General features: G+C 37.7%; 17 protein-coding genes and 2 non-coding genes across 25 annotated transcripts; 9 read left to right on the plus strand and 10 right to left on the minus strand.

Annotated features, from left to right (window-relative positions):
• Nucleotides 1–2934: 2934 nt before the first annotated feature.
• On the plus strand, nt 2935–4058 carry LOC126631987 (zinc finger protein ZAT10-like). The gene has a single exon (XM_050302201.1). It carries the CDS (start codon nt 3068–3070, stop codon nt 3881–3883), a length of 816 nt encoding a protein of 271 aa, XP_050158158.1. The 5' UTR covers nt 2935–3067; the 3' UTR covers nt 3884–4058.
• A 13029-nt stretch (nt 4059–17087) lies between these two features.
• On the plus strand, nt 17088–18278 carry LOC126631989 (LOB domain-containing protein 37-like). Its single transcript, XM_050302203.1, has 2 exons — nt 17088–17547; nt 17645–18278. The coding sequence occupies exons 1-2, from the start codon at nt 17364–17366 to the stop codon at nt 18133–18135; spliced, it is 675 nt and encodes a 224-aa protein (XP_050158160.1). The 5' UTR covers nt 17088–17363; the 3' UTR covers nt 18136–18278.
• A 5224-nt stretch (nt 18279–23502) lies between these two features.
• On the minus strand, nt 23503–28825 carry LOC126631979 (QWRF motif-containing protein 2-like). Of its 2 annotated transcripts, XR_007626530.1 has the most exons (7): nt 27027–28825; nt 25940–26059; nt 25560–25673; nt 25369–25458; nt 24661–24768; nt 23844–24060; nt 23503–23740 (listed from the first exon to the last, which is right to left on the minus strand). XR_007626530.1 is itself a non-coding variant. In XM_050302190.1 (6 exons), exons 1-6 carry the CDS (start codon nt 28464–28466, stop codon nt 23986–23988), a joined length of 1947 nt encoding a protein of 648 aa, XP_050158147.1. In that variant the 5' UTR covers nt 28467–28825; the 3' UTR covers nt 23503–23985. The 2 variants fall into 2 exon arrangements, 1 of the variants encoding a protein (XP_050158147.1); XM_050302190.1 differs by having other exon boundaries at nt 23503–24060.
• A 7630-nt stretch (nt 28826–36455) lies between these two features.
• LOC126631993 (uncharacterized) lies at nt 36456–38486 on the minus strand. The gene is made up of 3 exons (XM_050302206.1): nt 37972–38486; nt 37066–37127; nt 36456–36823 (listed from the first exon to the last, which is right to left on the minus strand). The coding sequence occupies exons 1-3, from the start codon at nt 38069–38071 to the stop codon at nt 36626–36628; spliced, it is 360 nt and encodes a 119-aa protein (XP_050158163.1). The 5' UTR covers nt 38072–38486; the 3' UTR covers nt 36456–36625.
• Nucleotides 38487–38991: 505 nt separating this feature from the next.
• LOC126631996 (40S ribosomal protein S29-like) lies at nt 38992–40549 on the minus strand. Its single transcript, XM_050302209.1, has 3 exons — nt 40386–40549; nt 39940–40039; nt 38992–39201 (listed from the first exon to the last, which is right to left on the minus strand). Exons 1-3 carry the CDS (start codon nt 40445–40447, stop codon nt 39193–39195), a joined length of 171 nt encoding a protein of 56 aa, XP_050158166.1. The 5' UTR covers nt 40448–40549; the 3' UTR covers nt 38992–39192.
• Nucleotides 39324–39448, minus strand: LOC126633619 (small nucleolar RNA SNORD14). Its single transcript, XR_007627110.1, has one exon. It is a non-coding gene; the product is annotated as a small nucleolar RNA SNORD14 (small nucleolar RNA).
• LOC126633649 (small nucleolar RNA snoR99) lies at nt 39576–39692 on the minus strand. The gene has a single exon (XR_007627128.1). It is a non-coding gene; the product is annotated as a small nucleolar RNA snoR99 (small nucleolar RNA).
• A 1004-nt stretch (nt 40550–41553) lies between the features above and the next one.
• Nucleotides 41554–46839, plus strand: LOC126631983 (casein kinase II subunit alpha-2-like). Of its 4 annotated transcripts, XM_050302196.1 has the most exons (11): nt 41554–41787; nt 42392–42521; nt 42744–42938; nt 43110–43267; nt 43691–43781; nt 43894–43959; nt 44312–44490; nt 44691–44754; nt 44837–44905; nt 45137–45221; nt 46666–46839. In XM_050302196.1, exons 1-10 carry the CDS (start codon nt 41702–41704, stop codon nt 45194–45196), a joined length of 1098 nt encoding a protein of 365 aa, XP_050158153.1. In that variant the 5' UTR covers nt 41554–41701; the 3' UTR covers nt 45197–45221; nt 46666–46839. The 4 variants fall into 4 exon arrangements, with proteins under 4 accessions (XP_050158153.1, XP_050158152.1, XP_050158155.1 ...); XM_050302195.1 differs by lacking the exon at nt 46666–46839 and having other exon boundaries at nt 45137–45310; XM_050302197.1 differs by lacking the exons at nt 44312–44490; nt 46666–46839 and adding an exon at nt 44229–44311 and having other exon boundaries at nt 41555–41787; nt 45137–45310.
• On the minus strand, nt 45514–46476 carry LOC126631995 (uncharacterized protein At2g23090-like). The gene is made up of 3 exons (XM_050302208.1): nt 46145–46476; nt 45891–45931; nt 45514–45803 (listed from the first exon to the last, which is right to left on the minus strand). The coding sequence occupies exons 1-3, from the start codon at nt 46218–46220 to the stop codon at nt 45684–45686; spliced, it is 237 nt and encodes a 78-aa protein (XP_050158165.1). The 5' UTR covers nt 46221–46476; the 3' UTR covers nt 45514–45683.
• Nucleotides 46840–48759: 1920 nt separating the features above from the next.
• On the plus strand, nt 48760–50665 carry LOC126631981 (uncharacterized). Of its 3 annotated transcripts, none has more exons than XM_050302192.1 (2): nt 48760–49800; nt 49963–50665. In XM_050302192.1, the coding sequence occupies exons 1-2, from the start codon at nt 49177–49179 to the stop codon at nt 50362–50364; spliced, it is 1026 nt and encodes a 341-aa protein (XP_050158149.1). In that variant the 5' UTR covers nt 48760–49176; the 3' UTR covers nt 50365–50665. The 3 variants fall into 3 exon arrangements, with proteins under 3 accessions (XP_050158149.1, XP_050158150.1, XP_050158148.1); XM_050302193.1 differs by having other exon boundaries at nt 48763–49498; nt 49673–50665; XM_050302191.1 differs by having other exon boundaries at nt 48768–50665.
• Nucleotides 50666–52057: 1392 nt separating this feature from the next.
• Nucleotides 52058–53349, minus strand: LOC126631991 (glycine-rich cell wall structural protein 1.8-like). The gene is made up of 2 exons (XM_050302205.1): nt 52909–53349; nt 52058–52809 (listed from the first exon to the last, which is right to left on the minus strand). The coding sequence occupies exon 2, from the start codon at nt 52784–52786 to the stop codon at nt 52295–52297; it is 492 nt and encodes a 163-aa protein (XP_050158162.1). The 5' UTR covers nt 52787–52809; nt 52909–53349; the 3' UTR covers nt 52058–52294.
• A 7736-nt stretch (nt 53350–61085) lies between these two features.
• LOC126631978 (subtilisin-like protease SBT1.7) lies at nt 61086–63874 on the plus strand. The gene has a single exon (XM_050302189.1). The coding sequence runs from the start codon at nt 61234–61236 to the stop codon at nt 63547–63549; it is 2316 nt and encodes a 771-aa protein (XP_050158146.1). The 5' UTR covers nt 61086–61233; the 3' UTR covers nt 63550–63874.
• Nucleotides 63875–70913: 7039 nt separating this feature from the next.
• On the plus strand, nt 70914–73287 carry LOC126631997 (subtilisin-like protease SBT1.7). The gene has a single exon (XM_050302210.1). The coding sequence runs from the start codon at nt 70914–70916 to the stop codon at nt 71661–71663; it is 750 nt and encodes a 249-aa protein (XP_050158167.1). The 3' UTR covers nt 71664–73287.
• LOC126631298 (subtilisin-like protease SBT1.7) lies at nt 71724–73211 on the plus strand. Its single transcript, XM_050301473.1, has one exon. It carries the CDS (start codon nt 71724–71726, stop codon nt 73209–73211), a length of 1488 nt encoding a protein of 495 aa, XP_050157430.1.
• Nucleotides 73288–73418: 131 nt separating the features above from the next.
• LOC126631986 (protein arginine N-methyltransferase 2) lies at nt 73419–74804 on the minus strand. Its single transcript, XM_050302200.1, has 3 exons — nt 74461–74804; nt 73965–74360; nt 73419–73877 (listed from the first exon to the last, which is right to left on the minus strand). The coding sequence occupies exons 1-3, from the start codon at nt 74732–74734 to the stop codon at nt 73564–73566; spliced, it is 984 nt and encodes a 327-aa protein (XP_050158157.1). The 5' UTR covers nt 74735–74804; the 3' UTR covers nt 73419–73563.
• A 1194-nt stretch (nt 74805–75998) lies between these two features.
• On the plus strand, nt 75999–78650 carry LOC126631985 (uncharacterized). Its single transcript, XM_050302199.1, has 5 exons — nt 75999–76455; nt 76883–76997; nt 77124–77759; nt 77855–78038; nt 78259–78650. The coding sequence occupies exons 1-5, from the start codon at nt 76379–76381 to the stop codon at nt 78279–78281; spliced, it is 1035 nt and encodes a 344-aa protein (XP_050158156.1). The 5' UTR covers nt 75999–76378; the 3' UTR covers nt 78282–78650.
• A 9-nt stretch (nt 78651–78659) lies between these two features.
• On the minus strand, nt 78660–80848 carry LOC126631994 (protein TRIGALACTOSYLDIACYLGLYCEROL 5, chloroplastic). The gene is made up of 5 exons (XM_050302207.1): nt 80722–80848; nt 80536–80618; nt 80412–80456; nt 79121–79153; nt 78660–79003 (listed from the first exon to the last, which is right to left on the minus strand). The coding sequence occupies exons 2-5, from the start codon at nt 80573–80575 to the stop codon at nt 78840–78842; spliced, it is 282 nt and encodes a 93-aa protein (XP_050158164.1). The 5' UTR covers nt 80576–80618; nt 80722–80848; the 3' UTR covers nt 78660–78839.
• Nucleotides 80849–82453: 1605 nt separating this feature from the next.
• Nucleotides 82454–84077, plus strand: LOC126631982 (3-oxo-Delta(4,5)-steroid 5-beta-reductase-like). Its single transcript, XM_050302194.1, has 2 exons — nt 82454–82605; nt 82697–84077. The coding sequence occupies exons 1-2, from the start codon at nt 82567–82569 to the stop codon at nt 83828–83830; spliced, it is 1173 nt and encodes a 390-aa protein (XP_050158151.1). The 5' UTR covers nt 82454–82566; the 3' UTR covers nt 83831–84077.
• A 26229-nt stretch (nt 84078–110306) lies between these two features.
• Nucleotides 110307–113156, minus strand: LOC126631276 (uncharacterized). Its single transcript, XM_050301448.1, has 2 exons — nt 110997–113156; nt 110307–110637 (listed from the first exon to the last, which is right to left on the minus strand). The coding sequence occupies exons 1-2, from the start codon at nt 112810–112812 to the stop codon at nt 110555–110557; spliced, it is 1899 nt and encodes a 632-aa protein (XP_050157405.1). The 5' UTR covers nt 112813–113156; the 3' UTR covers nt 110307–110554.
• Nucleotides 113157–141124: the final 27968 nt, after the last annotated feature.

The following is a 141124-nucleotide window of genomic DNA, read 5'->3' on the forward strand; positions in this document are numbered from 1 at the left end:
TGTAATATTAATTGTGATATTAACCCTTCAGTAGGTCAGTAATCCAGATGCTTTGCATATGTTCTTGTTGCTTTTTAGCAAGCGCGAGAGCCAACCATCCCAGAAAAGCCGTCTAAATGGAGGTGTCAAATTCAAACAGGTAGTCAAAAGGTATTTCCAGAAAGTACAAGTGCGTGACACAAATTATATTCCAGGTCAAACGTAAAATTTGTAATACGAACGACGAATTAGAAAACTGTTGAGTGTTGAGTTAGTACACGACAATTTATGGGTCTTTTGTGCAATTAACTTAGCATATTCCAAGTGGTTTAGGATATTGTGGCTGCTAAAACGTGTACATTGAATTAGAAAGTAGGATTTGACATACAGATTTACTAGTTTGTACTTTAGACGATGAAGTTGAAACACACAAACAAGTGATATATACGATGACGTACTTTAACAATCTATGAATTTTAAATGCGACGAGTCACTTAAATTTACATAATCGTTAGTAAGATTGTTTTTTATTTTATTCAAGCATGCTAAGTGGAATATCACACTATCAAACTATATCAAACAATCATGCCACGTCATCTAGTTATTTTTACATCCAAGACATAAAAAAACCTTACAAATGATACTAACACTACATATTCGAGCGCCATTCACTCACCTACGATCCAACCTAATGAGTCTCGGCCTGACAACTACGTGGTACGGGCGTCCAATTAAGAAGGCCTCTCGTAAAGTGAACCAAATTTAACTTTAATTCTTGAACCAAACTAATGTGGTAGTAATTAGATACTGTCTCAATGTAAGATTTTTTATGGACTAATTGTCACTTCACAGTTTAACGTCAATTCCCGTACCAACATTATAAAACGAGAAATGCTAAGGAGACTCTCTCAAAGTGAGATTCCCATGAACTCTCTACCACCTCACGGTTTTTGACATAATATTTTATAATGTTGGCATGAAAATGGACGTTAAACTGTGAGGTGACAGAAAATCTATAGAAAGCCCCATTTTGAAAGAATCTCTTAAGCATTTCTCTTATAAAACAATGTGCCAAAAATATAAGATGAAATATATGTTAAGTTAATGCGCACATGAGATAATTTTATTTCTGTGATTCTAGTGTGCTCATTAGGTGAATGAGAAAATTAATGCACACATGAAATAGCAATCAAAGTTTTATGCCTCACAAACCACAAGCTAACTAAAGTAATGTGATATAAGAATTTTTGTAGCAATCAGATTACAAACCCCAATTAAAGGCAAAGATTTCCCCAACATTTACAAATGGTGTGCCTAAAATTAGGCATGCACAAAAGACCATCACCCACAGTCTATGTGCACCACTAGTTAAGCACAGTTAATCTCCACCACACTAACTAAACACCCCACGTGATTAGACCCTTAATCACCCCTAATTAATCAATGACGGTGGTGCTTTGACTGAGATTTCAAGTTGCCAACTTCCAATTGGATAAACCCATCTCTGAAATTATCAACTAATACAATGTGTGAAGGAATCGAAAGTACCAGGAAATGTCGCTGCGGTTCCTTGAATGTGGGGAGCAAATACGACGTCGGCTGCTTTCTGATTGGAAATTGGAAATTGGAAATTAGATTGGACCCGACCGCGTTTACTCATCTTTTCCAATCTTATAAAGTAACAAAGTAACAAAGTAACAAATTTTAAATTATCCTAATTTATGTTACAGACATTCGAAATTGAGTGCAGTGTATATTTATAATGTAATGTTCTAATCGACTAGCTTAGTTTTTTTCTTTTAATAATATATATATATATATATATATATATATTATAACAAACGATGTCTACATTAATAAAGTAGGGAAGTAGACTAAGCTCTACAATAAACTAACAATAATATAGTTTAAATTTATGCTACAGTGATTCGAAATTGAGTGCGAGTGTATATTTATAATGTTCTAATCGAATGGTTTAGTTTTTTTTTTTTTTTTAACAAACGACGTCTACATTAAGAGAGTAGGGAAGTGGATTAAGCTTTACAATAGACTAGCAATAATATAGTTTAAATTCACATTTACCGAGAAATCGCATGCTTACAAATAAAAAAGAATATCACTAAACTATAGTACTAAGTGACATCGAATGACTTAGTTATATTTATTATTTTGTAAATTGCATCTATTATAAGACAATCGAAACAACTTAAGGAACCAAAACTAAAACAGACAAAACTCACAAAAATGTTTATACATCCCAAAATAAGGAAATGAATCATTTTCGAATCTCTTACTTCTAATCCATTAAGTTCAGGAATCTGGACAGTTGAAATTTGATCTAACGGCTAAAGTTATTATAACTTTTAAAGTGAGCTCCTGTTTGTAATTATTGGATCAAATTTTAATGATCAAGATTCCCGAATTTGATGAATTAAGAGGCAGAGATATGAAGATGATCAATTTTCCCTAAAATAAAGCATGAAACGTACTAAAACATGATACTCGGTACAACTGAAACCCCAAAACAACACGTAAACCCGGACCCCGTTTGTTTCAGAAATTAGAAGATTTAGAAAGTGGCCACTCTCTCTAGACCCTTGACTTTGAAACCGTCTTCGGTGTTTGGGCCCCCAGTCTTCTGTAGTTAAAAAGTTAAATAAAAACCGAGTCCAGTTGAGGGCCCACACACCCAGTAGCCAGTAGGCACCCCTTCCGTTCTTTGACCCACTCCAGTCCTCCTTGGCCACCAAGAAAACTCAACCCCCCACCCCACCCAAAATCTAAACGTGGTAAATTTCGTTGCCCTCAAGATCAAGTCTCTCTTTTATTTCCCAATTAATTAAAAAAAAAGGAGGATATTTAATTTTAAAACCGACACTTGTCCAGACACCACTACTTCCTCCCGCTTGTCCCGCACCTTCCCCTCCCTTCCTCGTCGCTTTATATACCCCCTTCCCCTACTTCTCACTCTCACTTCCAACTCTCAACTCTCAACTCTCTCACCTCTCCATCCTCTCTCTGTCTCTCTCTCTCTCTCTCTCTCAAAACAAAAAACAGAATCTCTCAAATTTTCATCAGCAAGCATCAGATGGCTCTGCAAGCTCTCAACTCGCCAACACACGCCGGATCGTCTCCTTTCCAGCTCGAGACCAAGACCTCGAGCTTCAGCTATGTCGAGCCGTGGACCAAACGCAAGCGTTCCAAGCGTCCACGCCTCGACACCCCTCATACCGAGGAGGAGTACCTCGCTCTCTGCCTCATCATGCTCGCCCGCGGTAATAGAGATGGAGACCTCGCCGCTACCACAGCCACTAAAGCAACAGCCTCCGCTGCCTCACACCAGATGATGACTCAATCCCCTTCTATGGAGTTCTCCACGTCAACAGCGCCGCCGGCTAACCTGAGCTACAAGTGCTCTGTTTGCGACAAGAGCTTCTCTTCTTACCAGGCCCTCGGAGGACACAAGGCCAGCCACCGAAAAGGCTCTGCTGCCGGATCGGCCGTCGAAGGCCCGTCCACGTCCTCGACCACCACAAACTCCGCCACCACCACCGCCATCCCTTCGGGAAGGTCCCACGAGTGCTCCATATGCCACAAGTCTTTCCCCACCGGTCAAGCCTTGGGCGGCCACAAGCGCTGCCACTACGATGGCGGCGCCGCAGGATCCACCGCTGCCACAAGCGCTATAACTTCCTCTGAGGGAGTCGGGTCAACTTCTCACGCGGTCAGCCACGGCCACCCCCGAGAGACGTTTGACCTAAACCTGCCGGCGCTGCCCGAGTTCTCCCGCGACTTCTTCGTCTCCGGTGAGGAGGAGGTGGAGAGCCCCCACCCGACGAAGAAGCCCAGGCTTCTGCTGATAGTGAAGCCCAAAATGGAGATTCCACAGGACCAACAAAATTAGGACGACGATTCAGACCGACTCTGCGAATCAGTTCCCGTAGGCATTAAATTAGGACTTAAATATTTGAATTAATATTCGCCGTGTAATTTTCTTTAGTGGATTTGGATTATTTTATTCATGTATAAACATGCTGTGGAAGTAATTGGAATATTCAATTTTTTTTTTTCTTCCGAAATTTCTATTTGCGCTGCGGATGTTATTCATTTTTATTAATTTTGTGGCGCGTTATATACGTTTTTGGATAGGCGGCGCAACCTTGTCGGCGTGAGTTGGTGGTGGCAGAGAGCCAGAGAAGACCCACTTGCGCATATTGGTTTTTGCATTTGGAGAGAAATGGCAGAGTGCATGTTTCTGTGACGGTTTTTAACTGTAAAATGTTCTACACACATTTCACACTCAATCGTAGTGCTCACTGTCCAGCTACAGTAGTTCACGCGTAAATTCCAATTCGTCTCTCTGAACTTTGAACACGGCTAATTTACTCTCGTCACTAAATTTACCTTATTTTTTGTCATTCCTATTCGTCCCTCTGAATTTCTAACACGAGCTAATTTACTCTCCGTTGCTAAATTTACCTTATTTTTGTGATGTTTATATAAATATAAGCAATGCTCTTTGAACGGACGAAAATAATTCTCAATTTAAAAAAAAAAAAAACTTGTCAAATTTGAACTAACCGACACGTTTTGGAAGACTAACAAACTCGTAATGAGATGGAACGTTCATGAGCGAATTAGAAGAAGGTTCGATATCAAGTGGATGAGTCAAACAAATAAATGTCAAGTGGCAGTACCAAAATTTTCCTTTTCTCCAATTCCTTATTATCAAGGGTATTTTACTCTATTTACACAAAAAGGGCGAAGTTGTGCATAGTCATAAAAATTAGGTAATTCTACCAAATATGTTATTTATGAATCAAACTCAAGATGTAGCTGTTTCATTTTTTTAAGAAAAATATTAGAAAAATACTTTTTAGACCATATTTTATGAATTACATAATGTTGTAGTTCATGGTTAAATTACATAAAAAATGATATTCTTACTACTTATTTGTACTATCTCTCTAATAAAGCTAGGATTCACATGTTTTGGTGAACTTTAACAAAGTTAATGTTAGAAAGATGGTACAAATAATGATACAACTAGATAGTAAGTGTAACATTACTCGAATTGCAGTTTTTTTAAAAAAAAAAAAAATCACTCGTTAACCGTCATATCATATAATCTGCTAGATGCTAGATATGATGTATAGAAATCATTAACACCCTTTTCAAATTGTTAGTAATGTAAAGGTTGCGAGTGGGGACTGACGGGGAAGAGATCAACAAAGGAAAAAACTAGGGATTGGATAAGAAGAAGGATAGAAGTTGGGGGAAGGTGGGGGCTTCGGATGTGCTCGCGTGTGGAACTCGTGGAATAGATTTGGATGCCAGGTGGACCTTACCTTACCTAAAATGCCTTCTCTTTTTTATTATATTTTTCGAATCCGGATTATCGTCGTTTCTTCTTTGTAAGGATTTCGGAAATCTATGAATTATATTCGTTCATTATATATCATGCAATCAGAAATTATTATAAATATTTTATTTAAAATTAAATATAAATAATATCCGATAAAAATTGACTGTACGATATACAAATACGTAGGATCCACATCAAAAGAATCCGGAGAGGATTCTGTTGGATATTTTTCTTCCCAAATTTTCAGATAATACATCACAGAGTGACACCTGTTACGGTAAATGCCAGCAGAACTGCCACGACCACCGCCATACCTACAGACGTCACCTCTTGACGCGTTTACCATGTGTTTAAAAAAGTAAACATTATTTGCCGCGTTGCCATGCTTAAATCCAATGTTTTATTTTTCTGGTAATTAAAAAATAAAAAAAAATAAAAAAAAAATATATATATATATATTATAAATGTTAGAATGTTTCTTATTGTAACTGCAAATAACAAGTGACCAAGTTGGCCACATTCATCTGTATATATTATATATTTATTTATTATGTTATATTTAGTTAGTTGCCAACTTCCCCTTGCTGTGGCGCGATCTGGCGCTTCCTGGTTGTGCCCTTAAACATACGGGTATGCCTTGCCTAGGTGCAATGCAACTTTGGGGGTATCTGACTTTATATACATTCAAAACTACCAAAAGTCACATAACCCAATTGTCAACGGGAAACAGGATGTAAGTGGCCATTTTTTTATGGTTCTCTCCTCTTTTTTCCATTTTTTTTATCTTCTCACTTGTTTGAACTATTGCGATTAAATCAAATCAATATTAAGATGTTGACTTCTTTATAAAATGAAAAGTAGGTGGTCGTGCAAAGACACAGTGGAAAGTGTGGGAGAAAGGAAGAGGAGGGGAGGAAAAAGAATCGGAGAAGAGAGAATCCTACTCCGTTTCTTGTTGTGATTGCAATGAGATACATTTACACTGATATGAAAATACGCCTAATTGTCAAGAGGTGTGACTTTAAGAAACATGACAGAAGTTCTTGTGTGATCATCAATCTAACAGAAGGCATTGTTAGGAACCTTATTTTTTAGGAAACTTTAACGAAAAGCTCCTGGTACTGTTCACTTTAACGAAAAACAACATTTTTACACTAAAAAATCAATCCTAATATTATTCACTTTACCCTTTATTTTGTCCTTATCGTTAAAATTCAAAGTTTCCAAGCCCATTTCATTAGTTTTCCTTATTTTCTATGTACATATGTGGCAGACGTAATTTGCATATAAAGATTAATGACGCCTTACTGGTTTTTCGAATTCTCTCTTTTTGAAAGGACGAACGTGACATTCTTCGCGACTAACGTCGCTGCTGATCGATCCAATTGGAGAAGAGCATATACAATGAATGTACCTAAGATAAAAAGATAAAATACCAATTGCGTACAGTGTTGGCCTAATTAAGCCAAAACTTTTTCAACCCAACTTAAATTATACGCTGCTTAACTTAAGGAACTAACCGACCAAGGCAAATAACCGTAGCTTTGAACATGTTCTCTGCTTAACAGAGGGGAATATGATGGAGAATCAGGAGTATGGGTTACAAACGACAAGTAGCATTTGCGTGTGGGAGGAGAAGATATATTTGGATATTAATTTACAACATTATTTCAGTACTCATAATCTAATTATATATAATAACTGATGTCGCATACTGGTATTAAGGAATAATGTATGAAGCTCTCAGTCAACTTGCTAGTCACTAGTAAGTAAATATAATACTAGTGGCGGATCCATGCATGGACCCGGGCAGTCTTGGATTACCTAGAAGTTTGAAGAAACGCTTGTGAGGACATACAAGGACCACCCAACGATATGGACAAATGGTGAAAGAAAGAATACCATGGTTGTGCAAATATTGTGCAATAGAAGCTCTGAATTAAGAAAAAAAATCTAATTTCAGACAAAGAAGAACACAAATGAAAAGCGCCTAGGTTGCCTTATTTAGGATCACATGATGTTAGAATCCTGATCCGTCACGGTATAATACTACACTTGTATATCTCCCCTTACTAAAAAAAAACGGTCCGATTCGATTTAATATACATCTGAAAATGCAACCGAACCAATACTAACTTACTGTTGAAACTAGTAAAAGCCAACTTACTTGTTTGGATAGGTTTCATTTGGCCGGTTGGACAATTTAGACGATATTTTACATGTCCAATAAGTTTTCTAACTTATGATAGTGGGGATTGCAAAAAATTATATAAAAAGTTAAAATATTGATCCATCAACTAGGATTTGGATCCTATCCAGATCCAAATTGTGGGGATCCTAGGATCCTCATATCTTAATCATTTATTGTATATTGTGCGGTCATAAATTATTTGATTTTTTTATTTAAATTTAAACACAAATAGTACTTAACGAAAACTGACCGCACCATGTACAATAAATAATTTAGATTTAGAAATTCTTAAGATCTCCACAAATTAGATCAAGAGATAATCCTCTTCCCATCAACTAACTCGGCAAAGGCCCCACTCCACTTCTAAAAAACCCTAAACTCGTTGTGGCTCTTATCTCTTGCTCATGCAGTGTAGAGTTCAACTTCAACAGAACATGTCCACTTCATCACGCGAGAGGTGATGAATTAATAATTTGCTAGCTAGCTCAGCTAATTGCTATCCCAATGATTATTAGTTGGTCGGCTAACCTACCAGGCAACTACACCTAAGTAGACCCCCTTTTGCTACTCTTCAATATCGAATGGAATTTTTTTTATTTTTTAAATGAGACTATCTAGCATTTCATGTTTTTGGCCTAATATTTTATAATATTGGTATAAAAATTCATATTAAAATATGAGGTGCTGAAGAATCTACGAAGAGTTACACTTTTAATAAAATCTCATTAACATTTCTTTTAGGATATGACATTGAAGTTTACTATGCCAACCTAATAATAATGCTTTCTTTCTCTTTTTTTTTATATCAGATAATAATAATGCTTTCAAATGTGGTGGCTGTGGAGTGTGGAGCTCACTAATTGTCAATTTTTCATAAAGTCCAAGATTTAAGGTTTTTTTTTTTTTTTCCAGATACTTTTTCGACAGGTCGTTGCACATGATAATAAGTCACAAACATTCTTAACTTAATACATAACTCACTACAATTATACATATACATGGACAATAATTCGCGTGTTTTCTTGAATGTAGGCATTCTTACATTCCCGTCATTCACAGTTTGACATGTAGGACTCAGAAGTCAAACAATGTGAAATTGTCACAATGATTCCTCAATTTTAACCCACTTGAAGCAATGGTCATTCAACTAAAAATTTGTGACAATTGTCTTTTAATTCATCAAAACGTGCAACTATAGTCATTTTCGTTAGCTCTGTAAGAACATTCGTCAAAATGAGTCATGTTGGAAAAACCATTGTTATAATTAGGTTAAAGTTGATAGACCATTGCGCCAATTGAGATAAAAATGAGAGACCATTTCTCCAATTAGGTTAAAGTTGAGAGACTATTGCTACAATTTTCTTATTTAGTTTTTCATATTGCCCCTTAATCCAGCCTTACGCGTGTGACACATGACTTATTTTTATAAAAATTCTAACGGAGTTGACGAAAAATACTATAACTACACAAGATAAATTAAGGGACCATTAGGCACAAATTTCTAGTTGGGGAATCATTTATTCAATTAGGTTAAAGTTAAGGGATCATTACTACAATTTTCTCCTCTATATTACCCTCACATTATTGTGCGTCAATTTAAATTTTTTTACTTTCTATAAGAATCGAAGGGGTAGAGGTCCAGGGCCGAAGGGGTAGAGGAAAACCTAGGAAAACTTTGGAAAGAAAAGATTTAGAGTACTTATATCTAACAGATGACATGACATAAAACCGAGCGCAATGACGTTCTATGATTCATATAACCGACCCCACTTAATGAAAAAAATACTTTGTTGTTGTTGTTTGTTGTTTTCTATAAGAATCGAATATCTTTAGACTAACTGGTCATGTATGTCAAATAAAGTATTTTGGTTTGCCCGCTTGATGGCTTTGACTTTTATCATCAATACGTATTTAGACATGAGCTGATGACCTAATTTTTGACGTGTCATGGGACTGGATTCATGGGTCGTGCGTGTTTAAGGTAATTAATAATCTTGTTGGTGTTGTGGTGTGCTGGGTCAAATTTTGGGAAAGAAAATTAGCCCAGTTCGTACACCTAAGCGTGTATGTTCAAACTGCCAAACGATGGATTATTCCAAGAAGCTTCGTCGGGTCAAGTTCTTTGTATTATCTGATGACTGTAAGGGTAGACTTTTGAATGTGAACGGCGTTCTTGTTTGGTAGGCGGATCACACCGGTATCCAAACACCCCTCAACCCGGCTCCGTCGTCTCTTGTATGTGTAAGTAGGGTTCCCGTCACAGTGAACAATTACTTCGAATCGCGTCAAACACGATATATATTAGAAATAGAGAAACGGAAATATCTCACAATTTATCAAGAGTTTTTAACTTCTCACCAACCTAGGAAAAGTATTTGTTTACAATCTATACACCACTGTGATGAAATCTCAATCTATTAAAATAAATGAACTTTAACGAAAAGCTTCCAGTACTGTTTACTTTAATGAAAAATCACATTTTTACACTAAAAAAATCAATCATGATACTATTCACTTTACCATTTATTTTATCTTTATCTTTAAAACTCAAAAATTTCAAGTTATTTTTATTAGTTTTTCTTTAAAATAAATGATATGTGAAAAAAAAAAGTTAAAGTTTAACCAAGTAACATTACATTGTTAATTTAAAATATCATCCCAACATCATACGTTTAAGTATTGAGTAACGTGTCTCTGAGGCAGGAGTAGCAGGACCACTATGTTAGTGGGTTGTGACTCTTTTGGCAGAGGCGAAAAAATTCTATTGTTACCCTTGCCCACATAGGATGGAACTAGAGATCTTTTCATCTCTGAGATGACACGTGGCTTCTGTATCCACCACCAGAACTGCTTCCCCACTTCGGAATTACCTTCAACAACCAAAATCCATATTTTGTATTTTTATTTTTAGTAATCTGTATGGGGTGAGGTGGATTTACCATGTAAGACTAATTTTTGGTATATAAATTAGTCATGAATGAAAGCAAAGTAATTTGAAATAAAAATAAATAAAGATCAATGGAAAATGATATTTTGATTTGAATATGCATAAAAAAATTATATTCCTTTTCTCGTTTGTTTCTGTGTTTTGGCGTGGGATGTTTGTTTCTGATAAGGAGAACTTTCGGGTGCACTTGATTCTTTTATTTGACTTGTAATTGTAGTATGTGTAATGCTCTTTTTTTTTTTTTAAAGTTTTAGTCTAAAGTGTATTGTCACTCGTTTTCCTCGAATTTTTTTTTATTGAAGCCCATTGGAGTAGTGTACTACCCCTAGTTTGATGTTTATGACTGTTAGAAATACTTACTTTTGGTACACTAAAGTAAAAGTGCATTCTATTACAAAAGTACAATAAGGAAACAAGCACTCAAAGTGAGCCATAACAATGTCTAGGCCAAAAATCCAAGATATGGAAACGAGAACCAACCTCCTCCACCAAAATAGCGGCACCATTGGGGTGCAAAACCAACGAACTCAAAGGAGGAATGGAAAATGGGGGTGGGCAAGCTACACACGCTAAAAAAGCTCCGTAATCCTAACAAATAGTGCAAAATGCACTTTAGCATCACCGAAACCCAAAGCACGCCTCCAATCGAAGTCCATGCAAGAAGAACTCGAAGAGTTGAATAGCCGAACTAGGTAGACAGTAGCTCGCGGCTATAAAAACATCTTTTTCAAAAAAAAAAAAAAAAAGATTTCTTAGGGGTAAACATCACGATTATGATTTGATTAAAAGAAAAGAACACAAGGATTGTGATTGTGTAGCCCAGTCCGACCCAACAATTGGATTGAACAGCGGGCCAGCTTATTTCCCATCTTAGAGGAGTCAAATGGACCAACCCTTTCCATTGTGACGATGAATAAAGTTCTAAGCTCAGCCCATTACGGGTGGCTCGTGACCTTTGCAAGCAAATTTCTACAAGGCCGCGCTGGTAAACTGAAGCTTCAAAATTGTAAAAAAGGGAAGAGATCTCATCCGAATCTCTCCCACCAAATCCTAGGGATTCGGAGATCCGGACTCTTGAAATTTAATCCAACGACTACAATTATTATACTTTTTAGAGGAACCCCCTGTTTGTAGCTGTTAGATAAAATTTCAAGGGTCCAGATCTCTTGATCCCTAGGATTTGGTGGGAGAGATCCGGATGTGATCTCTTCCCTGTAAAAAAACTCGATCTTCTAATCTTGAAGCCAATAAATTTGTAGTCACATAGAAGGATTGTAGACGGCATTTTTGCTTGCCACCAGGAACAGAATGAGGAGGTGTACCTGTAAAAGACATTTTGACGTTTAATTTAGTGAGCGTTCGTGATGATTGTTATAGAATTTTGTATCTCTTTTCTCTATCTTCCTACGCGAGTTGATTAAACCACAAGCTATTCCGCCATGGCATGATAGTGGGATATTGTAGCATCTTGATTGCATGATTGAAGCTCTACTTTCCCGAATTTAATTGATTTCTTGAGGAATAAATTTTGCTCCCACATTCATTTTCTTTTATTAATTAACATGACATTTATTTCAATTTTCTTTATCAACAACCATCTCCTTCTAGTACAAACAAAAATTTATCTCACTAAATCAAATAATTATTCGCAATATTACTATTGATTAGCCTATGGATTGTTCAAGTTTTGTTTTCATCATACCATAAAATAACCAATTGAATAATTATTAAAACAAATTTATCATGAGGTTTAACGGTTGGGAGCGAATTCAGACTCGTATCTTGACGCTTGTGAATCACACGATGGTAGGCAGAAAATACTGAAATGCGTTTATAAGTATTTTCAACTTCCGAAATAATGGACTGTTATGACAAAGCAACCTGGTTTCCTTTTAAAAACATAAATTAGTCACGAGGCTAAAATTGAGGGAGTAAAATATAGGAAGGTGTGATTAGAATTTAGTTTAGTCATGTAAAGGCAGCGGGGGAAGGAATAAGTAAGGGTGAGTCATTGGCAGTCCACGCATCGGAAGTCGGAGTGTCTTGTGTTTCTCTCTGCCTTCAAAGCTGCTTGCGCCGAGTTTGCAGTCGGGCACCCACCCCAACACTGCTTCCTCAACCCACTTTAACAATAATTAAAAAGCGACCGTGATGCTAAACCAACGGCAAAAGACCGATCAAACCCCGCGATCCGACGGTCAGATCGGGTCAGAAATAGTCGCGGAAACACGGAGCCGCTCTGTCTCGCCCAGAGTTTGGAAGATATGCCTCGACAAGACCGTCGTGGGTCCCCACCCAATGTCCACCGTCATATGCAAAATGTTCGAGAATACGAAAAGCACGACGTTTCAGTTTCAATAACATCATAATTTGATATTAAAAAACACACTTGATGTATGTTATATTATTAAATTTGAACATTACGATAACCAGAGACAAAGCTAGAAACATTTTTAGCAAGGGCGACCAAACCTCCAATTATACTTGAGAGTTGTTTTTTATTATAGTAAAATATCTTCTATATTTTTTCAAATTTCATTAAGCTAACTTGTAGACATTTTATCATAACAATAGCCTATTATTATACATATTATTTGAAAATTTTAACAAATCAATTAAAGAAGCATGAATTGTCACATCCCAACCCGTACCCTCACCACATCTTGGGTCGGGATGTGACAATTTGGTATCAAAGTCAATTCATGGCCGGAAGTATGCCGATGAGGACGTCAGGCCCCTAAGGGGGGTGGATTGTAAGACCATCTCCAACTAAAGGGTCCAGAGGGCCAGGGGGCCGAAAATAGCCCTAAAACCGTCTCCAACCGAGGGCTAGGCCAGAGGGCTCTGGAATCTGGGAGGGCACCACGGTATCGGAGAGAGCTGGAGGGCTGGAGGGCTGGCTGCTTTCGGCCAGCCAGCCAGCCCCAGGCTGGCTTATTTTTTTTTTAATGTTTTCTATTGCTGTCGGTTAAAACCGACAGCATTAAAGAGGTTTTATTTTTTTTAATAGTTCTACTATTAACCGACACTAATAGTTTGAATGTTTTTTAATATAACGGCTAGTAGCCGTTGTATTATTAGGTTTTTTTTTTTAATGAATTTAAACTTTTTTTTTCCCTTTTTTTTTTCTTTTCATATTAATCAAATTTTGTTTCATATTTTTTTTCAATTCTATTTTACAAAATTTGTTTCAATTTTTTTTTAAATTCTATTTTTTTCCTATAACTTCTATTTTACAAAATTTGATTCATATTTTTTTCCCTATAACTTCTATTTCACAAAATTTGTTTCATAATTTTTTTCAATTCTATTTTTTTCCTAGGCCATTTATACAGCATTAAATTAAATTAAGTAACATGAAACAACATTAAACAATATGAAATAACATTAAATAACATTAACCAACATACAAATTATACAACATAAAAAAACATTTAACAACATGAAACTTAAACAACATTTTTAAAAACATTTAACAACATAAAACTTAAAAGCCAACTTCATGCTTCTTTTGGCCCAAAGATGTGCAACAAGATCCTGTTGTAGGTACGTATTTGTGGCACGAGAACGTATCATTCTATAGCGCCTCATATACTCATTTATAGAGATACTACCAGTTCTTGGATTGAAAGGCAAATTAGGCCCATCATATATTTTTGCTAGAGCCCTTCTTAACCTATTTGGATCTTCTTGGTCATCATCGGACTCTCCATCAATATACCCATCTCGCTCATCCTCCACTATCATATTGTGTAATATGATGCAAGACATCATGATGGAGTTCAAATTTTCTCGACTCCACCCTCTTGCCGGTTCGCTAATAATCTTCCACCGTGCTTGTAGAATACCGAAAGCTCTCTCAACATCTTTCCGGTATGCCTCTTGGTGTAAGGTAAACAACTTTTCTGCATCATTCCTAAGGTTTGGAATTGCTTGGACAAGTGTCGCCCACTTTGGGTAGATGTCATCTGCCAAGTAATACCCCATATTGTATTCACGGCCGTTGATGTAGTAGTCAAGTTGAGGTGCTTTACCTTCCGTCAAGTTATTGAAGAGGGGTGAACGCCCAAGAACTGTAATGTCATTTTGGGATCCAGGGACTCCAAAGAAAGCATGCCAGATCCATGTGTCATATGAGGCAACTGCCTCTAACACAACAGTTGGCTTTCTCGACCTTCCGCTAAAGCTTCCTTGCCATCCAGTGGGACAGTTCTTCCAATCCCAATGCATGCAGTCTAATGACCCTATCATGCCCGGAAACCCACGGCCTTCAGCTTTGTGAAGGAGCCGATTCAGATCTTCTTGATTTGGCTCTCGGAGGTACTCGTCTTTGTAAACATGAACAATTGTGTTACAAAATTCTTCAAGAGTATCAAGGCATGTAGACTCAGACATACCATGGGTTTCATCCATCGAATCAGCTGAGGAGCCATATGCCATCATTCGGAGTGCAACAGTAACCTTCGGATGAGGTGAGAAACCAGGGCGGCCTGCTCTGTCCCGCTTCTGTCGAAAGTATGGATTGACCTGCTGGACATCACGAAGTAAACGCTCGAAGACATGACGCCTCATCCGGAAGCGACGTCTGAAATCCTCTTCTGTGTACACCGAGTTGGGGTTGAAGTAGTTGTTCATCAGATTGGCATGCGCCATCGCTCTGTTTCGTGGTTTGTAAGAGCAACCAGCAACAGAGCCACCCCATTGAGGTTGTTCCTCAGTTGGCTGACACACCATGGCCGCAGCCATGGCTGCTGCCATATTTTGTGTGTTGCGCCTTACTTGAGCTTCTTCATCAGACTCCTCATCTTCTTGTCTCATTTGCGCCCATTTTGCTTCCAATTTGGAATTGGATGAGGACCCCCAATTGGAATTAGATGAAGATCTAAAGTTGGAATTCATTGCAAACTTGAATTGAAAGAGATTGAATTGCAAAAGATTGAATTGAAATAGATTGAATTTAAAGTTGTGTGAATTATAGCCCAATATCCACCCTATTTATAGCAAAAAAAATTCAAATCCAACGGCTAGCTGACGTCAGCATGATGTCAGCTACCAACGGCTAGCTGACATCATGTTGACGTCACCTAGCCGTTAGATTTGAATTTAAATTGTAGTTTTTAAATAATAAATTATGTTTGGCCCTATGGCCCTTTGGCCCTCGGTTGGAGGCGGTTTTTTGTGACAGGGCTAAAACGAGCCCTTTGGCCCTCTGGCCCTCGGTTGGAGACGGAGGCAAATATAGCCCTGTACTGTTCATTAAAATATTAATATCTTGGGGAATCTTGGAGGGCCAGAGGGCTCAAATGAGCCCTCTGGCCAGCCCTCGGTTGGAGATAGCCTAACATTCCACATTGTCAAGGGGTGAGGATCCTGTAAGCCTTATATAAATATTCTGATATCTACCTAGCGCGAGGCCTTTTGGGAGCTCATTGGCTTCGGGTTCCATCGGAACTCCAAAGTTAAGCGAGTTCGCGCGAGAGCAATCCCATGATGGGTGACCCACTAGGAAGTTCTTGTGTAAGTTCTCAGAAACAAAACCATGAGAGCATGGTCGGGGCCCAAAACGGATAATATCGTGCTACGGTGGAGTCGAACCCGGGATGTAGTGGGGGCCCAGACCAGGATGTGACATGAATAATATAGCAAATATGTTCTCTACCCCGTCTATAAGAATCATGATCTTTAACTTGCACAAAATTTTAAGTGGGACATTAGTGGACCTTAGCTGACTTCGTCATGAACAGTAATGGTGGCACAGGTGGAGCCAACCACAAGGCTAAGGTGGACTGTAGTCCAGGGAGGTTTTTTGTAAGTATAGTGCTATCTACACTCATTTATATTTCTCACACATCCCTCTCAGTTTTCTACCTTCAGATTGAGTGAATTGATGAAGATCAATGACAAAAAATTAATAAAGGTGTGTGAATAACACTATCCTTTTTTAAACTCATGCTTTAATGGCTTATGTTAATGCATGTAGACTATATAGTCCACTCAATTCCTATATAGGTTATTATTTAATGTATATTTATTTGAGGATAGTTAATAAATAATATTTTTTATGCTGCAAGTAATAAATTAGTTATATCTTCCCTCCCCCTTCTATCATATTCATTAAAGAAAAAGACCATTTACCCTATGAGATTTCGCCTTCGTACTTCTTACTCAAGAAAAGAAAAAGAATTTTCCTTTAGTTCACAATTAAATTCTTATCTCTGCAATTCTTTACTTTTCGTTGCGATTTTCTAATGAATGCAACCTTTGATATGTTCTTAATCGCTTTATTTACTTATTCTTGATTTATTTAGTAGGTTAATTATTTATATGGTCCTTGAAGTTGTTAGTTAAGGTTATGATTTCAAGAATTGTTTATATTCTATTGTTGTTCTTTTATATTGATTGTTATATAATTTTATCGTAAAATGAATTGTTATTATCACTAAAAAAATCTTATTCTACACTCTAAATTTTCTATATTGGGAAATAAAAATAGTAAGGAGTGTAAAATGAGATTTTTGGAATGCCAATAACACTTTCTCTACGATCTGTTTTCATAATTCTTCATATATTATTTATTCATTTCAAAGACAAAATAAAGAGGAGGATGATGAAAAGCGAATGCGGAAAACATTCAGTAAACTCCTAAACTCAACCACAGTTTCTTCTCTCTCCTCTCTCAGTCTTGTAGTCTCTCTCTAGTTTCTTCTTCCTGCTTCTCTAAATACCAAAGCGTAGCTTCAAGACCCACACTCTCACTCCCTCCCCTCAACAAACTCAACAAACTCAACAAACCAAACAACTTTCAACTGAGAGAGGGATTTGATCACTCACCTTTGATTTGATTTGATTTGTTTTGGAGGGAGGCTGATCGGACGGTGGAGATGAGCTGCAACGGCTGCCGAGTGCTCCGGAAGGGATGCAGCGACACATGCATACTGAGGTCGTGCCTGTGTTGGATCGACTCTCCCGAAGCCCAAGGCAACGCCACCCTGTTCCTCGCCAAGTTCTTCGGCCGCAGCGATCTCCTCTCCTTCGTCTCCGCCGTACCGGAAAACCAACGCCCCAGTAAACAACCAATTAATTAATTAAACAATATTGCAATAATTTTACACGATTAATATTTGCCATTAATTGATCCATATTTTTCCTTTTTCTCGATCAGCTCTGTTTCAGTCTCTGCTGTTCGAAGCGTGCGGCCGCACGGTGAACCCGGTGAACGGAGCGGTGGGGCTTCTGTCGAGCGGGAACTGGCACGTGTGCCAGTCGGCGGTCGATACGGTGCTCTCCGGCGGCGCTTTGAGGCCGTTACCGGCTTTTACTACGCCTGCCCTCGACGAGTCTTCGGACGCCTTCAGCAGAGGCGCATGCACGCCGAAAAACCGCTACTGTCCGTCGGCATCGGCATACTACGACGCGGAGCGAATCCAGCCGTTCGAGGCGGCGGGGCTCTCTCTGAGGCCGAATCTCGTGGCGGCAGAGAGAGGAAGAGGGAGGGGAATGTGGATCTGCGTAAGTGCCGCGATGGATGAGCGGCGGAGGGATACGGTGTCGTTTGATTCGGAGGAGTCGGTGATAACTACGACAACGACGAGGACCTTTGAAAGCGGTGGCGGCGATCTGAAGGATCGCAAGCTTCTGAACCTTTTTGTCTAAGTACTATTAACCTATGAGAGAGAGAGAGAGAGGGAGATTTTGATCAACTAATAGCAAATTAGTACTCGTAATTAGAAGTGATAATTGAATAATGTATTCCGAGAGGAAATACGATAATCGGAGCGGATCAGTTTTGCGTTGAATATTCCGGTGTTCTTCCTTCTTCTTTTTTTTTTAATTTAAATTTTCTGTTTTTCAATTATTTGTTTTATTTTTGGAGCCCGTTCTGTCGATAATGGCAATGGTTACGTGTCGGTGATTGTCGCCTCTCGACGCAGGTTTCCATGGGATTGTCCTGGCCGTACATCATCTGAGAATTACACCTATATGATTTTCTGATAAAATCACGGTGATGACGACACGTGGAAAATGTCTTGATTTTCTTTAAATAGTGTTTAACTACATCATCTACAACATTAGTGTATTTGATTTCACACGACTTCATATTAGTCTAATTTGACATGAGATTGTTTTATTGAAATTTGGGTAAATTATATAAAACTACTTTAACTAAAAATAGGACCATAATTCTATATTTCATGTTTTAAACATTACAATATTATACTTCAACGTATAAATTCGTTGTAATGTCAAAATCCTTATTAAAAATTCTGTCAATTTTTTTTATTAACGGCTGACGTGACAGCTAGGCAGCGCCTCCCTCCCGGATGGATAAATTAATTAAATATTAACAAATGAAGATATTTTTTAACAAAAAAATTAAAATATTGAATATGGTCCCACCACTAAGCTTAGCACCTCATTCCCCATCACCACCACCGTGCATACTCCTTCTCCCACACCAGACGCTACCCTCGCCTTCGTAACTCCGGCGAAGTCCTCTTCCTTCTCCGACCACCGGATTGTCCTCGCTAGCGTTTGATTATTTCTAAAATTCTTTTCACCCTCTACTGTTTTTTTGTCCAGGATTTTTTTTTTTAAAGTTTATCTTCTACCTCTCATTCTCTCCGGCCTAATCCTCTCCCTCATTTCCCATCAGAACACCCGTCGTCCCCCTCCGACTCCTCCCACAGCCCCGATGGGTCGAATAGTAGCCTCTTTTCTTTCCTTCCTCCTGGGTCTCTTCAATTCGAGCAAAAAAGCAGCAATCAAACTCATCAAATCCATCCCCGCCGCACCCGCATCTCGTCTGCAACCCAATTCTGCCGTTGCCTCTGCCATCTCCTGCTCCATCCTCTCAACCGAGGCGAAAATTACAAAAAATGATAAAACCCATGAACCCGCAAAACCCAACTTTGATTTCCCCAAATGACAAGTCCCTCTGCCATCATTGTCGAATCGGTTTCATCTCGAAGAAACTCGAGCAATCCGAATTGGTGCTCGAATGAAATAGTGCAATTATGTAACTCCGTGATTTGGTGGAGGCCCGTTCGGCCACTACTCCGAGGAAGACGAGCGGGTACCGGAGCGAATTGGCGGAGACCCGGTTGGGAAGCACGATGGAAGGAAAAGGAGGCTCTGCGCCCACCTTTTTCATTTAAAAAAAATTAGTTTTTTTTTTTTTTTTTTTTTTTTTTTTTTGTGAATATCAGCCCATGTGTCAATGAATATAGAAGACAAAGTGGGACCGAATCTGCCACGTCAGTAGTTAATAGAAAAATTGACAGATTTTTTAACGGAGATCTGACATTGCAATGAATTCATAAGTTGAAATATAACATTACAATGTTTAAAACATGAGATATGAAATTGTGGTTCGGTCTATAGTTGGGGTATTTTTATGTAATTTACCCTTCAATTTCTATTAGGATCGTGGACTAAAACTTATCAATATTCTCAATACACTGTCGTGAATTGTAAACTAACAACGCATATGTATTTTCATTTTTTGCCACAGTGCGACGGTGGAGTTTGTGCATGATATTGCGTGTTGAGCGGTATTTCAACGTGCGATAATGGCGTTTGCACATGATATTGCGTGTTGAGCGGTATTTCAACGTGTAATAATAGCGTATCGAGGTGTAACAAAGTTTTTCTCGTTCCCACTGTTTTCAACATGTGACATGACGGCAATACTTTATGCAATATGGGTTGATGGCGTTCTACCACCTCGAAAACATATGCAGCAACAAGCATATAAATAAAAACTTAGAACTTGAAACAAAGGGAAACACAAAATGTAAAAATGCTCTCAACCTGAAAAAAATGGAAAAAAATGCTTACGTAACTGGTGACAACATGTGATCTATAATTTAGTCGATGTCAGATGTGCTTCTGATTTCCGATTTTTACTATAAATCAGTATGTGGAGTTGGTTGTAATTAGTGATTATTCATTCTAACTACTATTGGCGTTTTGTTCAAGTAGAAATGTGGAATTGGATTCCCTTATGAGTAAATGGTGGGGATTCTCATGACCCACTAATATGGGCTGTTGGATATTGATCTAACGGCTACAATTATTATAACTTTTAAAGGGATCCCTTATTTGGGTGTTTGATCAAAATTAAACAGCTAATGTTAGTGGGTCATGAGGATCTCCACCATTTGCTTAGGAGGGGGATCCAATTCCTAGAAATGTTAAGGGGGCACTCTCAGGGTCGGTTTGACATTGATGAGTTTTTTTTAAAAGCAGCTTTTTAAAAAGGTTGAGGTTAAAATTGTGTTTGGTAAATAATTTTTTTTTTTTAAGTATGGGTTCAAAACAGCAGAAGCAACTTTTTTTTCACAGCATACAACCCCAAATTAGCTCTCAAAGTGGGACTCTACATGTACTCTTTGTCACCTCACTGTGTAACACCAATTCTCATGTTAACATTATAAAACATTGTGCCACAAGCATGAGGTGGTAAAGAGTCCATAGAGAGTTCTACTTTTGAGAGAGCCTCCTTAACATTTCTCTTATTCGAGATAACACAAAGATTGGGGGAATGCAAATGCCATGCCATTTGCTTTATCTTGTGCATATTGATAGAGTAAATTGTATTTTGCATCTTCAAGTTTGAGTTCAATTGCAACCTTATACATATCTTTAAAATATTGCAATTTTATATACATGATTATTATTTAGCTGCAATATCATATATCATTATATAATTTTTTAATTCGCCGTTAAATCACATGTTAAGTGATAATATAACGAGCCAACTTAGTACTACGTACGGTCTACTGGTATTTCTATTCACTTGTAGGTAAGAGGTCTTAAGTTCGATTCGCGTCAAAGCGAAGTTAAACAACATTATTATGACAAACTCATTGTAAGGTTTATCCCACTCCCTCATACCTTGATGTAGATACTATCGGTTGTTCAAAAAAAAAAAGTGATAATGTGACGAATATACAACGGCCCAACCGTCCCCAACAAGATTAAAAAAAAGTCTTGGGAATTGTTATTAGCATTCAAAAAATCTAATTCTACACTCCTTACAAGTATATTTTTCTTTCTAATTATAGAAAGTTTGGAGTGCAAAATGAAATTTTTGGAATGCTAATAACAATTCCCAAAATCTAATATTCATCATAACTAATAAGCATCAACTTAATTTTCCTCTTCTTTTTTTTTTTTTTTTGGTATTTGTAAGATTTTCTGTACAAAAATATCTTTTTGAAAAGCGATAGCATTATATTGATAATTAGACAATTAATACAATATTTCAAAAGAACAACTTGGATGAGATTAGGAGGTTCTCCAAAATAATAAATAAAATTAAGTTTAAATATAAGGAAAACTAATGAAAATGGCTTGAAAACTTTGAGTTTTAATGATAAGGACAAAACAAAGGGTAAAGTGAATAGTAACAGGATTGACTTTTTAGTGTAAAAATGTGGTTTTTCGTTAAAGTAAACAGTACCGGGTGCTTTTCGTTAAAGTTCCCTTAAATATATAATCAACTTAGCTAATTTGTGGACCACAACATTAACGAGTGTCGAGATGAAAAACTCAAGAGCTAACATCGGTTGCGAAGTCATCAGCTGGTTCCCTTTTAGATGCATTAAAAAGTGGAGAATGAGTCACAACGTTTTATAATAAGCTATTTTTGCAACCAGTTGTTAACACATCTATAACATGACAATGAACCACAACTCAATATTCAACTCCCTAAAAATATGAATCATCTTTGCGTTCGTGTAGTCAATCTTAAACCTCCTCTAACTTAGAAGAAACTGAATATCGCTAAATCAACCATTCGTATGTATACACTTCAACTTCATTGAACCATTCTCATCAAGAAAAAAACAAAGCTGAAGCTCACTCAATTTGGAAACGGTGACTTGCGAGTTGCATTGTTTTTCTTTTATGATAGTGGTATATTTAGGTACATCTAGAGCTCTACTTCAAAAGTTGGTTTATGACCTCAAATTCTTAAAGCCGACCCTCTTATAGTAGGCACTTCACGTGCCATCTAAATAAAAGGGTGGAGGTATTGTGTCAGAGGCTGGCGGGGCAGGGATGGATAAATGGAATTTAATCAAAAGCATATGAAGAATATGGAGAGGACCGCAACCGAAGGAGAATCAACGGATGGATTTGAAGTGGGGGAGAAGTGGGACCCAGAAAAGCAAGAAATTTTTGACCAAAAGAAAAATGAAAGCAAGAAATGGTGCGGGGCACGTCATCCCCCATCCACGGGCAAAAACCTCCGCCGTAGGAAGTGGGTTCCTCGGCGTCACCACCTATATATTTTTTTTAATTTTTTATTTTTTCGAAAATAAAAAAGGTAGACCTAGGAAAAGGACACACATCGACTATTTGTTCTAATCCGTTCCCTTCGCCGCGTCTCTCAAAGATGCTGTGTGGGTCCCCCACCTACATTTCTCTCCTATTCTCTTCTCTCATGATTGGCATTGCGTTGTTCATACAACACGCGGGCACTTTTACTTTTACCGCCCAATGTTAATTTTTTATCATTGACTTTATTTTTCAATATTTTCGATCTAACGATCTAAAATTATGAAGTATGTGTGAGAAGTAAGTGTGTGGATAACACTAATTTTTGTCAAAATCCTCCCTAAACTTCTAATTCATTTGTAAATTTTTCCCCAGTAACTTTTAATTTCGGCTAATTATCCCGTACACTTTTTATAAAAGATTGTTAGATTCAAACCTTGTTGCAAGGAAAGAAAATCTGTGTAAAATATATATACTTAGGCAGGGTCATTAGGCAGCGGGCTGTATTTTGCGTGATCAGTTACACCAGATTGAAGCTGTTGTATTTGCTCGCGCAAAACAAATTCCCGCTCATGAAAGTTTTCTCGATAATTAGATTCAGTTACGTTTTACTTCTTTTGATTATAGAAATGGAGCATAGATTCGAACCCACAGCTTCCTTCAAATAGTTGGAAGCCCATGGTAATCTAGGTAGATAGCATTTACAAGCAATTGTAGTTTAATATCAACGCCGCCCGCTAATAGAAAAGCTATTAAATTAAATATAAATTAAAAACATCACTGCACATATTTACACATTTTCCTCTTGGAATTGGATACTCTACAAACTTTAGTGTCTAGAGCCTAAGAACCAGGAAATCCGATTCATTGGTTTATGTGAGGTGGCTAGCGGAATGAGTTAATGGAGACCGTCGAATTCAATTTAAGTGGTTCGGATTGCCTGGTTAGAGATCCGGAGAACATCTCTATCCTTCCTCTTTACTTACGGATAAAGTAAAGGTGTATACAAATTAATTTGATATTGACAACACATATTTCTTGCTATCTATGCACGTAAACATCTCAATTCCGCGTAGTACCTTAAACACAGCAACAGGCATAATTGAGTCTTCTTCTCTTGTTTTCGCTTCGGCTTCATGGATTCGAAGGTAAATATGTGCAAAAGGAAAAAGAATCTGATGTTGTTGTTAGCTGTTTAGGCAGTCATGATACGGTTTAGCTTTACACTTCCGCCGTGAGGCTGTCAGGTACGCTTTTCTGTTGTAAAATATGCGTCCTGAGGCTACATTCCTCCACCTGAGTATTAAAAACAGAATTTTTTGCAGATAAGATAAACAATGACAAAGAGAGGACAGGAATGTTAAAAGGTATTGGAGAATAGAAAGCTGCACCACTCAAATTCTACCCCTAAAATGATTGGTTAAACTGTCTCCCAAAATTAGGCGAAGTTTTCGGGACCCTTGTGTTTCTAGAAATTAAACTGAGGTAGGTGTTTCGGTTATGAACTACGTTTCATGATTGGTTTTGGATCGGAATAAAATTTGAGGCTGTAGAAGTACAGGGAATAATGCCATCGATCCGGATCATATTCTTCTATGCGATACTTTATGTCAAGTGGATAGAAATAAGGCAAGAGGAATCTGAAAGAAGGCCAGTATGCATTATTATAAACGGCAAACTGTATCAGCACCGATAACGTCATATATTGTTGTCACATCTATCATTCCCCCTTTTCACAAAATCAATGGTACAGATTTTACAGCAGAATTGTTCAGGATTGGGTTTATCTCATGGTAAAATAATGGGAAAATTCACATCAGTTACCACTAAACTGGTGTCTACTTCCTATCCGATGGGTGATTAGATATTGAACCCGAAACCAAATACGAATCTTACCTGCATGGCTGCAACTGTTGACAATAGATCTCTGCACTGACCAAGCAAAGCATGCTCCTTCGCAGTTATATTTGCAAGTTCAGCCACCAAAAAGTTCACATCCCCAGCCTATCAATTACATGTGGTTTCAGACCAATGGAAAAAAAAAAAAATAAAAAATTTAAACAGGAAGTTCAATAGTTACTCAGTTAGGGCCAAATGCATTGTTATTGGACATGATTATTGGCTGCTCCACATCCAAAGAGAGCTAGAGCTAAATACTTTGCAAATGATAGAAAACATTTTACATTCATATCGCTCCATGTTTATAAGATCTTTCTAACCACTGGTATTGATAAGTGAAAACCCACGGAACCCTTTTGTTATACCCATCAGATTTCATAGTTGTCACGTGTGATTTATACTGTATTCTGCTCAAAAAGCCAGCACTGGTAGCGATAATTCTGAATTTCTAAACTACATTGTTTATATCTACAACCATAGTAAGTCAACTATCACACTCTAGAACCCGCATGGATTATGTCACAACCTCTATTTGCAGTCCAGGAAGGACTCTAAGCATAGATTTTTAGAAGGCATGCACAATGAATAAAATTGGGATAACAACAATCAACTCACCCCTTCATCATGGTCCTGAACTAATTATAGATGCAAAAAAAAAAAAAAAACATAGATTGCAAGGATTCCAATGATAAAAATAAAAGTCACCTTCGATAACAATAAGCATATTGATGATGCCATCGCTTGCATCACATCAACTGCTGAAGAAATAGCATCCTTCACATTGTAGACATCAGCCTGTAGCAATGAAGAGCCAAAAAAATGAAAAATTGTTAGGCAAGGAGCTGTCAGGGTATATAAGGAACTAACTAAAGAAGAGATATATGAGAGGTACATACCCTTGCTCCAACAACTGGAAGGCGGAGCGTGCTAGCTTTCAAAGCTTCAATGGCCCCTGACAAAGAATCCGAGTAATCCCGATCCATAAGTGACAACTCTTCCAGATATGTTATCTGCACTCATCAAGATAAAGGATTAAACTCAACACAATACATGCATTGAGGAGTACAAAATGGCCATGAAGACAAAGACATAATTCTTTCCTCTAAAGAATAAGTAATTTTTCAGATTTCAGTCAATCTATCTGTGCATGTGTGTAACTGAAAATTGAGCGCTAGATGGCCTTTAGAAGTAGAACTCACATGGAAATGAACTGAAAATCATGAACCAGGCCAAATATTGGTAAGAAATAAAAGCAGAATGTAGTCAGAGGTCTTACTTGCCCCTTTAGGATGGATGTTATCTTCACATGTTGCCTCAGCAGATGTAACTCAATCCGTTTTTGTCTTACAGATTCACAAAGTCTTGAACTCGTTACCCATGCATTATAGAGGCTTCCCTGATGGAAGGAATTTTAGACAACTAAAATTAGAGTTAAGAATTAAGTATAACACATATAACAAAGCAAAGAGAAGCAGTTAATCCTGAATTCAAGCATCCTTCAGTAATTCAATATTTATTCATACTACCTTAGATTCCTTTTTAAAACAATAAGTTTTAATCAGTGGTAACTATCCACATCTATCTACAAATCACTTTCATCCCAAGTTCTGAAAACAAAATTTATAGAATACTATTCGTGCACAACGAGTTCTACTTTGATAGTCAAAACAGGAAAATAATTAATCTAGTATGTGTTTGGAAGAAGATTCCCAAACAAAAGCCTATTGATCTCATATGGCAATAATAATTCAATACAGCATTTTGCCACCAAGCTGCATGTCAAACTTCAATCATCATGCTTTTGCGCCAAGAAGCTATCAAGCTAACCACCCTAACGGTTCTCATCAATACACAAATATGCATCACATGACAAGTAACATCGAATGAATTAAAAGAATCCATTTTTTCCCTTTCTCACAAATCACAACTTACAACTTAGCACCCCTGTTTTACGTCATTCATCCTCCCCAAACATGTTGTTAGATCAGAACACACAACACAGAATACCTTAGCTTACTTCAACATTGACTGCAAATACAAGTCTCATTTCAATTTACGCTGTCAATATCCAACTTGGAACATTTGAAGGGATAATCGACAATATATTATGAACAAAACTGAAGGGGATGCCATATAATATTAAGAGAATCGAAACCTGAATCACAACTTAAATTTATGATGATAAATTCTACAACCAAGAGATGTAAAGGCGATCAATTAAGAAAAAGAAACCCAAAAGCAGTCAGATTCCCCTATAAAAACAAAGGTCCCATAAACAAGAAAATAGTTAACAAAACAGATCTATTCAATATGTGGAACCAAACAATAAGCCAGACATTAAGGATAAAGTTCAGAAGCTATACCTCTGCATTGGACCTCTGTGCAGCTAGGGTGGCATCAGCTCTTGCATTTACAAAGCGCCACTGCAAGAGCCGGTTATGTAATAGCCTCACCACATGTGCATCAACCATCCGGTTCTCTCCAACTTTCCCTCTTCGAACATCAGCAGTGAAACTTAAAACTGAAGGCATGCTCAAATTACTACTTGGAGTAGCCAACACTCCATTCCTCATCCGAGAAGGGCTCAATCCCCTCATAGGCGAAGATGGCACCAACGACCTGCTGAGCTTACTAGGCGAAGCAGGCCCAGCAGCTCCACGAATAGGGGATAACTGCCCCCTGCTATTCACAACACCTCGAGGAGATGACACTGGACTATCCATAGATAACCTGTTGCTCTCAATATGTTTAGGAGAACCCATATTTTTGGTTGCATTACCCTTATTAGACTCTGATTGGCGGCGCAATCTATTGTTAGTCTCTTGCCAAAACCTTGCAGGCACAACAATCCCTCTAGGCCGTGGTGCTTGTCCGACACCAACGTAGCCATTGGTGCCGCCACCACCGCCATTACCAAGCTCGTGCGGTCCTGAATTAGCACTGCCAAAAGATACACTATCAAAATTCGAACAAGTCTCGGTCTCAGACTGTGGATTACCTGAATTGCCCCCATCAACAGCCTCAGTAGCTTTCACTGAGCCTAAATTGCAGGAATTCAACCTCAATCTCCCATCAACATCATCCACCATTGAGCTTTGTAATGCTCTAACCACATTGGCGCCAGATCCACTCATCCTCTTCCTCTCATCCGTGCAATCCAAGCTCCTACTCATACTATTCGGTTGTCGCAATCTCGCAGGCCACCGCTGCTGCTCTGTCGGCTTGGAATTCTCACTCTGATCTGCTCTAAACGGCGTCGTCGCCTTCCTCCTCTCCGGCGTGCCTTTCCTTGTACTCGGAGACGGCGCCGGTTTCGCTTTACTCACCTGGAGCGAGTACGACTCGCCCTGAAACGACACCGATAAGCTCCTCGTTGAAGTGAACAGTAGCTTCTGAGCCGCGGACATTTCACCGCCTCCAGCACCACCATTCCCGGTCCTCAAATTCAAAGAATTGGGTCGAGGAGTGGCAGCTCTCCTCCTCTCCACCGATTGCGAGCGCTTCACAGACTGCGACAACGGCGTCGCCGCCGTCGAACCGCCGGTTCTGGACGGCAACGGAGAGGGATAACGCCTCGAATTCGAACAAGTAGAGGAAGAAGTAGAAGATGAGGAGGACATGTACCGGGAAGTGACCTCCCGAGCTTTGAGGCGGCGAGGAACGGCGAAGCCATTGTCGGGTTCAGAAGGCAGAAGAGGAGGCCTTACGGTGGCGTTTTGGGGACGACCTCCTCCTTGGGACGCGGCCTTGGGGTTCAATGTCGTCGACACAGCAGCTACCATCGCAGAAACACAAAATCCCATTCAAATCTCATCCTCCAAAAACCCTAACCCCTCACAAATTAACAGAACTCCAGGGACCTAAAAGCAAAACCTCCGACTATCCCTGCGAGTTCCGCACCTCCGAGAAAATTAAACAATCGCAAAAAAAAAAAAAAAAAAAAAAAAAAAAAGGAAAGCAGAGAGAGAGGGAGAGTGAGAAATCACAGAGTATGAAAAAAGGTGGCTTTTCACAAAAGTGCTTTTTCGGGGAGTGATCGGATAGTTGGGAATGTGGGAATATATGATGAAATATGACCGTTACGATTAAATCGGCGAGAGAAGAAGTTGATTAGGCGAGATTTGGGAGTATAACTGTCGTGCTACGATGGTTGTGGCTCAATTCAATTCCCTTTTAAATAAATATTTTTCTATTCTGGTTTTTTCTCTCCTTTTTTATTTAATTTTTTTTTTGGGTCGCACGCTGCGTTTTAGGCAACGAGATCTTTTCTAATTATTAATCAACTTCAAATAGTAGGTTAGGACGTGACTGAGAATTTGTTCAGTGTTAACCGCCTCGTATTATTTTCTAATTGTTAATCAATTTTAATCAGTTATTTATGACATTATAACTCGTGAATTCTTAACACATTTTTTAATTAAGATTATATTTTAAATATGCAACGTACCAATCATTTGTACTTTCTGAATTTTTTGTTGCTGTTTTGATTGATCTAGTTGGAATCCCTTGGTCCAGAGCTGTTTCTCCTAGCACCGTGAGTGGATTTTTTTTAATTTTTTTTTTTAAACTAGCTCTGCAATTTAAGTTTCTTTTCTTTTCTTGTGGAGAAAAATTTAGGGGTATCGGCATTTGCGTCAGGTGATGTTCTCACAGTGAAAATTTCTTAAGATATTTTTTACTTTCTTTTTAATTAACTAAATTTAGATGTTAAATTTTCACAAGTGGGAAACACCATCGAGGCACAAATGACAGGAACACACTTGAAAATTTCTCCTTCTTGTGTCGCGGTTATTCGGCATTGTGTCTTGCTTTTAACCAAAAATATATTATTATAACATATAAACTAATAATATCACATAGTTATATATGGTTGACAAGCTCAAAATATGTTGGATTTAACTTATGGAGGCAGATGCCTGCCCTCCTGTTACCGTGCCCTTCCCATTCCCTCTTATTTGTGCGGTTACGGTAAGTCACATCAACATTTTATATTGATATTTTAATAGAGATAATAAGACAAAAAGCAATAAGAATATAAAATATTGACGTGATTTAACCGTGACCGCACAAACAGGAGAGAATAAGAAGGGCACGGTAACAGGAGGGCAGACAATCTGCCTCCTTAACTTATAGCATGAACTTATGTGCACTTACATCATTGAAGATCATGTTTTATTTTCATGTTCTCATTTTCCACAATATTTTACCGATTGTATAAGCAAATTTGACTGTGTCGTTGTGGATGCAAATTTCCGCTGTTTTCTTTTTTGACGAAAATGTATCTGCAAAATAATAACACTTCAGATTAAGGCCAAAAGTCTTACGCATTCACGATGAATGAGGGGGGGGTTTTGGTCGAAGAATTTTTGATGCCAAAGTTAGAATTTGAAAGAGAATGTAGTTAAGAGTTTGTGAGAAGGTAAAAATGGCTTAGCTTTTTAGTGGTAAAACATGACTATTTATAGGGGAGTGACTGGCCATATTTGAAAAATAGGGGCTGACCATATATGGTCAAATTGTGAGTGTAATTGGAAGATATTATGTGAAAATTATCTTAAAATTAATTTGGCAAACAAACCTAAATTAAATAGAAAAATTGGAAGTTACCTTTTAAATAAGGATTTGATGAAGAGTGATGAGAGAAATTTGAATAAATATCATTTTGATCACATTTGACTCTTTATTGATTGAGTCATTATTGTCCGTTGCATGTGTATGGGAATACCGGTGTACATAGAGGATAATTTTATCATTTTCATCTAAAAATCCACATGTCACCTCTATAATTTTCTTAATTATTTTTTACTCCATAGTCGTTACTTCAAGCATTGAAGTCGAAATATCATTATCGTGATTTAAGCTTATAAATTGCACGCCACGAGGTGGTGCGTAATTTGTGTCGCCGAGAACAAAGGAGAGATGCGAATGAATGTAGAGGAGGAATGTGAATCTTCGAAGGAACGTTACGGTTACGCTATCCTTTCTTCAACGCGGGTACTAAAAATTAGGCCTTTTTTTTTTGTCAATAAAAATTAGGTGTTTAGTTGACCAAACCATTACAATATCTGGATTCTATCAATTTTCTTGTCAAATACAAATAAAATAAAAACAATTACAAATAAATGAAGAGACATCATTATTTTCAAAATCTTTGTTTTCGAATTTATGATTTTGGTGATGATTTTTCATGATATTTATGGCTGAAGTTCGATGAGATATGCACACACAATTATGGAAAGGAAAATTGGTGTTTTCAATTCAATCACACGATAAGAAAATTAATTATTTGATATAATTTCATATCTTCTTCTTTTTTTTTCCGTTCTTGGGTATAACGAATTAATATCCCAAAACTTTGCCACTCATTGAAGTTTTCTTTTTCTTTTTATTGGGTTCCAGGTGGGTTTGTTATCATAAGCTAGCTCCATTTTTAGTGGTTATAATCGATATTAAATAGAGTGGAAGAAATTTTTCAATATGTTGGAAACACGACATGATACACGATACTCTATAATTTAAATGGTTGAAATTTATTTTTTCAAGTATATAGTCCCTTGTATAATAACGTGTGGTGTACAACCCTATATTTTAGACACATTGAAAAATCTCTCAGAAAGGGCTGCGTTCTATCCCGGTAGCTTTGAACTGAACTTACAGTGAATACTTATAGTGGATTAAAGAAAAAAACTCTAGCCACTACAATGATTCATTACTTGCTCAGTTATGAGGAGTAAGTTAATATTATGTACTAATTGGTTTTCTAGTATTAGTATTGGATGGCTTAGCTAACTTTGAATCATACAAAAGTGAGAAGACAATCACATTCCTTCATGCTTTGTAACTCCACTTTCCTTAATCTTTCTCTTTTCTTTATGTTAATCTTAAGTCGTTCTAAATCTTGGCTTTTTAATGCAATGATATTGGAGCAAACCAACTCTCTTTCTTAGCACAATCTTAACTATTCCTCTATTGTATGCGCATTTGTATCAATTGTTTAGAGCACTTATCACATGTTTTCTATCTAAAACACTCATCCCGTAACTATTAACTATCTTTTTGTAATGAATGATGAGTGTTGTAGATACAAGGATGCTTGTACCGTAGTTCAAAGACATTCTTTTTCCCCCAACTTAAATCCCTACTTTTTATATAATAAAGTAATTAGGATTACTCATCTGTCACTAAACAAACTTATAGTGATGTGATTATCAATCGCTATTCACCAATAAACACATCGTTTTAGTCCACAGCTTATTTAGGATATAATATTTTGTACATTTTTTAAAGCTAACCTATGATTGCACAGTTGCACTTCATACGTTAATGATTCAAAGGAATTAAGCGTAATTAAAGACTTGTAGTTTTGAAAACAAACAAGTCAGCTGCAGCCAACTTTTGTATATTATTTGCATGTTGTCACTTAATTAACCAACAAACTTAATTATGCTAGTTTTTGTTAATTAAATTATTAAAACCTACCAAGCAATACTTGTAAAGGAAGGGCCTGAAATATGGAACGATACGCCACATATTATTATACAATTGGAGAGACACTTGAAAAATAAACTTTTATTCAATTGTATAATGACTTGTGGTATACCGTCTCGTGTTTCGGATACACTAAAAAATTTCTCTAAAGGAAGAGGGAGGTCTCTTCCAAGACTTAGCTTGCTTTTTGTCTCAGAATTGCATCTTATTCAAACTTGGACTTCACTTCCAGTTTTAAACCTAGTTTGGAAGTTACTGCACATTTCACTGCTGTAAATTGCAGTAACTGCTATTTTCAACTTGTTATATCTCCTTTGTTCAAGGAACTAGCTCTATCACCCTTTCCCTTTTCTCATTTTTCTCCTTTCTATCCCTTCTTCAACACTGTATGTGTTCGGATTTTTCTAAAAAAGAACAAATGTTGAGAACCACTCAATTTTACGAGAAGAAATAACTTATATCTGGGAGATTCTGATGACTTTATTCTAAACTAACAACGTATTGTCGCGTGAAAAAGTTTAAAAAACACATGAAAATGTGTGATTGAAATGAGAATTGTCATTGTGATATTCAATTGTTGATAAGTTTCCCTCCAAACTCACAGAATTTTTCTGCTTATGTCTTTTACATTTAATAGGGTATCTCGTGCAAATTCAATCAAGTGTCGAGAGAAACTAAAAATACAAAAAAAATAAATAAATGCAGAGGCAGAATGATGAACAAGTAGGTATAGAATACTAGTTGTGGGAAGCGATGCATTTGATTAGAGAGGAGAGAAATAAATACCTGCCTAAATTCGATGAAGAAACAAAAGCTAAATCGGATGCCCTACATTCCATTTGTTTTGTTGCTTAAGAACCACCCATGATCACTGTTTTATTGCCTAATCCAGATCAAACCCCTATTAGTTAAGGCCATACCCACTTCTCAACGTAAAGAGGGACAATCTTAGAGAAGAAGAAAGCATCTTTGTAGGATGCTGTGTCCCCTTTTGCCTCTATATTTCCTCCACTTTGCTTTGTATGCCTGTCTTTTCAAGGTCCCACCTATCTCCACACGAGTTCTATTAGGAGAGGAGAGAGACTTGCATGCATCCGAGTGTATATTTTTGTTGTTTATATAATATTCATCGTGTAATTTAACTGTATGATGGTTTTTTAGACGCAATTTGGGTAGACTGATTATATGTAATATTCACCATTCATACATATTAGGCACAAATTTGAATACATTAGCTCCCAATTGTCGGATTAAGACACCAAATTTGTTCACGAAGTTATACATTATAGAAGACGAGAGATTCTATGAGCCAAGACGTCTGAAGAAACATGATAAGTTGATAAATCCGAGATTAATTCGTTACGGCTTGTTTGAAACTGTTTTTAAAACGGTTTGAATTTTTTATGAAAATATTTTTGGAACCAATGTTTAGTAAAAATGCAAGTGAATTTTGGAAAAAAACACTTGAAGTGCCTTTCTACAAGAAGAACATAACTAGTGGAACTCAAAAATATTTTCTCTAAAGAGGTTTTAGTTATTTTAAAAGCACTTCATAATAAGCTCTTAAACTCTTAAGTTGTAAAGACAACTTAAAACAATCAATTATGTCACTAAATAAGAAAAAGAAGAAAATTAAATACAAGTGAGATATTAACGCATACGTCTTTAAGAAAGACAAAACATCATAAAAAAAGTTAAGAAAGACAAAACGTCGTACATAAAGTTAAGAAAGATAAAACGTCGTGCACAATGCCAAACTGATTAAAACAAGCTACAATTGATCATTTTTTGGACTTTTACTTAGGCTGGATGCACATGAATTTTGGTCTGCTAGATAATTTTGTTCCATCATAGCGTAAAAAATAGGATTTAGGACAAAATATGGTGGTGCTCATCAATGTGTGGACAATGACTGAATATCCCACACATTAATCTTCTGTTAAGTTTCTATCAAACATATAAAGGGATTAAGGGCTGCAAATTTATGACGGATTAAAGTCGCCTCAGTCATTATCAGCATGATGACATGGTACGACCGTCTTCTCTTTTTCGCCAGAAGAATGATCAAACGAATCTGTCACAAAAGATTAGCAACTAATGTACACAAAACCTACTAATCTTGATCCACAATTTAGTTGCAAAAAGGAAAAACAGAGAAACCATTTAGATGGAACAAAATTCTCAGTTATAGAAACCTAATATCAATGTTTAACCAAACCCTACCAAATTTTCGGACATACGGCTACCGTACATACCAATTTATGCAACTAGTGGAAATACATACCATCAGAAACCTACCATAGGCGGACTACCGCAGTACGATTTCGTTGGTAAATGACTGTTTTCGAAAGCAAAATGACTTGGGAAATACTACTCAATCCACATCACATCATATAATTGATGTTAATTAAAAGTAACTAAATGTGATTAGGTTAGGTAAACCGTCCATCCAAAACATGAACTATATCTCACGTTGAAAGCTATATATATGTGGCCTTTTAACTTAAAATAGTCTATGAGAATGTCATAATTTGTACTTAGTCACTGAGATTTAAAATCGATAAAAATGATTCATGAGTTTGTTTACCTTCAGTCATTTTGATTCTTTAGTGAAAAATCCCTATTTAAAAAGAAAAAATGACAAAAATATTCTCAATTTTGGTCAAATCAGCCCATTGTGTATTAAATTGAGAATATTTTTATCATTTTGGTCCTTATTTAACAAATTTTTTTCACAGAATAAACAAAATGATTGATAGTGGACAAACTCATAGACAACTTTTATCGATTTCAAATCTCAGAGATTAAAATGAGGAGTTATGACAATTTCATCAACCATTTTAGCTAAAATTCCTATATATTTATGTACTCAAAAGCTTAGGAGAAGTGGTACTATTTTTCATGGTCCCCTTAGCTTTAATCAATAAGATGCTTCTATCCTTTAATCTTTCCACACCCAAAGCCAGAAAAAGAGCTTGACAGTAGGGACGGTAATGGCTCAGTTTTCTTTTGCCTAACTCTTATTATTATGATACTCAATATTTTCTGCAACTTGCCTGCCAATATGAAATCACATAATTTCTCACCCAAATGATGTTTTAATTTTCGGCCCAATTCTTATCATTAGTAAATTAAAGACCCTAATTATCATTACAAGGACTAATCATTCTGTTTATTGAATCAGGGAAAAGTGAAAGGTAGGAAGTGGAAATGAGTTAGGACCCAACAGAAGAAAAAGAAAACAGTACAGATGGATCCTCAAAAGCTTGAGAGAAAAGGTAGGCGGACATCTTTATGTATTCTATTTTCGCTTATCATATGATGAGAGAGATAATGATAGTAAATATCTAACCTAAGATAGCAATAACATGTGACAGGAAGATAAATAAAATGAAATATACAAAAGGAGAGAGCGATAAATATGAAGAGATATACAGCCAGATATAGCTAAGATTCTCACGTTTTGCAATGAATTTGTCTTTGCTGCCAACTAGTATTTGGTAACCAAAAGCTCTCACTTTACCTTTTTTTGTTTTGTTTTGTTTTTGTCTTTTTTAAGGAGACCAGCTGGTAGTTTTGCTAAGGCAATTCATTATTTTGGAGGTCGGAAAGACTCACAAAAGCATTTCAATCTCCCTTTAACCACCATCGTATGATTCACCAAGGCTAAATATCGAACCCAAAATGTACCGTTTGGAATACGGACTTAAAATCCGTCTTCAACCACTATGTCACCCTGTGATGTTTAACCAAAAGCTATCACTTGACCACACTAATCTTTAACTAACATGATAATATTAGTTTATCTCAATGTCAACCCTTTTCCAACAAGACCTGATCTTAAGTTAACTACCATACTATCAAACTTTCCTGAGCCAACCCCACTCATATTATAACAATTTGCAAATTAAAGCTTAGGAATGTGAAATCGTCCAAAAAAGTTAGGCTCTAACGTCTAAAGCATGTTCCTATGTATAAAATTTCAACAAAAATAGTAAGGCCTAGTTTTGTCCAACTAATACTTATTGATATAGTAGTTATTTTCTTATACAAACGACAATCTAAACTAAATAAATCAAGTATGGGAACAATGATTGAACTTACGGATTTTGAATTAGGGTATCTAAATTAGGGATTTTGAATTAGGGTCTCTGAATTAGAGATTTTGAATTAGGGTCCCAAATCGTACCGAAATACCGAATTTTTGGTTTGGTTTCGGTTTTCAAAATCCCGTCCTGAAAAGGATTGGTTCAGTATTCAGTTTATGCTTTTCAGTTTAGAATCCCAATCCGAACCATCCCTAGTTATTTCTGTTATAAGACACAATAAATTCATACGATGATAAAACGACACAAGTAGTCTGAAATGTGCAAGAGCGTTACACACAAAATATGCATGGAAGGTTGTTAAAACAACTTCCGAGCTGCAGATAACATCAAGATTCTAGTAATGAAAGGAACAGGTCTAAAGCTGGCTACGGAGTACCGCCGGGATTGGGACGAGCAGGAGGCGAAGGCTTCGGAATGTACGGGATTATAGGCGCACCGTGCTCGATCGGACCGTGTTTGATGGAAGCTTTCGAACTCGGAGAAGGATCAATAGGGCGGTAATCATCCAGATGCACATTGCCAGCGCTGCCCTTCTTCTGTGTCCTTGGAGTGTAGCCATTCTCCTGCAGTTTGAGAAACAAAAGACAAATCCCAACATCATGAACTCGTATTAGTAAGATGATTAAACAGGCAATAACGTCCTTTGAGCTAGCTTGTGAATAGTGTTTGACACGAGGACTTCCATGCAACGGAAATGCTATTATGCATATATTAAATAATAATATTCTCGTTGCAGGTAAGTTTCTTCAGTCTGACTTTAGGACCAGGGTGATCCATGCTTTTTTCAAAAGGTTTGTGGATCTACCTTGAGCTTTCTGTTTATAACAATCATTTTTGGCCCACCAGCATGGACGTTGAAGAGACTATCTGTACCAACATCAAGGAGATTGTAGTTTCAGTATTAGTTGGTAACCAAAAATTAGGATAAATAGTTGGTGACTTTAGTGTTATTTAAGAGCAACAATATGGTGGTTTTCACTCCCATTAAGCAATGTTTAAAATATCCATGAAATTGTTGATATTTCTGTCTAAATATTCAAAAAATAAACAATCCATAGGAGAGGGGGTGAAATGCAAACTTCCCCCTATATTGGTGAGATATAGGAAAATCAATGAATATCGATAATATTTACTAATTCATTGTTGAAATTTCGCTGAAACCCATTGCAAATTTCGAACTTTTGAATTTTTTTGAGAAATTTTCCTCTAATTCCGACTAAATCTGAATGAGTTGATACACCCATCCCATAACGAATTCCCATAATTTTCGTCGAAGGCAACCAATATCGATCTATACATTCATCGATATTTCCATAAATTTGCATAACAATATTTCCTCCTAGATCGATATTTTAAACCTTGCTATTGAGCCATTAACAATTCATAATTAACTAATTACAAAATTATCACTACTTACATAATTCAAATCAGAAAATATAAAACCTAGTAGCTCAACACATGAAAGTAAAGAATTTTCAAGGGGATTATGCATGAATTTCTGCCCATGCAATTATATAAGAAAATGGTTAGTACCGAAAAGCACTGGCCCTACAAATTACACAAGATTATAACCTCAAATGAGTGAGTAAGCCAACTAAACTCAAAAGCCAAAAGCCAAAAGCCACTATTTTTTACTACTATTTATAGATTTGAGAACACCATTAAAAAACCATAACCAAATTCAACCCCCAAAAAAAGATTAAAAATTTACCCGGAAATAAGGAGCCATTTCTGCAGCTGGAGACACTGAGAAAGAACACTACAACTGTTCCGAGCACAAAAGGCAAAACCCAAAATCCAGAAGCCTTCATGGTGCTTTTTTACTTCTTTTTTGGTCTCAACCACCAGGCCTGCCGTCGCGCCAAAGATTTTAAGACAATAACGAAGTCCACCACCAGGAATTCCGGCTCTAAGAAGAAGAAGAAGAACCCATGTCTTTCTTTTTGCACTGCTTTTTTTGTTGTTTGTTCTGCGGTGGTGAGTGAGTGATAAAAGAGATAATGTGGGTGTCACTGACGCTTCATTTACTGCGTTTTCTTTCTAATAAGTAATAACAGAGCAGAGCATTTAAGAGTTTTTGCAGGCAGAGAAAGAAAGCAATCTCGGGTGGGGGAATTTAAAGGCTTCGGTGTTCAAGGGTTACCGTGGAATGTGAGCTTTTGGGCACGTCTGCGGCATTTGGCAGAGCCCCATTTGCACGGTAAAAAACGAAGGTAAATTGTCTGCCCTCCTGTTATGGTACAGTGCTCTTCCCCATCCATTTTCATTTTTATTTGGACGATCACGATTACACCACGTTAACATTTTATGGAAGGTAGACAATCTGCCTCCATAAAAAACACCCTTAAACAATTATTTTAAGTTTGTTATAGGTTGATTAATACAGAATTCCCGTTAATTGGTTAATTTCTTGTTTGGTCGCCGAGAAAAGAGAGGAAAATGATCGGGAAAACGTAGCTTTTGAAAGATATTAAGTAAATTCCTTGAATTTTCTTGAGAAACAAACAGAAAGTGAGTTGCATGACCATGAATTGACCGTCTTATGGGCGTAACCTTTGCACATGACTCATCTTGTTTTAAATTCTTCTAAACCAAGAAAATGACAACAGAGTACGGAATCAAGCCAACTTAGAAAGATAAATGAAATCTAATCAAAACCTGTGAAGCAAGTTAGAAAGATAAATGAAATCTCAGACCACGAAGGAATGATAAAACCAAAGAGAGAGAGAAATACCCACTGGAAAACAAGATTTCGATTCTACGAATAATTTCAACAACGGCTCAGTCAACAGCTAATTGTCAAAACTTTTAAGATTATACTACATTATGGTCTTGGATAAGAAAATGAAAAGGTACAGCAACAATGAAACCGATCCCGAGCTCCATACTTCAGACAACTTGATGGCCAATCTGAATCAGGCAGTCTCTCCATTTAGCGGTACTGCAACGAAGATACAACGCAGCATAAGTACCCATCCAAATTCAAGACGTGGACACGGGCACACAAATTTATAACAAGCAAGATAGGTGTAGAGAAGAGTGGATAATTCTAATTATCAAAAAAATCTCAGACATCCAAGGAAGGATAAAGCAGCATTAGCTCTCAAGCCTGGCGAAAGGCGAAAGCTCTTAGGCGGCCACTGCGAATGTTCTTGAGAAACAAGCCTTAGATTTTGTCATCATCGATATTTGTAAGATAACGATTTGATCTATAACAGTTCGTAATAAGATCTCGAATCACATCCGCATAAACAAAACTCAAAGTACAAGAATTTCAAAAGATCAACAAAAGGAATAGGAAATTTGACAAAAATAAACTATTCCATCCAACAATGATCAGCAAGACACAAAAAAAGAAAAGAAAAAAAACAGCTGACAAAGTGAAAGGATGGATGTAGGTTGATTTCATGGACTTGTACATCCCCAAAGCAATCAAACCGCTGCTAAAGGGATAACGTAAACTCCACAAAACTATATGGTATATTTTATCAGTCGGCTAATAAAAAGAAGATACATAAGTATCGAAGCCTACAAAAATTGCAAAACTAACACTAAAGCAGAATAATCAAGCTGATTCACAATGTATTAAAGGTCTTTTTAATCGAGGCAGGGAACCAAATGCAGATTATACAATCAAAACAGGAACAAAACAAAATGACAAAAGAAATTGAATTCATACCTTGATGAAGCCAATCTCCTTGGCGTTGCTGCGGAAGCACTGCCTGCAGCACATCAGCGCGTACTTCCGGATCAACCCATGAGGGTTTCCACACACTCGGCTGTTCAAATTAACAAAAAAAATTCCATATATCACACCCAAAAAAATACAGAAGAAAACCACTAGCAGCACATAAGTATAAAAATCTGCAACACACCATAAATCCAGCCCCGTGATTAAGATTCTTGAAAGTGATTAATTAAGCTAATACAAACTCAAAAGCTCCGGTAATACATATAACATTTTACACATAAAAAATCGCATAACACACATATAATATCAACAAAGTAACTTTTCACACATAATCCAAATCTCAGGAAGAATATCAGTAAAATAATCATGCGCAGATCAAAATTAATGCAGAATTTAAGAAAAAACAAGTGAGATTTGGGGATTAAAATTCATACCAAGTGCGGGAACCCGGGCCGTAGTTCTTGGGGTGAGAGTTCCAGACGTTCGAGTGTCCCATCTTGAATCACGCTAGGGTTTTCTTTCTGCGTCGCCTCGGCAGCTGCGGGAATACGATGGAGATATTAAACCCTAATCCTTGTGACTCGCATTTGCGAAACGTTGTTGATTATATAGTACTACGTACAACGCTGCGTTTTGGTCGTTCTTACCGCCTCCGTGCAACGTTGCGCTTCATCCTCCAACCGGCACGTGCTGTTGCCAACCAGGCCTTCATTTGGGCTTTAGCAACCAATCCTTAGAGGCTCTGTTCAGAATTTCAGTCCATATGTGATGTTGGGCCAAATAAGGAGAGAATTTTTAGTATAGTGCTCGTGCCACATCATCTATCCACCCAAAGAATTGAAGACACGCAAAAGACGGTCACTTAGTTTTACGAATTTACAATCTAGTGATATTTTTCTTTATTTATAGTTATAAGTGAGATGTTTTAGGTTTGAATTTCTTCGAAGGCGAATTTGAATCACCTTATTGCTAGCTCATTCTGAGATCAAGTCCACCCCCACTTTCTTATTGTAAATTATATCATTTAAAATTAAGGTGGACTTGACCTCACAATGAGTTAACAATAATACGTTTTTTTTTTATGTGTCAAATTTATTATGTTAATGAATCATATCGTATTAAACTTGTTATTTTAATGGGTTTAAAACTTCAAACCCAAACCCATCCAACAAAATTAACGGTTACCTGACCCGTCCTATTTACCAGGTATGAAAGGGGAAAGAAAAAATCTTTAGATACAAGAGTTGGAGTTCCAGAATAGTTGAAAGTATTAAAGTGGGCCACAATTCACGTCACTGCACAGTCATTGGATCAATAATGTTATTCATACCATATTTTTGTATCACATTTTCATACCATTTCAGGTGGTATTTGATGTGAACAGCCACATCATTTAAATTAATCAGATTTTTAAATTTAATTCATTATTTAATAAACTAATAATTAAGAAAAACTAGTTAATTAAATAATAATTATGATATACGAAAAGTCTTTTTGCTTCATTTCCTTAGGTTTTGTAAATTTTTCAAATAATTTGGCTGTTTACATTGGATGCCGTATAGAAATGTGATATAAAAATATGGTATGAATAATCGTAAAAAAAAAAATGAAAAATTGAAAAAGGTCCGGAAATCTATAACATCTTCCCGGGAAGCATCTGCCACCCTGATAAACCAGTCCGTCTGAACGTCGATCTTCAAGCGTACCAAAATAATAATAAAAAAAATGAAATAAAAAGAGAGAGAGAGCAATGTCCAGGGCTCGCGTATACGCGGACGTCAACGTTCAGCGCCCCAGAGATTACTGGGATTACGAATCCGTCACTCTTCAATGGGGGTAATAGTCTAATCACAACCACCTTTGCAATTGAACTTTTGATTTATTTTTCTTCTTTTTATTTTGAATGTTTAACTACACCTGCTTATGTCAATTTGCAATCTTAGGGTTCATAGATTATAAATTTCTCAATTCGACAAAAAATGTGGTTTGTTCTATCTTGCTGCATTGTTATGTGTGTCTTTGTTGAAGGTTCCGGGTATTGGATTTGCATTTGATAGCAAATTGTTGTAGAATTACTCACGCTAGGGCCCGCTTGGGACGTTCGAGTGCAGAAGCGCTTTTGGTTAGCTGACAACGCTTATAGCTATTTCAAAAGCAGTGCTTTTCGCATATGTGATTTTAGAGATTTTATTTATGAGTATCTCGAGGCGGGCCTTGGCGTAAATTGTTTCTGTGACCGAAAGGTCATATGTTTAAGTTGTGGAAACAGCTTCTTTGTAAAGAAGGGTAACACATCCCTCCTTGACCATCGCAGAGGGAAACCTTGTTGGCTTGAGTCGGCCTTTTTTATATATTATTTTTTGGTATCTACGCATGACATTTTGAAGGTGCATTTTTCCAACTCCTGTTCTTATTGTTTACTTCTTTTTGTTATGCTCAGTGAACAAGATGACTATGAGGTTGTTAGGAAGATCGGAAGAGGTAAATACAGTGAGGTCTTTGAAGGTGTAAATGTCACCAAAAACGAAAAGTGCGTTATGAAGATCCTTAAACCCGTCAAGAAAAAGAAGGTTGTGATTTCTTAACTTGTCCCCTTACTCTAGCATATACATAGTTGTACGTTTTACTTATTTCCCTTTCTTTCAATTTGTTTCGATGGTGGGCATGTTCTAGGATGGATTGGTAATTTGTATAGTCTGTGAGTCATGGCAATGATATGCTGAACTTGTTTAAATCCACATTTCTGTATTCCTGTTTCACTTAAATACAGTAATTTGTTCGTATTCATGCAGATAAAAAGGGAGATAAAGATACTACAGAATCTTTGTGGTGGTACAAACATCGTGAAGCTGCTTGACATTGTCAGGGATGAACACTCAAAAACTCCTAGCTTGATCTTTGAGTATGTGAACAGTGCAGATTTCAAAGTGTTGTATCCCACACTGACGGATTATGACGTTCGCTACTATATATATGAACTTCTCAAGGTTTCTTATCTTATCCTCTTGCTAAACGTTTATTTTTCTAACCACTTCGGTACATATACTTTTACTGACAGCAATCTGTCTTTTAATTGTGTGAAAGAATGTCATGGTTCCAACTTGTACTGCTTAGCTGCTGCATGCTTGGCTAATCAAAAGCTGGTCTCCTAATTGCAGGCATTGGATTACTGCCATTCGCAGGGCATAATGCATCGAGATGTCAAGCCTCACAATGTTATGATTGATCATGATCTCCGGAAACTTCGCTTGATTGATTGGGGTCTCGCTGATTTCTACCATCCTGGAAAAGAGTACAATGTCCGAGTAGCTTCAAGGTAGAATCTCTTCGATCCTCTAACTTTATTACCAATTCATTGAATTGTTAGTTTTCTTCTAGATTCTGGAAAGGCATATATCTATTCATTCTTTTGTTTCTTCTAGGAGTAGGACTTGGGTTGGATCAACCCAAAATTTGGACAACTCGGGCAAGAATCTTCCTTAAGTCGAGCAAACATGGACATAATTTCTTAAGTTGAATAATAGTTGTAGGCACTGTGATGATGGTGCTTTGTGCAGTTATTGCTCGAACAGTTATCAAACAGAACTTGCAGTGAGACTAAGTTTATTATCAATAGATTCAATGGTGTCTGATGGCAAAAGGGTTTGTAGTTAGTTCAATGCCAGCTTCTTACATTGTCAACATGCGAATTCTCTGTTTGCTTTGCAGAAAGTATATAAATTTGAATGCTGTTTATCAGGCACTATAAGGGGCCTGAACTTCTCGTGGATCTGCAAGACTATGACTATTCGTTAGACTTGTGGAGCCTTGGCTGTATGTTTGCAGGAATGGTGAGGGTTTATGCTTCCCTGTTGTTACTGTGTGTATTCAGGATTTGTGTAGCTGCTACATTTTTGTTAGTCATGACGGATTTTTCTCAACAAGGTGTTCTCTTTCTTGCAGATCTTTCGCAAGGAACAATTCTTCTATGGTCATGACAATCAGGACCAGCTAGTGAAAATTGCTACGGTACTTTTGGTTTCGTACTTGGCTTGAAGATCTTATTATTGGCAATCCATACCTATATGATTTAGCACTTCAATCCACCAAAACTAGTTTAAAAGTCACCTCAAGATTGTTGAGTTTTACCTTTTTTCTGTAAGTTGATCATACATTTACTGTTATACTGTTGCAGCACTGAGGTTTCACAAACCGTCTGAAATGGTGGTGAAGTCTTTTTGGCAATAGTGTCTATATTCATATAACTTGTTATCTTATGTTGATGAATTCTTCTTCAGGTTCTTGGGACAGAAGAATTGAATGTATATTTGAATAAATATAACCTTGTGCTTGACCCTCAGCTCGATGTTCTTGTTGGAAGGTATACTTCTCATCTTTAGCCTGGAACCGGAAGATATACTTACATGATCAAATCGTTATGGTTGAAAGATGGTTTTGGGCCTCTGGTTCATATTTAACCCAAAAAGGAAAGGCATCGCTTTGTCTGTCTTTCTGTCAGATGATGCTTAAACATTGCAGCTGTATCAGCAAAGCTATAGAGTAAAAATTTATCCTCATCTTTCCATTTTTATCACCTCCTCTTCGTGGATAAATAAATAATGAGTAAATAGTTGAACAAATAATTCAAGGAGTCAAATGAACAAAAAACAGTTGTCCATGCCATACTCACACATCATTCTAATTTCCTCCTCTTCTCTTTTTTTTTTTTTTTTTTTTTTTTTTTTTTTTTTCCAATTTAGGCAAAGCAGGAAGCCATGGTCAATATTTATCAATGCGGAAAATCAGCATCTGGTTTCTCCAGAGGTAATTTTCTTTTGGGTTTCTTTTCTTCTTCATCATCTTTTCCTTACTAGTGATTATTTGATCCTTTTTTCGCTATGCCCAGGCCATTGATTTTCTAGATAAGCTTCTTCGATATGATCACCAGGAAAGGCTTACAGCAAGAGAAGCAATGGTATTATTTAAGATTAACTGCTGTTTCATTTCATTCCTTTCTTTTTCCTTCATGTGAGTTGAACATATGTCTATATAGTGGTCAGATGCATAATGTTTAGTTTAATTACATATAATGTTCAACCATTAAGCACAAAACATAATTATCGTCAGGGACCTTCACATTTTACACATGCTCAGGGTCTATTGTTATACTTGTAAAGATAATAAGTTCACGTATTCCATGTTTCAGGCTCATGCATACTTCTCCCAAGTGAGAAGTGCAGAAAATAGCTGGATACGGACGCAGTAACTCCAGACTCCAATAGAATCCTTTGGTAAAAAAACTTGTATCCCTTTTGTCTTTCTGTGTAGACTGTGAATGATCACTAAAGAAAAATATTTACCTAACTTAGGTTGTTCATTACATCCATTCTTTTCAAAATTTTAATGCCGATATTCTTTCTTTTCCGAGCACATAATTGTATTTTTCACTTGTTATGACCTAGTAATTAATCAGAATGCAGTGCAACAGTATTTGGTGGTCTCAAAACCTGTTTGCTTTGGTTTGCATATTTGAGATTTTGCAATATGTTGGTCCATATATGCGTGCTAAAACAACAATCGAAATTCCAAAAACAATCTTCAATCAACCAACAAACATGCACTTTTATAACATATTCCCCAAATAGATTTAAGCTAATTAACATCCAAGAGTCTAGGAAGAATCTTTATGCAGAACCTCCGCAGTGAACTTCAAACACATTTCTACAATTTCTTCTTTTCGGGTCGGGAACTTGTCATTTTTGAAGATGAGGGAAACATGTGTAAACATCAGATTTGGGATGTTTTGCTTCTGCATGCTCCCTGCACTTCACCTCGCTCGTCGTGCATATGAATACTTGCATACACACCTTGCACTGCAATCATCAATCACTACCTTGCATCAGAAACAATGCAGATGTTCAAAGTACAATGAAATTTTGGTGCCAATTAACTTCGTTTACCTGAATTGTCATTGATTTCTTGTTTGATTCAAGCTGGCTGCCTGCTTGTCGAGAGATGCACAAATTAGTAACACATACATTCCTTCACTACGAAGCTAACTTCTGTTTGGTGGCACGAAGCTAACTTCTGTTTGGTGGCTTAGAAAATGAGTTATAGAAAACTCATCACTACAACTTAATTACTTGGCTCAGAAGCACACAATTAGTTTCTGAGGAAAACCAAATTGAAAGATCGGAGGGGGGGTGACAGGTACCTTTGGCAGCATTTTTTTGCTTCTCCATGTTCCTCTGGCGAGCCATCTTCGACTTCTGGCCGTTGCCTCCTCCCATGGCTTCTTCTCCTTCTCCTCCTTCTTGGTCTCTGAATGCTTCTAGGGCAGGGTTATTAATGCTGCTAGACAAAGAGGAATGTTTTTACTTTTCAGAATGGCCAAGAAGTTGTGATGATGAAAAGGACATATATAGATCACTCTCATCAATTAGGTATTGTTGGAGCCAGTAAAGAAACCACATATCCAAGGGCTACCTAGAAACTTCCCCTCAAGCCTTGAGGCTCTGTTCACACCGGGGACTTACCTACGCTCTCAGATGACATTGTGGTGTCCTAGAAAACGATATAATGTCATGTGTTTTAACTTTTTACGTGATATTATATCATTAATTTGAGATACTTAGGTGGCACCATAGTCTACAAAATGTTTCATTTGGATTGACTTAGCAAATGAATTCATACCACACGTGGTGCTATGCTCACTAGTGGTGTGTGCTTGTACAGCTGGAGCTCACAACAAATTGTGGTTTGGAAGCTAAGCAAATAAATTGACTAGAAATATGAGGATTTCTGTTGACATCGAAGTTTCATCTTTTCAATTAGCACTACTGTCTACTGATATAAAAATGTCTTGTATTTGAGTCACATGTACGCAATAACGGTTTAATATTTGTTTTAGTTTGGTGACTAATTATAATTGGCTTATTCTGAAGTTTACCGCAAATCCTCCCCTGAATATGAGAACCAATAGAACATTCCTTAAACACCCAAAATAAACCAATAGAACCCACATTTTTGTTGTGTCACCAATAACCAACTGCTTTTATCCAATAGAGGTAGACAAAATCTTAGGTGTAAACAAGTATATATTAGTTTGTATCTATCTTTCTTTCTTTATATGACGTGTCATGTAAGAAGATAATTAAGCACGAAATAACATACATCTGATTACACCTAAGTTTATCTCATATTTATCACTTAATACTACTATCTAGTGATATTTCTTTTCGCTTATAAGTAAAATCTTAATCCAGTCTCCACTCTTTCATGTAAATAATGTCGTATGTATTGACAAATTTTTTATCTTCATCTTTAAACTCTTTCACCTAATAACCAATCCTGACCCATTACTTCACCCCCGCCCAATAAAACTCACATTTGAACTCTTCGTCGCCAGATAGCCCAATTCTAACTCGTCACCTCACATCTCAACCCGACACAACCCGTTCCTTTTAGCCCAACTTAGCTCACTCAATAAGAGGCCCATGTTTTGAAGCCCAAGACAGGCCCACCACAAGAATGTGTGACCCAATTGGCTGATTCCTTGAGTCGAAAAATAAAGTTGAAATAGTGAACCGAAAAAACCTGATTCTTTGAGTGAGTGACTGACCTGGCCACGACGTCAAAAGATTATTTTATGGATCCAATAATTATTATATAAACGATCAGATTTTTGTATTAAAAATTAATAACATAAAAATAAAAAAACTTACTATTTATATAATAATACGTCGTATATTTTTGTGATACAAAAACAATATAAAATTTCTCCACGAGATGTGCAGAAAATAAAAAACGATAGCAACAATGCACATGACGCCACCAACTGTTATTAAATCTACAAACACCCACCAATCGCTGACCGCCGTCACCGATTTGTCTGGGACAGGATAAGAATGAAAACGCATCACAAAATGACAAGCTTAACCTCCAAGAAAGCTTAACCAGCTCCTCCACTATAGAATTTTAGATTAGACTGATTGCACGATAATACATCACTTCTCTGCAAGTTCCTAAAAGACGATAGCCATTTGTTGGACGGTTGACTTGAAGTTAATATTTAGGTAGTTAGACAGGGTTTAGATGAATTTAAGTAAATTTATTATATACAGTATAAATTAGTTTTTATTTATAGTTAAAAAAAATATACATGTACTCAAAAGAAAAAAAAATTACATAATTGTATTGAAAGACATAAGTTACAAAATAAAATGAACTATAAATATAATGAGCGTTTATTCGAGTATTAACAAATCTCTTATATTTTATTGAAAAAATAAAATGAAAAATAAAAGTTATCACTTTTCTATATATGTGAGAGTTGCGACTTATGTGAGACTAGAGTTGAAAACGCAACGAACAAGACTAACAAAATAATAAGAATATTATTAAACAAATGAGAATGCCGGAACGGCTATAAAACCCTAAGAGGCTATATTGTGACTAACATAATTCTCAAACTAAATTACAAGCTCTATTTATAGAGCAATAAACCTAAGAAACCCTAATGCGTAAATGCCAAAAATACCCTACTACAAAATCAAATCAAATCTCTAATTAATTTCCTAAATAAACCTAATAAATTCCAACAACTAGGAGGCATCTAAATAGGTCTAAGCGTCATTTCTTAATTTTCAAATGCATAGAAATTTAATTCGGGTTGTGATTAGCCGCCTAACATCTAGGCGGAAATTTTTAGAACATGCTTACATGAAATACGAATGTAGAAGTAGTTACGTAGCATACTATTAATGCAAAGAAAATCTCAATTGCGTTATATTATTAGTTTGAAATGTGACGAAATTTCAATTGCGTAAAATTGCATTATATTATTAGTCTGAAAGGTAATGGTGTGTTGGTTGGGGGAGGGATCAAATTTTCTACCGCTACACTTAATTTAAATGCAGGAGATTCGATCTCGGTTGAGGGTGGAGGTCTTGTAGCTTCAAGGGGACTGGAAATGCATGGACCATTTGAGCACGTCCAATAGGAAACGGAAGTGTGTCCGTCAGAAAAAGTGACGCAAGGGCAAGGCAGCAGAAAGAGCATTAATTAAACATCAGAATATGCTTCGCTCTGCTCTGCAAATATCCCTTTCTCTTTGCTTACCTTTGATTATTATTTTTAATTAACCTTTGAAACTCATCGCCCAATCGCGTTTGATCTCCCTTTGTTTTCATCCTTCGATTTCGATTCGCTGTTCGCAGAATTTTGGACTCTAGTAAATTAACGACCATGGACCTCGTTCAGGACCTGTTTCTGACGGCGTCGCTGGCTCTGATCCTCTCTTTTCTCGTCGCCAAGCTCGTCGCCCTGGCGGTTGCTGGCCGCGAATCGGAGGCGGAGCTCGGGGAGGGTGGGAATGGCGGCGGTGAAGGAGTTGGCGTGGAGGAGGTGAGCTTCGAGGAGAGGAGGCTGAAAGTGGAAGGGGCTTTTCGAGGTCAGAGTCAGAGGAGGGTGGAGCTTGAAGGAGAAGTGAAGGAAGTCCTTCGATTCGAAGGGGAAGCGGTTCATCAGGCTGAGGAGTTTGCGGAGCCGCTGCAGCAGCATCGAGAAGGTCGTGGATTGACGGAGGAGATGTTGGAGGAAGAGTCGGTGGCGGTTGTATTGCCGGAGAAGTGGTCAGCGGCGGTAGGATTGCCGGAGAAATGGTCGGATGACGGGGAATTCGAAGGAGAAGCGGTTCATCGGGCTCAGGAGATTGCGGAGCAGCTGCAGCAGCATCGAGAAGGTCGTGGATTGACGGAGGAGCAGTCGGTGGCGGTTGTATTGCCGGAGAAATCGTCAGTGGCGGTAGGATTGCCGGAGAAGTGGTCAGATGGCGGGGAATTTGAAGAGGAAGCGGTTCATCGGGCTGAGGTGATTGTGGAGCCGCTGCAGCAGCATCGAGAAGGTTGTAGATTGACGGAGGAAGAGTTGGTGGCGGTTGTATTGCCTGAGAAGTCGTCTGTGGCTGTAGGATTGCCGGAGAAGTGGTCGGATGGCGGGGAATTCGAAGAGGAAGCGGTTCATCGGGCTGAGGTGATTGTGGAGCCGCTGCAGCAGCATCGAGAAGGTCGTAGATTGACGGAGGAGGAGTCGGTGGCGGTTGTATTGCCGGAGAAGTCGTCAGTGGCGGTTGGATTGCCAGAGAAGCGGTCGGATGGCGGGGAAATGGAGAAAGCGAGCGAGTTCGATCGCGGATGCTCGGAAAACAGAGAAGCGGAAGAAATTGGCGCGAAGTCAGCAGGAAACGACGTCGTTGCCGAACAGTCGGAGGTGGTTAGGGCTGTGGATTGCGAGGAAACTAAGGAGAAGACACACGTGGCGCCAATTGAGGTTAAATCGGGAGATTTCAGTGACGAGGATGATTGGGAGGGGATCGAGAAGAGTGAGTTGGATGATGAATACGCTGCGGCGGTGAAATCTGACGGACACTATTGATCGGTCGGCAAAAGTCGGTGGCCATGTGCAGGTATCCAACGGCTCTCAACACTTGAGAGTGTGCCAAGTGGTATTAGAGTTCCTGTTATATCTCTGTTAATATAATTAATGGGGTGTGTTATCTACACACCTATTTTTACTTCTCACACACTTCTTATTAATTTCTTTTATTTGATCTTCTTCAATTCACCCGATTCAACGGCTGAAACTTAGAAGAGTGTGTGAGAAGTAAAAAGGGGTGTGTAAATATCACACCCATAATTAATTTGTGTAGCTATCCATATATCTCTGCTTGTTTTTACTTGTCTCAACTCTGAAAAAATGTGAGAAATGTGGAAATACAAGCTGTTGAAAACAGAAAAAAAGTAGGTACATGCGAAGCAAGATATCTAACACTAACCAAGCTGGAAAAATGTGGAAAATGTGGAATACAAGCTGAAAATCAGACCCGTACTCATACGGTAGATCCTAGGTTCAATTTATGTCGGTGGTAAATCTTACAATAAAGATTGTAATGACTCTGTGAATCTTTACGACACTCAGAAAAGTGGGCTGCTTCGCCACCAGCTGGTTCCCTTTTAAAAATAAGAAACCAAGATATCTAACACCATTACTATACACACACACAAATGGAATTTATAGATCGGAAATTTGAAAAAAAAACAACAATGAAATGGCAATGTGTGTGAATTGAAATCTAAGTGCGTCTTCATGTAAAGTTATATTATAAGCAGAGGGCCTAGTCATTGTTGTTTCTTATATTTTGTCGGGGGTAATGCTTAAGAGTGCAACTTGGATTGGGCCAATTCGAACCCGTTCATGTCTAATTTGATTTTAAATTCAAACAAGCGGGTTTTTTTTAGTTATAACCCTTTCGAACCCAACCTAATTTCAACCCGTTCATTGATTGGGTTGAGTTGAGTTGATTATTTGCCCGTTCATCCCCAACCCAACCCAACTCGACTAGCCAAAACCAATCTAACTAGATTGTAACTCATATCAATTAATGCCCATACTATACCCAAGTGAGCCAAGTCTAAAAATCAACGCCCTTTCTAATATTTTTTTTAATAAATTACCGTTTATAATTACTTAGGCTTTTAGGGAATAAGAGGTTTTGACCTTCCAACCCGCCTAACCCACCCAAGTTGCACTCCTAATGCATTAGCCACTTAGACTAAATTTTGTAAACTTAAAGACGTGATTGATGATTAGATTATTACTTTAGTGTTCGTCTATCTACCATTACTCTTTGTGACCGTCTAAATACATTTGATTGGTCTGCAATGTTTGCATTGTTCTGTTTTATTTCTTTCCCTCTAAGTACTCCACCTTATGCGCAAGGATTCGTTTGCCAACGGTCTGAGAAAACTACCTACCAACTCTGTTATCCCTCCCCCATCTATGGGAAATCTCTCCCTCTGAGTCGGGCAAGTGATGATGTCGAACAGCGACATTTCTTAGTTCCCAGTACAAATTCTGTTCTGCATATATGCATGCATTGATGTGATTTATCTGCATGTACTCGACACTTTCATTTCCTTGTCATTCAAGTTAAAATTGTTGACATATATTTGTTGCAAAGCGCAGTTGTGACTCTTTTCCGCAATCTTTCCTCTTTATATCAGGCTTCTAATTTTTCAATTTCTCATTGACCCATTGCATTACAGAACGGGATGTGTTACAATCGATCTAGAAATATTTCAGGCTTCTAACTTTATTGCTTGTAACCGTAATACCACGGGTGCAAGGGGAAAAGACTGATTTGTTTCTTAACAGAGTTGCAGCTTCAAAGACGGCAAAGTAAAGAGCTACAGAACAGAAGTAAGACATTTTATTTGGTTTTTCTTGCTTCTTGTCCCCATAGGCATGCTACATTGGAAAATAGTTATTCATCTTACTCTAGTAAAATTAGGGAAGATTCATGGACCTAGTTCATCTTCTCATCATGACCATATCCTCCACCGCCCGCACCCATCCCTCCACCATAACCTGGGCTTGTGCCTGCCCCAAATCCACCATCTCCTCCACCGCCATTACCAAATCCGCCGCCATTATGAAACCCACCACCATTCCCAAATCCGCCACCATTACCAAATCCACCACCATTGTGAAACCCACCACCATTACCACCATATCCCTTGCCACCGCCATTATCACCACCAAAGCCTCCGCCACCACCAGAGCCTCCTCCGCCGCCACCAGAGCCTGAGCCATAACCTCCGTAACCATCAGCTGTCAGTCCTTGAGAAGCAGCAGCCTCTTCACTGTGCCAATTCTTTATCCCATGGTCCAAACCAAGTCTCTTGTCTATCAGATCCCTCCCTTGAATCCCTTCTCTGGTGGCTTCAACTGCTACGTAACTAAAAATCCCCATAGCCAAGAACATTAGACTCCATGAAACTGCGTTGCTCCTCGCCATGACTTTTCGTATCACCGTTGTACCTTCAGTAGAGAAGATAAACCTATGTTAGTATTCCAAAAGGGGAGAGAGAGAGAGAGAGAGAGAGAGAGAGAGAGAGAGAGAGATGGAAGAGAGCTCACCGTTAAGTTATGTGACGTCGTTAGTCTTCCGCTTTACTAAGCTTTGAAGGGCCTTGATGATCACTGGAGCTGAGAGATTTAAACCGAATTTAAGATGGAGAGTGAGAGCTTTAGTCAATGACCCTAACGAAATAAGGTAGGTTCCTTAGATTTATAAGGCCGTCTGTCATAGGTTATGAGTTTCTAAGAGCTGCATGGAAGATTGGCCCGGGGGGGGGGAAGGTAAGGCTGCAGGTCTGCGTGATGACGATGACTCGTGCCAGCTTGATTCTGGTGGTGATGTCGATTTGCATGACCACAAGGCTTCAAAGTTGCTGCATTATAATTCTGCTTCTGGAATTTTAAGCTTCTACTTTTATTGGGCTTAGTAGTCTATGGGCTGTTCCTTTTCTTTCCTAGAAGTCCAAAACGGACAAGAGCACAGAAACAGGGCTTTTCTTAAAAAAAAATGAAAGATACGAACTAAGAGGGCATTGGGTCGGGTTGAGGCGATGAATTTGATACGTGTTTTAAAAACTAATGTCGAAACATGCAGCTGGTTATATTGGTCGAAGCAGACGTGCTCCTCTCTGTGCACTTGAGTTCGAATCCCGTTCACTTTAGTTTAAATACTTAAAAATAAAGTATCGTTTGTATTAGAAAAGGTCAAACAAGTTTTATCATCTATGTAGTTTCCACAGTTTCGTCCATGTATTTGTAACCGGGCTTCTTGTTGCAAAATGTTGTAATCCGAAACACTAAGACATAGAGAAGTATGATCCCGTTATTTGTACGATACTTCTCACTTATACAACGGTCACACTTGATTTCACTTTAGTCCACTCACAGTGCTTTCACTTTAGTCCACTCACAATGCAAGGCCCCGGAACACTCTTAAACATAAATATGACAGTGTATTATTAGTAGAGATGTTATAGTATTGGTATTCGTAACCATGTAAGTTTGCCCTCCACAACTAAACACGGTCACGACCGACACTTCCAACGGACTATGGTCGTATAGCGTTGAAAGAAGGGTGGTACGGATTGTTGCGAGTGATGTCGAGTGTTGAAAACTCCCGCAATCCGACCCAGACCTGCCACATGATGGTTGACCCCACCGTCAGGGTTTCTGTAATGTTTCTACCTTAAGATTTTTTATTCATGATCTTAAATAAAACTGGGATTATTATATTAGGATTTGTTTGGTATTCTATTTGAAATTTTTTTTATCATTTTTCAAAATATTTTTTAAGAACTTTTCTTGAAAACAATTTTCTTTATGACTCAAAAATTTGTTTGGTATGCGATTAAAAAATTTTAAATCTTACAACTTAAACTGGACAAAGAAATCTAAAAAGAGGGGGTCGGAGGAAAGAAAGTTGAGAGAGAGGAGAGATGAGAAAAAAGAGTAAGACATGATTGGAGGAAAGAGAAAGAAGAGAGAGGACCGGAGGAGATAGAGAGGAAGATGAGTGAAAGAAAAAATCGAGATAATGATGAGAGTGGATTGGAGGAGAGACGAAAAAAACAATAAAAACAAAAACAATAAAACAAAAGAAGGGGGACATAGAAAGAAGAAAAGAGAGAGATAGATTTTGAGTGAGAGGGGAAGAGGGAGAGAAAAGAAATGAATGAGTTTAAATTTTTAAATTTTAAAAGCTCACTTTTTGTTTTTTTAGAGAATAGACTATATTTTTTAGTTAATCTTAAGTTCCGTTTTTTAAAATAGTCCTACCAAACAAATTTTTAAGGTCTAAAACTTTAAAATTATTTATGAATTTAAAAAATTGAATTCAAATAGAGTATCAAACATATCCTTATTTTTTTAGATAATTTGTTGAGCTAATAGACAAAAGAAAGTTACGTTTATTTCCAATATGCCTTTGCCTGGCTGCCTGGCCGGTTTGAAAACCCAAAAGAAAAAGAGTGTCAATCAACGAGGTGATGGCCCCATAATGTTGAGGCAGAGGCTGTGCTGCCCTACATAGTGACACCAATAAAGCTCAGTACTAATCACACATCATGTTTTGTTTTCTTACATTTTTCAGGATTTGGATCATCTTCCAGGTAATTGGTTGGGATCCTCCTTATCAGTGTCTGTGGATCGTTGAATTTTATCCAACGATTACAAAAAGAAGGGTCCTCTAAAAATTATAATAATTGTAACTGTTGGATAAAAATTCAACTGCCCACAGACACCGGTCAGGAGGATCCTGACCAATTGCCTGGAAGAGGATCCAAATCCCATTTTTCATACATTATATGATGGGAATGGACGTATGATTAACACAATTATCCGTTATAATGAATGTAATCATAAGAATTGCAATTCGTTTGGAAATACTTTTAAAATGACTAAAAGCGTTTTTGATGAGAGTGTTGTTGAAATCAATTCTTAGTAAATATGCAAGTGAATTTTGAAAAAAACATTTTTTCCCTGCAAGAAACACACAACTAGTGCAGGAAGCAAAAAGCATTTCAAATGCTTTTGAAACCCAACAATACTTTGATCAAAATCGATTTCAATCATTTGAAAAACACTTTCAAGCGAGTCCTTAACTATTGTTGGTTTAATGATACTTATCATCTTGATGTTGCAAGATGTCACGAGTTCAATATTTTTTTTGTTGTTTTTGCCAGTTGTAAAAAGCGTTGTGAAGGTAAGGTCGTTTTAGACATAAAAAACGTTGTAACACAAGTTGGATTTTTCTTCTTATCATGTGATGGTTGTATGTAGTAATCAGAAAAGACAATGCAATATACAAGCAATCAAACGACAATTGACTAATTAAGACCACCTTCAAATCTTCTAATTAATTATTTGGAGACATTGAGTGGGAGAGAAAATGACATTTCAACTACGATTACATAATTGTTAATTATGCATGCCATGTGGCAGTTGCTTCAAGCACACATCGCCCACCCGATTTCCAGTAAAGTTTTTTTGCATCTGGATTATCCTATGTGATTAAGATTTTAATTACGTTTATATAATGCATGTAGAAGGTTTTATATTAGAAATTTTAACGAAAAACTCGCGGTACTGTTCACTTTAATGAAAAACCACATTTTTACACTAAAAAATTAATTATGGTACTATTCATTTTACCATTTATTTTGTCTTTATCGTTAAAACTTAAACTTTTCAAATTATTTTTATTATTTTTACTTTTTATATTTTATTGGAATTTGGAAGCAGTCCATTAAACTTAATTTTAGGGTTTATATCGCAATGAAAATGTTATTTTTTTGTGACCAAAATATCACGAGTTCATGTCGTAAAAACAATTTCTTTGCAAAGTAAAAGATAAGACTTCATACGGACGATAAACATTTCTTTCTCGATCATGCATAGCGAAGAACCTTATTGATTTACAGTTGCCTTTTACATCGTAAATTAGCAGAAACTAGATGCCAATTTACTGATAAAGATGTGATGGGACAATTATAAGGAGGCAAAAACAATGGAGGGGGCCGCAAAATTAAGATTCCTTGAACAACCTAGCTAAATTAGTGATTCTTTAAGAACTCAATTGTACCATTGCTCGCTTTATCATGATATCATCGTTGAACATTGTTGTAACAATTCGGAAATATGACAAAATTAAAAACAATCGATACATTAGCTCTCTCACGGCCACACCCCTGTTGTTCTATTAGCTACCTTTTGGTACGTGGAACGAGATGAAACGGAGTGAGACGAGATGTTCCGTCCCACATTTGATGCACCTAAAACGGATGAAACACGTTGTTCCACAAGACGAGTTTTGGATGAATTTTCGTTCCACCTCATCCCCTGGAACGACTCATTCCACATATGTGAAACACAAAATTATAACCTCTCTGTCTCCTTCTTCTTCCTCCTTATTTCCATCGGAGGGCATATTTGCTTCCTCTCCGTTCCATTTCGTCCCGTCCTGTCCCATTCCGTTCCATCCATTCCCGTCTGCATACCAAACAATACCAAGTAATTAAATGCAAGCTAAAACACTGTTGATGTAATTAATATTGAGTCGTTGTTCTGTTTCTTTGAAAATCTTGACAATAATCGTTAATCATCAACTTCAAAATTGATTAAACAAAGTTCACAATCACATTGGTTTCACATGCTGTCAATCATTTTGGCCAAAATGTGGACTCCATCGAACGCAACAAGAAATGATATTAACTCAATTAGATACTTATGATCCAAACATATCTTCCTTGAAATCTGAATAAATTTCACATAATTCTCTATTAGCTTCAACTGGAAGTTAGCTTAATTAATTTAGAATACATGTATAGTCCTTAATTTTTGATTGGTAAAGAGAAGTAATTATATAGATAATCCAACCCTTAATCCATGTTTTATTGCTTAGAAAACTACTTACAAATGTGAAATTTTCCATCTCCAAACTTTGTTTTTAGATGAACAAAAAGTTTAGAGGCAGATCGACTACTCTCACCACCAACATTAAAGCATATCCACAATCTCAAATCGAAAGAATATACGCGTGACAGCTAACTACGACTCATACACTAAACAATACAAGGAGGAATCCAATAGGAGCTTCCACTTATGAATTATTAGTGGTAGGGTCCCTTTTCCAGCTAATGGACTAGGAGGTAGTCCAATCTAGCTTATAAATACAGTACGTGCATGTCTTTTTCTTCTATGATTAAATAATATAATAACAATTACCAATATTTAAATTAGATTCGTATGAAGTATGAACAAGTTATAGTATCAATTGGTGCATAATTTACACAAGATAAACTTTGATTAATATACGCTATCTATCTCTCATCTCTACCACCACCACCACCATGCAGTACGCACGCAGGGTCACATTTGACGGCCAATTTCAATATCTGATCATTATTGTGCTTTTTCATGAGACAGATATACAAGTAATATGTATTTATCGTTTTTAGAGATTATTTTTTAATGGCACTAGAAACACCAACGTTACTATGTATACTAAATTTTAGTTATTAATTGATGTTTCATGATATAGGTCTAGCGGCAGAGGGGAAGCTATGAAGGGACCAGGATGGTCCTAGACTTATCCTAACATTTGTTTTTACGCAGAAATATTTGGTTTTATGCTTATGATTTTCAAGGTTATTATGTAGGCTCAAGGCCTAAATCCAACGTTTTTACTTTACTTTTTTTATCGGATTTACTTTACTTTATTTCTATGGAGTTCAAGCAATCTATTGCTTGTGCGCTTTGAGGAGGACTCCATTTTGGAAATCAGTGGAGCAAAGAGGAAGAAAGTCCTAAAAGCTTGTGATTTAGGTTTAAGGAAGAGGATGATGAGGACGTCACCATACCAGGCCCAAATGATGGTGCTCGGTTGCTCACCACATGACGGAGTAATTTTTGTAAGATCAGGAGAGTGTTTTAGATTGAGACATTTGGGCTCTTCCTAGACTAAAATCCTGACTTTGCTACTATCTACTGGTGAACTTTATTTACTCGTATCAAATCAAACATAGCAATATTTCGGTTACCAAAATTGTGGGTTAGAAGTTTATATCTTAGTGTTATTATCACAAGATTGTAATGTTTTTTTTAATATCAATATGATGGTGAGATTGAAAGTTGGTTGAAGGCACATGATAATCATCACCCTCAGCAACTGTCCACATTAGCCTAATCAATGTTAATGCTAATTTAAGTGAGATTTCCACTAAAACCATCGGATGAGGGATGATGATTGCACTAATGTGGAAGGAAAATATCAGGATCAAAATCAAACGACAAACAACAAAAAGATGCCTTATTATTTCACGTCCAAAAATAATTAAACACCGTAGAACAATACATATATCAAAATTGTTTTCCCTTGTGAAACACATCGCAACAAAAATTGTGACGTCCAAAAATTCCATTTCACAATTCAATATATATCAAAATTGTTTTCCGACGACCATGATGGTGTCGACGGAGAGAATAGAGGAAGACGGTATTGGACTCATAAGAGCAAGTCCATCCCTAAGGACTTTGTGCCAGCACCCAGCGTATTTATCTACTCAAGTGAATAGTAATAGACCTCAGTGAACAGTAATAGACCAAAGCATCTCCACTCCTAAGAGCAATTCCACCCCAGTGGATTTTGCCCAGGACCCAGCACAAAAACAGGGCCAGCACCCTGTCAACCAAGTCCACCCCTCATTTTGACTGGTACCCAGCCCGAGCTGGGCAATGGACCAGCCCAAAACAGACTGAGCAAGAAGCTGGGCAGTTTGCCTGGCGCGTGCGCTTCACGCAGGCGCTGCCGCGAGTAGCCGACAGGGTTGTCAGCCCACTTGTGCTCCGGATCCCATCAGCGACGTGGCATGCTTATATCCGTTGGATTTCCAACGGCTAGTTTTTCTAGACCGTTGGATTTCCAACGGTAAAAAAAATTTAAATTTTACTTTTAAAAAATACCGTCCGATCACAGATCAACGGTCCACGTTAATTAACTAATTAAAATTTATTAAAACATACAGAAAAAATATTAAAAAATACATAAAATTAAAAAAAAAATTATTTATTTTTTCTATAAATACCTAACCCTCATCTTCCACCTTACACCACATTTCAATATTTTCTACACTTTCTACCAAAGCTTTCATATACTTTTTGTGTGAAAAAAAATACCAAAACACTTGTGGTTGAAGAATAAAGTGTATTTGATGAGTTTATGTAATTTCATTTTAGTGTGTTTTTTTTTTATAGTTTATTTGATGAGTATGTAATTTTATTTTAGTGTGTATTTTATTTTAAGTTTATTTGAAATTTTATCTGAAATTGGTTAAAAATCTTATCCGAAATAAACTTAAAAAAAAAAAACACACCAAATAAATGCGCTGGGTGCCAGCGCATTTTTTTAGGGGTGGAGATGCCTTGGCCTATTATTGTTCACTCCAGTCTATTACTGTTCATTTGAGTGGATAAATGCGCTGGGTGCTGGCGCAAAGTCCTTAGAGGTGGACTTGCTCTAACCTATGTTAATCGACAAGTTATGTAACCCGTGCTATTCTGGTTGGACTTGTAATCAAAGTAGGAATCCGATACGTGATCGCCCATTATTTGCATAAAAAACGGTACAATAGACTCAAGTCAATTTTAATGGTTCATAGCCTATCTCATCAGACTCATCAAACGGATCTTAAAGACCTGTAAAAGTAAAAGCATGGTGCCAAATTTAGTAAATTTTACCCATTCATCTGAAATCATGGATGGAGGGAGGTAAGGCCCAGTGGGGGCACATGCCCCCTCTTATCTTTTTTTTTTTTTTCATTACAAATTATTCAATTAATCATTCTCATTTTTTTTTTTTGCTTTGCAGATTATTCAATTAATTATATTAAAATAATGAAAATCCTCTTTTAGTTTTTAAATGTTCCTTCGTTTTGGATAGTTTTCTCACGCACTAATGTCTAAATCTTGTTGAGTTGCATGTATTTGGTTAATTAGTACAAATGAGCATTAGATTGTCAACAATTAAAGATAAAATTAGACAATAGAGTAATAAAATTAGGCATTTTGTAATTAATTTTTTCTGCATTTGTAAAAGAACTAGCTTTAAATGTCCAAAAAATGAGCTCAAATTTTTTAAGGTGCCTCTTCTTAGTTAAATTTCTGGCTTCGTTCCTGTCTGAAATTGTTATTAGGTAGAGTAGGCTTATGCAGCACCTTGCCCTCTAGGCTTTTATACTATGTTCACAAGACATTGCTACACATATTTAACAAAGAAAACCAGAAAATAATTGAATCCTACCACAATGATTAAACCAAACCTAATAAAACCGAGCTTAATTAAGTATACTTAATTACTTTTTTTTTATTGACTTTAGGTATTTAGGCTGCCCCACTAAACACCAGCAATTATGAAGGGACAAATCACTTTTTAAACCATAGGAGTCTAGGAGGAGCATAAAAGAATCAAATTTGCAATCACAAGAGTTTGTTAGAAAAGAGATAAAGCAATTACAATAAAATAAATAAATAAATAAATAAAGTAATACTACAATTATCACATTTTTATATTACATTTGTAACATGTTTTTGATAGATTTAAGGTCCATCAACACATGTGAATTTCGTCTCTTTCAGAGATAAAAATTTGATATGAAAAATATGGTAATAGTAGTTTTTTGTAATTTTAATTTCCCACCATCAGTTTTCTAGTGGGGGACATCTATTTAAATGGAGGAGAAGTATCAAACAAAATCTCTCACGCTGTGTGAAATTGCACTTCCACTTCCACTTCCATCGGCCCTTGTAATTTTCCCGTACAACAAAAAAAATAAAAACTCCCCTGTTCCCTGAAAACTCAGAAAATCTCAGAGCTTGCAGAAAACTGAGAGGATGAAGATATCCAGTTTCATGCTTCTGCTACCAGTCATGCTTCTTGCTCTCTCTCGCATCTCCGCTATCGTAGCGGAAGACGCGAGAGAGCAGCACGTGAAAAAGACTTACATCATTCACATGGACAAGTCCGAAATGCCGGCGAGTTTTGAAGATGATCATTTCCAATGGTATGATTCTTCTTTGAAATCCGTGTCGAGTTCAGCCGACATGCTTTACACTTACAAGACCATAATCCACGGCTTCGCCACCAGGCTAACCGCCGAGGAAGCTGAGCTGCTTGGGAAGCAGTCGGGAATTCTGTCCGTTCTGCCCGAAAGGAGGTACGAGCTGCATACAACTCGGACGCCCGAGTTTCTTGGATTAGGAAAGAGTGAAGCCCTCTTGCCGGCGTCGGGTAAAGTGAGTGAAGTGATTGTCGGAGTGGTGGACACTGGCGTGTGGCCTGAGCTCAAAAGCTACGACGACACAGGGCTCGCGGCGGTACCAAGTGGCTGGAAAGGGGTGTGTGAGGCGGGAACAAACTTCAGCTCCTCAAACTGCAACCGGAAACTCATAGGCGCGAGGTTTTTCTCGAAAGGGTATGAAGCTACAGTTGGACCAATCGATGTGAAAACAGAATCGAAATCACCACGAGATGATGATGGCCACGGAACCCACACCTCATCCACTGCAACCGGTTCCGCAGTTTCAGGAGCTAGCCTCTTTGGTTATGCTTCGGGGACAGCGCGAGGGATGGCGCCACAAGCTAGATTGGCCGCGTACAAGGCGTGCTGGCTTGGTGGGTGTTTCGGCTCTGATATCACAGCTGCAATGGAGAAGGCCGTGGAAGACGGTGTCGATGTTTTATCTTTGTCTATTGGGGGATCACAGTCTGAATATTACAGAGACACTGTTGCTATTGGAGCTTTCTCTGCCGCGGCGCAGGGGATCCTTGTGTCGTGTTCAGCTGGTAATGGAGGACCGGAAGCAGGGAGCCTGTCCAACGTTGCGCCTTGGATAACTACAGTGGGTGCTGGAACATTAGACAGGGATTTCCCGGCTTTTGTTAACCTCGGAAGTGCAAAGAAATACAGAGGTATATCACTGTATAGGGGAACATCCTTATCTAGGGGATTGCTTCCGCTTGTATATGCTGGCAATGCAAGTGTCTCCTCCAGTGGCGGGCTATGCGCTCCTGAAAGTCTGACTCCCTCAAAGGTTGCAGGGAAAATTGTGGTATGTGATCGAGGGGGAACCCCTAGGGTCCAAAAGAGTTTGGTGGTGAAAAAGGCCGGCGGTTTAGGGATGATTTTGACGAACACTGATGCTTACGGAGAGGAACTTGTTGCGGATGCGTATCTACTGCCTACAGCAGCGGTTGGTGCGAAAGCTGGTGCTGCAATAAAAAGCTATATTGCCTCGCAATCTAATCCTACAGGCACAATTGCGCTTGGAGACACGGAGTTAGATGTGCAGCCCTCTCCCGTGGTGGCATCATTCAGCTCAAGAGGACCGAACCTAGTCACCCCGGAAATACTCAAACCAGACCTAATAGCACCGGGAGTAAATATCCTTGCTGGGTGGACTGGTGCGATTGGACCAACCGGACTAACCGAAGACAAGAGGCATGTCACCTTCAACATCATTTCGGGTACTTCCATGTCATGCCCGCATGTGAGTGGTTTGGCCGCCCTTGTCAAGGCGGCTCATCCAGAATGGAGCCCTGCAGCCATTAAGTCTGCACTCATGACTACATCCTACACAGCATACAAAACTGGAGAAACCATCATAGATGTAGCATCTGGAAATCCTGCAACGCCGTTTGATTATGGTGCTGGGCATGTGGATCCGATGGCAGCCCTCGACCCTGGCCTTGTTTATGATAATGCGGTCGAGGACTACTTCAGCTTCCTCTGCGCCTTGAATTATAGCTCAACTGAGATCAAACTAACCACTCACAGAGACTTCACTTGCGATACAAGCAAGAAATACAGGCTTGGAGATTTCAACTACCCGTCTTTTGCTGTTCCCCTAGAAACATCTTCTGGCAGAGGGGGTGGAACAGGTGCTTCAACAACTGTAAAATACACAAGGACACTGACCAATGTGGGTACCCCAGGAACATACAAGGTCACGATAACTTCACAGGCGCCATCAGTGAAGATATCGGTTGAGCCACAATCACTGACTTTCAGTCAAGCATACGAGAAGAAAACATATACCGTGACTTTTGTTGCTGGTTCTTCACCATCCGGTACAAGCAGCTTTGCTCGGTTGGTATGGTCCGATGGGAAACGCACAGTAGGTAGTCCAATTGCTTTCACCTGGATATAATTTTGAACAGCAGCATTGAAGAACTGATCTAACTCAGATCAGGGGTTTTAATGTTCCTGCAAAAAGCCCAATTGTATATTTCTTAGTATGTTGTGAAATTATCCTGTACCTCTCTTGTATCGTAGCAACAGCGCGAATGTAGCTGGTTGATGTGTTTTTTTTTCACAGTTGAAGTTAAAATGGGAAAGAAGAACAGATGGAAAATAATTGTACAGGAAACTGTGTGAGGAATGGACATGGGGGCATTGAAAAGAATTACCAATTTGTATTCATATATATAATATGTAGCCAAAATATATGGATGATATAATCTTCCATTTTCTCACTTCTGGGCCTCTTTTTTTTTTTTCTTTTTTTTTTCACACCAAAAGAAAGAACACCTGGGATCATATTGTAATCATCACAACTTCACAAGACAGGCTACCAATTTCGGGTATTCGATGTAAGAATGTGAGTATGAGATAGAGGAGTTTTAGGACCGGATATATGTGTTCAATTGGATAGAAAAGTCTTGTTAATAAAAGGAATGCTAATCCCTTATGAAGAGGGATTCTGTACAGCATGAAGATCAGAACAAGGAGACAAGAATTTGTTTCCTACATGGATTTTGATAGGGAATCCTAATCAGTTATGGTAAAGATTATATGTATATATATAGTGGCCTCTCTTCTCACAGGGTAACGCTCATATTCTGGACTTAATCCTATTTATAAGTCGAGCTCTTGATAACCTGCGAGAGAAGAGAAGGTGCACTGAAAGTTTGCTGCTATGGCTTCGGGTTCTGCTACAAGTGCATGTATGTTCTTCTTGCTGTGTTTCTCAGATACATAAATTGAATATTTCTCTCTAAGTTGTAGTTCATGTTTTGGTCTTGGTGATTATGATTAAGGGTCTTACATGTGGTATCAGAGCCACAAGACTTATCAACATGAATTCAATCTGTAAAGAAGAAATTTTGTATGTTACTATAAAAAAAAAAAAAAAAATTTTTTTTACTCTTATGAAGAATCGAAGTCTGGTTCTGGAGGAAATAAAAGAAGCGTTGGTGATAATGAACCGTCAAAGGAACCCTTAAGTCATTATCGAGTGAAGGTTTTCCAGAATTGAAGAAAGCAATGCTTTCTTCTATAAACATCGATCTGGGTTTTTCCTTTCCAAAACTAAAATCTTCTATTTTCAAATTCTAAATCGCTTCCGCTGCCCGATTCGTGAATTTGAGTTATAAAGATTAAAAGGTATGTTGTTAATTGCTTTGAATCTTTTGGTGAAATGTAAAGATGAATGTGTTTACTTTCCCAGTTCATCGACTGCAAATGTAAGTCATTTGCAGATGTATTTTGATCTTTTAAATTAGAGATACAGACATTATTAACCATTCGGTGCTTTCTTTGATCACTTTCAAAATGCCTTTTAAATGTATGAGACACCATTAAACCATTTGGTGTCTAAGGATATATGGCAGATATCAGCAGATCGTTTTTCAAGTTCTTGCTTAATCATTCCACTCTATGTATGCTTATCAACAGATTGTTGATTAAGACTATATATATGGGTCTGTGATTATAGTCATGATGTGCACGGTGATGTTGAGATGAAATCAGGAACTAATAAGTTCAAATTGTGATTTCATTGCAGGTTCATCATCTGCAATATCGTTCCGGACTATGAACTTGGCAAACATTCCTGTTCTCACAGGGGGAAGCAACTACAAGAAATGGAGACGTGAGATTGGGCTCTTATTGACACTCAATGACTTTGACATAGCCCTTGAAACTCCCAAGCCGATTCTGACTGATCAAAGTACAAGGGCTGAGAAAGCTGATGCAGAGAGATGGGTCAGAGCAAACAAAGTGGCACTTTCTATACTTGAAAGTGCCATGACTGATACTGTTCGCGGTGGAATCAAGAAGCATGAACTAGCTATTGATTATTTGCAAGCAATTGAAAGAAAGTTCAAAGAATCTCAGAAGGCAGAAATCAGTCACTATATGGCAATGCTGACCACATACAAGATTGAGGGCATAGGGTCAATCAGAGACCATATCTTGAAAATGACTGATGCAGCTGAGAAATTAAATTCTTTAGATGTTAATATTGGTGAAAAACAGTTAGTTTTTATGATCCTTCAAGCTCTTCCAAACAAATATAGTCAGTTAAAGGTGTCTTACAACACTCAAGACAAGAACTGGGATGTTGATGAGCTAATAGCACAGTGCGTTCAAGAAGAGGCTAGACAGAAGCAAGAAAGAGGGAAAGAAACTGAAACGGTGCATTTTGTGCAACCAGACAAGGGGAAGAAATCATTCAAATCATTCTCTGGACACTTTGGTAAGAACAACAATCCCAAGGTAACCTCTTTTAAGTCTAATGCATCTATCAAAGTAAAGGACTCTATTAAAGGATCTAACAATCTTATGGTCAAAACTAAAAATATTGCCAAACTAAGATGTTTTTTCTGCAAAACTAAAGGACACTTGAGAAAAGATTGTCAAGTTTTTCAGGACTATCTTAAAAGTAAGGGTGTAGAAAATGTCAATGTCTGTGTTGAGTCTAATTTGATTGAAATCCCTGTGAATTCTTGGTGGTTTGACACCGGTTGCTCAGTTCACATTTCAAATTCTTTGGAGGGTTTTGTGAAATCAAAACAAACTGGTTTTAAAAATTATAATGTCTTTGTGGGAGAAGGTACTAAAGTTGCGGTAGAAGCTATAGGTATGGTGTGTTTAAAATTGTCTTCTGGTTTTACACTAAAACTAAAGGATGTGCTTTATGTGCCTAAAATGAGGAGAAATCTGATCTCTGCTTCAAGAATTGTCAAAGACGGTTTTGCTTTTCTAGGTGATGATGAAAGTTTAAAAATTTTTGAAAAGAACCACCTAGATTGTGTTTTGGGAACTGCTTTTTTGAGTGACAACCTGTGGTGTCTGAATTGTACTTTGGAATCCCCAAATCAACATGTTTTAAACATAAGCACTAAGAGGATGAACTGCAGTGATGATTCTTTCCTCCTTTGGCACAAGAGGTTAGGCCACATATCCAAAGAAAGAGTTTTAAAACTGTCCAAAGCTCAGTTGATCCCTGAATTAAATCTTGCTACTGCAATTGAGTGTGTTGATTGTGCAAAAGGGAAGATGACTAATTCTAGAAAGTTAGATGCCAAAAGGAGTCAGAATTTGCTAGAGATTATACACACTGACATCTGCGGTCCTTTTCCAACCAAAACTATTTGTGGTAATTCTTATTTTGTCAACTTTATTGATGATTTTTCAAGATTTTGTTACACTTATTTAATCAGTGAGAAATCATCTGTCCTTGATTATTTTAAAGTTTATAAAACTGAGGTAGAAAAACAATTAGGCAAGACCATTAAGATTGTTAGATCGGATAGAGGAGGAGAGTACTTTGGCAGGTACAGTGAGGCTGGACAACACAAGGGTCCGTTTGCGCTCTATCTTGAACAACAAGGCATTGTTGCGCAATACACTACACCAGGAACACCACAGCAAAACGGAGTTTCAGAAAGGATGAATCGAACTCTGATTGGAATGGTAAGAAGCATGATGACAAGATCAAAGTTACCAGGATTCCTATGGGGTGAAGCATTGAAGACAGCAACTTATATACTGAACAGAGTTCCGAGCAAAGCTGTTTCATCAACACCTTTTGAAATCTGGAATGGCAGGAAGCCCAGTTTTAGTCATTTCCATGTTTGGGGATGTAAAGCTGAGGCTAGAATTTACAATCCAAATGAGAAGAAATTGGACTCAAGGACAGAATCATGCTATTTCATTGGCTACTCAGAGAAATCTAAGGGTTTCAAGTTTTATTGTCCTCAAGCTCACACCAGGATTCATGAAACTCACAATGCTAGGTTCTTTGAAGATCAAGATATTGCAGACTTATCACAGGGCAGGTTCATTTTTGAAGAGATTGATCAAAATGAGAAGTCCTTTTGCAGTAATTCTTACAAAGAAATGTTGATCACTCCTGCTTCCATGATTGCATTGGAGGAAGCACAATTAGACTGTCCAGAAGATATTGACAGAATGGAAATTGATCTTGGGTCCCAACCACAGCAACAAGGGGATCCAACTCCAACTGATGATGCACCAATGAATCCGAGCACTGAAGTTCTCCATGATCCGTCATTACCATTGAGACAATCTTCAAGAATCAGAAAAACCACAATGTCAAATGACTATGTTTATTTGCAGGAGCATGAGTTTGATTTTGGTGATATAGATGACCCTCTCACTTATTCTCAGGCCATGAATAGTCCTCAACAATCATTGTGGCACAGTGCAATGAAGGAGGAATTGGAGTCGATGTCAAAAAACTCAGTATGGACATTAGTGGATTCCAATCCTCAATTCAAGGCTATTGGGTGTAAATGGGTTTATAAAACCAAAAGAGATGCTCACGGCAATATTGAACGGTACAAGGCAAGGTTAGTTGCCAAAGGATTCACTCAGAGGGAAGGGGTGGATTACAATGACACCTTTTCTCCGGTCTCTTCCAAGGATTCTATGAGGGTTATCATGGCACTTGTGGCTCATTACAATCTGGAACTGCATCAAATGGATGTCAAAACTGCCTTTCTTAATGGTGAACTGGCCGAAGACATTTACATGAAGCAGCCTCCTGGATTTGTTGAAAAGGGGAAAGAAGACATGGTATGTAAACTTAACAAGTCAATCTACGGGCTTAAACAGGCATCAAGACAATGGTTCTTAAAGTTTGATCAAGTAGTTACAGGACAAGGTTTTGTGGAAAACAAATTAGATGATTGCATCTATGTTAAGTTTTCAGGCACTAGTTTTATATTTTTAGTGTTATATGTTGATGACATTCTCCTTGCCAGTTCTAACATGAAGCTGCTCAAAGACACTAAGACCATGCTCAGTAAGAATTTTGAAATGAAGGACCTTGGTGAAGCACACTATGTACTTGGTATTGAAATTGTTCGAGATAGATCAAGAAATTTACTCGGTTTATCACAAAAGGGATACATAGAAAGGGTACTCATGAGGTTCAATATGTCAAGCTGCAGTAATGGTGAAGTGCCAGTAAACAAGGGAGACAGATTCTCAAAGGCTCAATGTCCTAAGACGCCTATGGAGATAGATAAAATGAAGAATAAGCCTTATGCTTCATTAGTGGGAAGTTTGATGTATACCACTATTTGCACAAGACCGGACATTGCTTTTATAGTTGGAATGTTGGGCAGGTTTCAAGCAAATCCAGGAGAGACACATTGGGTAGCAGCAAAGAAAGTTTTGAGATACTTGCAAAGAACCAAGAACTATATGTTGGTTTATGGCAGGAATGAGCTATTGGAGTTAGTTGGATACACTGATTCTGATTTAGCCGGTGATGTAGATGATAGGAAATCTACTGGAGGTTATATCTTTATGCTAAGTGGTGGTGCAGTCTCCTGGAAAAGTGCAAAACAGACTATCATCGCAACATCGACAATGGAGGCAGAATTTATAGCTTGTTTTGAAGGAATGAAACAAGCTGTATGGTTGAAAAACTTTGTGACAAATTTGAATGTTGTAAATTCTGTGCAAAGGCCTGTCATGATGTATTGTGATAACAATTCTGCAGTATTTTTTAGCAAGAACAATAAGAGGACTTCAGCTTCAAGACTGATGGATGTAAAATTCCTCAAGGTCCGAGAAAAGGTTAGAGAAGGAGCAATTCAGGTGGAGCACTTAAGCACAAATGAAATGATTGCGGATCCTTTGACTAAAGCATTGCCGATTGGAGCATTTAAAACGCATGTCTCTCGGATGGGAATACTTGAATCCTTTGATCAGTGGGAGTAATTCGTTAGTCTTATTATGACTGTTTATTCGCTGCTGTGAAGTTCAGAGCGCTGGTGTGGTGATATAGACAGGTTTCAAATTTCACATTTAAAATCTTATGGCTGGATAGTATTAGGTTTGTTAGTTTGTTTTGTTTATTTTATCGAATTGAGATCAGTTATGATGATCTATTGTTTCGAACAAAATAAAGTTTGATATAATTCATTTGTTGCTTTTATAATGGTTTGTCCGTTTAAAGCATTTAGTGATGAGTTGATTGATTCATGCATTGTTTTGAAGCAAAGATTTGTTTCACATCTTGCTGACAATGATTTGAAATAGTGGGAGCAGATTATTTTGCTTATTGCTGATATTGATCAAGTTCATAACGTTGAGCATACAAATTGAATGTCTGTAACTCTTGAAAACCTGTTTGCTTTATTGTGGTAATACAGTTACAAGCGTTCTGCATTTTGAGATGTATGATAGCTGGTTGTGATTGAAATTTTATTAACAAGATTAGTGATCACTTCTATCTGCACATAATTGACTTGGCTGAGTACTTAAAACTGTTCTCATACTCAAGTGGGAGAATGTAAGAATGTGAGTATGAGATAGAGGAGTTTTAGGACCGGATATATGTGTTCAATTGGATAGAAAAGTCTTGTTAATAAAAGGAATGCTAATCCCTTATGAAGAGGGATTCTGTACAGCATGAAGATCAGAACAAGGAGACAAGAATTTGTTTCCTACATGGATTTTGATAGGGAATCCTAATCAGTTATGGTAAAGATTATATGTATATATATAGTGGCCTCTCTTCTCACAGGGTAACGCTCATATTCTGGACTTAATCCTATTTATAAGTCGAGCTCTTGATAACCTGCGAGAGAAGAGAAGGTGCACTGAAAGTTTGCTGCTATGGCTTCGGGTTCTGCTACAAGTGCAGGTATGTTCTTCTTGCTGTGTTTCTCAGATACATAAATTGAATATTTCTCTCTAAGTTGTAGTTCATGTTTTGGTCTTGGTGATTATGATTAAGGGTCTTACATTCGAAACCTGTACGAATACAGTTGTTTCCGATGTGATAAACGCCCACAGGCACCTCCTTCGTACCCCTGACCAGAAGATGGTTAATTTAGCACGATTCACTTCTTCCTTTATCCTTTGATGCTTAAATTGGACCGCTTATCCAAATCCATTCATGAAGTCCAATCAATGAAACAAATCTGCAAATGTGAATGGAATCCCGACTTTTTCCGCCTACGCGGACGCTTGACTCAATGGACATAAATTAACAAGATGTGTAGAAAAAGAAAAATCATGTGCGGATTTTAATTCCAAAAGGAAAATAATACTAGTACTATTTTAAGTGCCATGTGATGTAAGTTTCTTTTTCCTGTTTTTTAGTCAAGTGCCATGTGATGTGGGTTTCTAAGAGGGAATGTCTGGCACTCTCATGTGCAGAACAGAGTACAAAGAGAGCAACCGGAGAGAAACTCCCATATTTGCCAGAAACTCGATGTTCTCAGACTTGCAAAGATTGAGAAGACGAGAATGTCGGTTTTCATACTTCCCGTGGCACTTGCGCTTCTGCTGCTCTCTAACATCTCCGCAATTGCAGAAGACGAGAAAGAGCAGCAAATGAAGAAGACGTACATCATTCACATGGACAAGTCCAATATGCCAGCAAGTTTTGAAGATGACCATTTCCGATGGTATGGCTCGTCTTTGAAGCTGGTGTCGGATTCGGCAGACATGCTTTACACATACACAAACGTAATCCACGGCTTTTCCGCGAGGCTGACTCTTGCGGAAGCTGTGCTGCTTGAGAAACAACCAGGAACTGTTTCTGTCCTGCCTGAATTGAGATATGAACTTCAAACAACTCGGACGCCTGAGTTCCTTGGAATATCAGGAAAACATGCAGCTGTCTTCCCTGGATCGGTTAAAGTGAGTGATGTGGTTATTGGAGTCGTAGATTCAGGTGTGTGGCCTGAGAGCAAAAGCTACGATGACAAAAGTCTCGGCCCTGTGCCGAGAAGCTGGAAAGGAAAGTGCGAGGAGGGAAAGAACTTCAACTCCTCAAGCTGCAACCGAAAACTCATTGGTGCGAGGTTTTTCTCAAGGGGGTATGAAGCAGGACTTGGACATCCCATGAATGAAACCAAAGAATCAAGATCACCAAGAGATGATGATGGCCATGGAACTCACACCTCGACCACGGCTGCTGGGTTCCCTGTTCCAGGAGCTAGCCTCTTCGGCTATGCTTCAGGGACAGCAAAGGGAATGGCTACGCAAGCTTGAGTAGCCACATACAAGGTTTGCTGGCTTGGTGGGTGCTTCAGCTCCGATATATTGGCCGCAATGGACAAGGCTGTTGAAGATGGCGTCGACATTCTATCTTTGTCTATTGGGAGAAAAGGGTACAAAGATTATTACACAGACAGTATTGCCATTGGAGCTTTCTCTGTCGTGGCGAAGGGAATCTTCGTGTCATGTGCAGCCGGAAATCAGGGGCCATTTAAGGTCAGCTCGAGCAATAATGCTCCTTGGATAACCACTGTCGGTGCTGGAACATTAGACCGGGATTTCCCTGCATATGTTAGCCTTGGAAATCGAAGAAAATACAGAGGTATATCAGTCTACGGCGGAACATCCTTACCTAGTGGATTACTTCCACTTGTGTATGGAAGCAATGGAAGCAATCTATGCATTCCTGACAGTTTAGTTCCTGCAAAAGTTGCTGGGAAAATTGTGGTATGTGATCAAGGGGAAAACCCCGAGGTTGAAAAGAGTGCAGTGGTAAAAAAGGCTGGTGGTGTAGGGATGATTTTGGCGGACGCTGAAATTAACGGGGAAGAACTAATTGCCGACGTGCATCTACTGGCTACAATAATGGTTGGCCATAAAGCTGGTAAGGCAATAAAAAGATATATTGCCTCCCAGGCAGATCCGAAAGCGCACTTTGCTTTCGGGAAGACACAGTTAGGCGTGGAACCCTCACCGGTGGTGGCAGCATTCAGCTCTAGAGGACCAAATCCAGTCTCTCCGAGTGTACTCAAACCAGACCTGATAGCACCAGGAGTGAACATCCTAGCTGGGTGGACTGGTGCAGTTGGACCAACAAGACTAGATGACGACACCATGCGAGTGAGCTTCAACATCCTCTCAGGTACATCCATGTCGTGCCCACATGTGAGCGGGTTGGCCGCCATTCTCAAGGCTGCTAACCCAAAATGGAGCCCTGCAGCCATTAAGTCTGCTCTCATGACCACATCCTATACAACATACAAAAATGGAAAAGCAGTCGAAGATATTGCTACTGGAAATGCTGCAACACCATATGATTACGGTGCTGGGCATGTAGATCCAGTGGCAGCCATTGACCCTGGCCTTGTTTACGATCTTGCAGTCGAGGACTACCTAAGCTTCCTCTGTGCCTTGCATTATACAACAACAGACATCAAGAAATTGACTCACAGAGAATTCCCCTGCGATTCAAGCAAGAATCACAGCGTTGGAGATCTTAATTATCCATCTTTTGCTGTAGCCCTATACGCAAATTCGGACAACAGCGGAGCAGGTACCCAAAAATACACGAGGACTCTGACCAATGTTGGTCCACCAGCAAGATACAATGTCTCTGTGTCCATAGACTCTACACTCACAACGTCAGTGAAGATCTTGGTTGAACCAAAATCACTGAGTTTCAGTCAAGCATATGAGAAGAAGACTTATACTGTGACTTTTGTAACTAGTGCCATGCCATCTGGTACAGACATATTTGCTCGCCTGGTCTGGTCCGATGGGAAACACTTAGTGAGTAGTCCCATTGCTATCAGCTGGTTTTGATTTTAGCAACAATCCTGAACCTAATTTACCTACAGATCATGGTGCTTATAAATTCACTGCATTGTGCAGTTTCCGAGTTTTTTTTTTTTTTTTTTTTTTTTTTTGTGTTTTGTTTTTTGTCCAAGTTATCGCCCACAACACATCGATTTTCTATTTTCTGGAAACCCACATTGAGAATTATACTCAATTAGCAGTTGAAAAGAGACATTCAGAAATTTAAAATATCACTACAAAACTAGAAATTCATACAGCTGTCTACAATGCAATCATCATGAAATCAATCACAATGAAATATCTTGAAGTTACAATAAGAAAAAAAAGCTAAAATATAAACTAAAGCGAAGTCCAACTATCATTCCGTATCATCTACAGACTGACAAACAGGGAGGTAATAAGTATCGAGCTGCCAATACTTTTGTTTGACACCTTCCCAAACTTCGTCTCCTAAACAATCCTTGACAGGCAATGGAATGAACTGTGTAGAGTACCCCAAATTCTGAAGCTCTAGAGAGACCAAATGACAGTAAACAACATGGAAGAACGCATTACCTCCGCAAAGGCCATTGAAGAACGAGTAGATTCCCCCGGGCTTCAACAACACGGGAAGATGCTGGTGGAACTCTCTCAGGTCTTCGTAGTACTCTCCGTAGGTGTCAAAGAAAATCCCTGCACAAACGAACCCAAAATTTCATAAATTTACATAAATTGAAGCTTAAACCGTCAATTGAATTAGCTCATTTCTATTTCACCTACCATCATATGATTTAAGCTGAGGTAGCACATCCTGCCATCGACCGAATATTATGTTCACATTATCCTTCTGAGCCCAACCGGTTTGAATCATACGCTGATAAACCTCCGGGTGAGCCTCAACGATGGTGTGTGAAGCAGGGGAGTATTTCTGAATGGCTGTATCCACAAGCCCCATTCCAAATCCAATGTTCAATATATGGCCACCTCCGGAACAAACCGCTTTCGCGTGTGCCTCCATTAACGGATGCTCCCACGCCATCATCACTGCCTTACAATTCGAGTCCATAAGCTTATCCTCACTAAAGCTCACTCTGTCTTCCAAATAATCACCATCGCTATCCCCGTCCTTCTTCTCCCTCCGAGCAATCGTTCCGAGTACCAATTCAGCTTGAATCCCTAATATTCAACTCACATCAATCAAACACTTGCATTTCTGATTCATAAGAAAAAAATCCAAATTACAATCATTTTCTAATTTCTATGCTAAATTACGTACCGGCATTGAGGAGGATGTCGTAGGCGTCCTCGTGGCCTGCTTCCATGGCGAAATCGCCGGCGGAGAGATTGGAGGGGGATAAGGCGTTCCAGGGCGCGCCAGCTTCTAGAAGGGCTGTGACGGCGTCGGCGTGGCCCAGCTTGGCGGCGTGCATCAGCGGATTGAGGCCTTCACCGTCGAAGTACGTAACGTCAGCTCCGGCGAGTATTAGAGCCTTCAGCTTCTCGGTGTCGCCGTTCCTCGCCGCCTCACATAGCTGCGCGCCTTCTTCCATGTCTGTCTCAGTGTACAGTGCTGGTCAAAACCCTGGTCAAGGTTTATAAAGGTGTGCTCTTCTATTTGCACCCAGCATTGGGCTCTTATTACCAAACAAAATATACACTTCCAATTTTACCCCTAAACATTCCAAATTATTTTAAAGGACATATTGGCTTGAAATTGATATAAAAAAATAAATCTTGATCGCGCAAGTGATCAAACACTCTTATAAACTCATCGTATCACTTTTGTATGACTCATTTTATCTTTGTAATCATTAGAATAACCAATTTTGGTTAAATCAACACTTAAAGGTTGTAATCATTATAAAATCCTAGTGCATATTTTTTAGGGGACTTTAACGAAAAACACCTGATACTGTTCACTTTAACGAAAAACCACATTTTTACACTAAAAAGTCAATCCTGGTACTATTCATTTTACCATTTATTTTGTCTTTATCATTAAAACTCAAAATTTTCAAGCCATTTTCATTAGTTTTCCTTATTTTTTATGAGTAAAATTGAGGGGTACAATTGGAAGTTTGTTGGGTAAAGAGACCTTAAATAGTGGGTGGAAAATTAAGTAAAATGTAATACTGGATAATAATTGTTGGGTGAAAATAGATGCATACTAAATGTGGGCAAGGAAAGACCATGCCCAAAGCTAATTTTTAATTTTGAAAAACGATATATAGCCTATAACATGCATTAAGAGAAGAAAAAGTGGAATTGATATCATCTCTAGATCTTTTGTGTCCAGAGTTGTTGGACACTGAAATTCCAACTGACAATTTAAATATTACAATCCTCTCCTCATTAGCTCATCTCACTGATCTATCTCATAGAAAATGAAGTTTTTATACGGCCTAGATCTTTCTTGAACCACCTTAATTTCTGAGTCCAACTACTCCAAACACAGAGATTCGGAGATCCTCAATTTGAAAAAGAGCTACACCTATATACGTTGCAGCCTAGTAGCATAAAAACAACGCTAAGACTAATAACTTATGTACTTGTGAAGAATCATGTTCACTGATGCGTGTGAAGTTCACAATTCATCAATAATCATAAATTAGAATCAGCGTACTCAAATATGAACAACTCCTTGTTATATAAGTATAATAAACTCAATTCAAGTGACTAAAATCACGGTTGTATCTTAAGAAAAATGGGTGAGGAAAACGGTTTGAGATAAAAAGGAAATAGCCAAGAAAATTGTTAAACAATTGAAGTAGCGATTATAAAAGCCAAGGAAGTTGTCAATGGACCACAATCACCCACGCGGTGGCGCATCACCATCTCCATCACCATCAGCATCCAATCGACCAATTTTGACCCCTCTCCAAACTCTCAAGTTCTCAACTTCACCAGACGACATCGTTCTGGCCTTTTTAGAAACTCCAGTTATTTACGCCTCTCTCTCTCTCTCTCTCTTCCCCAACCCAAATCTTCTGTCACCTGCAAATCCAAATTGCATCGCTGAAATAGCGAAATCTCTCCTCACCCAATTTCCCCTTTTGCCCTCTTTGTCTATTTCTAATTTCTATTTGCTTCAAATTAATTTCGGAATTAAATAAATTTGCGAGCTAAGGTTCTTTATTTTTTTTTGGAATAAACCAAGATTGGTTGCTAATTCATAAATTTGGGCTGATTAATTAATGGCGTCAAGTTTTGATCGGTGGGAGAAAGATCCATTTTTTCCGGCGGCCGAAGAAGTTCAAGAATCCGCCGACAGGTAGCATTTCTCATTCTGTTATTTCTACCGCTCCAGTTCCAAATATGTTCATCAATTTGTAGTTTTTTTCCAATAAATTTGCAACTTTTCGACGTTTTATTGAATTTTGAATGCATCTTTAATTTGATAGCTTCCAGCACATTTGAATCAAATCTCAGCTTTAGGCGACGTTCAGCAGAAACGAAATTTGGCCCCATTTAATTAAAATTCATGATTTACGATTTAATGTTCCATTTTTTTCCTATACAATTTGTTTATAAACCCATTGAGTAATCGGTGTTTATCCGTGATGTGTTTATGTGAAAACCGGAATTGGGGTTTTTGTCTGCACTTGTTCTTCAAATGCAAAGTGCATTGACTGCTAAGGATGATATTTGGTTTTTGTTGTAAATTGTATGTTAATTTTGTTTTCTATGTGGTTCTGAAGGATGGAATCTACTTATCGGACATGGATCCACGCCAGGAAGGACGCTTCATGTATGTGGGATCCCGAGGAACTTTGCAGGGATCTTCGTACAGCTCTTGGAACTACCAAATGGCAGGTCCTTTTCTTTCTTTTGCTCTTCAGCTATGGCTGCTGCCGTTTAGGCAGACCAACAATATGAATTGGTGTTATGCCCCGTATCAGTGTTGTGATTGGTTGATTGAATTTTTGTGTGGCAATGCAGTTAGAGGAGTTTGCACGAGCAGTCAGGTCGAGTTATGCGAGAAGCTCATGTGAAGACGCAAGAGAGAGGCACCGTGCATTCATTGTTGCAATCGAGGAGCAGGTTTCCAAAATTGAAAAATCGTTAAAGGAAGCTGCCCTTTCTGAGGGCAAGGCTTCTCAGCCTTGGGTGCGTTTGGATGAAGGGGAGTGCAATGAACTTGCATTTTTTCTTTCTGGACCATCTGCTTCCGAAGAGAAAGTTCTTGTTAAAAGTAACGACAAGGATGTTGAAAAACCACGAGTCATAGATGGAGATACAGCGCCAGGTTGTTCAAAGAACTCATGTGGTTCGACCGAGTTGGGCTCCCGGAAGACTAGGGAGGAGAAGTCACATGAGCATAGGAGGACAGCTAGTGATAGTGCTGACATTGGTGCCTGGAAGATTGCAGTTTTCGACGATGGATACGTACCAAGTTCTTCTGCTATGATGGTTGAGCATCCTGTACGAAAGATTCCTAGTATGTCTGGGTTTCTTAGTTCCATGGAAACCGCGTCAAAGTTGAAGTGGTCAAAGAATGGTTTTAGGAAGTGGAAGGCCGTCGACCGTCATGAAGATGCTGATACTGCATTGTTGCCACCTAGTCAGTTGACTAGGGTATGTACACTTTACTCCTTTGATTTAATTTACTACGAGACCTTACATTCTTGGCATTTTGTTACTAGTGATTAAAATTCTTGTTTTCCATTTAGGGCATCAATGCTTGCTTGGAAAAAAATAAGAGTTGTTTGGATAGTTGCGATGAATGCTACGATAAACCGTTGTATGGCTGGTACGGAGCTATCCAGAGACAACTTCAACGGTCTCAGTACTATATGCAATATAGTTGGCCTGCACGCGTAGCACTTTGGATCGGTGTACTCCTTTTCTTGATTGGTAAGCTTCACTGAACCCTGCCAGATCTTTGTTTTGCACAGACACAATGTTGAGATGCAATTTGGACACAAATGTTGTCCGAATAGCTTATATGTGTTGCTTATGCAGCTAATGATATTTTTTTAAATGTTTGTCATGCTAACCGAGCGTGTCCTTTTCTATCATTTCTTGTTGAAGGGTAGTTTTGTATTCATGAGTTTGGCATTTTCGTTCTTTGCAGTCTTTGTGTTGCGTGCGATCTGAGCTGTGGCCCTTGTGCCCACAGTTTTTGGTAGATCGTGGCAGGACAAGGAGAAACCGTCAATGGATGGACCTAGAAGTAGGAAAATGCAATACTATTTTCACACATTGTTGAAGTGCCAAGCGATGAGCACAGCCTAAGAGAACCTTCAAAGGATTCCACTTTTGTTTTGATGTTTTCCTCCTCCAATTTTGATACCTTTGAAGGAGGAAAACTTCTGCTGTATTATAGCGATATCAGCGAAAGTTGTAAGCCGAAAGATATGTGCTACTGCATCTTGTAATATAAATTTTCTTTCCTTTTCTGTGTGGCTTCGCGTTATGTACCGTGACTGTTTCTGTAGTATATAAAATTTAGTTTTCTTACGTTTACTTACGATATGAAATAAATTTTCGTTTCCATCCTCAATATTCTACAAACTCAATTGAAGTACTGCATGCATAAAAAATCTCCCATTTTCTCTGCATTGGCACCTAAGTTGACTTGCATAGCGACATAAGCTGGGTCTGCGGTTATGGATTCGGTTCACAGCAATGATGAGGAAATGCTGTAACGAGAAGCTATCGCGAGGCACGAATGTCCTGGTTGCTTTTCTGTAAAGCACCATCTTGATCCTTCTTGCCGAAGTCTATGCCCTGGTATGTGACCCCAGATGAATGATACTGGCTACCAAAGGCAGTGCCGAAGCCCCATCCGAGACCTAGTCCAACCCCACAGCCTCCGCCTACGAAACAATACACCGGTTAATGTCAGATGCATCGTGATGTGCTTGACATAGATCCAACACATTCTAAAAATATAAACAAGAGATTCCGGTTTGATTAAAAGGAAAAGGTTATACCTACACCAAGGCCCAAGAAGTTCAAAGGTGTGCCTGTAGCAGAAAAACGTCGTAAATCAGCAAACAAGATGTATCACAGTGCATCAGTACGAATAACAAACAGTGTTAAGTAAATAAGGATAATTCCTTAATGCTAGTTGATAGTCCTATGCTGAAATTGGGGGCTAACAAATACTTAGCACATCATATGATAATCTGTATGAAGCTTAAATGCAGCCTCAATCTCGACTCGAGAGACACAACCAGTCCAACACTTCTGCATTGACTAATGATCAAGTAATCACTAATTGATCCAAACGCATAACCAGACTCGCAAGGTATCAAAATTTTGGCCACGCTAGAGAGGAGACGGATCAAGGGATTTTTGCACTGGTGGAAAAGAAGAGTGGAGGAGGATATCTCGTTTTCAGTCAAATATACGTGCAGAACAGCAAAACCCTCCCAATAATCCTCCTGGTACAGATGCTTTAAGTTCAAACCAATCGTTAGTGCACCAACATGATGAAAAAGGATCTCAATTGGCCATCAGATGGTCCAAATATTAACATGTTTCTGAGGTTCCTAAATTGGCCCATGGGGAAGAACCAATTCCTACTATTCCTTTCAGTTAAAACTACCCTCCCTCCAAGAAAAGCGGATTCCATTGACATCACATCCGTCTTGAATAAATCTCTAGTATTCAAAGAGCCTATTTCTCCTCTGAGAGAGTATCAACAAATGTTTACCCCACTACATTTTGACAGTGAAGAACCAAGTAGAGGATGAACCAAATGAAATCCTCAGCTTACAGTCCTTTCACGAATTGCTACAAATTTCCTTTTCTTAAAAGATAGAACAGAGACACCATCAAATGACCATACGAACACAAGATTTACGAAGATGCCAAGGTGATCAGAACAACACCACCTCCTCAACAACTCAACCATTGAGAATTGGTGTTTATTTGTCAACCCTTATTCTAAGAAACGGTGCTAAAAAACAGATTCACAATTCACAGACTTTGCACTTCGAAAGTTCTTTTCTTCATTGCTCATAAACCGCACAGAAATCATTTCGAAACCATTCGCCTTGTGGATCCACAATATCTACCTAGATGATATGCTGTAAACACTTATTTTATTGCACAATTTGTGGAAATGCCTAATTAATAGAGAATTACGCTATGAAATTAAGCACCAAAAGCTGTTTTAATTCTTCTAATTAACAATTCTAATTGTTATAAAGATTAAACATTTTTCAGGTAAATGAATTAAAATATGCAATCAAAATTCAAGCGGGAGAAGGAACCAACCTCCGAAACCCCATCCAACGCCGAATCCGCAGCCAACACCAAATCCTGAAGAAAACAAACTGAATTGGTCACGGCCTCATCGCACCACATAGATTATAACAAAAGAAGCTTTATGAAATCTTACCGAATCCAACGCCAGTTCCATTGAAGTTGGTAAGAACCATCGCTGCAGCTATGGCGGTTTGCAGGCCGGAACTAGCGATCAAGCTTCAGCATTTATATATTCAGTATAAATTTAGGTTAAAAATTTTAAATTAAAAGGGAATTTGAGTGGACGAAGTTCATAAGAAATCACGGAGAAGGGAAATACCTATGAAGCTCCAACAATGGTGATTGGGTCCGAGTCCGACTGCAATGCGGTGTGCTCAACCAGTCTCCTGTCTTCGTTTATCAAACCAGCTAGCTAACTGAAGACTGGATCTTTACGGGAATACCCATGGACAATGGGCCAGTCGGCTCTCAAATAAAGCCCTTCACGAAATGGCTGTACCCATTGCAGGCTTGGGCCAGCCCATGCATTCCTTTCAATAGAACGTACGTAATTGCTTTTCCCGCCACCAAGAAAAGAAACTTGAAATTATTACATTTTCCATATTTTTATATAACGAAGGAAGTTGCGTTTTATTGTAAAACTAATTGGTAATGTGAAAAATGGCTAATTTCTTACAAGCTCTTGAAATATTTGGTTCATCACTGACGAGGGACTCTGTTCTTCACTTTCTCACATGGTATTTAGTGATACTAAACTCATCAATTATGAGAGTTGAATATTATTACTTTTCATTTACACGTAGAGAATAATATCACTAAACTATAGTACTACCAACCATTGACACACAAATGCTTTAGTTACTAACTCATTCCGAAAATAAGAAGTATGAGCATGAACTATGGACGATATATTGGTCCTACTAGCATCATCTATTATTAGTAGAGTAATATGATAGGGAGACTAAATTTGTAGATTTTTTTTAAAAACTAAATGACATGGAAATTGATGATTGAAATATTACTTAATCGTTGATAAATGTGCACATTTTCCATTGGTGACATATCATTTAGTTTACAAATTTTTTATTCTACAAATTTAGTCTCCCTAGCATTATCCTTATCAATACTATACAAGATTCGTTAATCCATTTTATATCACTTGCATCAGTAACATCATGTAAAAGTGTCACCACCGCACTAAAAAATTTATCATACATGATTTCGATACCATACAATAATATCTCTGAAACCTTTATCTATCCTAATGTTAACTATTTACTCTCACTCTTGGAAAAACCAAAAAGGTTAGGAATTTAGGAAAGATTTTCAGTGTGCTCAGATCACCGGCACATACATCATATTTCCTTTTACAATTAAAGGGACACTTGAGAAAAAAATTTTCCTTAATTTATATAATAATATATGATGTAACGTCATGTGTTATGAATACATTAAAAGAAGAGATTACTACTATTGATTGCATGATTATGTAAGATTATTTTGGATCATGATTCACATGTAGTGTTATTTAATTCCAACAAGCAGATAAACAGACAAATATATGACAAAGATCCACGTTGGCAACAATGTCACGGCCCATGCAGGTGGCTGCCGCTGCAAACAAAAAGACTGGCAGTTAGATTTCACCTAATATTTGACTGATAACTGCCCTTCTCAACATTTCATGTTTTGTCATGGCTTGTGTTGAAACACCGAAAATAGTCCCATTCTGTGCTTCATAAATAGAAGGGTTAATGTTCTTTGTCCAAAAAAACGAAAGAAAAAGAAAGGGTTAATGTTGGTAATATTAAAAATAAAATAAAAAATAAAATAAAAATAGAATAAAAAATAACAAAAACTTCAGGGACCAATTGTTACATACATTAGAACTCCAGGGCGCAAATTTGAATTTACCCTAAACTGAATTTGTTAGATTATTGGGCATGGACTTGGAGGTGGGCCCTACAAGAAGATGAAGCCTCCACGTCACGGTTAATGACGTGGCACAATCAATCATCCGGCGCAAAAAGACAATTCCACCCCGCTACTCCATGTGAGTAGTTGGCGCAGAAATGTTGAAAAATCGAAGACGCGAAGGTACAAATCCGATCAAAATTTTGGGAAATTAATTTGTAATTTCTCAGAGAGTTCCAAATCCGAGAACATGAGCTGGTGGTGGGCCGGAGCTGTTGGCGCTGCCAAGGCAATCACAATTTCTCCGCCATCGATCCTTTCCAATATTTTTTTTTTCCAATTTTTTTCCTAATTAACGTTTTTAATTCCGATTTTTGCAGAAAAAATTCGAGGAAGACGAACACCTGCGCGGCCCCCAGAGCGTGGGTCTCGTGATCGGCGTCACCGGCATAGTCGGCAACAGCCTCGCCGAGATCCTCCCCCTCTCCGACACCCCCGGCGGCCCATGGAAGGTCTACGGCGTCGCGCGCCGTCCCCGCCCCAACTGGAACGCCGACCACCTCGTCGAGTACATCCAGTGTGACCTCTCCGATCCCGACGACGCCAAAGCCAAGCTCTCTCCGTTAACCGACGTCACTCACATCTTCTACGTCACCTGGACCAACCGATCCACCGAGGCAGAGAACTGCGAGGTTAACGGTAATATGCTGCGCAACGTTTTGGACTCCGTCATCCCGAACGCGCCGAAGCTCAGCCACATCTGCCTCCAGACCGGCGCCAAACACTACGTCGGACCGTTCGAGTCCTTCGGTAAGATCCAGCCGCACGATCCGCCGTTTACGGAGGACTTGCCCCGATTGGACGCCCCAAATTTCTACTACACCCAGGAAGACTTGTTGTTTGCTGAGGTGGAGAAGAAAGAGGATCTGACTTGGTCGGTGCACCGACCCGAGACGATTTTCGGGTTTTCCCCTTTCAGCTTGATGAACATCGTGGGCACGCTCTGCGTCTACGCGGCGATATGCAAGCACGAGGGGCTGCCGCTGAAGTTTCCGGGAAGCAGTGCGGCGTGGAATTGTTACTCGGTGGCTTCTGATGCTGATCTCATTGCGGAGCAGCAGATATGGGCGGCGGTGGACCCGCATGCGAAAAACGAAGCGTTTAATATAAACAACGGGGATGTGTTCAAGTGGAAGCATTTCTGGAAGGTGCTGGCGGAGCAGTTCGGGATAGAGGAGTATGGGATTGACGAGGGAGACGGGAGGCTGAGCTTGTCGGAGCGGATGAAGGGGAAGGAGGGGGTGTGGGAGGAGATAGTGAGGGAGAATGAGCTGCAGGCGACGAGGTTGGAGGAGGTGGGGGTGTGGTGGTTTGTGGATGCTATGCTGGGTGGGGAGGCTATGATTTGTAGCATGAACAAGAGCAAGGAGCATGGGTTCGTCGGGTTTCGAAACTCGAGGAATTCGTTTGTTACTTGGATTGACAAGGTGAAATCTTTCAAGATTGTGCCTTGATCGATCGATGATTGCATTGGTGGATTGGTGATGTTCGTTGTGGGTTTCTTGTCCTTGTTCTATATGTAGCACACAAACTACTGTTGTGATTTTATAGTTTGAAATTTGATGAACTTTATTGTGTTTGTCTTCGATAAGGAAGAAAGTTGTCATTTTCTCTACCGTGGTTTTATTTCATCCTAAAAATGTTATAATCGGAATTGTTTCGTCGAAAAAATGTTATAATCGAAATTGTCCTTATTATTTATTTTGGTTATATGATGAAATAATGTGATGTTATTTGAAATTAAAGTCTTTTGCTTTAATGAGGAATACGAGTTTGTGGGAGATTGAGAGGCTTTTGGTAACACGGATGATTTGTGTAATTGAGCGTTATCAAATTGGAAACGTTGTCCAATATCGCCAACTTTTTGGTCTGATACCGATGGCCCATTGAGCTCATTCACTCAGACCATCTCCAACTCTTAGGCTAAAAGTCAAATTTTTTAGCCCAGAAAATTTAGCTTTTAGCCCAGAAACATCTTTTCTGCTCCAACCCTTCTGCCCTAAAATTTTAGCCCAGAATTATTAAAGAATGAACTTAGGCTAATTTTTTTCTTAAATCAATTTTTTTTAAAATAAATATGTAGATTATTGTAAATTAATTTTATGAACATTTTAATCTAAAAAAATTTAAATTCCGATAAACATTTGGCATTTAGCCCGGGAGGAAAGCTGGGGGGAATTTGGCCTAGAAAGAACATTTGACATTTAGCCTAAAATTTTAGCATAGGTTGGAGAGTATTTGGGGGGGGGGGGTAATTTGGCTTTTAGCCCAGGTTTGGAGATGGTCTCAACAGGAGAATTTGATAATGTTCGTTTTGTTCGGAAGTGTTAATAAAATGAAGGAAAACGTTTTTAGTGAAATTAATTTTTTATTCTAAAAGCATTTCAAATGCTTTTTCAGAATTCTTTTGACTTTTACTAAAGATTGGTTTCAAAACATTTTTACAAAAACGTTTTGAGTCATTTAAAAACATTTCTAAACGAGCTCTATATAATAATAATAATAATAATAATAATAATAATAATAATAATAAAACGTTTTAAACGTAAGCAATGAGCTCTTCTCAATAAATATCTCAAAGTCATACCCAAAAAAGAAAGAAATTATGTTAGTCGGTGAGTTTGCGTGCGAAACTTCTTGAATAGTATGTGACATTGCCCTATATGAGGTAATTAACCTTTTGGGCCTTATCCTAATGGGCTTTAAGCCCAACTAATCAAGCAAAATAGTACACTTTCAATCTTTTTGCTAGGCCCACATTCTTTTGCGATCTCAGTTTCAGTGTTTAGGTTAAACAGTTCATGTGCTATATGGAAGCTCATCGGTTGATGGGATGTTGAAATTTTAGTGTGACACGCAAATAGCTGCGTGATGCTAATTCCAATGGTGTTTACTGATCATGGGAGTCAGTGTGGTCAATGCATAAGCAAACTGATTTTTCATTCTCAATTGATAAATTGAAGGTAATTCGTCTTTTAACTTTAGGGGCATGTCTTAAAAAGTGGTTAAAGATATCGGCACTATTTGTAATTTAAATGTTTTGTATAGCTTAAATGAAAGCTTACCCTGAATTGCATAAGGGTTTAGATAAATGTTTTTGGGTTTTAGAAGCACTTTAAGTATTTTTTCAGGATTCACTAGTTTTTTTACTAAGATTAGTTTCAAAAGCATTTTCACCAAAATCGGTTTCAGTCACTTTAAAAGCACTTTCAAACGAGTCCTCAAACAACATAATAAATTGCAAAAAAGATGTTTTTTTTCCTCAGATAGTGTGATAGTAGCAAGGTATTAAATATCGATGATATCGGAAATATCGGTAGTCCAAAAACACTGAAATTTTGATGAAAATATCGGGATATTATCGATATCGATAAAAATTGAATAAAAACCATGGAAATTGTAAGAAAAACTTGGAAATTTTTATTGAAACTTTGCAGGATGTTTATTTAGTCAATTATCTATTAGTTTATCACAAAAAATTGGAAGGAAATGCATTGCATGATATATATAACTGATTTAAGTTGATTATGTAGCGAGCTGACAAATATTGTAAGTGTAGAAAATATGTAGTAATTAATGAAAAAAGTTTAAACGCACCATAATCATTTATATATAATGAATTAGTACAATATTTTACACTTTATACATTGCATGGTAAGATACATGAGTGACTGCAAACAAGGTCTAAAATATCGATGATATCGGAAATATCGGTAGTCCAAAAAAATATCGATAGTCCAAAAACACGGAAATTTCGATGAAAATATCAGGATATTATGGATATTTTAGACCATGGATGGTAGTAGTAACGTGAGATTGTTCTACTACAATATGTGTATCTATTGGTTAGTATTATAAGTGAAAACTTTTGAGTATAATGGTAATATGGTATACCATCATGTAGTGTTATTAAGTCATATTGACCAATGATATATGGCTGTGACATGTGGCATGATCAAATGTGTCAAGGTGTTTATAAGAGGTTAAGGTAGTTAGAAGGATAAGGTTGTTAAGAATGATATAATTGTAATTGTGTGAGTTAGTTAGAGGGATATTCTTTTAAATGTGGGCTATGGATGTTTACCATATGAGAGGTGTTATTCCCATCCCAATGTCTTATCTTCCTACCCACCTTTTTTATGAATTTTTTAATTACAAATTTGTCCATTTGAAAAAAAAAGTTTGGGAGTGTTAACTCTCACTCTATATTAAGAAAATTTGTCTGCCTTAAACCCTAACACATCATTCCCATCTCCTTTCATTCAGAGAAAACAAAAAGAATGAACTTAGAAGATGATGTTTCTATGGAAGAAGTGAATGATTATGTCTCCGTTGAAGAGGTAAAAGATAATTTTATGTGGGTCATCTTGTTTTGTCGACATGTATAGCTCTGTGACTTTTTATTTGAATTTGCATTAGGTTAGGTGCAATTTGTTTCACGTTTTCCTATGAGAATTCCTGGAAAACTGGAATTTGTTTTCATTAGGTTAGGGTAAATTTGTTTACAAAAGCCAATTCCCACATAGAACGGAAGGTTCAGCGAGGCAATAGCAAGGGCGGGGGAGGTTCCACCAACGGCGTCACAATCTTGCTGGCGCTGTTGCATTGCAGCGACGACCATGATTCGTTTCTCTGCTGCTGTTGCTGTATCTGAGTGGCGGCGCGTAGGTTGCAGGTGCGGGAAGGGCGGTTGCTCATGGATAAGGAAAACGTGAGGGCCGGGGCCGATGCCTTGTTGTCTTTCTGAGGGGGTTGTTCTTGCTGTTGGGGCTTTGACGAGGATCAGATGGCTGGGTAAGAGGAAGTGAAGATTCCAGAAACATGGTTTTGGGGAGATCGAGAAGAAAGAGATAGGGTATAAGATAAGATTGCATGTGTAGGAACAACAACATTGGGGGTTATGGTTTATGGTTGATTTTGTTTTTGGTATTTTAGAGTGAGAAACATAGAGGAGAGATGAGAGAGAAGAAGAAGGGCATGGAGGGGGAGGAGGAGGAAGAAGGATCAAAAGCTCTAAATCACCATTCACATATCATCGGGGTTTATTATTTTCTAAGTTAATTGGGAGTAGCTTCATTAAATTGTATGAGGCATGTCTCAATTTACGTTCAACATACATTCATCTGGTGCTAGTGACTGAAGTTTTTCATTTTATGTTGTGCGGACTGTTGTCTTTTGTTTAGTCGATATATACATCATGCTCGGAAAAGCATTCTTGCCATACATGGGGTTTATTATTTAATGAGTTAATTGGCACTATTTTCAACTTGATGTAATGCCCATTTATTTACGTATGGTGGAATTCGTTTGCACCTAGTAGATGAATCTGGTAATAATTCAGCATCTACACATATGGTGGACTGTACTAGTGAATTTACCATAAATAAAGTAATATTTGCTTAACTTCGCAATTGATTCACTTGTACCCTTGTATGTTTATTCATAATGTGCAATTTTGGTACGTAGTTATTCAAGAGTAGAGAATAATTAATACAATGGGCTCGAGAAATTGGGAAGGTCAATGGTTTTGTTATTGTGACGTTACGATCCTATCAAGGTGGAAAAGATAACAGGAGCCCTAGACTAATATTGGGTTGTGAAAGGAGTGGACAATATGTAAGTCGAATTCACAAAAAAGACATAAAGGATGAGGATAGAAGGAATTATGGAACGAAGAAATGTGGATGCTTGTTTCAATTAAAAGGTAAAAAGCTAGCAACTGATGATGATTGGATATTGACGGTAGTTATTGGAGTGCATAATCACATAGCAGCATGCCATTTGGAGGGTCATTCATTTGCTAGTAGATTATCGTCTGAATCATTATTGACTGATATGTCTAAAAGTTTGGTGCAACCAAAGGAGATTTTAACTACACTAATACGAAGAGATAAACGAAACGTATCTACACTAAGGACAATTTATAATGCACGTCAACATTTGAGGCTTTTGGAGAAAGTGGGAGGTCCCAAATGCAACAATTGATGAGTAAGCTATCTGAGCATAAGTACACTGAGTGGCATAGGAGTTGCCCAAAGACTAATACTATTTTGGACTTGTTTGGAATTGTTACATGCATTTCCACGTAGTTTGATTATGGATTGTACGTACAAAACCAATATGTATTGTATGCCATTGTTAGAAATTTTTGGAGTTACGTCAACTGATATAACATTTTCTGTTGGTTTTGTTTATCTTTCTGCAGAATGAGAAGATAATTACGTTTGGGCCTTGAGTATATTGCGAGGACTCATGGATGGTATTGTATGCCTGATGTTATTGTGACAAATAGAGAAATGGCTTTGATGAGGGCCATTGAACTTATATTTGGTACAAGTAAGCATTTATTATGTAGATGACACATCATTAAGAATGTGCTAGCCAAGTTCAAAAAATAATATAAGTCCAAGGAAGACTGCAATATATTTTTGGAGAAATGGAATATAATGGTTTCATCTTTTACTGAAGCCGATTTCATAAGGTAGATAAGAAAACTATGCAATGGGTTTAGTATGTATCAAGAGATGCTTCTATTGAAGCATAAAATCAGAGGTCTTGGAACAACGTAAATCCGACCGTAAATCTGCAAGTAATGTAAATAACACAAGATGTATCGTGGTTCACCCCAAGGTTTGGGCTACGTCCACACTGATATTGTATTTCTGTGAGAGGTGAGGGGAGTGAGGGAGAGAGCTTCTGAGGGTGAGAGAACTCTTCCCATGGCCTAAGAAATGGCCTTTGGAAGTGAGGAGGCTCTCTCTAATTGTGAGGGTGAGGGGTCATTTTATAGAATAAAGGTTCCTCACTTATTACATATTTGCCCCTTCCTTTATTACATAATTACATTTGAGTCCTCCAAGTATTTATACGAGATCTAAATACGGAGGCCCTAAGTATGGTATAAACAGTAGTCCCCCAAGTCTTTAGTCAAAAGAGTCTTTTGGCTGGAGACTTGAAATTCAGTCCATGTGTGGGCCGAAGTAACTAGATGTCGTCTAGGACTGATACTCGATATGAGGCGGTGCTCAATCTGAAATGATGCTCAACTAGAAGTAGCATATGTTGCGAGGCTGCTCTGCTTGTGGCTTGTGTTGCCTTGGTTGGCTCGGCTTGTGGCGTTGAAGGTGAGGGAGTCCCTTTTATAGAATAAGGGGCTCGCTCCTCAATACATGAACGATGGGCTAGAATTGATGCTCTCTAATGATGGTGAGTGAGTCCCTTTTATAAAATAAGGGATCACTCCTCAGTACATAAATAATGAGTGCTCTCTAATGAAAGTGAGGGAGTCCCTTTTATAGAATAAGGGCTCGCTCCTCAATACATGAATAATGGGTTAAGTCCCCCGAGTATTTTTCATGAGGCCCAGTTAAGGCCCAATATATGGTACATAATGTAGTTCCCCAAGTCTTCGGTCAATAGAGTCTGTTGGCTGGAGACTTCAAATTGAATCCATGTATGGGCCGAAGTGGTGGTTGTTCGGAGGTGGTATTTGTATACCCTGCACTGAAGCTTTGTAGGTGAAGCTTTGCAAGTGAAGCTTTGAAGCTGAAGCTCTGTAAATGAAGCTTTTGAAGCTAGAGCTTTTTGTAAATGAAGCTTTTGAAGCTAGAGCTTTTGTAAATGAAGCTTTTGAAGCTAGAACTCTGTAAATGAAGCTTTTGAAGCTGATTTACATGAGTGATGCTCATGAATGCTTATGTTGATTGACATGAGTGGTGCTCATGAATGTTTGACATAAGTGATGCTCATGAATGTTGACATGAGTGGTGCTCATGAATGTTGACATGAGTGGTGCTCATGAATATTGACATGAGTGATGCTCATGAATGTTTATGCATGATTGATATGAGTAATGCTCATGAATGTTTATGTATGATTGATATGAGTGATGCTCATGTATAATTTTGAAGTACTGGGCGTACTTTTGATCACCTAGTGGGTGATAATGGTGGCAGGCTGCCGAATAATTTTGGAGTACTGGGCGTACTTTTGATCACCTGGTTGGCGATAATAGCGGCTGGGTGCCGAATAATTTTTTGTGGTACTGGATGTACTTTGGTTCACCTGGTTGGTGCTATTTTGGGCTTATGGGCCTTCGCTCTCCACACAACATTCCAGCCCATTTATTTTGGGCTTTGCCCTTTTTTTTTTGTTTTTTTGTTTTTTACCCTCTGATGGGGTTTATACAGATGTCTCCGAAAGATAAGAAAAATAATTTACATCATTCAGAAACAAGAAAAGTAAATCACATCATTCTAGTAGGGTGTTTATTCCTTGCTTTTGCAGTGTCCCTATGTGCTATCGCAGAGGAAAGCTTCCCTTTTGCTTTCTGTTTTTTCTCGGTTTTCTGCTTTTGTTTCCCACCCTATTTCTTAACTCAAGTAGACATATCCTCTGGGCCTTCAGAAAGTGATTTCACATGGGTACCACCCTGTAAAGAAGATGCTCCTTGAAGCAGGAAAGCAAGAATGGTGAAGCTGGTCAGCTTGGTTATGGATCTAATGGCTGAGAAGCACAAATATGCTTATTTATTTGTATCCTGCTTTATCGGGGTGTGTGGCTCATCATTAGCAACCTTCATATTTGCACTCGACTATTTGGATATTTCAACCACAAAATTAAATACACTACCACCCATTTGCAATGGTATATCATGCCAAGGCGAAACCTTTTGAACGGAATGGTCGACGAAGAAAAAGATGGTAGTCTAGGGTTTCGGGCTGGCCTTCCTTCTCGATCTGAACCTCGTGACTGTAGATAGCTGTGAAAATGAAGGACCTCCTGCTCTTGTACGAAGACGCCAACGACAGCGACACTGCTCTTTATCTAGTGAAGTAAAGGCTGGTAATGCAGAGCACGTTTGTGAAGCCTGGTAGTGCAGAGCACGTTCCTCGAGGTCATTTTTTTCCTTTTGAAAATCTTGAATGCGTTACTTAGCACGTTTGTGAAGCCTGGTGAATTTCGAGTCGAGATCAAAGTACTTCTCTTTCTGAAAATCCATGATTTTACAAACAGGAGGATCGGCCTTAGCTTCAACCTCAACTAAATCAAGGTTGAGTTTCCTTACCCGTTCCAGAGCTTCACACTTTAAGACAATAAAATGCTCTTCATCCAACACAAGCCTAACAAACTTAGCAATAATCTTCTCATCCATATGCGAACCGCTCGTGCTCTACTCTATCTTCTGGATGAGAGCAGCAAATAACCTGACTTTACTGCCGAAATCAGTAGGTCTATTGTGAGGGATCAAACGTGGGATTTCTGACACGCATGCCTTCGAGTGTGAAGCAGTGGGGTTGATTAAAGCGGCGTAAGGGATAGTCTTGGACTGGTATGACAACTACCGAACCTTTGACTGATCGATTCTACTCCAAAACGCCATCTTTTTTTATGTTGGTTTCATATATCGGATTGTGGCACTTGAGATCAGAGAGAGAGCGCAAGTGAGTGATGACTGAGTTGAGAGGAGCGAGTGAGCCTGGCCTTGGCGGTGTCGATGAGCTCGTGATCGTCGAGGATTTTGATGAGATGTGATGTGATGGGATGGGATCGAGGAGACGGATAGTGGGTGGTGGTTCTGTCACTGCTCTTTGAAATGTGCCAAAATTGAGGAGAGAGAAACTGGGTTGCGGCGTCCGCTCCGGCGACCCGCGAGAGAAACAGCTGAGCCTCTGATCTTGTCAGCCACCACCGGAAGAAGAATAATCCTTCCAGTTTACCAGCTCATTTTCCTCATCATTTCGCATGACAAGGCACGAGACCAACGTATCTGATTGTCCGTTGGATCCATAGATTTTGTGATTGTCCAGTGTGAATCTGAATCAGGAGCTCCGTTTCCATGGCGACGAGGAATCAGACCTTGGTTTACAGAAAGTATAGGGATGCGTTGAAGAGCGTCCGTGCTCCCACGAGCTCTTCCGTTTCAAGCTCCGCTACAAGTATGGTTCGATGATCTTTAAAGTGGGGTTTCCCAAAAAAATGTTGTCAACTAGCGATCACATCAAAACGAGAATAACAAACGTTGGTTCCTCTGAAAAGGAGAGGCCTATTTACCTTCGGTAGTGAATTTCCCTAAGGTTAAAAAAAGAAGAAGATGGATTCTTTGTTTCTCTCTTTTCTTCTCCCAATTGTCTTAGAGAGGAAGGGAGAGAGAAGGGGAGAGAGAGCAAATGGAGAACGTTTGGAAGATTTCACCTTTTTTCCATTTTTGTGTGTGTGAATGCTGCAGTTGGCGTGGAAGACTGGATTGGATGACATGTGTCAGGCAACCCAGGTGAGGACGAAAAAGAAGGAGAAGATAGTTCAAACTCAGTACCAGAAGACATTTGGACAAGTGTTGATTTTTGGGATTTTTCAGGAGCTTGCAGGTACAAGGCTTTTGGGATTTTTGCAGATTCACAGTGGTGAGATGAAAAATTAAGAGATAACCGACATAACTTTTCGTGTCGATTCCCACAGACGGCGCCAAATGTTGATGCACAAAACCGGAGGTCTTGGAACAACGTAAATCCGACCGTGAATCTGCAAGTAATGTAAATAACACAAGATGTATCGTGGTTCACCCCAAAGTTTGGGCTCCGTCCACACTGATATTGTATTTCTATGAGAGGTGAGGGGAGTGAGGGAGAAAGCTTCTGAGGGTGAGAGAACTCTTCCCATGGCCTAAGAAATGGCCTCTGGAAGTGAGGAGGCTCTATCTAATCGTGAGGGTGAGGGGTCCTTTTATAGAATAAGGGCTCATCACTTATTACATATTTGCCCCTTCCTTTATTACATAATTACATTCGAGTCCCCCGAGTATTTATACGAGATCTAAATACGGAGGCCCTAAGTATGGTATAAACAGCTTCAATATGTTATAGATACTTGGTTGAATCCACATAAAGAAAGGTTTGTTGCAACATGGATCGATAAATATATGCACTTTGGGAATACAACCTCAAATAGGTAAGCATTTATCACTTGTTACTTTATTTTCATTTTCATTTTCTATTGAGATTGCTAAACCCTTGTTACTTTAACAGGGTCGAGTCTTCACATGCCAAATTAAAAAGATATCTTGGAAATAGCCAAGGAACATTTGAGACATCATGGGAAAGTATACATGCTCTGCTTAGGTTGCAGCACACTGAATTCAAGGCTTATTTTGAGAAATGTTTGATAATGGTGCATCATGATTTTAGACATTCAGATTTCATGGAATTTCGTGGCTTTGTCTCAATTAGTGCACTATATATGGTCCTAAAAGAGTACGAGTTGTCCAAAATGAACGGTATTGACTTCGAGGCATGTGGTTGTGTTTTACGAGACACTCATGGATTACCATGTGCTCATGAGATTGTTATATACATAAGAGATGGTCGACCTATTCCACTTGGGAGCATTGATCCCTATTGGAGGAAACTTGACATGAAGTGTACACCTATAAGAAATGCAACAGAGTACGATTATGATGCAGAGATGGAGTTGTTTCATAGGCGTTGGATATAATCTGATGCAACTGCAAGAATGGTCCTTAAAAAGAAACTTATGGAGTTAGTATTAACACAAATTACTTCACTTGTTGAACCATCTGTGACAACCAAGACTAGAGGTAGGCCAAGTAAAAAGGCGGATAAATCTACTCGTCGTGATCCGTCATTGTTTGAGATTGTGGAATCGGAGCAAGAAAGTTATTCACTTGGTGATCTTTATCCTGAAATGAGTTCAAAATAAAAGAGGCGACCAAAGGAGAAGGTGCATCACACTCTTTTAGTTAAGTTAATTAAGTTAATTAATGCATTTCCAGTAGCATTGAGGCCATACATTATTCTTGTAAAAGATGTGGCAGCTGATGGACATTGTGGTTTCAGAGCAATTTCATCATTATTGGGTTATAATGAGGATGGATGGGTACAAGTGCGAAAAGATTTATTACAAGAGTTAGAGACTTACTCAAGTTGCTACTCTAAGCTATATGGGTTTGAAAATAGGGTCCATAAGTTGAAGCATGCATTGAGATATTTTGAAACTCATGTAAACATTGATCGGTGGATGACTATGCCTGACATGGGCCATATTATTGCATCATGTTATGGTGCAGTACTTATCCACCTATCAGATGTACAATGTCTTACATTTTTACCTCTTCGAACATAACCTATACCACTAGCAGCACGTAAGGAGATCGCCATTGGATTCACCAATCATCATTTTGTGCAGGTATGGATATAAGGATTTATTTTGGAAATTTTTGCAGGTGATCTTATAAGGATTGAATGCATTTACTTTAAGTTATAAATGTCTTGTAGTCTAATTTAATTAAGTTGTACTTTTATGCAGGTGTTCTTGAAATCAAGTCATCCAATTCCTCTATAGCCACAAATTGGGAAAGATACTATGAACCATGGAGTTTAGAATGGGCTACTCCTTACATTGATCGTATACAACAATTCAAACTCATTGTAAGGTCTACTATTATAACTAGAGAGATCGTGGAGCTTGACGAAAATTGAAGCTGGTAAGCAGCGCCATCGTGCTTATCCGTCAAACAATTCCAGATTCTATTCATAGTATTTTTTTTTCCTGATAAACTCCTGCGTTTCGATGCTTTTCTGTATTTTTCTGACTAGATTGCTCTTGTTTTGTTCCTTAGGGAATATGAATTGGGATTTTTTCTGTCTTGTTTTGCTTTAGAATTCGTGCTCTGCTTTTATATCTAATTGACCATTGCTCATATACAAGAAAAATAGCTTATCAATAACAAAAATAAATAATCTGGCACAAATTAACCAATAACTTACAAAACTAGAACAAACCCACAAAGTACAAAAATGTGCGACAAAGTAAGAGAATCTCCAACATATGTGGCAAAAATGAAAATTGCATATGAAAAAGAAAACAAAAGGGGAAAAGCAAAGAATGAAAACCCAAAATTCTTCATTCCCACCCCAATTGGAATTTGGAAAGAAATCAGGGTTTTTTTCCTTTTCTTTTTTCCGGTTTTTAGAAGTTTTGTTTATATATTTTTTTTTAAAGAGAAATTTATCTCTAATTATATATAGGGTTATTTTAGGAATAATAGTAGGTGGGAAAATAACATTTTATTTTTTTAACTTTTTATAGTGGGTGTAAATATAACGTGGGTGGGGAAATAAGACAACGAGTTGGGTTTAGCAGCTCTCTTACTATATATAGCCCTTAAGTCCTTACCATTGTAAGCAAGTTTGATGTAATGAAATTGATATTTTCTCAATACACAATCATATTTCTCTTTCTGTTTTTCTGCATTTCTTCCTTGGAGTCTCATTTCTTAGTTTTATCAGAAGTGTTGTACACAAAACCACCAGAGCCGTTGGAAGTCTCATTTCTTCCTTTGAGCAATAACCCTTCTTCTTTGTCCATGGTATCACCATATCCTAAATTGTACACAAAACCACCAGAGTTGAAGTTTTTGAAAGTATTTGGGTGTGCAGTTTATCCATGGTTAAGGCTATACAACTCAAATAAGTTGCAGACAAGATATGAGAAGTGTATATTTCTAGGATACTCTATGGGATACAAATGAGTTATTTGTTACAACTTAAAGTCTAGAAATGCAATTATTTCCAGACACATTATATTTGATGAGATTGTATTCCCTTATACAAGGATTCATAGATCAGTTCAAACACATAAGTCAAACACTAGTGTGCCTAATGAAAGAACAGTAGTTATTCCAGTTCAAATCCCATCAAGGCATTCAATTCATGACAACACAGCTACCTCAAAGTCACTCTGTGGAGACAATGTCTTATTCTCCTCAATTTCAAGACATATTTGTGAATGACTCGGTTTCATCTGGAACTCAAGATCAATCATCAGGTTCTATAGGTACTGCATCTGGATTATATGATCACACAATGGGATCTATGACTTCATCTCTCAGGTTTCAGGAATTTGAAACACAGTCATCAACAAGCCATACTCTTTCCAGTCTAACTAATACATCTCCCTTGCTTCTTGTCCTAGAATCATCACTACTACATGTAATTCTTCCATTTTCTCCTGCTACTGAGAGCATTAATCAATCTAGTGCTTCAAATAACTGTATCCAAACAGGACTTAAGCCATGAGCTATATCTAGAAAAGCTTATTTCTCATTTTTAGCTACTATACCAGAACTGTCATCTTTACAAATTGATAATTATGTTGAATCTAAACATGATATCAATACATGTGGTTTTTTATTTTTGGCTGATATAAGTGAAATTGAAGAATCAAAGAGTTTTAAGGCTGCATCCAAAATAGCTCAGTGGCAACAAGTAATGCAAGAAGAGTTTGATGCACTACAAGCTCAAGGTACATGGCAGTTAGTTCATCCTCCATCAAATAGAAGTATTATAGGCAGCAAGTGGGTGCACAAAATAAAAAAGAACCAAGATGGCAGTGTGTTAAGATACAAGGCAAGGTTAGTTGCTCAAGGTTTCAGTCAACAAGAAGGATTGGATTACTTTGAGACCTTCAGTATTGTGGTTAGGTATACTATAGTGGCAACTCAATTTAGTTGGGAATTGAGACAATTAGACAACAAAAATGTTTTTCTCCATGGTGACTTAGAAAAAGAGGTTTACATGCAGTAACCACATGGTTTTGTAGATCATACTCACCCAACTCATGTGTGCAGACTTATCAAATCTTTATATGGCCTCAAACAAGCACCAAGGGTATGGAATTCAAAATTTACCAGTTTTCTTCCTGCACTTGGTTTTAAAGCTGCATTATCAGATTCAAGTTTGTTTGTCCACAGTGATGAGACATATGTTACTTTACTTCTCCTCTATGTCGATGACATCATTTTAACTGGTTCTAGTGCTCTCAAGATTCAATATGTGATTACATATCTTGTAGCTGTTTTTTATCTTAAAGATATGGGCATATTGACATTTTTTGGGTCTGCATATTCAATATCAACTTGATGGCTCATTACTTGTCAACCACTCAAAATATGCAAATGAGTTATTAAAAAAGGCATGAATGGAGACATGTAAACCAACAACCACACCCTCCAAACCTCATTCACAACTACTTGTTACATAAGGAACTCCATTAGCTGATCCAACTCATTATAGAAGTCTTGTGGGTGCACTTCAATACTTGACATTCACAAGACCTGATATTGCACATTCAATTAATTTGGTATATAGTATATGCCTTCACCAACAGATTTGCATATGCATTTAGTGAAAATGATTATAAGGTATCTACAAGGAACACTACAATGTGGCTTAAAGTACATTAAATCTGATGAATATATTATTGAGGCATACTCATATTTTGATTGGGCAGCCAACATTAATACAAGAAGATCAATTACTGGTTTTGTTTATCTGGGATCCAATCCAGTGTCATGACAGTTTAAGAAACAATAAATTGTTTCAAGAAGTTCCATAGAGGTAAAGTATAAAGCTCTTGCTCATTGTGCAATTGATGTATATTAGATTCGATCTCTAGAGATGTTAAATAGTTCATTTCAAATCCACCAAGATTGCATTGTGACAATCTCTCTACCCTAGCACTATGTTCCAATCCAGTGTTTCACTCCAAAATCAAACATCTTGACACAAACTTCCATTTTTTAAAGGAAAAAGTTCAAAAATGAGATCTTGTGGTGCAATATATACCTACTGAGAATCAAGTTGCAGATGCGTTCACAAAGGGTCTCTATAGTCCAACCTTTATGAAACACTGTAACAATTTGAAGTTGAGAGTATCAGGTTCATCATTGCAACAATAATTTGTTCACAGCTAAAGTTTGTGTTTCAGGTTAAGTACTTCTGCAAACCAAGCTTGGCAACTCCCAACTTTGTTTGAAAAGGAGCATTAACCAATGATATATGGCTGTGACATGTGGCATGATCATATGTGTCAAGGTGGTTATAAGAGGTTAATGTAATTTGAAGGATAAGGTTGTTAAGAAGGATATAATTGTAATTGTGTGTGTTAGTTAAAGGGATATTCTTGTAAATGTGGGCTATGGATGTTTACTATATATAGCCTATTGATGCACAAAACCGGAGGTCTTGGAATAACGTAAATTTTTGGCCGTGAATTGCAAGTAATGTAAATAACATAAGATGTATCGTGGTTCACCCCAATGTTTGGGCTACGTCCACACTGATTATTGTATTTATCTGGGAGGTGAGGGAGAGAACCTCTGAATATGAGAGGGGATGTGAGAGGGGTGAGAAGGCTTCAGAAATGGCCTCCATTAATTGTAAGGGTGAGAAGTCCTTTTATAGAATAAAGGGCTCCTCACTTATTACATATTTGCCCCTTCCTTTATCACATAATTACATTTAAATCCCCCTAATATTTGTACGAGATCTAAATACGAGATCCTAAATATGGTACAAACAGTAGTCTTCCAAGTTTTTAGTCAAGAGAGTCTTTTGGTTGGAGACTTGAAATTTAGTCCATGTGTGGGCCGAAGTAACTAGAAGTTATCTTGAACTGATGTTCGATATGAGACGGTGCTCAATCTGAAATGATGCTAAACTAGAAGTAGCACATACTGCGAGGCTGCTCTGTTCGTGGCTTATGTTGCCTTGGTTGGCTCGGCTTGTGGCGTTGAAGGTGAGGGAGTCCCTTTTATAGAATAAGGGCTTGCTCCTCAATACATGAATGATGGACTAGAGTTGATGCTCTCTAATGACGGTGAGGGAGTCCATTTTATAGAATAAGGGCTCGCTCCTCAATATATGAATGATGGGCTAGAGTTGATGCTCTCTGATGATGGTGAGGGTGTCCCTTTTATAAAAATAAGGGCTCGCTCTTCAGTACATGAATAATGGGTCAGGAGTGATGCTCGTGGCGATGTGGTTGCTTAGTAGGCGGTGATGCTCTCTAACGAAGGTAAGGGAGTCCCTTTTATAAAATAAGGGCTTGCTCCTCAATACATAAGTGATGGGCTAAGTCTTTCAAGTATTTTTCATGAATGCTCTCTAATGAAAGTGAGGGAGTCCCTTTTATAGAATAAGGACTCGCTCCTCAGTACATAAATAATGGGTTAAGTCCCCAAAGTATTTTCCATGAGGCCCAGTTGAGGCCCAATATATGATACATAATGTAGTCCCTTAAGTCTTCGGTCAATAGAGTCTGTTGGCTGGAGACTTCAAATTAAATCCATGTATGGGCTGAAGTGGCGGTTGTTCGGAGGTGGTATTTGTATACCCTGCACTGAAGCTTTGTAGGTGAAGCGTTGCAAGTGAAGCTTTGAAGCTGGAGCTCTGTAAATGAAGCTTTTGAAGCTAGAGCTTTTGTAAATGAAGCTTTTGACGCTAGAGCTCTGTAAACGAAGCTTTTGAAGCTAGATCTTTTGTAAATGGAGCTTTTGAAGCTGGAGCTCTGTAAATGAAACTTTTGAAGCTAGAGCTCTGTAAATGAAGCTTTCGAAGCTGAAGCTTTCGAAGCTGGAGCTTTGTAAATGAAGCTTTTGAAGCTAGAGCTCTATAAATGAAGCTTTTGAAGCTGATTGACATGAGTGATGCTCATGGATGTTTGTGTTGTTTTGACATGAGTGATGCTCATGGATGTTGACATGAGTGATGCTCATGAATGTTTATGTATGATTGAATGAGTGATGCTCATGAATGTTTATGTATGATTGACATGAGTAATGCTCATGTATAATTTTGAAGTACTGGGCGTACTTTTGATCACCTGGTTGGTGGTAATAGCAGTAGGCTGCTGAATAAATTTGGAGTACTGGGTGTACTTTTGATCACCTGGTTGGTGGTAATGACCGCGGGATGCTGAATAATTTTGGAGTACTGGGCGTACTTTTGATCACCTGGTTGGTGGTAATAGCAACAAGTTGCCGAATAATTTTGGAGTACTAGGCGTATTTTTGATCATCTGGTTGGTGCTATTTTGGGCTTTATGGGCCTTCGCCCTCCATAACATTCCAGCCCATTTATTTTGGGCTTTGATATTTTTATTTATTTATTTATTTATTTATTATTATTACTCTCTGATGGGGTTTATACAGATATCTCAGAAAGATAGGAAAAATAAATTACATCATACAAAAACAAGAAAAGTAAATCACATCATTCTGGTGGGGTGTTTATTCCTTGCTTTTGCTTTCTCTTTTGATTTCTCTTTTCTTTTCTGCTTTGCTTTTGCTTTTGTTTCTGTTTCCCACAGCGTTTCTTTGCTCAAGTAGACATATCCTCTGGGCCTTCAGAAAGTGATTTCATATGGCTACCACCCTGTAAAGAAGATGCAGGGGATGGATCACTGAGCTCTTTGAATTATTGCTTGTCCTGGCTCACATGGTGAAACTGAGTGGAGCTGCAATTCTGCTTTTTACCATACCTATCAGGTCAGTATCAGTTTGCCAGCCCATTCTTTCAAAGAGAGCTCTGAAAAACGTCTTGACATCACTTGGATCAAACTGCCCATGCTTGTCAGGATTCGAGGAGGATGATGATCAAGTAGAATAGAGATTCCCATTGACTAAATCAATTTTAGAGGAAAAGCAACCCGAGATATCCTGTTGAACTGATGTCGACATATGGTAGAAACTCCATTGACGGAGTAGCAAAGCTCCAACAACGACTTCCGGTGTGAGAGAACACTCGCCGCTATGTTCCTCTATAACCCGACGAACTGCAGCTTACTGCTCTGGTCAAAAATGGCGTAGACCCCAGTCCCCGCCGGTAATTTCCTGATGATTTCTACCTCATCCGGCACGGTGACTAGCTTGGTCTCTGAGAGGGTCTTAACCATCAAAGTGATGACCAAAGCTTGGGGCTTGGATGCGACGTAAGGTTTGAGAGAAATGGAGCGGAAGGTATGGGCTTTGGTTGGTAAATTGAATGAGGGGTTGGGGGTATTTTGGGGAGAGTGAGAAGAGAATAAATGGATAGAGGGAGATGAATTGTGGGTTGCAGAGAGGTGGATGATTGTCGCCATTTAAGATTCAGTGAGAGAGAAGGTCGGGAACCAGTGAGAAATTGACCCAGAAAATCCATGGAAGTCCAGAGGCCGTTCGTGAAGTTGAGTAACCCCGACAGTGTCACTCTCCCTCCGTCGTTTTGCTCATCGTTGTCTTTCTTCTGCTAAGCCTGCTTCCTCGATGATCTCAGTCTAGCCTTGGAAGTTGAAGTGGAGATGATTTGTTGCACGCATTTATTGAGGCGACTGGGGCATTTGCATTTCTGAGGGACAATGCGGTGATTAAGGCATTGATTGGGAGCTCCACAACGATGGATTCGTCGGTGGAGTGCGCTGGGATGCTAGATGTTGATCACCTTGAACATGGGCCTCCGTATTTGAACATGGGCCTCTGTCTGTCGGTTCTCTTGTAGGTTAGGGAGAGAAAAAGTCTAGAGAGAGATTGGTAGCTCCTGCCTGACATGGTATCTCCTGCCCAACTCTTAGAGGTTGGTAGCTCCTGCCTGACACTTGTACAACATCAAAACCATTGATGAGAACACCAGCAACAGTTTCAATCTTAATGGTGGCTTCATGATTTGGTTATCTGATATGATGTTTTGGATTTGGCTGTCATCTTTATTCGGGATCTTGGGTTATAGATAATGTGCAAATATCTTGCTCAGCTACAAGTTTATGGTGAGAATGGTATACGTACTGCATGGTTCTTGAGTTTCTGCAGATTCATGGCGGAGGTGAAAAAATGAAAAAGAACTAACATAACTTTTCGTATCGATTCCCACAGACGGCGCCAAATGTTGATGCACAAAATCGGAGGTCTTAGAACAACGTAAATCCGGCCGTGAATCTGCAAGTAATATAAATAACACAAGATGTATGGTGGTTCACCCCAAGGTTTGGGCTACGTCCACACTGATTATTGTATTTATCTGAGAGGTCAGGGAGAGAACCTCTAAATATGAGAGGGGATGTGAGAGGGGTGAGAAGGCTTCAGAAATGGTCTCCTTTAATTGTGAGGGTGATGAGTCCTTTTATAGAATAAGGGATTTTCACTTATTACATATTTGCCCATTCCTTTATCACATAATTACATTTAAGTCTCCCAAGTATTTGTACGAGATCTAAATACGAGGCCCTAAATATGGTACAAACATAGCCCTTAAGTCCTTACCATTGTAAGCAAGTTTGATGTAATGAAATAGATATTTTCTCAATACACAGTCTGTTATAAAATGTGGATAGCCTAGATGCGCATTAACCTATCTTTTTTATATTTGTGAATCTTGCTTTGGAGCTGTACATATTGGCTGGCAACAAGGCAGCAAACACTATCATTCTCTTTACATTCCAAATTTATGCCTATGAAAGCATGAGATGGATGAGAGCAAATGCATATAATGATACGCGCCAAAGAGAGGAAGGAATGAAGAGGAAGAAAGAAAAGAGGGGAAGAAGAGAGGAGAGAATAGAGAGAGTTATCTTTGTACTCCTATTATTCCAGATTATAAATGAAAGCACCACTGCTACCTCGAGGACGTACTCCAGTCACACTGATTGTAGAGGAACCTCGTAAATATTGTGTCTTATTTCATTTATTCCACTGCACACACACCACCGATTTTACAACACGTTATCGGCATGAGAAGTTTTCGTGTCAGTGGAAAACACAACGCAACAAATCCGATTCACCGCTGTTGGCTGGAATCTCACAAATAAGAAAATCTTTTCATTTCATCTTCAAATCTATGTACTACTGATTTTCTTGAAGCAACTATATATATATATATATATATATATTGTTGTATGACTTTATATGCTTTGCAGAAGCCAAATGGTACATACTCAAAATTCGTAGAGAATCTGACAGCTATGTAAACAGCCTCAGAACTCCAACTTGCTGACCTCGGATTGAAATACTTTCTTCTTGAAAGTTATTCATCCGCCCAGTATGTACAACATATCAAATGTTCAGAAAATTCCAAAGGTGCGATCGTCGCAAATGTCTGAAATACCAAACCAATTTCCAATTTCCGCAGAAAACTGGACAGCCACATTATGAGTACCAAAACTCCATTTTCAGCAGCTCAGATCGAAATTGTTTCTCCATGAAAGTTCTTATGTATCCTCTTATATATGTGAATAGTGTTGGTTTAAAGCCTTTTCACAAGTTTCATTTACTTAAATGCAATTTATTTACAGTGGGTGGAATTATCACCCTTTTCTTTAAGTTTTGATTTATTTATGTGAATTGCGCTGAATTAAAACCCTTGTCACAAGCTTTATTTACTCAAAAGTTATTTATTTACCATGGTTGGAATTACCGCCTATTGCTTTAATTTTTTTATTGTACTTCTTTTTGTTATGATGAGTATATACAGGACCCGAAGTTCATTGATCAGATCAGATGCTACAGTTTCTTGATCCTCATCATATAAAATGATTGGACCCGAAGTTCCATCATTTAAAAAGATCGGGCATGAAGTCCTTTGATTCTTAAGATCGGACATGAAGTTCCTTAATGAGTACTGTAAGTTTGAAGTGTCGCATTGCCACAACTTAATTGTAATAAATGCCATAAGAGTCTCAGTCCACATACTATTAAATAAGGACCAGAAGTTCATTGATTCATGTAAATGATGATATAATCCATGCATATTTGCTGGAGAGTTTACATCTCAAAGTTTTGATGATTATTGCATGTCATTGGGCATTGATGTTGAACACCATGTTCCTCATGTCCATACTCAAAATGGTTTAGCAAAAGCATTTATTAAGCAGACAAAATTGATTACCTGCGCTCTGCTCATGAAAACGAAATTGCTAGTTTTCTATATGGGGACATGCCATTTTACATGATGCATTATTAGTTTGGTTGAGACTTGTTGCCAACCATTAATACTTCTCAGTACAACTCAGGTTTGGGCACCATCTAAACATTACACATTTACGAGTTTTTGGTTGTGCTATCTATGTGCCTATTGCACTGCAACAATGTACTAAAATAAGGCATCATCGCATATTGGGGATATATGTTTATCGTGTGGTTTGAGAACTATCATTTTGATAAGACAATTTTCTCGCCATTAGGGAAAAGACCATTCCAGAAGAACGACGAGAAAATACCATTCCGGAAGAATGATGAGAATAGACCGTTCTAAAAGAATGACGAGAAAATACCGTTCCAAAAGAACAATGAGAAATGTCATGGGATGTACCCATTTTGTCTTATTTTGATTCACGAAGCAATCTGTAACATCCCACATCGCCCAAAGGAGTGGATCCTGTAAGCCTTATATGTATATTCCCATCTCTACCTAGCACGAGGCCTTTTGGGAGGTCATTGGCTTTGGGTTCCATTGGAACTCCGAAGTTAAACGAGTTCGCGCGAGAGCAATCCCATGATGGGTGACCCACTGGGAAGTTCTCGTGTGAGTTCCCAGAAACAAAACCGTGAGGGCGTGGTTGGGGCCCAAAGCGGACAATATCGTGCTATGGTGGAGTTGAGCCTGGGATGTGGTGGGGGCTCGGGCCGGAAGGTGACACAATTAATGTGAAAATGAAGTGAGAGTAATTGAATGATGCAACGATGTGCCAATCAAATGCCAGATGCATTTAATGAAGCAACAAAAGTGATAAAATCACATATACTTGCTGCAAATATGTCTACAAGAATTGATGTCCCTGTTGGACAAGATAATGTGGTAGCAAATGATTTGTCTGTTGCACGCCTGAAACATGGCAAACCCTCAGACTCAAAAGATTCAATCATTCGAAAGAAGAAGAATATGACACTACTGAACTATTATATTCCTGAAGCATAACTATTACATGCTGGAAGCATGACAATCATTGCATAGATACACGTCCCAGAAAGGACAATCCGCGGACATGAAAATGTTGATGTCTCATGCATGAAGCATGATATACGTATATGTTCCAATGACTTAACTCCTGGAAGTGGAGATTAAAATCCAAGCTCTATAACGCTCAAGAAGAGATTATTATCCGCATTCTCTAAACTATGATTATCCTGGAAAAGATAATGTAATGCCCTTGAAGAGACAATGGATATCCAAAGAAATGAAAAGGTTTTATTCATACGCATGAACATGAGAATATGGGATCACAAATTGATGATAACCAATGGTAATTTTGGTTTTTACAAGTAGCTACTAAATTCATCTATGAGCTGTGTTAATATTGAGTCTCGTTCTTTTTGCGTCGGTGAAAGGAAAAATTATTGGCCAAAAATGGAGAAAGGCAATTCCATTACAATTTTGTAAGAACGTGGGAAAAATGATATATATGTATATAATACAAATAGCCAAAAGATGTTGAACAAAAGAGGTTACATATGGGCATTTGTAATACTGTGAAATACACTTACATGATATGACACAAAGTTACTAATTGAAGCCTGAAATTATACTCCTGTAAACGATTTCATATGAATGGAGAATTATATATGAAGGGTTATGAGTCGCCCACATCATATCTCCATAAGTAAATTCCCTCAAGTATACATGGAAGCAAATTGCTCTGTATAAGTTCTAAAAGGGTAATGTGTCATGAAGTGTAGAAAATCCATGAAGGATTCAAATTGCTTGAAGTAAGCCTTGGAAGGGGTAAAACATAAATTATGTATTAAATACCAATGGATGGCATAAATTGCCTTAGTGAGTACTTTCATTATGATATTATTGCAACATACTAAAATCTCTTGCAAAAGTTGATGATATTAGATTGGAACTCCTGAAGGGTTTAGAAAAATTATAAAGTGTTGAAAGGAATATTGTCTCGAGCTGCAGATCGAACAATATGCCAACACGAATCTTATCCATGATGTTTATGATATTAAAGAACCATATGGATTGAAGATTATAAGTTGAATACTCAAATGATTAACCAATATATAAACACTAAGAATGATCATTTATCTTCGTGAGAGTAAAGATGAATTGATATTTGGTTCAAAAGTACCATATCTTAATGAAGTATATGCTTTATTGTATTTAGCACAACACTATTCTTATCCGTTAAAAGGTTCATTGATTTATATTCTTGGAACTAGAATATTTCATTGTTTCCTCATTTATTTATTGATTATGAAACTAGAAGTTTCCAAGGGCTTCTATATCTAACAAGTTGGAATAAAAGTTTTTAGGCATATTGGAGGAAATTTTTATACATTCAAGTATTTAGCAGAACCCCAGAAGGAGGAGGCATAAGAGATTGATCATGTGACGCCTTAGTACTTGGCGGGACTCCAAAAAGAAGAATCATCGGAGGTTGATTTTTTGGAGCCTCTGTACTTGGTAGATCTCCAAACGGTGGAGGCAATGGGTGCATTTGTAATAGGGCCATAAACATCTGATGGTCACTTTGAATCCGACTTTCAGATTCCTGCAACTAGTCAAGCTTTCTTTTCATTCTCGTTGAGTAATTATTTGCAAGCATGTGCAACTTTCTATTTTCGTGTTTGAGCTTTTTAATCTTTTGTCTAAGACTTGCCACCTTAGCCATGAATGATTCGACTTAGTGAGTTTGAGCTAGTAGATGTTAGCTCATATTAGATACAGAGCCAACACACTGAACACTAAAAGCCAGAGAGTCTTGAATAACCAATTCATCAGACTGTTTTGAAAGTATCTAGCTATCCTTGGGAGTGAGAAGATTCCTAGATATAACTATAGTAGTTATGTCATTCTTCATTACAAAGTTCCTAATTGTAAGAGGACCATTGACAGATAAGAATGATGGGTGTCATATATTGTCTTGAGGATACATGTATGCATCTTCCTCAACATTAAAATTAAAACAACGGTCAGATAGGCAAGCCATTTTTAGAAATGATGAAGGAAAATGCAAAGGGAAAAATTGATACAGGCAACAACTTTCTGAGCATGCATTTTGAACACAATTGATGCATACATAAAAGAAGAGGCAACATGGCCACTTGTTCAAAAAGTTGAAGAGGTACCATTCTCTGAATTTCAAAAGTCAAATTTTCCTGAATAAAGTTCGTTGACACTTTTCAGATGCAATCTCAGTTTTTTTCGGATATCACAAACAATTTTGTAAAAAATCTCTAACAAAGATGAAACACGTGAATTTTACAGTTCCAATGACACCACTTTGTTGACAAGTGTAAAGGAAATGATCCCAAACAACACCACTACTTGCTATTGGAAAATCTTTATATATGTTGACCTTCATCCTCCATGGCAAGGTAGACTTACAAGAATGCCTAACTCTTCATCATCTCCGATAGTACATTTTTCAACAAAGCATATCGAAATACTCAGTTTTCTTCCTCTCCGAGAATACCTATTTAACCAAGTCACTCAAAATGCTTAACTCATTTCCTCAGCAAGAAAATAGTTTTGATCGAGAAGTTTTCCATCAGTATCAAAACCTTCTACTATTTTCTTTAAGAGTAAAAGTATCTCATATCATGCTTTCCCCTTGTCCTTTTTCTTTGTCGTTGTTCTTACCTGCAAGACACGGAGAAAGAGAGCAATCAGTTGAAACCTGAAATCAAACTTCCAATCCGCAATTGATTACCTGGGACCCTTTCCTGATTGCTTACCTAGTATTGCTCTCAAGTGACTCAACTATTGTTAGGTCTCAGATTTCCTTAGCAAATACCTCAAGACAATTGATATGATGTTGACTCTTTACACTGAAGATGTTAAGCATGGATGAGTTGCTCATAAGCGATGGTTTGAAGGATCATTCAAAGGCAAAGGTTGCACACCACTTCTGCTATGCAAGAGATTGAAGCAGAAAGATCAATGATGAGCCCACATAAGTTCAAGTATGGCGTAGATACGCATCAGCCTAAAGAATTTGAAATCAGGGGGAGATACTCATCAGGCGGAGCATACATATCAAGATTTTAACGAGGTAGCCGATATTTACATATGATCATCCAAGGGGCAGTGTTATAAAATGTGGATGGCCTAGATGGGCACTAACCTATCTTTTTTTTGTATATGGGAACCTTGCTTTGGAGCTGTACATATTGGCTGGCAGCAAGGTAGTAGGCATTATCATTCTCTTCACATTCCAAATATGTGCCTATAAAAGCATGAGATGGATGAGAGCAAATACACACAATGATACACGGCAGAGAAAGGAAGGATGGAAGGAAGGAAGAGGAAGAAAGAAAAGAGAGGAACAAGAGAGGAAGAAGAGAGGAGAGAAAAGAGAGAGTTATCCTTGTACTCTTATTATTCCAGATTATAAATTAAAGCACCACTGCTAGCCCGATGACGTACTTCAGTCACATTGACAGTAAATGAACCTCGTAAATATTGTGTCTTGTTTTATTTATTCCACTGCACACACACCACCGATTTTACAACACTGTCATATTTCTCTTTTTGTTTTTTTGCATTTCTACTTTTGAGTCTCATTTCTCAGTTTTATCAGAAGTGTTCATAAGTCATATATTATAATATGAATGGACGATAATATTTGACATTTCAAGGACTTTCACTCTTGAAGTATATGAATTAATAACAATGCATGATGGTATGCAGCTTTCCGACCTAATTATTGAGGATGAGCCGATATATATAAGTTAACCTAGGTTCCTATGAATTAAAAGTCAGAAATGCACAGCTTGCCTACCACGAAAAGAAATTAGAGTAGACAGCATATCATAAAGTAGAGATTTTGTGTCTAGCTAGTTGCATTGCCTGATCTGGGTGTAATTCTGCCGAACTTATTCAAATTACAATATGTGATGATAGACTGAAGAAATTAAAAAAATCATGAAATCTCCTTTTTCTTTCTACCTAATTGATCATGAAAAAGACTTCTAGGGTTAAATTAAGCTGGTTAATTTAGTTGATCATCTTTTGTAATTTGGAAACTTAGAGGCCTCTGAATGATGAATTATGTAATGCCTTTTTTTAGGTGGGGTCTTGGTTAGTTTTGGGTGCTTGAGGTCTTTCCTCTAGTCCATATTAAAAAAAAAAAAAAAACTAATGAAAAGAACTTGAAAACTTTGAGTGTATGATAAGGACAAAATAAAGGGTAAAATGAATAGTACTAAAATTGATTTTTTAGTATAAAATGTGGTTTAATTAAAGTGAACAGTACTGAGATTTTTTTGTTAAAGTTCTCTAAAAAAAGACCTACCCTTCCGTCTAAAAGTAGATGCTTACTGCAACATTCAAATTTTAAATCTAACTTTTAAGACTCGTTTGATAATTATTTGAGTCATTGTTTCTACTTTTTGGGTCTCAGATACGACGAATATATAAAGGATAAATGAGGATGAAGAAGTGTGGTGGGAGGGAGGGAAAGAACAAAGATGAATTAACGAAAACAAAATCTTGAAAGTAAAAAAGACTTGAAGTAGTTGTTGGTTTTTAGTCTCTATAATTTCTTCTACATCTCTCCCACCATTCTCTCTCCACTCTTCTTCATTAGTTATTTCCACCATAAACCTTCTCCACGTCTCAAGCACAACATGGGAAAACAAAAAATCGGTTATATAACACGTAACTTTTTAGATTGAGTTTAATTGAAAATATTACGAAGAAATTTAAAAACGACTGCTTAAAATGAGTCATTTGAAAATCTTTCTTCTAGTAGCTTTGTAATCCTGAGAAGCGCATTTTCAACCCTTCATTCTAATGTTTTATAGGACATTTTTGACTCCTACATTAATTTGTTTTTAGAAATCTCTCATCCAAAAACACACAATTATGATAAACACATTATATTCAAGATCATAAAGTGGAGTAACTTCAGAAGACAAAGGCATGCGTGTGCAACCAGAAAAGCCATGTTATGGAATTAGGTATACCTTTTAACCTTTTCATTTCGTCCTTCTCTTCATTTGAAATAAACTTGTTTAATCAATATGCCCAAGTGGTCCTCTCCACCTTTGCCATATTTATATATTCGAACATATAAATATAGTTGAGTAATATTCTCTTAATTACCAGATGCAAAGTAAGTTTTTAGATCGTCAAATTAGATATTGTTAATTCTGACTGGCCAAGAAATTAAACACTACCTTATATATCGCTTAACCTAAAGATAACACTAATTAAGCTGATCGTGAAGGAAATTAACGTATGCAGTTGTATATTTAGCTTCAAAGAAGGACAGACACTATCAACTGCATAAACCCTAACTTCAACAAAAACTTAACATCTTGTGGCCACAAGTTTCCATATCGCATTGAGACCCAATGACCCATCACAAAAACTTACACTGACTGGGCCACGACCAAAGCTTAATTACAGCGTTTTCGTCCTTTCCATCTTTCTCCAACTCTCTTCCTTTAATTGAGTTAAAGGTTCTTCAAAAATGGTGGACAGACCTGAAAAAGATATACAGTACAAAAGTGAATGATACTTTCCACATATCTAAACCTTAAAAAGTTGCATAGACTTACGCACACCGCAAGTTAGAAAAATGAAACAAATATATTAACCCAGTATTTGAATTTCAAACATCTACTACTGATCTTTTGTAATGTGAAAGAGTGACTTACGTGGTACTCGTAACCGTAACATTTTGTGTTAATGTTACGATGCATTATAGAAAAAATTGATATATATCGTTATATTATTAATACAGGATGTCATAATAATTATGTATCAGTGTCATCATGTAAATTCTTATCATGCTAAGGATCTCATTATTATGATATTCGAGTGCTAATTTTAGTTCACATACCTTTCTTCTGCATCACAATTCTCATCATTTCATCATGGTAATCTTGCTTGTCACTGCTACTCTCGTGTAAGTTAACCCTACTTTCTGACTTTTGTACTTCTTTAATCTCTTGAAAGTCTTGATCATCAACAGTTGCCATCTTTGACCTGGCAGTCGCAAAAAGCCACGTGGCGTCCATCTGTTTGCTGATCATACGTGCGGCATAGTATGGAACCTTCACACGTTTGCTACTCTCAGACTTGATGCACCCATTGATGAACATCAAACAGTCCATCATGCTTTCCTTGGCCAACCCTTTCATGTCATATGCCTGTGATCTCCTCCAAAGACTTTTGCTGTGAGAATTCACTGGACTCGACAAGCAGAGAGCTCTTGTCGAGTCTCTAATGGCGGCATCCGCGTCTCCGATCAGCAATTCACACTGAGCTCTATTGCTATAGAGCACCATTCTTTCTTTTCTCAACACTAATGGGCACATTTTTAATGCTTCAGAATACTTCATTATAGCTTCCTCTATTTCTCCTATACAAAACATATGATTTGCTTCTTGTTTCATTAAATCCACCAAAACCCTACTTTCCTCAATTTTTTCTTCAGACAACAGTCTCTCCTTCTTCCTCCTCTGTACCTTCAAATTCCAAACCTCTTCCAAACATTTTTCAATTCTTCTGTTCTTGTTCAACTCGTTCAGAAGAAGTGCTTTTGTGATTGCCTCACCTAAGTTTGATCTATCTCCAAGGCTTTTGAGCTCAACCAAATCGACAAGAAACAAGGCGGCCATATCGATAACTTTATACCTCGTACTGGGGTCTTTGAGAAGCAACAAGAGGCAGTCGATTCCCATGTACTGCCAGTCATCTGAAGACCTTGAGAGATTACACAGGCTCTCAATAACTACCTTTGATTCAGCAATTTTTTTCCTTCCATATTTACTATAGCACAAAATCCTAACAAGTCCAATCCCAGCTGGCGATGAGTGATTTGCCAATCCACCCCACATTCCACACAACTCTTTCAAAAAGTTCCCCTTGCAAATGAGGTTCAAAGACCTCTCTTTGCAAGCAAAACAATTTAAGATATAGAGAGACCAACACTGAAGCTGACTAGCCCATTCCTCAGCCTTGCAATTCTCCATTTCAAATCCCCCAACACCTCTTGTGAGCAAATTACAGTGATATTTCTGTCTTTTTATCTCATCCTTCACCCCGACAAAACTAACATACACCACATCAAGACATGTAGAGGCTAACTTTATGGCCAAATTCACCACCTCTTCTTCGTATTCCGCCACAGCTTCGAATGTCCTCTCGTAGCTTGCAAGGTGACCTAGCGCTCGAACCGCGACCCTTTGCTCGACCCAACTCATCTTCCCTCTCAGAAGCTCCAAAAGTGGTGGAATCACGCCCGATGCCACCGCCTTTTCGGCAAACGCAGCCTTGTTCATGGTATAAGAACCAATGACATGAGCTGCATAGTAAGGGATGAAGATGTTTTGGTCCCTCTGAATCCAACTAGTACTCTTATTGTTGATGCCTTTGTGGATAAACCTTGCCATGCAATCAAAGATTCCAAGGGATGGGAACTCCGGGTCGTCAGGGTGAGCCATAGCAACATTCCATAGGCTGCTCAGCACCAGAACATTTCCTTGGTCTTCTCTGAGAGGTAGTTCCTTAAAACAGGCTGATATACCAGCTCTTCTCTTGAAGGAGTTTGGCTCTTTCATGGTGCAGAAGAAGCAAAACGGTCGAGTGCAAGCCTGTTCCTTTGTAACATTGGTGGGCAAGGTTTTCTTCTCCTTTTTCTTCAGGTAATCCATGACCGAAGGACCAACGTTGAGTTTAGGGCTTTGGATTTGTTGAGAGCAATGGGGGGAACTGAAAGGAATAGGTTAAAATTGTTTGAGTGGGCAGAGTGGCCAGGTGTTGTAGCTTAGTGACATTAATGGGGCATGTATAGTGTTTAAAATCCTATTATATATGGTGAAGCATCTTTGTACTTTAGAATTATTTGTGCCTTTAGAATTTTTTCTACTTTAAACTATATGTACATATAGTTTGTCGTACACAAAACTTCTCTTTCACTAATGTATACACTCGTGTGTATTTCTTTCTAGTATGCACCGGTGTATATTTGAGACATTTTGGATGTGGTCCCTGACTATCAATATTTTTTTACTGAAACCTTGTTTGTTTTTAGTTTTTTATCGAAGTCTCTAACATTAGTGTAATAGTGTAAGTTACTATATTTTTTAAATTAAAAATTAAAAATTGAAATTTGTATTTGTTTATATTAAGGGAAGTGTTATTGACACTCTAAAAATCTCATTCTACACTCCTCACAAGTGTATTTTTCTTTCTAAACATAGAAAGTTTGGAGTGTAGAATGAGAATTTTGGAGTACCAATAACAATTCCCTATATTAATGAGATTTTAAATATAACCCATAATTTGTGGGATTAACAATAATAAAATATAAATTATACTCTCTATTATATTGTGTGTGTGTATTATCAAATCACGAAAAAAGAATGTACCCATATAAGTTTAAAAATGAAATAAAAAAAAATTGAATATATTTTATATTAAAAGTTTGGGTAAATTTTATACAAAAAATTTGTACATTTTATATTAAAAAAAGGGTACATTTTACATATAACAAATTGATATATTTAAGAATGGGTACATTTAAGATTAAAAAAATTGAAAATTATATGAATGGGTACATTTAAGATTAAAAAATTAAGAATCTTTTCATAAAAAAACTAATGGGTACAAACTTATTCTAATTTAATTTTTTTTTTGAAAATGTTTGAATTGAAAATTAATTAGGAGTTTAATAGAGGTGTGAGTATCCTAAATCAATTACTAATTTAAAAAAAAATGTAATAAACATGTAAATGCATTATCAAATTAATGATAGGGATTTCAATCAAAATTGGAAAACAAATAAGGTCTCAGTCCATGAATATTAGTAAATAAGAACCGGATACTAATTTTTCCATATTTATATTATACATTGAGACTGCGCATTAACTATTCATTACTTTGATTCATGCTATATACCAGAGTATAGTAAAATTTTGACTCATTATGTAGTTACTAGGTCCTGCAATGAGAGAGATGGTGCATGCGTCGCGATTGACGATCTGATTTCTAAGGTGGGTTGGCACTTTGTTAAATTCTTTTACATGAAGCTTAGTTCTTATATAATTTGTAATATTGAATCCAATTTTTGTATGGAATCATGTGGTGTTGGGTACATATTTTACAAATTCCTGGCCTAGTGACAGCCATGCAAGTAACAAGGAAACAGGCCTTCGCAATTGTCACCCGACATTGCAAAGCAAAGTGGTCCTCATTTCGGATGGAAGGCCTTTAAATTTCTTTGAATCAGGATTATTAGTTTTTAGTTTCTTCATTAATCTGCATTGTTTCTTGTAAATACTAGTTTGTCTTCATACAGCTATTTAAGGATCGCGTAAGCAAGATATATCGTAGATTCTCAAAATCTACCAAGTATAATTCCAACCAATAAACACTTGTTAGAACAAAAAACTTTCTGCTTTTCAATGCACATTTGACAGCATGTTGTCTGGAACCTTGATTTTCGTTTTAAGTTCCCTTGTCAACAGGTCTAATGCTACTCTACTAATAATCTTCTCCAAAAGCTGTTCTAAAAGCCAAAATCTAGGTCCTTCTATTCAACTTATAATAATGCAGCAAAATGGATTGTGATTACAGATGGGGTTTATTGCTTGAGCGATCTGAGGGACCACAGCTTGAAAACGTGGTTTCAGTTTCGGACTTAAATGGCAAGGGTACACTACCATGGTGGCGTCCCGTGCCATGTAAATTACTCTCCTTTAATCTGCTGTAGTAGAAAGTGGTTCATATCGTCCTCCTCAACTTAACCTAATTCAAACAAGTATTAAACCCCTAACTAGCAAAACTTTTAGAAAATAGAATTAGTAATTTAGTACATCTGGTGGAGGTCTCAAGAATATGCGGCTGTTACATACACATATTATATATAGATTGGACAAACAAGAGAACATGAAAAGAGGCGATTTATTAGAGTATAATCTTCTCTAGAAAGTTAATTAGGGTTTAAACAATACACTTCGAAAACTCGTGTGTGTAACATGACTCTCTGGTGATTGGTAACTAGGTATTGGTATATGCAGACATGTTTCTGATGTTGTTTAGTTTAGTGCTTGGTCGTACGACTGGCGTGGAGAATACCTACATTGGTTTCTAAAGCTCATGATGATTGGAATGCCTTTGTTTTCAATCTTCAAAAGATGTTAACATATCCTCACTTAAAAAAAAAAAAAAGAAATTCAATTAGATGAAACTAATGAGAGATAATTACGCTGGGAGTTTTTTTTTCGGTTACAAACTGCATCCTCTCTCTTTGGTGTTATTGCAAGGCGCAAAAGCATGATGAAATATGAAGGATTATATCATGTTCAACAGATAATGTAATAATTCTGTAGGCCATAAGATTGCTGCAAACTGGTCATCACTTCGAACTTGGCTTCGAGTCTCCTCCTAGGTGCAAGGCATCGTATAATCGAGTGGTTATGTAGTTTTTTCTTGTTATGCTTTGGCGGGCCAATATACCATTGACCAAATGTGAAAATTTTGTATGTCTGGCCAATGTTGGTTAAGCCAGTTGATAAAATCAGTACAGCCAATGTAAGTATTGGTCAAATCTAAGTTGCAAAAATCTTATCATCAATCACGGACTCACAGTGGATCGTAAAGAATATGTGGTGAAGAGTGAATTGATCAACTGCCCACCCATCAACACTATACTTACGTCAACCCTGAAGGTGTGTAAGTGGTGCCACTGCACAGGGCCCATTGTAGGAAATATGATGAAAATATTTGAAGTGCGCTCATGGTTTAGTGTGGGTTTGTGTTTTGCAACCTAGTGAAAGGGTGTGAGTTCGAATCCAGACATTGATGACTTTCATTTTGCTTAATTTTCAAAAATTGACATAAAGAAATCCTGCATAAATCAAATCATGGACAATTTGTACAAATCAAACTAGTAACCAGTGAACTATTTGCTTCCAACTCAATTTTTGATGTTTTAGTTTATAAATTCTAAGTTATTATATTATTTAAATAACTCAAGAAAGCTAGTAACAAATTAGAGGGTTATAGTTTAATTTTGCTACATGACCCCCAAAATTTCAGAACCAGCCATGTTACACATTATTAAGATAAAAAAAACATTTATTCTATTGGTGATAGACATTTTTCAATGCAACGGAGGCATCGGTGGAAATCCACACTTGATGAAACAATTATTAGCACATTCCACTTCTTTAGGCAAATGGCAATCTTCCATGCATTTAGTGAAGCAACGATCGGTTGGATAAAAGGTCACAGCAGTTGGAGACAAGGAAGGTAGAACTGGACACCTTTGGAAGCATTGTTCATCGCATCCATCTGGTGTAACCAAATCCAAATGACAAGTACTACGACAGTTCTGAAAGCAACGATCTTCTTGTGCAACTGCATGACCAGCAGTGATCAATAGGGTAATGACGATCACCACAAAACCAGAATGGACAGCCTTCGACTCCATGTTTAAAAGTGTGTTATGATTCAGTAGATACTCTCTCCGCTTCTAAAATACTTTTAATCTCCAATTATTATATAGGGGACAGCCCTACTAATATTTCCAATGTATCTGCGCCTTGGATTGGTCGCATCTTCTTAAATACATCAGGATTTAATACATGAAATGAACCGCACAATCAATACATGAAATGTATCTTAAGATAAACATCAAGGATGTATGTTCGTTGTATCAGTAATTGCACCAGGTTAAAAATAGCCCTTATTGAAATCAGGTCCACACTTCAATTTAACTACATTTTAGACATCATGCCATTAAAGGTACAATACCAAACATGGAAGGGGATCAGATATTAAGTACACACCAAGTCAAAGTCTACAAAATACGAATTTTACATAAATAGTAATTGATCTTAATAGGAATCTCTAATCAGTATTGATTCTAAATGAGATGAGTTAGGTGATAGGATTTTTAACATCTATGCAAACAGGGTCAAAATCACATGAAATACTTGCAAGAATATAAGGATATTGTAGTATAGATGCTCATGCAAGGTCGTTTTCTTCAATGACTATTTGGATAATTTGTGTAGAAACAATTCCTAATTAAATACTTAGAATTAAAACTTGAGAAAAGAGAGTTTGAGAATGGGTAATATTAAAAACGAATTTTAAACAAAAACTAAAATAATCGAAGAAAAGAATTTTAAATATCAATTTATAAAGGCACTAGGGTTCCACCATCACCTAGCAATCCTATGAATTTCTACCATCACCTCTCCCAGACCCTGCGTAAAGCGGGAGCCTTGTGCACTGGGTACGACCTTTTTTTACTCACGATTTACACATGCTACTTCGAAGGTTAGGTTTTCCTAATATATATTCTCCTCGTGATATTCAAGCAAGAACGTATATCTAACATGCAATCCGTATGTGATATTCAGATCAAATATGAACATGCAAGACTCATTAAGTTTTATGAAAACCTTTTGAAGAACCATGCAACCCCTAAGAACGTGATATTCGCCTTAGATGGAATTACAATTATTAATCACAAGAAGCAATACTCAATCCTCCGGTGATATTCCAACCGAATTGCATCCAATTACTTGTCTAAACATCCTAATGGTGGCCAATCATCAAGATAATTAGATAGTTTAAAACAATGATCAATAATTCAAAGTGCGTATGCAATCAATCATAAGCAATTAAATAAAAATTACATATTCATGCTAAGGCTCAAGGTTTCGCCCTAGCAAACGGAATTAGTTATGCATCTTCATAATTGAAATCATAGAAAATATTATTACGAAGAAAAATGATGAAAACACCTTAAAGTAGAAAATCTCAAAGAACCCTAGCCAAGTTCTTTGTCTCTGAAGTTGAATAATAATAAGCGTGTAGAAAAATTGTAGACGGCCAAAGCCATATATTTGCTCAGCCCTCACAAACCCTAAGACATAGGTTTTTTTATTCCAACTAGGAAACTAAGAAAAATAATAAAATATCTTAGAAAATAAAACCCTAATTAAACTAGGAGAATCTGCCAAGTACTTGTCCAGCCACGTTTTAGTCTCAGATCTCCTCCAAATCCGGCCCAAGATAGCTTTTTTTAAAGATAAGGACCTTCCGAACACATCTCCAGAAGGCCACAAAATCATCTGAGGTCATCTTGGTCTCCAAAAACGCAATTTAAGCCCAGAAACGTCATTTTCCAGCACCGCGCATTGCTCCTTTATTTTATCGCCAGAAAATAACCGCTTGATGGAAAAATCCCAAATTTTGATACGACCAAGCTAAGTGACTCAGGAACGTCTTCTAACTAGAATTACTCCAAAATTCGTCCGTTTGACCACGTTTTGCTCCAGAGGAAGTCGAAAGTCCTATATTGAAAATACAATTCAAAGTATCAAAATTCTTCCAAAATATTAACCAAAATATACTAAGAATAGGGTTAAATATATAATATAAAATTCACTTATCAAAATACCCCCAAACTTAGCTTTTTGCTTGTCCTCAAACAAAACAAGACTAGAAAACAAAAATAAAAACTAACAAACTTGACACTTAACTAAAACTTAGCTAAAACAAAATTCTCACTTTCAAGTTGCAATCCATAGAAAATGTTAAAAATCGGAACATCTTTTCAAAAGTTCCAACCAATCACACCACAGAGTCTAAGCCATTTAGAATCAATTAGAAAAGAATTCACAAACTTCCTTTGGTGTAAAGTGAACCAACATAGTTAAAGAGACTCGACCAAAACTCTTACCTCTCATCCCTTTATTCATACTTCACACACTAACTTCGCATAGATATATATATATATTTTTTTAAGTAACAGTAGTGGTCGTGCAATGTCGATTCACTTAAGCTTTCGATCCAACCCATGTAGCGAGCTTTAGGTCAATGACTCCTAAACCACTAAGGCTTTAGGGCACTAGGTGTAGAACACCCCTAAGAACTTATTAACCCGAACTGGAAAGGCTACAAAACCAACTAACCACCATGCCTCATGCCAAAACTCTACCGTTTGACGCGAGAATCACTGCTGATTAGGCAGGACTGGCCCGGTTACTAGGCAGAACCTTGGGTGAGACAATTATTACTTTATAACACATACTAACTTTACTTTATTTAGAACAAAAATAAAAAAATAACAATAAACTTAGACAAAAAGCAAGTGTTTCAATCTCACTCCCCACAAACCATGTTGGTGTGAATGTGCAAATTTTTCAAAGTATAACTCGTGAATTAGTGTCTAAGTAACGATAAATAGAAAAGACTCTATTGTGGGATTAATCTTTACCATGTCCATTTGTTCTAACGTTTAAAATAATCTATGGATATCCGCTTAAAAACGAAAAAAATTTAATTGACACAAAATAAAAACCCTAAATTTTTACTACTTTCCCACCCCCAAACTTATTTCACACTTTGTCCTCAAGGTGTGGAAAATAAATATAAACTAAAAAAAACGAAAAGCAAAACTAGAAAAGATAAAAACAAAAGTCTAGACCAAAGAACTAAAAGAAAAAGGAAAATAGAATGAAAAAAAAAAAAAGAAATAAATAAGAGAACAACAAAATAAATAAATAACAAAAAGGCAAAATAAAGTAAAAAAATTCACCTGACATAAGAAACATTGGGCCGTGACAAAATGATGCACATAGCCTCGTGATGACCCTTTGGATTATAACCCAGCCTACAAACCAAAGAAACCGAAAGGAACATTGGATGCCGATTTGAAATTGGAATGGCATGCAGTTGTCATGTGCATTGGAAATTGGAATGGCATGCCGATTAGAAATTGAAAGTAATGAAAGAAAAACGAAACAAAGTAAAGAAAAAGTTAGAAAGTTGGGTTGCCTCCCAATAAGCGCTTTATTTAAAGTCTGTAGCTAGACGTTGCAGAAATCTGGTGGCTAAGTCACTGGATCCCCCAGAGTTAATGACTCGAGTGCTGTGTCATAGGGTGATTCCAAGTATGGTTTGAGCCTGTGACCATTGACCTTGAATTCATGACCTGTGGCCTCATTTTTTATCTCCACAGCCCCATGCGAATAAACTTTAGTGACCACATATGGCCCTGTCCAACGTGAATTAAGTTTGCCTGGAAACAACTTTAATCTGGAATTGAAAAACAACACCTTTTGCCCTGTGTAAAATTCCCTGCGAAGGATTTTACTGTCATGAAATGCCTTAGTCTTGTCTTTGTAGATTTTTGAACTTTCATATGCATCATTACGAATCTCATAGAGCTCATTGAGCTCCAACTTACGCTTCTCCCCAGCTGAATCATATGCAAAATTTAGTTCCTTAATGGCCCAAAACGCCTTGTGCTCTAGTTCCATAGGTAAATGACATGCTTTCCCATACACAAGTCTAAATGGCGACATCCCAATTGGGGTTTTAAAAGCTGTCCTGTAAGCCCACAGCGCGTCATTTAATTTTAAACTCCAATCCTTACGTGTAGAGCCAACTATTTTCTCCAAAATCCGCTTTAATTCTCTGTTTGAAACCTCCACTTGACCAGATGTCTGTGGATGATAGGGTGTAGCCATGCGATGAGTAATCCCATACTTTGCTAATAAAGTATCAAACTGTTTATTAATAAAATGCTTTCCCCCATCACTAAGAATCACACGTGGAATTCCAAAACGTGGAAATATAACCCCCTGGAGGAATTTTAGTACCACTGATCCTTGATTAGTTGGTGTTGCAATGGCCTTGACCCATTTAGAAACATATTCCACAGCAACCAAAATGTACTGATTCACGTGAGATGATGGGAATGGTCCCATGAAATCAATACCCCAAACATCAAATAACTCAACAATTAGAATACTTTGCTGGGGCATCTCATTCCTTTTGGATTGGTTGCCGACTCTTTGACACCTATCACAAGCTTTGCACCAATTATTTGCATCTTTAAATAATGTAGGCCAAAACAACCCACTTTTCAAAATTTTCTCTGCTGTCATTTTCTGTCCAAAATGGCCCCCACATGCATACTGATGAGCAAAACGCAAAACACTATCTTGTTCAACCTCAGGAATGCACCTGCGAATAATCTGGTCGGGACAATACTTATATAAGTATGGTTCATCCCATAAATAATGCTTGACATCAGACAAAAACTTTTTTTTCTGCTGAAATGAAAAATCGGGATGCACAACACCCGTAGCCAAATAATTAACAAGATCTGCAAACCAGGGAGTATTAATTTGGGCAGCAAAGAGCTGCTCATCTGGAAAACTCTCACTCAATGGTAGAGAATCTGCCTCCTTAGCTGCTGGAATAATTAATCTGGATAAATGGTTAGCCACCACATTTTCACTGCCTTTCTTGTCTTTAATTTCTAAGTCAAATTCTTGGAGTAAAAGAACCCATCGAATCAACCTAGGCTTTGCATCCTTTTTAGACAACAAGTATTTTAATGCAGCATGATCAGTATAAACAATTATCTTAGCCCCAACCAAATAAGACTGAAACTTTTCTAAGGCAAACACAACTGCCAACAATTCTTTCTCTGTGGTAGCATAGTTAAGTTGTGCATCATTGAGTGTACGACTTGCATAATAAATGACATGCGGAAGTTTGTCTTTCCGCTGTCCTAAAACTGCCCCAATAGCATAATCAGAAGCATCACACATTAATTCAAATGGTAAACTCCAATCTGGTGCAGCAATGATGGGTGCCGAGGTTAGGAGTGATTTCAACTTGTTGAACGCTTCTAAGCAAGCCTCATCGAAATTAAATGGTGTATCTTTAGCCAATAAATTGCACAAAGGTCGGCTGATCTTGGAGAAATCCTTGATGAACCGACGATAAAATCCTGCATGTCCCAAAAACGATCTAACACCTTTTACTGATGTAGGGGGTGGCAACCTTGCAATCACATCAATTTTAGCTTTGTCAACTTCAATGCCTTTGCTAGAAATTGAATGACCTAAAACAATTCCCTGTTTCACCATAAAATGACACTTTTCCCAATTCAACACTAAATTTGTTTCTTGACATCTCTCAAGAACTAATGACAAATTATGTAGGCACTGATCAAATGAATCTCCAAACACAGAAAAATCATCCATAAAAACTTCCACAATTCTTTCAACCAAGCCAGAAAAGATACTCATCATACAACACTGAAAAGTGGCGGGTGCATTGCATAATCCAAATGGCATCATCCGATAGGCAAATGTCCCAAATGGGCATGTAAATGTTGTCTTCTCTTGATCCTCTGGTGCAATTGAAATCTGATTGTACCCAGAATAGCCATCCAAGAAACAATAAAAAGCCCTGCCAGCCAATCGTTCTAACATTTGGTCAGTAAACGGTAGAGGAAAATGGTCTTTTCGTGTACCTGCATTTGGCTTCCTATAATCCACACACATACGCCAGCCTGTAGTTAAGCGCGTAGGAATAAGCTCATTGTTGTCATTTTTAACTACTGTCATGCCAGTACGTTTAGGAACAACCTGTGTAGGACTCACCCATTTACTGTCTGAAATAGGATAAATCATACATGCATCAAGTAATTTCATAACCTCTGTTCTGACCACCTCTTTCATAATTGGGTTAAGGCGACGTTGAGCATCAACTGTTGGCTTCACGTCGTCTTCCATTAAAATTCTGTGCATACAGATTGCTGGGCTAATACCCTTGATGTCGGCAATTGTCCATCCTAGTGCATCTTGGTATTTCCTCAAAACACGAAGCAATTTATCTTCCTCTGTGGGAGTTAAATCAGCTGTAACTATAACTGGCAGCGTTTCTGCAGCCCCTAAATGTGCATATTTTAAATGTTCTGGTAAGGGCTTCAACTCCAATTTTGGTGGCTGCTGTCTGGACGGCTTAAGGGGCTGTTTTGGCTCCCCTAAGCTCTCGTAAACATTTCTAAACCTTGGCAACTGTGTGGGCAAACTGTCCAATGCGTGAATGTACTCAAGAATACCTTCATCTTCAGAATCTGTTCCAATTTTCCCTTGTAAAACGTGTAGCAACTGATCTGTATTTGAACTGGCATAAAAACTATCTTGAACCATACTATCTAACACATCAATACGCATACAATCTTGCTGTTCAGCAGGACGTTTTGCTGCCTCAAACAAATTAAATACCACAGATTGGTCTTGAACTCGTAAAGTTAGCGTCCCAGCTTCCACATCAATTGAAGTTCTAGCTGTTGCCATAAACGGCCTCCCCAAAATGATAGGTGTTTGAAGGTCTTCATCCATGTTTAAAACCACAAAATCCGCCGGTAGATAAAGATTATCAACCTTAATAATAAGATCTTCAATAACACCTCTTGGATAAGTGATTGAACGGTCAGCTAGTTAAAGTATAATTGATGTAGGCTTTAAATCTCCTTGTCCCAATCGCTGGAAAACAGAAAAATGCATCAAATTAATACTCGCACCCAAATCAATTAAAGCACTTTTAAAATTAGAATTTCCAATAGTACAAGAAATATTAAAACTCCATGGATCTTTTTTCTTAGGTGGCAGTTTGTGTAGCAAAACTGCACTGCACTGTTCAGTCAAAACAACTTTGTCCAAATCTGCAAGCTTCTTTTTGCTGCTGCAAACCTCTTTTAGAAATTTGGCATATGATGGTATTTTCTTGATTACATCCAGCAATGGAATGTTGATTTGAACCTTGGATAATGTCTGCATAAAATCTTTGAGTTGCTGATCTCTTACTTTAGGAATTACACGTTCAGGGTAAGGCAGTGGAGAGTCATAAACACGCTAGGAAATCTGTTTTGGGACTGTTTATGTACTGTGTAGGTTCTGTTTTTCTGCAGATTTGTCAGGTTCTGCTGCTGGCATTTCAGATTCTGCAGTAATTGGCACTGCAGGCAGATTCTGTTCAGTACAAATTGCACGATTGTCATAACTTTTTCCACACCATAAAGTTCAAACAACATTGCAGTCTTCATGTCCTCTTGGATTAGGCACTGTTTGACTAGGAAATTTGCCTTTTTCTCTGTCAGAAATCTGTTCAGCTAGCTGCCCAAATTGTTGCTCCAAACTTTTAATTAATGCTTCAACATTTTGAATTCTTTGATTGCTGCCTTCCATGAATGTTTGTGTTGTTGCTGCCAGTTTAGAAAGTTGATCTTCCAAGGATGGTTTTGATGGCATAAAAGGTTTTTGTACATGCTGGAATGGTTTTGAATTATTCTGATTATCACCCCATTTGAAATTAGGATGATCCCTCCATCCTGGATTGTAATGAGTTGCATATGCATCATTCCTAGACATTTGATAACTGTTCATCATCTTAACATGTTGCTCCACAAGCTCTGGGTAAGAGTCTTTATGTGGACAGCCCAATATGTTGTGTGTAGCCATGCTGCAAATAGTGCAAACTGTTGCTGCATATGGTTGCTGCTGTGTAGAATTTGCTATCTGTTGTAGAATAATATCAAACTTGGCATCAATTTTCTTCTCCATTTTTTCCATTTGTGCAGACATATTAGGAGAACCTGCTGATAACTCAAAAATGCCCCTTTTCTGTGAATGTTCTGCTGCCCATTGTTGAGATTCTGTAGCCATTGTATCAAATAATTCAAATGCTTCTCTTGCAGATTTATTTGACAATGAACCCCCAGATGAGGCATTAACATGGCTTTTGGATGTAGAATTAAGCCCATCAAAGAAAATATTCATTTGTGTATCTGGATCAATATTAACATGTGGACATTTTATATACATCTCTGTATATCTCTCCCACGCTTCATGAAATTCTTCGTTTGGCTTTTGAGTGAATGTCATAATCTCCCACTTGTAATTCAATGTCTTGGATGCCGAATAATATTTGTTCAGGAATTTTGTATGCAATTGTTGCCAAGTAGTAATGCTATTAGCTGGTAGAGTGAATAACCAAGTTTCAGCCTTATCCTTCAAAGTAAAAGGAAAAAGACGTAACTTAATAGCCTCGGCAGAAAAACCCCTGATTAAGATATTTTTGCAACATGTAAATTCGCATCCTCGTTAGGCAGCCCACGAAAAGTAGGTAAAATTTCAAGCATATGGTGCTTGATCTCAAATGAATCGCCATCTTCCTGGGCAGGATATACAATACACAGCAGGCAATTGCAACGCCATTGTGATTTTACTGTCCACAAAACCAACAAACAATTCCTGCAGAAATGTGCCTTGCAGTTCACCATCCCAAACCAAATTATTTTCTCTCCTCTGTCTATGCAGTGTGCGTTCGGGTTCTGGATCAAACTGTGCAATCTGGGCAATTCCTGATCTGGTCTGGACCATGCAGTTTACAGAATCTGCAATAACACAAAAGCGTTAAAATAAATTGATTTTTTTTTGACGAAAAATAATATATAAAAAAAATAATCAGAAAAAGTTTAAACAAAAATTATCTAAAATAGTCCCCGGCAACGGCGCCAATTTCTTGATAGGATTTTTAACATCTATGCAAACAGGATCAAAATCACATGAAATACTTGCAAGAATACAAGGATATTGTAGTATAGATGCTCATGGAAGGTCGTTTTCCTCAAGGACTATTTGGATAATTTGTGTAGAAACAATTCCTAATTAAATACTTAGAATTAAAACTTGAGAAAAGAGAGTTTGAGAATGGGTAATATTAAAAACGAATTTTAAACAAAAACTAAAATAATCGAAGAAAAGAGTTTTAAATACCAATTTATAAAGGCACTACGGTTCCACCATCACCTAGCAATCCTATGAATTTCTACCAATTACTTACGATTTACACATGCTACTTCGAAGGTTAGGTTTTCCTAATATATATTCTCCTCGTGATATTCAAGTAAGAACGTATATCTAACATGCAATCCGTCTGTGATATTCAGATCAAATATGAACATGCAAGACTCATTAAGTTTTATGAAAACCTTTTGAAGAACCATGCAACCCCTAAGAACGTGATATTCGCCTTAGATGGAATTACAATTATTAATCACAAGAAGCAATACTCAATCCTCCGGTGATATTTCGACCGAATTGCATCCAATTACTTGTCTAAACATCCTAATGGTGGCCAATCATCAAGATAATTAGATAGTTTAAAACAATGATCAATAATTCAAAGTGGGCATGCAATCAATCATAAGCAATTAAATAAAAATTACATATTCATGCTAAGGCTCAAGGTTTCGCCCTAGCAAATGGAATTAGTTATGCATATTCATAATTGAAATCATAGAAAATATTATTACGAAGAAAAGGGATGAAAACACCTTAAAGTAGAAAATCTCAAAGAATCCTAGCCAAGTTCTTTGTCTCTGAAGTTGAATAATAATAAGCGTGTAGAAAAATTGTAGACGGCCAAAGCCATATATTTGCTCAGCCCTCACAAACCCTAAGACATAGGTTTTTTTATTCCAACTAGGAAACTAAGAAAAATAATAAAATATCTTAGAAAATAAAACCCTAATTAAACTAGGAGCATCTGCCAAGTACTTGTCCAGCCACGTTTTAGTCTCAGATCTCCTCCAAATCTGGCCCAAGATAGCTTGTTTTAAAGATAAGGACCTTCTGAACACATCTCCAGAAGGCCACGAAACCATCCGAGGTCATCTTGGGCTCCAAAAACGCAATTTAACCCCAGAAACGTCATTTCCAGCACCGCGCATCACTCATTTATTTTAGGGAACTTTAACGAAAAGCACCTGGTACTGTTCACTTTAACGAAAAACCACATTTTTACACTAAAAAGTCAATCCTGGTACTATTCATTTTACCCTTTATTTTGTCCTTATAATTAAAACTCAAAGTTTTCAAGCCCTTTTCATTAGTTTTCCTTTTATTTTATCGCCAGAAAATAACCGCTTGATGGAAAAATCCCAAATTTTGATACGACCAAGCTAAGTGACTCACGAATGTCTTCTAACTGGAATTACTCCAAAATTCACCCGTTTGACCACGTTTTGCTCCAGAGGAAGTCGAAAGTCCTATATTGAAAATACAATTCAAAGTATCAAAATTCTTCCAAAATATTAACCAAAATATACTAAGAATAGGTTTAAATATATAATATAAAATTCACTTATCATTAGGCAGCTCAATCATCCACCAAAACCCCAAGCCCCGACTCCAAAATGATTTTACATTCGAGCACAACAATTTTCCATGCACCTGAGAAAATCTATAGACAACTCACTATGTACAAGTTTGAAACTACATCGATCCAATGCAGAACTTCTGCACGAACTCAGCTCCTATCTTACCATACCTACCTTTGATGTCAGTCAGTCCATTACAATTATCCTTGTAAACATCCACCTTCAACATAAGATTACTTGCATTGCCTTCATGAGACTTCTCGAATGATGCAACCTTCACTCACAGTAACAAATCTTAGCTCGGCAGGAGGTATGAAACAGTCCATTGAAGAGCCACGGACCTTGAATGCCACTTCCTCAACTGTCCAGGCTTCTTCCATCCTGGTCTTGGTGTGGCTCATTGCAGTTTCTCCAAACCTGAATTGCTTTATTACTGAATGTCCTGAGTGAGCAATCATAATCCCCTCAACGGGTTTGTAATCATCGAGGAATGAGTTGATTGTGTTCTCCCTGTAAACAGCATCAGCTCCGTTGTTCTGAATGCGGGTCAAATGGGACTTGGTTTCATGCTGGAGTGTTAGGCAGTTAATTTTTGAATGATTTGCAGGTGCTAGGCATCGTATCATCGTGTAATTATGTAGTTTTTTCTTGTTTTGGCTGTCCAATATACCATTGATCAAACGTTAAAATTCTGAATATTTGGCCGATGTTGGTTAGGAGAGTTGACAAAATTAGCACAACCAATGTGCGTATTGAAAGAATCTAAGTTGCAAAATCTTATCACCAATCACAGTAGATCATAAAAAATATATGGTGAAGAAGGAATTGATCAACTCCCCACTATCAACACTTGTAAGATTGGGCCAACCTTGAGATGTGCAAGTGGTGTCACCGGACGGGCTCTTTATCTTTTCTTCCTTGTTTGTAGGAAACATGATCAAAATATTTGAAGTGCACTCATGGTTAGTGGGTTTGTGTTTTGCAACCCAGTGAAAGGGTGTGAGTTCGAATCCTAACATATGACTTTCATTTTGCTTTAGTTTACAAAAAATTCAATAAAGAACTCCTACAAAATTCAAATCATGCACCATTTGTACAAAACCAAACTAGTAACCAATGCAGTGTTTGTTTCCAACTCAAATTTCGATGTTTTAGTTTATAAATTGTGAATTATTTAAATAACCCGAAAATGCCGGCAACAAAATAGAAAGTAGAAAGGCAAATTTCAATACCAGCCATGTTACACATTATTAATAAAGATCACAAACATTTATTCTACAGGTGATAGACATATTTCAATGCAACGAAGGCATCGGTGGAAATCCACATTTGAGGAAACATGTATTAGCACATTCCACTTCTTTAGGCAAATGGCAATCTTCCATGCATTTAGTGAAGTAACGATCAGTTGGATAAAAGGTAGAAGCAGTTGGAGCCAAGGAAGGTAGAACTGGACACTTTTGGAAGCATTGTTCATCGCATTCATCTGGCGTGAGCAAATCCAAATCACAACCACTACGACAATCCTGAAAGCAACGTTCTTCTTCTGCAACCGCATCACCAGCAGTGATCAATAGCGTCATTGCGATTACTGCAAAACCTGAAAGGACAGCCTTAGACTCCATGTTTAAAAGTTTTTTACGATTCAGTAGACACTCACTCAGTTTCTAAAACACTCTTAATCTCCAATCCTTATATATAGGACTGCCCTACTAATATTTCCAATGTATCTTCATGTTGGTTTGATTGCATCTTCTTAAGTACATCGGGATTTAATACACGAAATGAACCGCACAATTAATACATGAAATGCATCGTGAAATAAACATAAAGGGAGGAATGTATGTTCAGTGTATCACTACTTGCACTAGGTTAAAAATAGGGTTTAATAATCAGACACCCATACAAAATTGATGGAAAATTAAAACTCTCGTGCTACGGTGTATTCAATTGAGATTTTGAGAAATTTTGATACTTTTAATAAATCTAGGCATCAATCAGAATTTTAAGTGATTTTCTGAAATTCGTATATTCAATCATGATTGTAAGACATTTTATTAAAATCTTTAGAAATTTGGGTGTATTCAATTAGAATTTTAAAAAGTTATAAAAAGTTGAGGAATTTGAGATTCAATTAGGAACTTATTTTAAAGAATTTCAAAAAGTTGAGGAATTTGATGGAGTCATAGAGATTTTGTAGCGTATTTTTACCCCCCCCCCCCTCAACAAATCTCACTTCTTCCCCCTAAGATTTCGGGGAAATTCAATAAATGTTTTACATGAAATCTTTACAATGATTTAAACTCCATCAAAATCCATTAAATTCCTCAATTGCATACACCATCCGAAGATTGAAAATTTTAACTTTTTTTTTTCTTTTTGGTATTTGGGATGAGATTGGGCAAAAAAAATTAGTATTACATTTCGAAAAGGTTGATGGAACACTATAATGGAAGCTTTTCTCTCGTAGCGTAAACATATACAAAATATAGACTGAATGATTTTATTCATAGCACAAAGGTTTATATATACAAAATGTATATGCTTCGTGTACAAGTAAAAATCTCATGATTAAATACAGAAATACAATCAATATCAGATTACAATATTAATTCTTAAACCTTAGAAGATACGGTTTCACTCCTCTAACAAATCATTCACTTTTTATGATAGAAAGTGTAGCCTTAATCATAAAAACTTGGAACCCATTTGCTGCTGACACAATTTTTTAGTTTTTACTCGTATATGTTGACTTGAGCTTCAGTAATCCCAGTTCCGAACACCTCAAATGGGAATTGATCAACTCCCCACTTTCAACACTTGTACGACTGGGCCAACCTTGAGGGTGTGCAATTGGTGCCACCGTACGTGGCTCTTTATCTTTTCTACCTTGTTTGTAGGAAACATGATCAAAATATTTGAAGTGTGCTCATGGTTGGTGGGTTTGTATTTTGCAACCCAGTGAAAGGGTGTGAGTTCGAATCCTAACATATGACTTTCATTTTGCTTTATTTTACAAAAAATTCAATAAAGAACTTCTACAAAATTCAAATCATGCACCATTTGTACAAAACCAAACTAGTAACCAATGCAGTGTTTGTTTCCAACTCAATTTTTGATGTTTTAGTTTATAAATTGTGAATTATTTAAATAACTCGAAAATGCCGGCAACAAAATAGAAAGTAGAAGGGCAAATTTCAGAACCAGCAATGTTACACATTATTAAAGATCACAAACATTTATTCTAAGGGTGATGGCATATTTCAATGCAACGAAGGCATCGGTGGAAATCCACATTTGAGGAAACATGTATTAGCACATTCCACTTCTTTAGGCAAATGGCAATCTTCCATGCATTTAGTGAAGCAACGATCAGTTGGATAAAAGGTAAAAGCAGTTGGAGCCAAGGAAGGTAGAACTGGACACTTTTGGAAGCATTGTTCATCGCATTCATCTGGCGTGAGCAAATCCAAATCACAACCACTACGACAATCCTGAAAGCAACGTTCTTCTTCTGCAACCGCATCACAAGCAGTGATCAATAGCGTCATTGCGATTACTGCAAAACCTGTAAGGACAGCCTTAGACTCCATGTTTAAAAGTTTTTTACGATTCAGTAGACACTCACTCAGTTTCTAAAACACTCTTAATCTCCAATCCTTATATATAGGACTGCCCTACTAATATTTCCAATGTATCTTCATGTTGGTTTGATTGCATCTTCTTAAGTTCATCAGGATTTAATACACGAAATGAACCGCACAATTAATACATGAAATGCATCGTGAAATAAACATAAAGGGAGGAATGTATGTTCAGTGTATCACTACTTGCACTAGGTTAAAAATAGAGTTTAATAATCACACACCCATACAAAATTGATGGAAAATTAATACTCTCGTTCTACGGTGTATTCAATTGAGATTTTGAGAAATTTGGATACTTTTAATAAATCTAGGCATCAATCAGAATTTTAAGTAATTTTTTGAAATTCGTATATTCAATCATGAATTTAAGACATTTTATTAAAATCTTTAGAAATTTGAGTGTATTCAATTACAATTTTAAAAAGTTATAAAAAGTTGAGGAATTTGAGATTCAATTAGGAACTTATTTTAAAGAATTTCAAAAAGTTGAGGAATTTGATGGAGTCATAGAGATTTTGTAGCGTATTTTAACCCCCCACAAATCTCACTTCTTCCCCTTAAGATTTCGGGGAAATTCAATAAATGTTTTTACATGAAATCTTTACAAATTATTTAAACTCCATCAAAATCCATTAATGACACACCCCGATCCTAGAATCAAGGCGTGCTGGCCGTCACATGGGCGTGACGTAACCAAAAGTGCGACGCGGAAGCAAAAGGATAAAAGAAATACAAAGGAATAAAAACCAGCTACTAGCAATAATATCCAACTAACATGCTAGAGTGAGTTTAAGTGCGAAACTTTTCCTAGTTTGTCCAAGAGCGAGAGGGAATAGCGACATAAGGAAGTTTACGGGGTGTCCCCGTAGATAACCCCTTAAGTCTGAAACTAATTTGTTTCGACTGGGCCTCTTTCTTTTCTCCCTGTAAACAGCATCAGCTCCGTTGTTCTGAATGCGGGTCAAATGGGACTTGGTTTCATGCTGGAGTGTTAGGCAGTTAATTTTTGAATGATTTGCAGGTGCTAGGCATCGTATCATCGTGTAATTATGTAGTTTTTTCTTGTTTTGGCTGTCCAATATACCATTGATCAAACGTTAAAATTCTGAATATTTGGCCGATGTTGGTTAGGAGAGTTGACAAAATTAGCACAACCAATGTGCGTATTGAAAGAATCTAAGTTGCAAAATCTTATCACCAATCACAGTAGATCATAAAAAATATATGGTGAAGAGGGAATTGATCAACTCCCCACTTTCAACACTTGTACGATTGGGCCAACCTTGAGGTGTGCAAGTGGTGCCACCGGACGGGCTCTTTATCTTTTCTTCCTTGTTTGTAGGAAACATGATCAAAATATTTGAAGTGCCCTCATGGTTAATGGGTTTGTGTTTTGCAACCCAGTGAAAGGGTGTGAGTTCGAATCCTAACATATGACTTTCATTTTGCTTTATTTTACAAAAAAATCAATAAAGAACTCCTACAAAATTCAAATCATGCACCATTTGTACAAAACCAAACTAGTAACCAATGCAGTGTTTGTTTCCAACTCAAATTTTGATGTTTTAGTTTATAAATTGTGAATTATTTAAATAACTCGAAAATGCCGGCAACAAAATAGAAAGTAGAAAGGCAAATTTCAGAACCATGTTACACATTATTAATAAAGATCACAAACATTTATTCTACAGGTGATAGACATATTTCAATGCAACGAAGGCATCGGTGGAAATCCACATTTGAGGAAACATGTATTAGCACATTCCACTTCTTTAGGCAAATGGCAATCTTCCATGCATTTAGTGAAGCAACGATCAGTTGGATAAAAGGTAGAAGCAGTTGGAGCCAAGGAAGGTAGAACTGGACACTTTTGGAAGCATTGTTCATCGCATTCATCTGGCGTGAGCAAATCCAAATCACAACCACTACGACAATCCTGAAAGCAACGTTCTTCTTCTGCAACCGCATCACCAGCAGTGATCAATAGCGTCATTGCGATTACTGCAAAACCTGAAAGGACAGCCTTAGACTCCATGTTTAAAAGTTTTTTACGATTCAGTAGACACTCACTCAGTTTCTAAAACACTCTTAATCTCCAATCCTTATATATAGGACTGCCCTACTAATATTTCCAATGTATCTTCATGTTGGTTTGATTGCATCTTCTTAAGTACATCGGGATTTAATACACGAAATGAACCGCACAATTAATACATGAAATGCATCGTGAAATAAACATAAAGGGAGGAATGTATGTTCAGTGTATCACTACTTGCTCTAGGTTAAAAATAGGGTTTAATAATCAGACACCCATACAAAATTGATGGAAAATTAAAACTCTCGTGCTACGGTGTATTCAATTGAGATTTTGAGAAATTTTGATACTTTTAATAAATCTAGGCATCAATCATAATTTTAAGTGATTTTCTGAAATTCGTATATTCAATCATGATTGTAAGACATTTTATTAAAATCTTTAGAAATTTGGGTGTATTCAATTAGAATTTTAAAAAGTTATAAAAAGTTGAGGAATTTGAGATTCAATTAGGAACTTATTTTAAAGAATTTCAAAAAGTTGAGGAATTTGATGGAGTCATAGAGATTTTGTAGCGTATTTTAACCCCCCACAAATCTCACTTCTTCCCCCTAAGATTTCGGGGAAATTCAATAAATGTTTTACATGAAATCTTTACAAATTATTTAAACTCATCAAAATCCATTAATGACACACCCCGATCCTAGAATTAAGGCGTGATGGCCGTCACGTGGGCGTGACGTAACCAAAAGTGCGACGCGGAAGCAAAAAGATAAAAGAAATACAAAGGAATAAAAACCAGCTACTAGCAATAATATCCAACTAACATGCTAGAGTGAGTTTAAGTGCGAAACACACATATTCAGAGCATAAGTACCAAGTGCAGTCAAGTAATACCATTACTAAATTACAACACCCGAAGGTGAGTCCTACATTTAAGTAGTCTGTCAGAACACCGTGGGAATCCTCATGAGCCACCAACACTGCTAACTAGAACCTGGAGGGACGCAAAACAAGATTGAGTGGGTCAGTAAAACAAAGCTTTTCGAAAATATTTTATTTAACAACACTTCTAACCCCTTACTGTAAAACCTGTATACTTTTCCAGAAAAATAGTATATATATAACCATATATAATAGCAAATAACTCAAATCACAAGTCTTTAACACTTTTCATGAAATATGCCATGCTATGCTTCAAGACATAATAAGGATGCATCAATATAATAGATGAAATAAGGAATCAGCCGGAGACCCTGCAGCTGTCCTGTACGGTTAATTCTATAGCTCAATATCCAATCCAACCGGAGTCACCAACTGTGACATGTATGACTCTACTTTGCACAAAAATCGGAACTACCTGAAGTAGTATATACGACAAGAATGGTGTAAGAATACGCTCTAGTGCTTCTCTCATCAACAGCTGTATAATAATCTAAAGTCACATACAAGTCGGCACCACCTCTAATGGTTTGTACGACATGTCGGCACCACCTCTAATGGTTTGTACGACATGTCGGAACCACCTCTAGTGATCTGTACGACATGCACCTACTTGGATACAAGGTGAGCTTGTGGTGCGGGGTGAATAATATAAGCACTAACACCAGGGGTGCAGGTTATGAGCTCTCAACACAATTCACATCATCAATAAATCACATGAACAACATAAAACTCACATGATACTCACCTGTGCGTCCACAGCACCATTTCATATATATGCATCATATACTAATTCATATATTTCATATATTATGCATGCATGACATTTTAAAACATACTTTCATTTAAATTCAATTTCTGGGAAAAATCAGTAGTATATAGGTATAAACAGAAAATAACTGCCCACTCATTGGTATGTCGAAGGGTCGTTACCCCCGTGACGCCCTTGAATGCGCTCGTCCTCGTGATAGGTCTCACCTATATGCGAAACAACTATAAAAACGTTATTTTAAAGCACATAAACAACAATACGTAATAACTTCTCATACGATGCTCAATTTGGGCATATGAATATACCACAGTGACCTACTCGACGTCACGGACGTCGAGATATTTTTAGAAAAAAAGATTTCAACGCCGCACATGCCGCCACATGCCGGGAGAGGCACGGTGCTACGCGCCCCCATGCGCATCATCCCCTACCTCTAGATGCCGAAAAATCTCGCCGGCGTCAGAAAACTGGGCAGACCTGTAACTCCCCTTTTCTCGCTCGATTTCGCACCATTTTCCATGAAATTTTCACCAAAATGTCACAAATCACGAGAGGAAGAAGGCTATACCTTTTAAAACTTCCAAATCCTTCGAAAACTCATCGGGATAATTTCACCAAAACCGGCCACCTTCGAACTAGGGCTTCTCGACGTCCAAAACTTCCAAACGAACGTCCCCGAGCTTCGTGGGAACCTCTTTAAGCTCACTGTGAGCTTGGATTATCCTAAAACCCAACCATTTCAAAGTTCGTGAACAGTGATATTAAACGGGGTTATGGTTTCGACGTGATTTCGAGGGTTTCCAGTTCTAAAAGTAGTACCAATCAACTCAGTAGGTTGTAAGGATGAAGGAACTCACCTTTTTTACGTCGATCTGCGAAGTTTTGAGGGGTTGGTTCCTTGTCCGTACAAGTTTGAAAGGGAGAGAGAAAGAGAGTGAACTGAGAAGGAGGAGAGATACGGGATAGGAGAGAGAGTGTGAGGTTTGTTTTGAGTGTGTGTGTCCTCCTAAGTCCCTAGCCACACAAAATGCAAACCAATTTTTAATCCAACTCGATTTTCCAAAAACTTAGGAATGTATGAATTATTCAAATAAACATGTCATACATACCTTAGCAACCTTTAAAGGCAATTTCGTCATTTCACATCCACAATAAATGAAATTTCGGGACGGGTTATGACAATTAAATTCCCTTAAAATCTCAATTGCATACACCGTCCGAAGACTGAAATTTTTTTCTTTTTTTTTCTTTTTTTTTCTTTTTTTTTCTTTTTTTTTCTTTTTGGTATTTGGGATGAGATTGGGGAAAAAAATTAGTATTACATTTCGAAAAGGTTGATGGAACACAATAATGGAAGCTTTTCTCTCTCGTAGCGTAAACATATACAAAATATAGACTGAATGATTTTATTCATAGCACAAAGGTTTATATATACAAAATGTATATGCTTCGTGTACAAGTAAAAATCTCATGATTAAATACAGAAATACAATCAATATCAGATTACAATATTAACTCTTAAACCTTAGAAGATACGGTTTCACTCCTCTAACAAATCATTCACTTTTTATGATAGAAAGTGTAGCCTTAATCATAAAAACTTGGAACCCGTTTGCTGACACAATTTTTAAGTTTTTACTCGTGTATGTTGACTTGAGCTTCAGTAATCCTAGTTCCTAACACCTCAAATGGGAATTGATCAACTCCCCACTTTCAACACTTATACGACTGGGCCAACCTTGAGGGTATGCAAGTGGTGCCACCGTATGTGGCTCTTTATCTTTTCTACCTTGTTTGTAGGAAACATGATCAAAATATTTGAAGTGCACTCATGGTTAGTGGGTTTGTGTTTTGCAACCCAGTGAAAGGGTGTGAGTTCGAATCCTAACATATGATTTTCATTTTGCTTTATTTTACAAAAAGTTCAATAAAGAACTCCTACAAAATTCAAATCATGCACCATTTGTACAAAACCAAACTAGTAACCAATGCATTGATTGTTTCCAACTCAATTTTTTATGTTTTAGTTTATAAATTGTGAATTATTTAAATAACTCGAAAATGCTGGCAACAAAATAGAAAGTAGAAAGGCAAATTTCAGAACCAGCCATGTTACACATTATTAAAGATCACAAACATTTATTCTACAGGTGAGAGACATATTTCAATGCAACGAAGGCATCGGTGGAAATCCACACTTGAGGAAACATGTATTAGCACATTCCACTTCTTTAGGCAAATGGCAATCTTCCATGCATTTAGTGAAGCAACGATCAGTTGGATAAAAGGTAAAAGCAGTTGGAGCCAAGGAAGGTAGAACTGGACACTTTTGGAAGCATTGTTCATCGCATTCATCTGGCGTGAGCAAATCCAAATCACAACCACTACGACAATCCTGAAAGCAACGTTCTTCTTCTGCAACCGCATCACCAGCAGTGATCAATAGCGTCATTGCGATTACTGCAAAACCTGAAAGGACAGCCTTAGACTCCATGTTTAAAAGTTTTTTACGATTCAGTACACTCACTCCGTTTCTAAAACACTCGTAATCTCCAATCCTTATATATAGGACTGCCCTACTAATATTTCCAATGTGTCTTCATGTTGGTTTGATTGCATCTTCTTAAGTACATCAGGATTTAATACACGAAATGAACCGCACAATTAATACATGAAATGCATCTTAAAATGAACATAAAGGGAGGGATGTATGTTCAGTGTATCACTATTGCACTAGGTTAAAAATAGAGTTTAATAATCACACACCCATACAAAATTGATGGAAAATTAAAACTCTCATTCTATGATGTATTTAATTGAGATTTTGAGGAATTTTGATATTTTTAATAAATCTAGGCATTCAATCAGAATTTTAAGTAATTTTCTGAAATTCGTATATTCAATCATGATTTTAAGATATTTTATTAAAATCTATAGAAATCCGAGTGTATTTAATTAGAATTTTAAAAAGTTATAAAAGGTTGAGGAATTTGAGATTCAATTAGGAACGTATTTTAAAGAATTTTAAAAACTTGAGGAATTTGATGGAGTCATAGAGATTTTGTAGCGTATTTTAACCCCCAAAAAATCTGATAGATTGTATAATGGGATGGATGACTAGGATAGTGCCATGTGTTGTTAGATTAGTGGAGTGGTGTTATAAGGTGTAAACTATAAATATGAGTGTAATTATCACAAGGTTTTAAGAAATGAAATATCAGTGCATTCTTCATAAACCTTTCTCTCTCTGACTTCTCTCTTCTCTCTCTCGAGATTACTTATTGTGTAAGTTTGTTGATAGAGTTGACATGGTATCAGAGCCCATCACCACCTGTTGCTATGACTACTAGGACTGTGGCATCTTCTTTAGCACCTCAACAAAAGTTTTGGTTGGTCGATTCTGGTGCTACCAACCACATGACTTCTGATATCTCAAATTTACAAGAGGCAGTTCCCTATCTATCATCTGAGACTGTCACTGGTGCTGGTGGTGAAGGTTTAGTAATTGCAAATATTGGCAATTCTTGTATTTCTACATCACAACATATGTTTCATCTTAAATTTGTGTTGCATGTGCCTCAGTTATCACAACACTTGTGTTCAATGTATCAGTTATGTTGCGATAACAACTGTCGTTGCATTGTCGATTAGGTCATCCAACTAATCTAGTCGTGTCCACTGCATTAAATAAATGTAATCATTTTGTACCTTGTACTTCACCCTCCAAAATCTGTGTTGCTTGTTTGCAAGGCAAGTTAACTAAACTGCCTTTTCCCAGTGTTGCTTCCAAATCCGTTGATGCTTTTGAAGTCATTCACACAGATGTTTGGGGTCCATCCCCTAATATGTCTATAGAAGGATTTAAGTACTATGTCTCCTTCATAGATGAATGTACGAGGTACACTTGGATTTTTCCATTAATGAATAAAGCAGTTGTTTTTCATTCATTTGGTCACTTCTTGGCTTTCATATCCATTATGTTTGATGCCAAAGTTAAGATACTTCAAAGTGATGGGGTGGGGAAAATATTAGTCATCATTTTCAAAGTTTTTTAAAAGATAAGGGTATTGTTCATCAAAAGTCTTGTCCATATACCCCTGAACAGAATGGGTTGGCTGAGAGAAAGAACAGACATATAATAGAAACTGCCATAACTCTTTTACAACAAGCTTCTCTTCCTTCTCAGTTTTGGTTTCATGCATGTGCAACTACAACTTTTCTTATTAATAGGATGCCAACTGTTGTCTTGCACATGAACTCTCCCTTTGAAGTTTTATATAAATCCCCACCTACACTTCATCATCTCAGAGTATTTGGGTGTGCTTGTTATCCATCTATGAAATCATATAGATCCACTAAGTTGGAACTCAAAACTACTGAGTGCTTGTTTCTTGGGTATGCATCTCAATATAAAGGATATATATGTTATGATCTCCAAACTCATAAACTCATTGTGTCAAGACATGTACTGTTTGATGAACAAAAATTTCCTGGTTTACCTGTTGCATCTCAGCCTACCTCACCTACACCTAAACAATCTTCTTTTGTTGATCATCCTACTAAATTTACTCCCATTACCTTTATTCCAATTCCTTATCCTCTTGTGGTTCCATATTCCACTGCTCCTGGTTCTCATGTTACTCAGTCCCGATCTTCATCAACTCAACAATGTGACCTTGTCTGTTCTTCATCAAAGGGTTCTAGCTCGTGTGATTCAGTTGCTTCTGCACCAAGGGAGTCTTCCGTTCATTCAATAATACATCATGAGGACAATCCAGATGTCATTACTTCTCAGGTTGTTGATCTTCAATATGTGCTACTTAACTGTCATCCAATGCAGACTAGGTCTAAGTCTGGCATTTACAAAAAGAAAGCTTTTGTTGCTCAACAGTGCTCTGATTCCGTGTTTCTCAAAGAACCATCTACCTTTCAAGCTGTTTCTAAATCTGTGCAGTGGCAAGCAGCTATGAAAGATGAAATGGATGCTCTCTTACAACAGCATACATGGACACTTGTTCATTTACCTTCACATATGAACTGTGTTGGATGTAAGTGGATTTATAAACTCAAGAAAAGTCCAGATGGGTCCGTGGCACGATTTAAGGCTCGATTGGTAGCCAAAGGTTTTTCTCAAGAAGCTGGTTTAGACTATTATGAGACCTTTAGCCCCAGTTTGGGGTTGAGGTGATTTTAAAAAAAGCTCCTATGAAAAAAAGCTGGGAGTGTTTTTGGTGTTTGGTAAACTTAAAAAAAAGGGCTTATTTTGGAAGCTGCTGTGAGAATAAGCTGAAATCAAAGGAAAAAGCTGAAGCTGCAATTTGTATCTTTGGAAAACTGGCTTTTTTTCAAAGCACACAGAACTACAGTGCTCCTTTAATGAAAAGATCCACTATCAGACTGCTTTTTTTTTTCAAAAGCACTTTTACAAAAAAGTTTACCAAACACTCTGCTGATTTATTTCACAGCCGCTTATTCTCACAGCACAGCCGCTTATTCTCACAGCAGCTTTTTTTCAAAGCATAGCAATACCAAACCAGCCCTTAGTCCAGTTGTGAAACCTATTATAGTTCAGTTGATTTTAGCATTGGCTGCTTCTTATGCTTGGAAACTCAAACAATTAGATGTCAAAAATACTTTTTTGCATGGATTTCTTGATGAAGAGGTCTATATGTCTCAATCTCCGAGTTTTGTTGATCAAATGCATCCTAAGTATGTTTGCAAGCTTGAACGGTCTTTGTATGGTCTCAAATAAGCTCCCCGAGCTTGGAATGAGAGATTTTCTAAGTTTCTTCTTCCCTATGTGGATGATATCATTTTAACTGGTGATAGTGATTAGCGGTCCAATATGTGATTTCCCAGTTGACAAAAGAGTTTGATATGAAAGATCTTTGTCTTTTACATTTTCTTGGATTACAAATTGAATATCGGGTAAGAGGTCTCTTTGTTCATCAACATAAGTATGTGAAGGAGTTGTTGCATAAGGCTAATATGGAAGAATGCAAACCGTGTCTTACACCCTGCCATCCTAATTAGAAGCTTTTGAATCATGGCAGTCCTCCTATTTCAGATCCTACAACTTATAGAAGTCTTGTAGGTGCAATACCTCACATTTACTAGGCCAGACATTGCCTTCTCAATGAACCAAGTCTGTCAATTTATGCATCAACCTCTTGAATCACACTTTACTGCAGTCAAACATATACTGTGATATCTCAAGGGTTCTATGGATTTAGGTTTATGTTTTACACCTGGTTCCCTGCATTTACAAGCTTATACTGATGCTGATTGGGCCGGTGATCGTAATGATCGACGATCAACAACTGGTTTTGTGGTGTTTATTGGTTCAAATCCTATTTCTTGTAGCTCTAAGAAACAACATACTGTGAGCAGGTCTTCTACCGAAGCAGAGTATAAGGCTATGGCCATTACCACTGCAGAAGTGGTATGGATTCAACAATTACTTCGAGATCTTCACTTGCCACAGACTGATGTTCCTTTACTCCATTGTGATAATATTTCTGCTATGGCGCTTGCTACTAATCCAGTTTTCCACTCCAAATCAAAACACATTGAATTGACT

Source organism: Malus sylvestris, chromosome 8, assembly GCF_916048215.2.
Source record: "Malus sylvestris chromosome 8, drMalSylv7.2, whole genome shotgun sequence".
Classification (NCBI taxonomy): Eukaryota; Viridiplantae; Streptophyta; class Magnoliopsida; order Rosales; family Rosaceae; genus Malus; species Malus sylvestris.

Bases quoted from the DNA above. Each gene is read 5' to 3' on its own strand.
- LOC126631276 (XM_050301448.1), bottom strand. From the start codon at position 112,812: ATGGATTACCTGAAGAAAAAGGAGAAGAAAACCTTGCCCACCAATGTT. The intron at 110,638-110,996 runs GTATGTGAACTA...TATCTTTTTCAG, and splicing joins AATTGTGATGCAGAAGAAAG to GTCTGTCCACCATTTTTGAA.
- LOC126631983 (XM_050302196.1), top strand. From the start codon at position 41,702: ATGTCCAGGGCTCGCGTATACGCGGACGTCAACGTTCAGCGCCCCAGA. The intron at 42,522-42,743 runs GTTGTGATTTCT...GTATTCATGCAG, and splicing joins AACCCGTCAAGAAAAAGAAG to ATAAAAAGGGAGATAAAGAT. The intron at 43,782-43,893 runs GTGAGGGTTTAT...TCTTTCTTGCAG, and splicing joins GCTGTATGTTTGCAGGAATG to ATCTTTCGCAAGGAACAATT.
- LOC126631989 (XM_050302203.1), top strand. From the start codon at position 17,364: ATGAGCTGCAACGGCTGCCGAGTGCTCCGGAAGGGATGCAGCGACACA. The intron at 17,548-17,644 runs GTAAACAACCAA...TTTCTCGATCAG, and splicing joins ACCGGAAAACCAACGCCCCA to CTCTGTTTCAGTCTCTGCTG.
- LOC126631997 (XM_050302210.1), top strand. From the start codon at position 70,914: ATGTCGGTTTTCATACTTCCCGTGGCACTTGCGCTTCTGCTGCTCTCT.
- LOC126631991 (XM_050302205.1), bottom strand. From the start codon at position 52,786: ATGGCGAGGAGCAACGCAGTTTCATGGAGTCTAATGTTCTTGGCTATG.
- LOC126631994 (XM_050302207.1), bottom strand. From the start codon at position 80,575: ATGGTTCTTACCAACTTCAATGGAACTGGCGTTGGATTCG. The intron at 80,457-80,535 runs GTAAGATTTCAT...TGTTTTCTTCAG, and splicing joins TGGAACTGGCGTTGGATTCG to GATTTGGTGTTGGCTGCGGA. The intron at 79,154-80,411 runs GTTGGTTCCTTC...TTTCTGCTACAG, and splicing joins CGTTGGATGGGGTTTCGGAG to GCACACCTTTGAACTTCTTG.
- LOC126631993 (XM_050302206.1), bottom strand. From the start codon at position 38,071: ATGAAGGCTTCTGGATTTTGGGTTTTGCCTTTTGTGCTCGGAACAGTT. The intron at 37,128-37,971 runs GTAAATTTTTAA...ATGTTGGTACAG, and splicing joins AAATGGCTCCTTATTTCCGG to ATAGTCTCTTCAACGTCCAT. The intron at 36,824-37,065 runs GTAGATCCACAA...CTCAAACTGCAG, and splicing joins TTATAAACAGAAAGCTCAAG to GAGAATGGCTACACTCCAAG.
- LOC126631981 (XM_050302191.1), top strand. From the start codon at position 49,177: ATGGACCTCGTTCAGGACCTGTTTCTGACGGCGTCGCTGGCTCTGATC.
- LOC126631987 (XM_050302201.1), top strand. From the start codon at position 3,068: ATGGCTCTGCAAGCTCTCAACTCGCCAACACACGCCGGATCGTCTCCT.
- LOC126631996 (XM_050302209.1), bottom strand. From the start codon at position 40,447: ATGGGACACTCGAACGTCTGGAACTCTCACCCCAAGAACTACGGCCCG. The intron at 40,040-40,385 runs GTATGAATTTTA...TAATTTGAACAG, and splicing joins GGCCCGGGTTCCCGCACTTG to CCGAGTGTGTGGAAACCCTC.
- LOC126631982 (XM_050302194.1), top strand. From the start codon at position 82,567: ATGAGCTGGTGGTGGGCCGGAGCTGTTGGCGCTGCCAAG. The intron at 82,606-82,696 runs GCAATCACAATT...CGATTTTTGCAG, and splicing joins GAGCTGTTGGCGCTGCCAAG to AAAAAATTCGAGGAAGACGA.
- LOC126631979 (XM_050302190.1), bottom strand. From the start codon at position 28,466: ATGGGATTTTGTGTTTCTGCGATGGTAGCTGCTGTGTCGACGACATTG. The intron at 26,060-27,026 runs GTATAGCTTCTG...TCCTTCCATCAG, and splicing joins CACAGAGGTCCAATGCAGAG to GGAAGCCTCTATAATGCATG. The intron at 25,459-25,559 runs GTATGTACCTCT...TCATTGCTACAG, and splicing joins TTCCAGTTGTTGGAGCAAGG to GCTGATGTCTACAATGTGAA.
- LOC126631995 (XM_050302208.1), bottom strand. From the start codon at position 46,220: ATGGGAGGAGGCAACGGCCAGAAGTCGAAGATGGCTCGCCAGAGGAAC. The intron at 45,932-46,144 runs GTACCTGTCACC...CTCGACAAGCAG, and splicing joins GCAAAAAAATGCTGCCAAAG to GCAGCCAGCTTGAATCAAAC. The intron at 45,804-45,890 runs GTAAACGAAGTT...TGATGATTGCAG, and splicing joins AGAAATCAATGACAATTCAG to TGCAAGGTGTGTATGCAAGT.
- LOC126631985 (XM_050302199.1), top strand. From the start codon at position 76,379: ATGGCGTCAAGTTTTGATCGGTGGGAGAAAGATCCATTTTTTCCGGCG. The intron at 76,456-76,882 runs GTAGCATTTCTC...GTGGTTCTGAAG, and splicing joins GTTCAAGAATCCGCCGACAG to GATGGAATCTACTTATCGGA. The intron at 77,760-77,854 runs GTATGTACACTT...TTTTCCATTTAG, and splicing joins CACCTAGTCAGTTGACTAGG to GGCATCAATGCTTGCTTGGA.
- LOC126631986 (XM_050302200.1), bottom strand. From the start codon at position 74,734: ATGGAAGAAGGCGCGCAGCTATGTGAGGCGGCGAGGAACGGCGACACC. The intron at 74,361-74,460 runs GTACGTAATTTA...GTTGAATATTAG, and splicing joins CGACATCCTCCTCAATGCCG to GGATTCAAGCTGAATTGGTA. The intron at 73,878-73,964 runs GTAGGTGAAATA...TCGTTTGTGCAG, and splicing joins TCAGCTTAAATCATATGATG to GGATTTTCTTTGACACCTAC.
- LOC126631978 (XM_050302189.1), top strand. From the start codon at position 61,234: ATGAAGATATCCAGTTTCATGCTTCTGCTACCAGTCATGCTTCTTGCT.
- LOC126631298 (XM_050301473.1), top strand. From the start codon at position 71,724: ATGGACAAGGCTGTTGAAGATGGCGTCGACATTCTATCTTTGTCTATT.